The sequence below is a fragment of the Melanerpes formicivorus genome, unplaced genomic scaffold, assembly GCF_026170545.1.
Source record: "Melanerpes formicivorus ecotype bairdi unplaced genomic scaffold, bMelFor1.0.p_v2 SCAF_16, whole genome shotgun sequence".
In the NCBI taxonomy this organism is placed as follows: Eukaryota; Metazoa; Chordata; class Aves; order Piciformes; family Picidae; genus Melanerpes; species Melanerpes formicivorus.
The window spans coordinates 3241796-3385974 of record NW_027142368.1 but is presented as its reverse complement, the minus strand read 5'-3'; the positions used below and the strand labels follow the sequence as shown (position 1 = coordinate 3385974).

Here is a 144179-nt window from a genome sequence, read left to right as displayed (position 1 = left end):
ATTTTCATATACTACATAGCCTGATCCTTCTCTCATTACAATGAATTTTCATCTGCCTTCAAGTGCATCAGGCCTTTCTTCTCCTTTTAGATCATCAGACGCATGTCACGACGTTAAAAGACATTACTGGAAACTCAGAGGCACATAGCAGTGCCAACATTCTCCCTAGTGCTGTAAAGAGATTAATTTCCTCACTCCTATTTACTACTCCCTTACTCATTACCCCTGCAGAGCATCTCACCTTGTTTGGTTGCAGCATCACACAGAGAGCATATGTTCTGTTGCTTGTACACCGTTACCCTCAGGTCCTTTTAGCTGCTGCCTTCCAGGGTAATTTTTCATTTGAAGTAAGCTCACTCTCCCTGTTTCTATGAGAATTGCTTTACATTTGGTGTATTTAAACCTTATTTCTGTTTCAGCAAACCTCTATTTATCATTCTTTCAAGTGCTGATTTATCTGAACGTTTTCTCCATATTGATTTTATAGTTACAGTCACAAAAGCAGTAGAGCTGAGCTGTGGTAAACTTCATAGGATGATTCACAGAATCACAGAAATGCTCAGGTTGGAAAAGGATCACCAAGTCCAACCACTAGCCCTACTCTACAAGGTTCACCCCTAAACCATATCCCCAAGCACCCCATCCAAATGACCTTTAAACACATCCAGGGCTGGTGACTCCATCACCTCCCTGGGTAGCACATTCCAATGCCTGACCACTCTTGCTGTGAAAACAAATTTCCTGATGTCCAGCCCAAACCTAGCCTATCATAGCTTGAGGCTGTTCCCTCTTGTTCTATCACTAATTACCTCTCACAAGGTCCTTTCAGGTAGCTGTAAACATCAATGAGGTCTCCTCTCAGCCTCCTCTGTTTCAAACTAACCAGCCCCAGCTCCTTCAGTCACTCTTCACAGGATTTATTCTCCAGGCCCTTCAGCCCATCCGTGCCCTCCTCTGCACTGGCTCCAGCACCTCCACATCTCTCTTATATTGAGGTGCCCAAAACTGGACACAATACTTGAGGTGTGGCCTCACCAGAGCTGAATACAAGGGAAAAATCACCTCCCTACTCCTACTGGACACAGCATTTCTAATCCCAGCCAGGATGCCACTGGCTTTCTTGGCCACCTGGGCACACTGTTGTCTCACATTCAGTTGCTTGTCCATTAGAACCCCCATGTCCCTTTCTGCCAAGCACCTTTCCAGCCACACTTCCCCTAGATTGTAGCATTGCTTGGGGTTGTTGTGACCCAAGAGCAGGACCTGGCATTTGGCCTTGTTGAAGCTCATGGCATTATCATTGGCCCATTGATCCAATCTATCCAAGTCCCTCTGTACAGCCTCCCTACCCTGATGAAGACGAACACTGCCACCAAACTTGGTGTCATCTGTGTACTTACTAAGGAAGCACTCCACATCTTCATCAAGGTCATCAATAAAGATGTTAAACAGAAGCGCTCCCAACACTGAACCCTGAGGAACACCACTTGTGGCTGGCCACCAGCTGGATTTAATTCCATTGACCATGTAATCCACATAATCCATCCTGGGATCTGCTAACTTCCATCAGACTAGATGTTTACAGCACTGATGGAAAAAGAAAGTCCATTCTGGCATGTTCAGAAATGTTCTTGGGTGGAAGTCTGAAGAGGAAAATAATAAGGAAGCATCAATCAAGCTTTTTCAGGTAAGGAAGCATTTGATTTTTGCTGCAAAATGAACTAATAGCAAGAGATTTTGCTACTATAAAGTCCACAGAGGTAGAGGGGAAGAGAAGAGAGCTCACAAAGCATGAGAGGTTAGGCTACCCTTCAGCATTGTCAAACAGGTCATCCATTATGTAAGGCTAGCTGCTGCTAGTCTTACACAATGGAGAACAAGAAGTGTTTGAATTAGCTTTCTTCCAACAGCTCCAGAAGATTTAAGGCCAGATGGGCTCACTGTCACCAAAGGAAGCCATGAAATGGGTCAGGGGAAAGTGAGGAAGATCAGTTTTACACCAGCCCACAATTCACCTCACAGGAGAAGGAATGGCTGACATCTCAGACCCAGTGGCTACCAGATACAAAACACAGTCACCCACCAGGCAAGCCAAGCACTGGTTTGGGACAGTCAGATGCAGTGTGTCATGCCCTAGAGATGTCAGCAAGGAGCAGCATCTCAGGAATTCTCCTAAAGGCAAACAGAGAGTAGCAGCTTCCTCGACAAAGAGAAATTCATCACCTTGCCTGCTAAGCAGCCTAAGAGAATTAGGACACTCATCTCACAGAAGGCCACCTTCTCCCTGCCAGTCTTTGACTGCTGTATTTGTGGCCATACCAGTCTAATGCTGACAAGAACTGGTGCTAGCCCAGCACTGAAGATGCAGTTTTCTCTCTAGCCCTCTGAGATAGCCTGATCAAAGCAATCTATAATTATCACTGGAGCATTTTAGGGATACATTGGCACTGTCACAGAACTGCCTACTCAAGACTATCAGTGTTGTGTAAACAGAAGCAAACCAAGTCACCGGCAGTGCTGATGACTAGATCCATCTTGCAGTTGGGAAGGGCAGAAAGAGAAGCTCAGCAAATGCATTTTATAGAGCAAACCCACGGGTAGAGCTGCAAACAAAAGCTCAGCTCAGCCCTTGGCTCTTAAGCACTGCTCCCGCCTCTCTTCAAACCATTTTGAAACAAAGAAAACAATAAAGGATTTAAGTGCTTTGAACTGACAAGAGATAATATTAATCCTTGTTAATCAACTGTTTAAGGAAATTAAATAGTGCAGGAAGTTGCCTGTATAGACTTTATTCTATTTGAATTGACTTAATCTGTTTTGCTTTATGAAACAGTTGCTTGCATTAGAACAAACAACAGAGCGAATGCAGTGCCTTAATACTCTGGTAATCTCAAACTGTTCTTTACAACAGGTTCTTTTTTTTCCTGGGGAACATTAAAATCATTCCTAACCATTCTAACAATCCCAAAACATTCCCAGGCAGAGTGGGTCTGTCCCTGCTTGGAGCCCTGCACCTCCACTGGGGATGGCTTCCTTTCCCACGTTATTACTGCGAACAGAGTGTCTCCTGAACTAAGAAGTCCAGCACGAAAAGAGACTTCATTACTCTGTATGTCAATGAATATCAAATTTCCCTAGGGCTGTCAGGAAGTGCTAAGGGTTTTTATCTGTGTATCAAAATAGCAATAGGATTTCATGCAATGTAATACAGTGGATTTTTTTCCCCACACACACCTCCTTAAAGATCTTTACGGTTACATCTCGGGACAGGGAGTAGAGGCAACACCATTTCAAATAGCTCCATTTTTAAAAGGTCATGACCACTGTAAGCAATTTCTGCTGCCCAAGACAACTTCTACAGGTTACTTCCAAATATTGTTTATCTTTATGGGGACTTCAGTGTGGGTTTGTATCCGAATTTCAAACAATGATTTGCCCTGAAAGACATTTGGATGACCGTCCATCAATAATGTATCAGCTTATTTATTGCTATTCACAATGCTCATTCACATGCTGTCTGGCATGAGACAACAGTTTGTTTCTTTAAAACTTGATGCTATTCACAGAATCTTAGAATGTCAGGGGCTGAAAGGGACCTCAAAGGTCATCCAGTCCAATCTCCCTGCCAGAGCAGGATCACCTATACCAGATCACGCTGGAATGCATCCAGAAAGGTCCTGAATATCTCCAGAGAGGAAATCACAGAATCACATAGAATCACCAAGGTTGGAAGAGACCTCAAAGATCATCAAGTCCAACCTGTCGCCACAGACCTCATGATTAACCATGGCACCAAGTGCCACGTCCAATCCCCTCTTGAACACCTCCAGGGATGGTGACTCCACCACCTCCCTGGGCAGCACATCCCAATGGCTAACAACTCTCTCTGGGAAGAACTTTCTCCTCTCCTCCAGCCTAAACTTTTCCTGGTGCAGCTTGAGACTGTGTCCTCTTGTTCTGGTGCTGGTTGCCTGGGAGAAGAGACCAACCCCCTTCATATTCAACTTTTGCTAAAATATCATTTATGACAAAGTAATTAGGCTCACATTTTCCTTTCTTCACATTTGCATCACATGGAATGATGAGAGGAAAAAAGAAAGGAAGGTAACTTTTCAGAAGTTCACATTTGCATTTGTCCAACTACTCCACACTACCATTATTTTCAGACAGGACTGCAAAATATTATCACCATAATGATCACAGTTTGGAGCCAGAAGCACACAAAGCATCAGAAAAACATGATAAATATAGGATAATGATGAACAGGAAAGTTTCCCCTGCAGCAAGTAAACAAGAAGTTGGCAGACAGTTTCTATGATTTATATTTGCCATGTCACTTTGATAGAGACTAAGAGTATTGCTTCACAATAAATATATTTCAGTTCACAATTCATAGTCACATAGACACCTTAGATTTGCATTAGGCTACAGAAAATACCAGGAAAATAGATCACCTTCTCTGCTTATCAGATTCTGTGCAAGATTAAGGACCTACACTGCACTTGAACATAAGTGTGCTGAACTGCTTTTGCTCATTTGTACTGTGCTCTTAGTGCAAACAATCGATTAAGGAGGATCTCTAAGCACAGAGCCCTATCGTAGAATCATAGAATCAATAAGGTTGGAAAAGACCTCAAAGATCATCAAGTCCAACCTGTCACCACAGACCTCATGACTACTAAACCACAGCATCAAGTGCCACATCCAATCCCCTCTTGAACGCCTCCAATAGCTAACGACTCTCTCTGTGAAGAACTTTCTCTTCACCTTGAGCCTAAACCTCCCCTGGTGCAGCCTGAGACTGTGGCCTCTTGTTCTGGTGCTGGTTGCCTGGGAGAAGAGACCAACCCCCTCCTGGCTACAACCTCCCTTCAGGTAGTTGTAGACAGCAATAAGGTCTCCCCTGAGTCTCCTCTTCCCCAGGCTAAGCAACCCCAGCTCCTTCAGCCTCTCCTCATAGGGCTTGTGCTCGAGGCCTCTCACCAGCCTCGTTGCCCTTTTCTGGAAGGGTCTCAATGTCCTTCTTAAACTGAGGGGCCCAGAACTGGACACAGGATTCAAGGTGTGGCCTAACCAGTGCTGAGTACAGGGCAGAATGACTTCCCTGCTCCTGCTGGCCACATTATTTCTGATGCAGGCCAGGATGCCATTGGCCTTATTGGCCATCTGGACACACTGCTGGCTCATGTTCAGCCTACTATCAACCAGTACCTCCCAGTCCCTTTCTGCCTGGCAGCTCTCTAGCCACTCAGACCCCAGCCTGTAGCACTGCATGGGGTTGTTTTGGCCACAGCGCAGCACCCAGCACTTGGACTTGTTGAATGCCATCTGTTTTTAAATGCCCTGCATTTCTCTGGGCCAGCTGCATGACGTCATCTACCCTGAACCCCAGAAAATAGCCAAGGTTTTCCAAATGCACAAGGATGTACACACACACAGAAAAAAAGCAGCATGTGGAAGCAGAAAATATGGATAGTGATAATTTTTAAGCAGACAAAGAATAAAACAATCACTGCTTCCCAAGTGTGAACATTTTTCTCACTGCAAGCAGGGAAAGCAAAATGCCATTGTGAATGTGGAGATTAAAAGCTTCTGCAGCCACCACAGAGACTGATTATCTCAACACATGCTGAAGGTAAACACGGAGGGGTTTATTTATGCCTTACACTCCGAAGCTCAAATAAGCAAGTTATCAAAACTGCAGTAAAAGTAAAACTCTGGCTTGATGATAGTAATTAAAAAATTGTAGATGAAGGAGTCTTTGGCTTCCTGACACACACAAACTGTCCTCTGTGATTCAAGTACCTGAGATGTAAATACAAAGTATTCAAGAAAAGTATTGCTTCAAGAGCAGAGCTAACCTCCTGTATCAGTTAGAATAAGGGAAGAAATAGGTTCATTTCAGCACCCTTTCATCATCTGCTGAATGTGAAGCTGTGGTGAATTTTAGAATAGAATAGAATAGAATAGAACAGAATAGACCAGACCAGACCAGGTTGGAAGAGACCTTCAAGATCATCGCGTCCAACCTATCATCCAACACCGCCTAATCAACTAACCCATGGCACCAAGCACCCTGTCAAGTCTCCTCCTGAACACCTCCAGTGACGGCGACTCCACCACCTCCCTGGGCAACCCATTCCAATGGGCAATCACTCTCTCTGTGTAAAACTTCCTCCTGACCTCCAGCCTGAACTTCCCCTGGCGCAGCCTGAGACTGTGTCCTCTTGTTCTGGTGCTGGCTGCCTGGGAGAAGAGACCAACCTCTGCCTGTTTACAACCCCCCTTCAGGTAGTTGTAGAGAGCAATAAGGTCACCCATGAGTCTCCTCCTCTCCAGCCTAAGCAACCCCAGCTCCCTCAGTCTCTCCTCACAGGGCTGTGTTCCAAGCCCCTCACCAACTTCGTTGCTCTTCTCTGGACTCGTTCCAGCAAGTCAACCTCCTTCCTAAACTGAGGGGCCCAGAACTGGACACAGGACTCGAGGTGTGGCCTAACCAGTGCAGTGTACAGTGGCACAATGACCTCCCTGCTCCTGCTGGCCACACTGTTCCTGATCCAGGCCAGGATGCCATTGGCCCTCTTGGCTGCCTGGGCACACTGCAGGATCATGTTCAGCCTACCATCAACCAGCACCCCCAGGTCCCTCTCTGCATGGCTGCTCTCCAGCCACTCTGACCCCAGCCTGTAGCTCTGCATGGGGTTGTTGTGGCCAATGTGCATAACCCGGCACTTGGATGTGTTAAATCTCATGCCCTTGGCCTCCGCCCATCTGTCCAGCCTGTCGAGGTCTCTCTGCAAAGCCTCTCTACCCTCTAGCAGATCAACTCCTGTCCCCAGCTTGGTGTCATCAGCAAATTTACTGATGGTAGACTCAATGCCCTCATCCAGATCATCAATAAATGCACAAAACCTTGGCATTCCCCTGAAGCCAAAGATGAGAACTACAACACACACTTATTCACCAGTGAGGTTCTCCTAGTTTAAAAATCAGATCATGAACCAGGGTGTCAAGTTTGCCCTCTTTCAAAATTCATTAGAAAACTCTTTTCTTTTCCCGATATTAACAGAGGAAGAAAAATCTGCTTCCCAGCACAGTGACTATTAAAATGCATATTACATTTGTCTTTAGTGAAAAATACTGTTCTCTGACAATCATTTTAAACACCTCTTCTATGTAATGGAATTCTCTGAAAATCACTCTTGGTACTTTACAATCAGAGTTGCAAGGTTAACGTTGGCAAGACTCGTTCATGGCATCCCTGCTGTCCTCCTCGATCTTGTTTCAGGGTTATGGCCCATTTACATCAGCCAGGTATCTCTCAGGATTCTTCAGAGATATGCCCCCAAATCGGCACGGACAGTGCTCTCTCTGTGTAGAAGTGGCTGGGTGCTGCTTACAGGAACTAAGGTTTGTTTGTAAGGTTGCTTGGTTTTGATTCTCTTTTGAAGAGTGGTTTCTTCAAAGCCATGGCATAGCTGGAGCATGGCTATCCACTGAGCAACAGGGCTCTTTGTAGATTCATTATTTAACCAGCACCAGAACAAGAGGACACAGTCTCAAGCTGTGCCAGGGGAGGTTCAGGCTGGAGGCTAGGAAGAAGTTCTTCATAGAAAGAGAGATTGGCCATTGGGATGTGCTGCCCAGGGAGGTGGTGGAGTCACCATCACTGGAGGTGTTTAAGAGACTTGATAGGGTGCTTGGTGCCAAGGTTTAGTTGATTAGATTGTGTTGGATGATAGGTTGGACTTGATGATCTCAAAGGTCTCTTCCAACCTGGTTAATTCTATTCTATTCTATTGTTTTCCATGTTGAAAAAGCAGCAAAGAACATAGTATGTTAGATATCATCATGACATACAGCATCAGCCTAGCTACAGATAAGCATGACTCACTGAATTTGTTCCCAACACAAGCTAATTACTTCAGGGGGCATATCACAAGAACTCACCTCTATTAGAGTCACGGAATCATTCAGGTTGGAAAACACCTCTGAGGTCATCAGGCCCAAACATTAGCCTGACTCTACCAAGTTCACCATTAAACCATGTCAATAAGCACCACATCTAAATGACCTTTAAACACATCCAGGGCTGGTGACTCAGCCACCTCCCTGGGCAGCCTTGTGCTCGACCACTCTTTCAGCAAAAAAAACCATTTTCTAATATCTAGTCTAAACCTCACCTGATGCAGTTTGAGGCTGTTCCCTCTTGGTCTATCACTAATTACCTGTGAGAAGAGAGCAGCACCTACCTCTCCATATTGCTATAGAGGGCAATAAGGTCTCCCCTCAACCTCCTCTTCCTCAAATTAAACAGTCCCAGTTCCCTCAGCCACTCTTCTTAAGATCCAGCCTCTAGGCGCTTCACCAGCTCAGCTACTTCCAGGACCCCAACTCTTTGTGCCTATTGTTAGTTTCTTCTCTACAATCTTTCACTTTATACCCCTCCCAACATGCTGTGTTTATCCTTCACAACTCAAGTGGTTGTGAATCCAAACTCTTACAGATGGAACTCTAAAAATCAGCTGCTGTCTTTTTTTTCCCCCCTTCTTTAAAACAAAAACCCAAAATCCAACAACAGCAACAAAAAACAACCAGCCATACACACACACCAAAAAGAGCATGCCCTCAACTAGAACACTTCATATTTGAAGCAGAGCTCTGAAAATCTGTAGCATTTGGCTATCAGTCTCTCAAATACAATCTGTTGCAAGATTTCCCCTTCCTGCTTCCAAGAAGAACAGAAATACACACAATCTGCTTTGTGGTATTTTAGTGTTTCCAGTCTCTGCTGCATGCAAGTACATTAATATATTAATGCATCTTACAACCATTTTAGAAAAGGGCACAGCTTCTGCTCATCCTCAAAAAGTACAGCTGAATAAACCTAGAAGTTGGTTTAATGGATGAAGTCTCCACCAACGGATGAAAAGCACCAGAACAAGAGGACACAGTCTCAAGTTGTGCCAGGGGAGGTTTCGGCTGGATGTTAGGAAGAAGTTCTTCACAAAAAGAGAGATTGGCCATGGGAATGTGCTGCCCAGGGAGGTGGTGGAGTCACCATCTCTGGGGGTGTTTAGGAAGAGCCTGGATGAGGCACTTGGTGCCATGGTTTAGTTGATTTGATGGTGTTGGGTGATGGGTTGGACTCGATGATCTCAAAAGTCTTTTCCAATCTGGTTTATTCTATTCTATTCTAAAACTAAACCACTGAGTTTGCAAAGCTGCAAGCAGGACTCAAATCCCTGATCCTTCCAAATAATAAGAAATATTCTTTAGACTCAGGGATCATTTGCAACCTTTATTGTTGTGATAGCCCCAGGCTATTGGATGCTTTAAAAAAAGAATCATTTCCCAGTTAAATGAACTGTTCATTCCATTGCAGAGTTCAAAATCATTTCTGGCAGAGATCCCTCAGCTAATGGAAACACTGGAACTCCTCTTTTAAAGGTAGCAAGGACAGGGCACGTGAACTAAGCACCATCATGTCTAAGGTTGGGAGTCTCCAAAGTGACACACCCCTGGCAGCTTTGAAAATGCAAGAGATGAGCCAGGGCAGCATGAATAAAAGATGGCATGCCAGAACTGTTACTACTAGATCACTGAACACCCCTGGGTTTAGGGCCTCCTAGTTAGAATTTAAAAAACCAACCAACCAAACAGAAAAACCACTATAATTTGAAAGAGTTAATTTAACAACCCAACAGCTGGCCAAAGCCAAAGGTTAAAAGATCATCATTTGCAAACCGTCAAATTGCAATTGATTTAGGACACACCTAATGGCCTGGGCAGGCCAGGTCCCACAGCAAAGGCCAAGAAGCATAAGTTAAACTCTCCATTGCATTCTCCCCACATCATTGTACACCTGGACTGAAATCCTAAGGACCATTCTTATGTCTCACTCTTGCAAGTACATGGGACTGGCAGCTCACACTTGATCAGCATTATCATTGAGCAACCTGGTCTAGTGAAAAGTGCTCCTGCCCACAGCAGGGGAGTTGGAACTGGATTATCTTTCAAGGTCCCTTCCAACCCAACCCATTCCATGAGTGTTAGATACAGGTGTCTTCGTGTGACATTACACATGTACAGATCACTCTTCATTTTTTCCCCTCAAAAGAAAACTTTTGCCTTTTTGCTCCCCAAGTCCAAATCCTCCATCAAAACATCAACAAACTCAGGTGCTTGAAAGTGCACACATCTGCTTCTCCAGAACAAAAGCAAAGGAAGCTGCATCAAGGGCCTTCCCACCATAGTTCCTTGTCTAATTCGAGCCAGCTGAATGACCACTGGCACGGGGCTTTATGGCATAAAGACTTGCACCCTCACAGGTCTGATATTCCTCCTCCTTTTCTCACAGTGGCAAAGCATGCTGGAGGTGCAGCCTGTGCAGTCACCAACATGACTGCACATTCACAGGCAGCACTTTGGGAAATGCCTGGTTGCAGCTCTGCTTTCCTGGAGCCAGTTTCTCTCTAGCACAGAGCTGGCTGCTTTCAGAGAAAGCAAAAGGAACGCATTTGCCCTTTGACTGACTGACTGTCAGAGAGGCCCACACGTTTAGTTTTGAAAGCTGCCAATATTTCACAGCCTCTGGAACAGACAAGCTGCCAGATTTCCTTTGGGAGAAAGAAAGGAGGGGACGTACATCCAGTGAATGAAAATAACTAATCCAGTGCTGGATCCAGCCTCAGGTAAGCAAAGCTTTCACTGAATAAGGGCTACAGGATGTGCCTTACTGATTTTAGCTGGAAGACAATTCTAGGGCTTGATCTTTATATTTAAGTCTAAGACTAAGACTATTTTTCAGGGCTTACCTGCCTAAAAGACTGAGAATTTGTATGGCCACATGACATTCAGAACAGTTTCAACACCTGAAAGTTAATTCTGCAGGCACCCAACCATTAAAACAGAGCTGGAGCCTCTGCAAGCTCAGTGTTTAATGCAACAGCAGCATCATTAAAAGAAAAACAACTTGCAATGCTGCAAAACATCACAGAGCCAAAATCTACATTTGGAATAGCCAATCCAGAAAATGCTGCAAGTGAAGAACAGCTATTGCTTCAAACAATCAGTCAAATGAGTCCTCCTTTTGCTCCCCAGGTTTCTAAAGATTTCCATGCTCTGGCATGGAATTGCCCTCAACTCCACAATGATCCCCACCCCACAGAAAGTTCTTCCAAGCCTTGGATTTAGGCAGAGCAGAGTTCACTGATGCTGTCCACAACCTTTTCACTGAGATTTGGCGTCTTTAATCCTCATCTTTCAAGGCAGAGAGGGGTTCCAGAAAGGGATACTTGCTTGAAAGAGCCTTTCTTCCACAAACTGAAGGAGTTGTGAGCACAGCTTGTGCTTGTCTAAACAACAAGAAAAAGCCTAAGCAGGATCAGTCCTGCTCTGGCAGAAGGTTTTTCTTTGGGAGGTGGGGGCACTTGGTTTAATTTGGTTTGTTGTCTAGTGGTTTTTTTTTATGTATGAAAAACACAACTCAGATAATACTGGATATGGTTTCTCTGACTTTTGAAACCAAAACCTATTTCTGTTACCTATGACTTTGTCAAGGTGAAGTTTATCAGCATAATGCAGAAACCTGACATAGCTGTTTCAGGTTTTTTGACAGAACCAGCTGAAATGTTACATTGGTTTCAGAGAAAGAGGTGGGAGAAAGAGGCATACATAGGTGTAGAAAAATAATTTCAGCAGGTGTTTCAGCATAATATTTTGAGAAGTGAGCCTCCCTATTCATCATAAGGGTCACCTTTCTTGTCAAGGGATTGGCTTCAGGAAAATATATTCTTCAAGTAGGAAAAGAAATAAATAAATCTAAAGATAACCAAGAAATGATCCACTGAAAGACACCCCAAGGCTTACTATAGCCTTCCAAAAATATCACCTGCTAACACACAGCTCCTCCACTCTAATAAAACCACATCAGCACTAACCTTGCAAAGTAACTAACTATGCACTAGCTCAGAAGGACAGGAGCTGAGCACAGAATTGCACAGGAAAAAGTCTACTACAACGGTCTGCTGGACATAGGAAGTGCAAACATTTTTTTCCTATTCAAATGAAACTAAAGGTTATAATGGCAGAGGGTTGAATAGCAGCAGAAACATCTAGAGAAGAAACAGGTGAATCAGGAGACAGGTCTGCTGCTGTGGCTGTGCACTTAGAAAACCTGAATGGGGTAAAATCCGCTGGAGGGGGATATCACTGGCATATCATAGAATCAATAAGGTTGGAAAAGCCCTCAAAGATCATCAAGTCCAACCTGCCACCCAACACCTCATGACTACTAAACCATGGCTTCAAGTGCCACATCCAATTCCCTCTTGAATACCTCCAGGGACAATGACTCCACCACCTCCCTGGGCAGCACATTCCAATGGCTAACAACTCTCTCCGGGAAGAACTTTCTCCTCACCTCAAGCCTAAACTTCCCCTGGTGCAGCTTGAGACTGTGTCCTCTTGTTCTGGTGCTGGTTGCCTGGGAGAAGAGACCAACCCCCTCCTGGCTACAACCTCCCTTCAGGGAGTTGTAGACAGCAATAAGGTCACTCCTGAGACCTTGAGCCTCCTCTTCTCCAGACTAAACAACCCCAGCTCCCTCAGCCTCTCCTCGTAGTGCTTGTGCTCAAGGCCTCTCCCCAGCCTTGTTGCCCTTCTCTGGACATGTTCAAGATTCTCAATGTCCTTCTTAAATTGAGGGGCCCAGAACCAGACACAGTACTCAAGGTGTGGCCTAACCAGTGCTGAGTACAGGGGCACAATGATTTCCCTGTTCCTGCTGGCCACACTATTCTTGATGCAAGCACATAGCACTGCCAGAGAAGAGGGCTTTCATACACCATCCGGTGAATTCTCACAGACCTCTGGGGCAGAGAATTCTTTATCTATTCCTGCCTTTTACTGGAGAAGAGAAAACATTTGGAAAGCCAAAATATTCTATTTGAATATGTTAAACATAGGGCAGCCAAACAAAGGTCTTGCCTCCTGCAGCCATAGGTGATTTCTGTTAAAACAAAGAGGATTAATTCTGGTACAAAGCTGAGTATCCTGCTTGGCTGAAAGGATGCAGGTGCTGAGGAGAGACACACAATGGAGGTAGGAAGCATTCCTGTACTGTGGGCTACAGTGCTGAGAGAACAAAGAGATAAATATCATTTGTTCTAAATCAATGCATAATTTCAAGAGGATTCAGATTTGTGTCTGAATACAATATTTACATTGTTGATAAGTCTATTTTCTCAACAGATGTCTTATTATAAAGCCTGATCTGATTCAATCTGCAATCACAGGGGCTATTCACATGCTAAAACACTATGATGGATGATGCATTTTAAAGAGTAACTGAAATGGGAAATAAAATACCTAGTTCTGAGTCAGAAAGGCTACATTACATAGTCAAGAAGTGCTAGGAGTCAGAAACAAATGTTGTTGTGGATGGGAAGTCTCCATGCAGCTTTCACAGAATCACAGAATGATAGGGGTTGGAAGTGACTTCTGAACATCATCTAGTCCAGGGTTTTGAATGGCTCCAGAGAAGGAGACTCCACCTCCTCTCTGGGTAGTCTGTTCAAGTGCTCTGTCACCCTCGATATATGAGAGGTTCCGCCTCGTATTTAGATGGAACATCTTAGCTTCAAGCTTGTGTCCTACCACAAATTGCTCAATTTGGCTCCTAGTCTTCCCATTTTCATCAGTATGAACTTTGGCTTCTTAGTTTGGGCCAGGGCACTCCTCTGAGTCCTGTAACTTTATTATGCAATGACTGAATAAGGAGGAGTAATATTAGATATTGATCAAATGCTATGGGTATCAATCAGTGCCTGGCAGAAGCCCTAGCTTGAATTTTGCACTGTGCTATAGGCATGAGCCTCCTTTAAAAAGCCAGTAACAACTAACACTACAAAACCTTCCTTCCTCATTCCAAGGCTCAAAACTTAGTAGCTGCTTTATCCTGGAACCTTTCCAGAGAGTTTTCAAAGAGAGTTATTACTCAGGGACTATTTTTACATCTTGATTCTTCACTCTCTAACAAGGTATCCCAGTTTAACTCCAGTCAGCCACTAAGCACCACACAGCCACTTGCACACTTCTCCCTGCCTCCAGTAGGATGGGGAGGAGAATCAGAATAAAAACTCAGCCTTGTAACTCAAGAACAGTTTAATAATTGAAACAAAATAAATAGAATAGAATTAACCAGATTGGAAAAGACCTTTGAGATCATCGAGTCCAACCTATCACCCAACACCATCTAATCAATTAAACCATGGCACCAAGTACCCCATCCAGTCCTTTCTTAAACACCTCCAGGGATGGTGACTCCACCACCTCCCTGGGCAGCACATTCCTACGGCCAATCTCTCTTTTTGTGAAGAACTTCTTCCTAACATCCAGCCTAAACCTCCTCTGGCACAGCTTGAGACTGTGTCCTCTTGTTCTGGTGCTGGTTGCAATGTGAATAAGAAGGAAGATAACAACAGGAGAGAGCAATAAAATCCAAGGACAAGTGATGTACTGACCAGTGCCCAAGCAGCGAACACCCCCTCTGGTCCCTGTCCCCCACTTTATACACTGAGCATTGTGGAGTGCCCCTGAGGTTAGCTGGGTCAACTGTCCTGGCCATGCTCCCTGTTTCTTGCGCATTTTCTTACTGGCAGAGCATGGGAAATGGAAAAATCCTTGACTTCAGAAGAGCTCTACTTAGCAGCAACTAAGACATCAGCATATCACCAACACTATCCTCAGATTAAATCCAAAACACAGCACTGTACCAGCTACTATGAAGCAAATGAACTCTATGATAGCTGAAACTAGGGCAGAAGGAAAGAGCAGCACAGCAACATCCAGGGCACCTATGCACATTGTGCTATTCTGACACAATTATGCTGCAGACACTGCAATTCCCCACAAGCTGAATACTCAGCCCTTACTACTGCTGCTGGCTTTGTAATAATAGATTCAGAAAATCATTGTTATCTCCAGTTTATCACCTCAAACTTGGTGACAAGAAAGGACTGGGAGGAAGATGCTTTGAAAAGACTTGATAGAATAGAAATCACTCAGTGCAGGCCCACAGCTGCAGCCTGTCATGTGTGTTGGAGTCATTACACGCACAAAGACATCTGTGAGAGATGTATTGACTGTAATCAGTCTTTATGTAGCACAGGGACTACAGCTATATAGTGATTTCTATGTCAGAAGTGGCATTGCAGTACCTCACATGAAAACACTTGCCCTGAAAAGAGAGTGCCAGGCCTAGTGTTAAGCTGAGGGGTGGCAAGTTGGGCATCAAAGCAGGCCACAGCATCTCTTATCTGGCAAGAGACTTAGCTAACAAAGTGAGGATTAAGCCTATGCTGAACTCTGCTTCAATACCTTGCCCTCAGCTTTTCCTTGGACCAAAGATCTGGAACCCTTTCCCTGAGGTTCTGAATGAAGTCTTTTCTGCTAAATGGAGCAAGGGAGAAAAGGGTAAAGACAGGATGGATTTGTAAATAGCGAGCACTGTGCTCCCTCTCACTGTGTGTGGGCCATGATGAAGCATGGGTCAGGTGGTGCAGCATGGAGGCACGATTCCATTTCTTCTTCCCAAGATTAAAAACACCACTTCAAACCTCCCAAGACTATTTTCTGCTGCTTCTCTGATGGAGAAGTGAGAGAGGAAGCACTGATGTTCAGGATCTGCTCTCAGAAGCAACATTTCTCCTGTGACCCAGAGCTGTCACACAAGATAATTCATTTCTGTCCACAATTCCACCCAGTTACTGTAAAAGCAGAGCCAAAGTTATTCCTTTTCCTGTGAAGTGCTACCTGGTGCATGCATTTTTCCCTCATTCCCCACAAGTGACATCTTCACTGACCCAAGCCCAGAATAGCTCATATATTCACAGGAGTTCCAACTTTACTTTATGCCCTTTTCCTCCTGAGTAGTATGAGCTGTTAGCCAACCTTAAACCTCTAAGTATGTATGTATTGATCAAAACACATTTTAAGGCTGCTGTCTCAGCCAGACCACAACAGCTGTGATACCAACAGAGAAGTCAGGGAAGATATTTTCACAAGCTGACTGGGCATGGTAAAGTGAAATATAACCATGAGCAGAAAAAGAGTAATACTACCTCCTCTCTTATGAATAAAAGCATTAATTTATTGTGATTTCTAGATCTACATGCATTTCTTGTAACCTAATAGAAACTCCATAAGATATTTTTGCTCTGTATTTGTATGGCTTTCACCAGCTGAGAGGGTGCCAGGCTACATTTCTCTCCTCTTATTATGTTTCAGTGCTTGAATGACAATGCCTGCAGCCAGTAACTTTCTGCACAGCCCACTGTGGTTCAAAGCAGGTCATGGTCGGCTAAGATATGACTCATGCACATCTTAAACAACTGAAAGGTAAAAGTCATTTCTTCCCTTCCCTGCAATGGTTCTACTAAGTAAAACCAACATTTGTCACTTCATGTTTAAATTCAAATCTACAGGACATCTGACTCACCTGAAGGAAAGCATCACAAATTGTATTACAGCAGAACATCTTATGATGGAAACCCTTGTGGAAGGTCTTATTAGAATATCACAAAAGGAATAGTCATCCTAAAGTGTTTCCTGGCATTGGAGAGCAAATTCTGCTCCTGCAATACAAATCTAGAGGAAGGTTTAAAAAGGCTCTTGAAAAAAAAAACCAACAAAAACTAAAAAGGTAATTCCTCTAAAATATGCACATTTCTAATGTAATTTATGTAGAAAACCTTAGTGGTTTCATTCCTGTTAAATGCCACATGACTCTCCATAATGGAATTAATTTCAGAAGGAAAAAAAACCCAACAAGCCAGTTAGATTTATTTAATCCCATCAATTAATAAACCCATTTTCTGACCTACATTAAAAAGGACAGGGTTAGGCTAAAATCAAAACACAACACCTCAGATTTTTTTTCCCACACACACACTCATTTGTAAGTTATACAGCTAGTTTAATTAGACCTACAACATTAAATATGAAGACCATCGTAGAATAGAATAGGTTGGAAGAGACCTTCAAGATCATCGTGTCCAACCCATCAACCAATCCAACCCACCTAAACAACTAACCCATGGCACCAAGCACCCCATCAAGTCTCCTCCTGAAAACCTCCAATGATGGTGACTCCACCACCATTGCCAGGCAGTACATTCCAGTGGGCAATCACTCTCTCTGTGTAGAACTTCCTCTTAACATACAACCTAAACCTCCCCTGGTGCAGCCTGAGACTGTGTCCTCTTGTTCTGGTACTGGCTGCCTGGGACAAGAGACCAACCTCTGCCTGTCTACAACTTCCCTTCAGGTAGTTGTAGAGAGCAATAAGGTCACCCCTGAGTCTCCTCCTCTCTAGGTTAAGCAACCCCAGCTCCCTCAGCCTCTCCTCATAGGGCTTGTGTTCCAAACCCCTCACCAACTTCTTTGCCCTTCTCTGGACTCATTCCAGCAAGTCAACCTCCTTCCTAAACTGAGGGGCCCAGAACTGGACACAGGACTCGAGGTGCAGCCTAACCAGTGCAGTGTAGAGGGACACAATGACCTCCCTGCTCCTGCTGGCCACACTGTTCCTGATGCAGGCTAGGATGCCATTGGCCCTCTTGGCTGCCTGGGCACACTGCAGGCTCATGTTCAGCCTACCATCGACCAATACCCCCAGGTCCCTCTCTGCCTGGCTGCTCTCCAGCCACTCTGACCCCAGCCTGTAGCACTGCCTGGGGTTGCTGTGGCCAATGTACAGAACCTGGCACTTGGATGTGCTAAATCTCATATTGTTGGACTCTGCCCATCTGTCCAGCCTGTCCAGGTCCCTCTGCAGAGCCTCTCTACCCTGCAGCAGATCAACTCCTGCCCCCAGCTTGCTGTCGTCAGCAAATTTACTGATGATAGACTCAATGCCCTCATCCAGATCATCAATAAAGATGTTAAAGAGCACAGGGCCCAGCACTGATCCTTGGAGCACACCACTACTGACTGGCCACCAGCTGGATGCGGCACCATTCACCACCACTCTCTGGGCTCGGCCCTCCAGCCACACATCTTTACATTCAGACAAACACTACAGCATTCATTACCTTGACAGGGCTCTAAGTTGAATTTCTTCCTCTGGAATAGTGAGTTAAAAAGTATCTCATAAACTGTATGCATTTGCATCACATAGAAATGCAGCACAGCTTCTACTACAATCCACAGAAAGTCTTCCAATGATGGTTTCTACATCAAAGAGAATTTAAGCTGTGCAGTAACCCTAACAAAAAAAATGACTTTTCAGTCAAATATAGGGAAAGAAGTGAAACTTAATGGCTCTCAGAACAAGCTCTGCAAATCAGTTAACAACAACTGTTAATCCAGAGATGAACACATGCGATAAATGAGGTTTGCTTTGCGTTCACACCTTAAGTGAGAAGGAAAAGGACAAGAGCTCTGCAAAGAAAGGTAAAGCCCCAAATATCTTAGAGGGATTAGCATGTAAAACTGCAGGATGCACAGCCATAATAAAGCAGTTTTATTTCATTCTGGAGAAGCCTCAAAAGCAATAAATAACAATTCTGCAGAATGCTGTCACCTGTCTCTATTCCAGCTCACATTTTCAACCCCTTAATTGTCTTATCTTGAAAGCATGGACCTCTGTATTTGAAGATCTTAGATGGCTGAAGACACCAAATTAATCAGGCAGGTATGGGCTTATAAAGCTTGCTACAGTGAAAAGAGATTTTTACATACAAGCCTTTAGTTATGATATGAAAGACCATGCTGAAGATTTAGAATAAAAATAAACCTTTATTTAGAATAAACCAAACCAGGTTGGAAGAGACCTTCAAGATCATCACATCCAACCCATCAACCAATCCAACCCACCTAAACAACTAACTCATGGCACCAAGCACCCCATCAAGTCTCCTCCTGAACACCTCCAATGATGGCGACTCCACCACCTCCTTGGGCAGCCCATTCCAATGGGCAATCACTCTTTCTGTATAGAGCTTCTTCCTAATATCCAACCTGAACCTCCCCTGGCGCAGCCTGAGACTGTGTCCTCTTTTTCTGGTACTGGCTGCCTGAGAGAAGAGACCATCATCAGCCTGTCTACAACCTCCCTTCAGGTAGTTGTAGAGAGTGATAAGGTCACCCCTGAGTCTCCTCTTCACCAGGCTGAGCAATCCCAGCTCCCTCAGTCTTTCCTCATAGGGCTTGTTTTCCAACCCCCTCACCAACTTCATTGCCCTTCTCTGGACTCGTTCCAGCAAGTCAACCTCCTTCCTAAACTGAGGGGCCCAGAACTGGACACAGGACTCGAGGTGTGGCCTAACCAGTGCAGTATACAGGGGCAGAATGACCTCCCTGCTCCTGCTGGCCACACTGTTCCTGATGCAGGCCAGGATGCCATTGGCCCTCTTGGCTGCCTGGGCACACTGCAGGCTCATGTTCAGCCTACCATCAACCAGCACCCCCAGGTCCCTCTCTGCCTGGCTGCTCTCCAGCCGCTCTGACCCCAGCCTGTAGCTCTGCATGGGGTTGTTGTGGCCAATGTGCAGAACCCGGCACTTGGATGTGTTCAGTCTCCTGCCCTTGGCCTCTGCCCATCTGTCCAGCCTGTCGAGGTCCCTCTGCAAAGATCACATACTGCAGTATCTCATTAGGACAATGGCAGTCCAAGTTTCTTTAATTTGTAACCCTACTTTTCTTTCATTAGAAAAGAAAGCTCAGGTTGAACTAAGGAGTATGTGAAGACTCAAAACCCTCCATTAAATAGAATTTCTTCACCAAAAGCCGCTACATTTGATGACAGCAAGGAAGAGCAAATTATATGACTGACTGGAAGTTTGGGCTTTAACTCATGGATAGGAAAGACAGTGAAGTCCTGGAGTGTGTCCAGAGTAGAGCAATGAGGCTGGTGAGAGGTTTGGAGGGCGTTGTACAAGGAGTGGCTGAGGAAGCTGGGGTTGTTTAGTCTGGAGATGAGGAACTTAAGGGGAGAGCTTATTGCTCTCTACAGCTACCTGAAAGGAGGTCAAAGTGAGGCTGGCATTGGTCTCTTCTTCCAAGTAGAGATAGAATGAAAGAAAATGGGTTTAAGTTGTGCCAGGGGAGATTTAGATTGGACATTAGGAAAAGAGTTCTTTACTCAGAGAATGGTGAAGCATTGGAACAGGCTGCCCAAGGAGGTGGTGGAGTCACCATCCCTGGAGATGTTCAAGAAGCTGTGGATGTGGCACTTCAGGATATAGCTTAGTGGTCATGGTAGTTTGGTTACGGTTGGTCTCCATGATCTTAAAGGTCTTTTCTAGCCTTAGCCATTCTATGATTCTTTTGCCTAAACAATCTACTGCTTGCTTTCAGAATTACATGTTAAGAAGAGCAACACAAGCTGCTCTTCAACACCTAGATGTAATTCCTGAGACACTGAGATCACCTGTGCCCCAATGACACATCAGTTATTTGCTTGTCATTATATTCTCCCACAGAGAAGCAGATATCTAATGGTACTGTAGTATTCCTCTTCTGTTTCTTAAACACCAGTTTATGTGTTCATAGCTGAAACATAATTTCCACTGGTATTTTTCCAAGTCATGTCTTGGCTTTCTGGACTGTGTTCACCAGCATTCCTATTGGCTTGGTTTAATTTGCACTGTTATCAGCACCCAACAGAAGAGGAGCTGCTATGACAGCACTTGTCATAACATCACACTTGACAATGGTGTCTGCGTGTGGGCACGTGCATATATCCAGACAAAAAGAGATGGTAGGGTGTATAGATTGCCTTAGAAGATCTGTACATTCCAAGAACCAAATATAAACACATCCCAAACTTAATTTGGAATACTATTTTAACAGGCAGCAGGTTGAAAAAGCTGTGAAGGAACATTTTCAGTGTCTTTAGGAAATGAGTAACACTGCCTTGGAAGATGCAGGAGCATATTTCTCACTGATCTGACACACAGCTACCACCTTGTGGGTACAGTTCACATCTATGAGATCAGTTTCTGGTTTCAGAGATTCCTGAAACACAGATACTAGTTATACCTCCCACCCTGGCAATCCAGTTGCCTTTTTTTTTCCCCTGCTAATATATATATATCAAATATCAGATGAGCTTAGTAACCCACAAGTTAATAACTAAAAATGGAAATAGGTAGGAAGCATAAACACAGAATCATAGAACAATTTGGGCTGGAAGAGACCTCCAAAGGTCATCTAGTCCAACCCTCTTGCAGTCAACAGGGACATACGCCACTGCCCAGAGCCTTGTCAAGCATGACCTTGAATGTGTTCAGGGATGTGGCCTCAACTATATCCCCAGGCAACCTATTGCAGTGTTCCAGCACCTTCATGGTGCAGAATTTGTTCCCAACATCTTGCCTGAATCTCCTCTCATTTCAAACCATTGTCCCTCATCCTAACACTGCAGGCCTTTGGAAACAGTCCCTCTGCAACCTTCTTGAAGGTCCCCTGCAGGTACTGGAATGCTGCTATTAGGTTTCCCTGGCACCTTCTCCTGGCTGAACAACCCCAGCTCCCTGAGCCTGTCCCAATAGCAGTATTGGGAATGTATCTCAGTAAACCATTAGTACCAACGTTTTGCAATAGCCAGTTAAAAGATGTGCAGAATCATCCTACAGTGATGTGCTGTTACTGTCCTTTGTTAGCCTGTTTTCAGCCAGTCAGTGGAGTAACAGGAAGAGCTGTCATGTGAACAATTTCCACAGTGCCACATCACTGCTGATTGTTCTGGTACCCAGTCCTGCTGCACTCCAGTGGCTCCCATAATGTACGACAGGAGATTTTGATAACACCGCCAACTATTTCAGTGGCACCTCAGACACACACTTTTTACAGCTTTATTTTATACATAGCTTGAAGGCTGTCCTGGTTTAAGACCAGAGAGATCCTCTATTATCCCTGAAAGGGACAAAAGAATGACACTCACACAAATGGGTTGGAAAGTGATGGAAAGCTTAAATGGAAAAGCAATTAGTGTTTTACAGAAGTCTACAAAGCATAATGGCAAAGATATCCTAAAGTGTACAGAGTCCCTTACAGCACACTCAACCCTTCCCTTCTCTCCACGTGAGGGTGTACCCAAAACCCCCAGGGCTCTTTCTTCCTCCCCACTGCTAGGTTAGGCTCAGGCTGGCCAGGTCTGAAACCACCCCCCCCACCACCCTTTTCCTCCTGGCATTAGGCCTAGACAAACCTAAAAGGCCTTGAGACACTCCCCCACCATTACCCAATAGTGAGCATCTCCCATGAGGGCAGAGAGAGAAGAAAGAGGAAGAGAATGACTTTGCAGAGGGATTTATAGGGCACAGGATTTATAGGTAGAAATGTGCTGTTTCCTGTGTCCACCTTACTGGGTTGGACACTCAGGGCACTGGAGGTGTAACTTATGTGGCAGTTACAGGAGGCACCCAGTCTGAACTGCCACAGAGCCACACTGGGATAAACTGCAAGCTTGCAATCATCCAAAGCATTCATCCCCAATCAGTTTGCAGCTGGGATTTCACCGAGATCCCTCAAGTCCTTAAGAAGAATCCCGATAGTTCTACAAGGCATATTGTTGTAGAGATCATAGTATCATAGTATCATTCAGGGTTGGAAGGGACCACAAGGATCATCTAGTTCCAACAGCCCTGCCATGGGCAGGGACACCTCACACTAGAGCAGGCTGAACAGAGCCTCATCCAGCCTGGGCTTAAACACCTCCAGGGACAGGGCCTCGACCACTTCCCTGGACAACCCATTCCAGGGTTTCACCACTCTCATGGTGAAGAACCTCCTCCTCACATCTAGCCTGAATCTCCCCACCTCCAGCTTCATTCCATTCCCCCTAGTCCTATCACTACCTGAGATCCTGAGAAGTCCTTCCCCAGCCTTCCTGTAGGCCCCCTTCAGATACTGGAAGGCCACAATCAGGTCACCTTGGAGCCTTCTCTTCTGCAGACTGAACAGCCTCAACTCCTTCAGTCTGTCCTCATAGGAGAGGTGCTCCAGCCCCCTGATCATCCTTGTGGCCCTTCTCTGGACACGTTCCAGCACCTCCACATCCCTCTTGTAATAGAGGCTCCAGAACTGGACACAGTACTCCAGGTAGGGTCCACCAGGGCTGAGTAGAGGGGGAGGATCACCTCCCTCGACCTGCTAGCCACACTTCTCCTGATGCAGCCCAGGATCTGATTGGCTTTGCGGGCTGCAAGTGCACACTGAGAGCTCACGTTGAGCTTTTTGTCCACCAGCACCCCCAAGTCTCTCTCCTCAGGGCTGCTTTCCAGCCAGTCACTGCCCAGCCTGTATTTGTGCCTGGGATTGCCTCGACCCAGATGCAGGACCCTGCACTTGCTCGTATTGAACTTCATGAGGTTGGCTTGTGCCCACCTCTCCAGCCTGTCAAGGTCCCTCTGGATGGCCTCCCTTCCCTCCAGCATGTCTGCTGTACCACACAGCTTGGTGTCATCAGCAAACTTGCTGAGGGTGCACTCAATGCCACTGTCCATGTCACCCACAAAGGTGTTGAACAAGATGCTGCAGCCATCACTTGTGGCAAAATAGGCACACTCTGTAGTGCTTGGAGAAACTTCTCCTGTGTAGTCATACAGAAAGTCTGGCTGATAGCTGGGCAGGCTTAACAAGAAATGTGTTATTTCTGTTTACTTAACAGTCAGCTACCAGTTGGAAACAACTCTCAGTCAGTGTTAGGACTGATACCCCACTGAAGTGTACATCTCAAAGCACAGTAGCTGTGCATAATTATTTCCATTCTGTTTAAAAAATGATCACTTACTTGAGCAGAACAAAGTTTGTCCGAGTCCAAAGCCTGTGTTCAGCTGTACAGAATAAACAGGCAAAAATGTCACCATGGAAACATGATACTAATGAGATGCAGACTTGATCTGCAGTTCACAGAAAAGACAGCATTTCTTTTTAATTGCTTCAGCCAGTTAGTAAGCACTGCTTCTGAAGATACAGTCAAGCATATTTAAGTGAGAGCCAGCATGAAGCAATTACATTTCCCACTTATTCTTCCACGTTTTCCACCTGCACAGCTTTTTCTCCACAACCAGTCATCAGATCTCCCACGTGTTCCCAACACCTAGGTGTGCCAAGAGCTGGCATCTTATCCCTGCAGCAGCACAAGTCACATCCCTGCCATCAGGGTAAAACCTCTGCTAAAGGCTTTTGGCACATGAGTCTCAGGACAGTATTTCTGCACTAAGGATTTGACTTGGTGCTTCTCAAATGCAACCTATAGTAGCTAAGCTAAACTTTTCTGCTGAATCTCCTCAAAGAAAGGCAGCCTGAGGGAAACACCCACGTGAAGAATCTCAGTCCAAGCAGCTCAAGTTTGGCAGCACTAGGAAAAGCTGAACCCCAAACCTTGTCATGGTAAGTGCCAGCAAAAGTTAATGGAGTGACACAAACGCTTCTGTCTCTAACAAGCACATGTAGAACTGCAGAATGGAGACAGTATTCTTCTGCAGGGCAAGAACACGGACAGAGGGGGTTTCACAAAACCACCTCTGACAAAAGCAGCTGGAAAATTATAAGAAGCTGCTGAGAGAAAATAAGGCAAAAGCTGAAACGCTGACAAGGCACAAAACGTGGGAGTAGGACTGTTAAAAGGTGTCACAGGACAAAGGAATGAGGTTATTAGCCACCCCTGTCTTAGCTTCTTCTGACAAGGCTCACCCGCACCTCTGCTGCGGTCAGCACTTCAAGCAGTGGACTGACTGCTTGTTCAGTCCATGGAGAGCTACAAGGCCTCCTTTGCCAAGCAAATTAACAGTGCTCCAGCCAGACAGTTTAGAACTAGGAAACTTTCCACCTGAGAGGCAAAGCAAACTCTCAGAGTGTTTCTATAGCAATGCAAAATCCTTTCATTATCCTCCAAGCAAACTTCTGTGCCCATTAAGCATTTATGTGATTAGAAATAAACCTGTGCGCACACACACGCTCACAGAGACTTCTGCTGTGGTTGAAAGAGTGTCTCCTGGAAAGGCCTGGTTGGTCTCTATCTGGTAATTAATAAGAACATGCTTGATTCACCACAAATACATATTAGAGGACAGCAAAGAGCTGGGAACATGCAATCCTCTTCCCATTGTTATTCTCTTCCAGCATGGGATGAAAACATTCATAACCTCAGAGACCAATGTGTCTTCAAAGCTATGGCACCCATTTCTGGAAACACTCAAAGACAACTTATTGCAACAAGATTTGTTGGTAAGGGGATGCACAGGCAAAGCTCTGGGAGTTTACCACACCTTTACTATTTCCTGAATTTCACTGTGGTTATCAGGATGCAACCAATATGAACTGTACAATGACTGCTGTTTAATTATTCCTCCAGACTTCATTAAATGCAGTCAGGCACAGCAGAAAGTTCATACAAGGTTTTAAGGTTTATATACAATACATGCTACAATACACATGATTTCAGATGGGATAATAGAGAAATTACATAGCTCATTTATTGTTAAGTGACATACCAGAATGACTCAGCACTGGTTAGGCCACACCTTGAGTCCTGTGTCCAGTTCTGGGCCCCTCAGTTTAGGAAAGATGTTGACTTGCTGGAACATGTCCAGAGAAGGGCAACTAAGCTGGGGAGGGGTTTGGAGCACAAGCCCTATGAGGAGAGGCTGAGGGAGCTGGGATTGCTGAGCCTGGAGAAGAGGAGGCTCAGAGGAGATCTTATTGCTGTCTAAAACTAGCTCAAGGGAGATTGTAGCCAGGTGCAGGTTGGTCTCTTCTCCCAGGCAACCAGCACCAGAACAAGAGGACACAGTCTCAAGCTGCACCAGGGGAGGTTTAGGCTGGATATTAGGAAGAAGTTCTTCATGGAAAGAGTGATTTGCCATTGGAATGTGCTGCCCAGGGACGTGGTGGAGTCACCATCACTGTTTAGGAAGAGACTCGATGGGGTGCTTGGTGCCATGGTTTAGTTGATTAGGTAGTGTTGGATGATAGGTTGGACTCTATGATCTCAAAGGTCTCTTCCAACCTGGTTAATTCTATTCTAAGTCTGACAAATGGTCTTGCTTTTCAATACAGCTGTGACAAGCTTAATTATCAGAACTTCCTTGAACTCCATTACAATGTCATACAATTGATTTTTAGCTTTAGTTTTCTGATCTCTAGTTATTGGACTATGACGTGGCACTGCAGTGCAATGAAGCCCTAAAATCATTACTCATTAATTTATTGTTAAATACAGTCCATGTGTCTAAGTAGTTTAGGTAGGTTCTCCTGTTTCAGAGAGATAATTAAAGCAAATAAATATTGCTACTTTGAGGGAATCACAGAGACAGGTTTACATATGACTGAAGAGACCGTGACACATCAGCACTGCAAATATTTGTCAGAGTGTGCACTCATGGGCTTGGGTGAGAGAATTATTTACGTGTTGCTAAAAGTCTTCCCCTTAATATCTACATACACCAAAAAAAAATAAAGGAAATAGAAAAAAATCAAACAATAAAAAGGTAGACTTCAGCCACGTGTGCTGTCAGACACTCCAGGATCTGATGACTGGAAGCATCAATTTTTGATGCTTTGTTTTGGTACAGGAAGCATGCCTCTCTTTGTTTCTAAAGGTACAGGTTTAATTTTTATATCATATTTCCAGGATGAGAAAAAGGGAGAAAAAGAAAAAAGCATGTCTGTCCTTCACCTTTTGGCTTCCCCCCTGCAGTACTGACTTAAGATGTGTAAGTGAATCCTCACATTCCCCACTGAGCAGACACAAGAGGTTAAAAAAAAAAAGGAGAAAGCCCACACACAAAAACAGTACAAGTGCACTTCTGGATGAAAACACCACAGCCTTGAAGAACACTCTGTAAGGTGTCCTTGCTCTCAAAGCCTTACTCATTACAGGATGCACTCTTTGCAAGTCCCTAAGCATTTCTGAGGTCTGAAGAGGCAGCTCTACAAGATGACTCACATTAGCAACTGGTCCACCAGTAGAAGACCCAAACAGGCAGGAGTTAGAGCAGCTGTCTCAGGCCAGTTTGGGGCAGGATAAAATTTCAATGGCATTAAAAGATGACCATCTTCCAGCGGGGTAGGTTCAAGCTGTGCCAGTCTCCAGGAAGCCAGACATTCTGGCAGGGAACAGATTGTGAACCCTCTGGTATGGGTTATTCAACACACAGAAACCAGATGTGGAACAGCATAATTCCCTTCAGTACCCAAAACATGAAATTGGTGCCCTAGGCAGGGCTAAAAGAATATCAGCAGCCTGCAGAAACCGTGCTGAATGTACAAAGGGCAAGCATCATCTGCTCCCATCCTTATCCAGTCATGGAAAAACAGCCTGTATTTTACTTGCTTTAGAAGTTATTTTATGCCAAACAACTCCAAGCCCCTCTCTGCTAACATGCTAGAGGGAGAAAGCATAGGTATTGCTGTATGTCTTCTACAGCAGTCAACTGCACAGTGATTTCTGAAACTGCCTAGTGGTACAGAGTGCAAATTGACCTTAAAGAACAGTGAAATCTTCCTTCTGGGTTCTAATTGGCCTTGTACTCAAACACAAGCTATTTCATGACTCAAATGTATCCTTAGAAGTGGTGAGTGCAAACAGATGCTCTTTTGGCATTCTCAATTACTAACTGAGGTATGGTGGACTGAAAAATGTATCATATGAACATGCCCAGGTCAGTATCTAAAAGCATTCATTGTTCTAGCTAGAAAATCAGGAGCTTCACCAGGATTGAGTGTGTCATTCGATGCTGGACAGTCAATCAAGCAGGACTTCCATGTGCTTTTAGAGATTTTATCCAAGGATAATGCTACTGAATTCCACATTGAATTTCCCCATCAATTCCAGTGCTACCTGTGCCTGGGGTTTTGCACAGAAGGGAAATGTACAGACAAAATGCTTGTGTGCAGCCTGTAAGTTTAAAGACACCAGCTAGAAAAACATCTTTAACCCTGAACAGCTGTCTTGATTCTGTGGAGCAAGTCCTGACAAGCCACAAGAAAAGGTGAGAAGCAAATGGAAAAGGATTAATTGCTAATGAAGAAAAACTACCAAGATTAGCTGAAAGCTCATGAAGCAAGTTAAGCTGTAGCTTAGAAAGAGCTCAGCTTTCATGGACCTCAACAAATGCTATACTCCCAGAGATCATATAGCACTTGGATTGCAGTCTGACATTCAGAGTAATCCCCAAGATAAAATATAAAAAGAAATGGGGAAGCTCATGAAGCAAACACTGAGTATCTGTGCCTATAATCTATATTTAAGCACTACACTGTATTCACTCACCTCTGGTTAGAATGAGTTGGAATAAGGAATAAATCTACAAATCAGCCTATAAAAAAACCTCTCTCAAACTTCAAGTGATGTTCAGAACAAGTACATTTAATCTGTCCTGAAGTATTAATTGTGTAGTTTCATCTAAGTGCTCCTTACAGAGTCCATCTCCATCCCTGTGTTTTGTGCAGAAGGGCCACAAGGATGATCAGAGGGCTGGAGCACCTCTCCTATGAGGACAGACTGAAGGAGTTGGGGCTGTTCAGTCTGCAGAAGAGAAGGCTCCGAGGTGACCTAATTGTGGCCTTCCAGTATCTGAAGGGGGCCTACAGGAAGGCTGGGGAGGGACTGCTCAGGATATCAGGTAGTGATAGGGCTGAGGGGAATGGAATGAAGCTGGAGGTGGGGAGATTCAGGCTGGATGTGAGGAGGAGGTTCTTCACCATGAGAGTGGTGAAACCCTGGAATGGGTTGTCCAGGGAGGTGGTTGGGGCCCTGTCCCTGGAGGTGTTTAAGCCCAGGCTGGATGAGGCTCTGGCCAGCCTGCTCTAGTGTGGGGTGTCCCTGCCCATGGCAGGGCTGTTGGAACTAGCTGATCCTTGTGGTCCCTTCCAACCCTGAATGATACTATGATACTATGATATACATCTAAGTAGAGGGAAAGGTCATTCTTTTTTCACTGCTCATTATTTTTATTATGCACATACCTAAAACATCTTTTGTCTGAGGTTAGTGGTTTAAGAGCTGATTTTCTAGTTTGTCCAATTTTCATGTCATATCTTTTCAGACAGGTACAAATCTCTAAGGTTCTTGTGAGATGCAACTCTTGAGATACAGACCAATAAAAAACAGAACCCAAAATACTGAGTCGCTAAATTGTGCTCATCCCATGCAAGCGGGCTCAAAATCAGTTACCATCAGTAAGATCCTAATCTGGCAACAGCAAGAACAGATCTTGGTCTTTTTTTCCACTACTGCCTCTGATGGAGCCACTGTGAAGGTACCAAGGTGAGAATGAATTTATATCTAAGGTTTCCATGATCTCTGTGGTGGGAATCAACCTCCCCACACACCAATAAAACATTATGAATAAAACCCCATCAGAGTCACACTGTTTGTTATTTCCTTTCATCAGTACTCAGAGCCTGTGTCTCTAGTAACTGCCCTTTGGATAGAAGGCTTTACACACATGGCTGTTCTTGAACCTCCAGAGAAGGAAGGAGCTGGAACAAAGCAGATGAGGATCTAAAACCAGCACCACTGTTAACCTCAATATATTCAGTGTGCCTGAGGCATGGAAGATCCCACCTGTTCCTTGAGGCTAAACACTTATTGGATGGATTACACATATTTTATAGAGCACTTGAATGTCCCGGAAGAGACAGGACAGAGATGGAAATACTCCCTTCCAGCCTGACCTGATGTTCTGTAACTGACAGCACTCCATAAGCACATTCCCTTGTATTACAGGTGGCATTTACACAGCGACAATAACTCCTCTACAACCAGAAATTGATTTTTTCCCCCTTTAATTCACTGCTCCAGGTGGATGGTGGCATGCAACAACACAGCCAGAGAAGAAACAACTTAAGTGGGAGTGACTTAGTAGAACTGCTGAGGAGAGCATCAGAGCTGGAGCTTGCTAACCAAGCCTGACAGACACCCGAGGCACATCGCTGCCCATCAGGACTGTGCCTGCTCCCACGGAAATCAATGACAGCCTTTGTATTGATCAGCTCCAGTCCTTTCCTACTGATATGTCAGCTGATAGCTGATGACTGCAGAGTAACATATCAGGACCACAAAGACTTATACAAATGTCCATAGACACTGCAATTACTTTTCCAGCAGAAAGCCTGGCACTAAGATGTTCCATGCCTCTCCTGGGAAGGCTACAGGTCTTTGTTACTTTTGAAGCTGCCTGTAGTGAAAGTAAGTACTGCTGATTCCCAAACCACAGTTACAATTGCACACAGCCACTCTTACAACCACCTGTCCTGAAGAAAAATTTCCCAAGTTTACAATTTGAATGAGTGTTTTTATTAGCTGGAAGTGAGCTATGAGAAGTAACTGAACATTCCCAAGTTAAATCCCAACTATAATTCAATCATGAATGAGTTTGACTTTTCTGAGTATGGTAACTTTCTAAACTGTCACTCAGAAGTGGATCCTCTCTCAAGGTTTGCATGCAATAACACAAACTCTCCATTGTCAGTAAGTTTCCACACTCAAAGGTCACCACCACAATTACTATGCCACTCTAGACCTTATACTTGAAACATTCTCTTCTGCAGTGGCATAATGACATGAAGTGTTTCAGAAGATGGAGATATTGAAAAAGTAATTCATGGGGCAGATTGAGTACTCATAAAGGCTAATTTTCATCCACTGCTGAAGGAGGATCACCTAGGTAGGCTACACAGGAATGCATTCAGATGGCTTCTGAAAGTCTCCAGAGGAGACTCCACAACCTCTCTGGGTAAGCCTGTTCCAGTACTCCAGCATCTCACAGTAAAGAAGTTTCTCCTCCTGTTGAGGTGGAACCTCCTGTGTTCTAGCTTGTACCTATTGTTCCTTGTCACTGGGCACCACCAAAAAGAGCCTGGCACCTTCATCCTGACACCCACCCCACAGCTATTTATAGATGTTGATAAGATTCCCTCTCAGTCTTCTCCTCTCAAGACTAAACAGCCCCAGGTCTTTCTTCATGGGAGAGGTTCTCAAGTTCCTCAGTCATCCTTGCAGCTCTCTATTGAACTCTTTCCAGTAAATACTCTCTTGAACTGGGGAGCCCAAAACGGGACACAACATTCCAGGTGTGGTCTCAGCAAGGCAGAGCAGAGGGGGAAGAGAACCTCCCTAGACCTGCTGGACACACTTCTCTTGATGCACCCCAGTTGTTGTGAAAAGCTTTCTGACACTTCCAGAAATCTAGGAGATAGCAGCATCTTCATTCTTATTCAAAGCCACACAGACTGTGATGTCAAAACAAAGCAATCAACGAAGGTGTGGTTATAGATCAGGGAAAGGGAAGCAATTTGTGTGTCAATAGTACCACCTGCTGGATTTCAAGAAGAGACACTGGCAAAAGTCATCAGACTAAGATACAATTCAATACCATTCTGGCACAAATGTCACCATGACTAAACTGTTACAGATGAACCAGCAACAAATTGCCAAATCTTCTAAATGAGCTGCCAAAAGCCTGCAGAAAAGTCACTGACATTTTTCTAGATGCATTTCTTGTTAAATCAGATATTCAAAACTCACTACACTGAATTCATCACATGGCTTTAAAATAAACACAAATTCAACCCAGGCAGCCTATCAGCCCCGTTTAAAAGCAATGTGCTGCTACTATTAATGCCAGCATTAAGGCTTTGTTTCGGTTTTGTGGTTTGGATCTTTTTGTTGTGGTGATTTTTAGGTTGATTACTTGAAATTTGCTATTTCAGAATACAGCAAGCCTAACTCTTCACTCATGCAGAGCTCAAATTACCCCAGCAATCTAAATTTGCATCTAGTTTCCAAGCTACCCCTGGTTATCAGCGTGCCTGAAGACATCAAGATTCTGTTGAATTCATCTCAAACTACACAGCCTCACAATTTCCTTAAGCTCACTCTGGGAAGCCTCAAGGAGAACCATTTATTAAAGGACTTCAAGCAACTTCATTGCAAGATTATCCCTAAAATTTGAGCAGTAAAAACATCAGCCTTGAAAATCCTCAGTGTTAAACCAATAAGCTTTTATTATAGGAGAAGTTGTTACCATATTTATGCAGGCATTTGGAAAGATCTGAAGTCCTGCTCGACCCACTCACCTTTTCAGTTAGCCCTCCTACTAGCTCATACTACCAGAGAACTGTGCTCTGCCTCTATGTAGAGTTCTGGCCAAGTGTGCTTCAATCTTCCTCTAAATCTTTCAGATGCAGCAAAGTGGTCTTTTAGCCACACTCCAGGACAGGGGGACTGCAACCAGCTGAGAACCCCTTGATCCAGCCAAGAACAATTCTAACCTGAAGCTTGAAAAATACCAAACACTTAATCCACACACATCACCATAAAACAATATCATCTTGACACTTAAAAAACAACAAAGCTTTCAACAAAAAGCAGAAAATTAAATTACAACACACCACACTTTACAGCAAGGAAGTTGCAGCACCCCTGTTGCTGTGCCTAGGACAACCCAATACAGCCCAGCTGCTCTGCTAGGGTCTTTGTACGTTTCTGCAGACAGCCTCAGCCCCACTAACCAGGGACAAGGGGCAGGAGAGTCTTCTGCACCCGTACTTCCACAAGGTTCATCAGTCTCCCACAGACGTTTGAAGTCCAGTTCAGAAATCCCAGGACCCTGTTCCCCTTGGGGATCTTCTCAATGCTTATCAATATTAAAAGGGTGGGGAACAAGAGAATGAGGCCAGACTCTTTTCAGGGGTTCCCAGCAATAGGACAAGGAGCAATAGGCACAGGCAGGAACACAGGAAGTTGCATTTGAATGTAAGGAAAAACTTCTTTGGGAGAGACAGAGCACTGGAACAGGTTGCTCAGAAAGGTTGTAGAGCCTCCTTCATTACAGATCTTTTATAAACCTGCCTGGGCACAATCCTGCATAACCTCCCCTAGCCAAACCTGGTGCACCAGGGAGGTTGGAATAGATGATGTCCAGAGGTCCCTTCCAAACCCAGCTGTTATGTGATTCTCTGATGTCTTGACTTGTATAAAGCAGTTAGTTTAGCCACATGACAACCCTCACCAGTAGCTTATTATAGGAAGGACGTTGACTCGCTGGAACGAGTCCAGAGAAGGGCAACGAAGTTGGTGGGGGGTTTGGAACACAAGCCCTACGAGGAGAGGCTGAGGGACCTGGAGCTGCTTAGCCTGGAGAGGAGGAGACTCAGGGGTGACCTTTTTGCTCTCTACAACTACCTGAAGGGGGGTTGTAAACAGGCAGAGGTTGGTCTCTTCTCCCAGGCAGCCAGCACCAGAACAAGAGGACACAGTCTCAGGCTGCACCAGGGGAGGTTCAGGCTGGAGGTCAGAAGGAAGTTTTACACAGAGAGAGTGATTGCCCATTGGAATGGACTGCCTGGGGATGTGGTGGAATCGCCATCACTGGAGGTGTTCAGGAGGAGACTTGACAGGGTGCTTGGTTACATGGGTTAGTTGATTAGGCAGTGTTGGATGATAGGTTGGATGCAACAATCTCGAAGGTCTCTTCCAACCTGGTTTATTCTATTCTATTACAGTAGCATTTTGCATTAACATATGATATCACAAGATCATGGAGTAAATTGCAGGACAAGAACATTGTTACAAAAACATACAACTTGTTCAAAATCAGTGGCAGGAGAGACGGGGGGTGTGTGTGTGTGTATGTGTTACTTTGTCTATGGAGAATACAGAAATAATCAGGCACTGGAACAGGCTGCCCAGGGAAGCGGTGGAGTCACCATCCCTGGAGGGGTTCAAGCAGTGGGTAGAAATGGCACTTCAGGACATGGTTCGGTGAGCGTGGTGGTTGTACTCAGTATCTTAGAGGTCTTTCCAGCCTTAATGACTCTGAGTCCATTCTATACTATACTCTTTATATAACCCTTGGCAATGGATGTATTCACCAACACTCAAAATCAAGAAATGCTTTGGAACAGGGTAATGATGGAGTGTGCTATAAATAACTAGAAGAGAAGGCAGCAACATTTTAAGAGAACTGGTGGGAGAGCCAGAAAAGAGCAAAAGGCTTTCGGGTTCCTCTGCGTACTGTTTTCCAGGGAAGGCCAGCAAGCAGCAATCGCTGCACAGCAGTTCCTGGCAGTAATCCACAAACAACCGTTTCCAAGAGAATAAAAGGGCCGAACGAGGCTCCCCTGCCATCTGCAGCCGAGCCCGCCCTGGGCCCGCCGGCAGCCGAGCACCAGCGGGCGGCAGCAGCAGCCTGGGAAGGGCAACGCTGGCGGCCGAGGAAGCGCTTCCAGCAGGCTCTGCCTGCCCGCGGCAGCGCCGCCGGCCGAGCTGGAAATTAATTAACTGTTGTCCCTCGCGTTGTGAATGTCACGTAGTTTAACTCCCGGGGGTGGAGGGCAGAGCCACCGCGGACCCGCCACAGCCGCCTCCCCCGCGGGCCCGCAGCGCCTCGGCGGGCGCGAACCGGCCATGCCCGCCCCCGCCCGCGCGCCGGGCCGCTGCCGCCAGCCCCATGACGGGGCGGGCCCTGCCGCGCGCCGCCGGGCGGAGGCCGCGGGCGGGGCCGGGGCCGGGACCGGGACCGCCGCCTCCTCCTCGCCGCCGGTCGGGGGCCGTTGCCGGCGGTGGGTCCCACCATGGGGCTGTGCCTGCCTTGCATGGGGGGCGCCGTCAAGGACGTGGTGGAGACGCCCGACCCGGTGAGTGCGGAGCCGCGACAGTCCCCGGGCCGGTTTCCCTGCCTCCTTCCTTCCGCTCGGTTGTTTGTAAGCAGCGGGCAGTGACGCGCAGCAGCCTCGGGCCGGGGGGACGAGCGCCGGGACCCCTCCCCGCCGGGGCGGGGTAGGCTGGGGAACGGGGCCGCCTTCCGCAGAACGGAGGCCGGGCCGCGGGGCCGGGGCCTACCTGCGCGGCTGCCGGGGCCCCGTGGCAGCCCGCGGCGAGAGGCCTCCCGGCTGCCGCGGCGCCCCAGGACGGGTGCGCTGACAACAGCGGCGGTGCGGAGGAGACCCGGCCCCTGGCGGCCTGGGCGCGGGAGCGGAGAGCGCCCCAGGCACCCCGCACCCCGGGGCCTGGCACCCCGCACCCCGGGGCCTGGCACCCCGCGGCCGCCCCACCTCTCACGCGTGGGTACTTGGGTGGAGGCCACGGATCTCACGGCCAGGAGCTCCGTGCTGTCAAGGGCAAGAGGACTTTCATTGTGACCCGAGACGGGAAAACCCGCCGCTTTCTCTCCAGTGCACAGCGATGCTCACTCCTGAGTAACCTCCCTAGGGTAGCGTTTCTCCTGAAGGGATAGGAACCCTTCTCCATGCCTGCGTATCCCTCACCTCAGAGTTTCGTTGGGAAGAAGGAGCCCTTTCAGCCTGGAAGAGTGGGCTTCCCCCCGTTCCAAATCCCAAAGCACATTTCACACACTGGAAGCCTTCTAATTCCAGTGTGAGTTTTTGGGGGATGAAGGTGTGACAGAAAGGGCTGATTACACATTTGTGGTGGGGTTTGAGTGGAAGTCTCAGCAGCTACTCTCATAGCATATTAGTCACTAAAAAAACTTTGTTCTTGAAGACTGGCAGAGCAGGGGGAAAGGATGCTGATTAGCCTGGCATTTTTGTGGTAGTTTGCATTACAGATTTGAGTCATACTGAGAAATTAAGACTCCTAAAAGTACGTGCAGCCTGTATTGGAATAAAATTTGCCTGTCTTTCGTGTTTTATTTAGGAGATAAAAAGAAGACAGCTAGCAGAAGCTGCTGAAAAGAGGCAGATGGAGGTAATGTCTGATAATGTTCTATTTATTCCAAGTATAGTTAAGTAAATGGTTTATGGGGAAAACAGCAAGGGTTTCTCTGGGAACACTGGATGGAGTGCCTGCCTGGATTGTGGGAATTACAGTGACTTGTTTCCATCTATTGTTCTTTTATACCACTTTTTACATATATTTACAGTTGGAACATTCCAGCTCAGTAGGCACTCAAAGACCACTGCAAGATCACTGAGATTGTTTGGATGGGAGAAGTTTTGCAGCAGCTTAAAAAAAAAAAGAAGGGGCAACTTAAGAACTGGAAGAACAAGTTCAGCATTGTTTTGTTTTCATTATAAGACTTGCAAACAACAGAGGGAGGAATTATTTCAAAGCAGAGTTGGCACACAATGGTCATGGTGGCAAGTTGAAGCGGTACTGCACTCTTCTGTTACAAATGCAAGTTAATGGGGACTTGCAAGTTCAGTTTATCAAGATAGCAACACCTGAGAATGTTTCTCAGCTCCAATTCCAACAGAAGTATTAGTTTATTCTACCTTTAAGCTTGCTAAGCTTTAACTGCTTCAGTATCCTTAAAGGTAGAAGGGTAGGATGGAAACACTCCAGCAGAGTGCAAAGCTAGCAAATCTGTTTCTGCCTTTCCATACCTCTCAAGAAGGCTTGAATTAAAAATTGGCTAGTATTGATGAGGACCATGTTGACCTGGGTGTAAGAGTTTGGTGAAGAATTGGAGCAACAGTTGAGTGATGCTTCAGAGTCCTTAAAACCTCTTGACTTTGTGTCAGGCTCCATATTAAAAGCAATCCACGTGTAGTATGAAGTTGAACAGCATTGAGGTGTAACTGTAGGAAGTATGCTTTTGAGCAGTGTGTGGAGGGGAACACCTCCATTGAGATTTTAAATGGCTAAGATCTTTCCTGGGAGAAAGGAGGAATGAAGCAAATTGGGTTAGGGATGAAGTTTTGTGGTAACCATTAAGTTGCTAAAGAAGATTGGAGCTATCACTGTCTTGCCTTTTGTTTGGTTTGGTGGTTGGTTTATTTATAAAGGGAATAAAACATCCACAAGGGTTTTTCAGGACTGTCTTTGAGGGTATTTGAACTTCTGAATGTGGACTAATAGGAGATGTCTTGCAAACAGTCCAATTCAGTTTCCCCTCAGATCAGATGTCCTGCTCTGCTTAGTGTTTTCTTCTGCCTGCTGTTTGTTATTCAGCCTGAAGTCCTGTGAAGGGTTGTTTTGGGGCGCTCCACAGAGTCTGGGGTACCTAACTCCCTTCGAAGGCTGGTTGCCTAATACTAGGCAGCAGAGAGTTGAAGTAAGTTAGTCCTTATTGGTAAGATTAGCACTTAGAAGCCTGAAGGTAGACCATCACAGAGATCATTTCTCACAGATCATGGTTTAGAAGCCGAGTGGTTCACAGCCTGGGCTAGCACTAACACAACCTTTGCTTTCTCGCCTGCATGGAAAGTTCCCATTGATTTCTGTAGTAGCTGTACAGAGCTCGTGACCTTATCTGTTTATTGAGTGTTAAAAATAGAAGCTGTCATTATAATTTTCATCATCTGGAGCCTTCTAATAAAAAGTGGTGGAAGAAGTGAACAGAAGATGAATCACCTAAGGTTCTTGGATGGTCTGTCTGCCTAAATCATCTCTTCCCAGTTAATTCTGCTTGTAAAGGCAAGGGTAGGCCCTGACACTAGGAAAAAATAATGCAAGCTGAAAAAACATGGGAATTCTGGGAAGGGAGGTTCTGGTTCTGCGTCTTAGGATGCAAAGCAGGTACACATAATTACATTAAATATTCACCTGTATGTAAATAATGTGAAACAAAAGCACTGTCACGTAGCTGTGGGACCAAGAGCTGACAGTAGGAACAATCATAGAATGGTGTGGTTTGGAAGGGACCTTAAAGATCATCTAGTTCCAACCTCCTGGCACCTTCCACTACACCAGGTTACTCAAAACCCCTTCCACCCTGTCCTTGAACACTTCCAGGGAGGAGGCATCTTCAGCTTCCCTGCACAACCTGTGCCAGAGTCTCACCACCCTCACAGTGAAGAGTTACCCTGACAGCTCTGCATTGATGTTACAGTGGCATTACTCCATGTTTCAGTCTTTTCACACAAACTAGAGTTCACAAAACAGTGCTGCCAGGACTGGCAGTTTGGTTTCCACCCCAAGAAACCCTAGCTTGTCTTACACCAGTGTGTTTTCTCCCAGGCTTCCTCTCGAGGCATTAAGAACGCCTACTCTGTAGAGCAAAAGAAGAAGAAACAGGAAGAAATAGAGAAAAGAATGGCAGCTTCAGGTCCTGGAGGAGAAGGAGGACTGAGAGTAAGTTTAAAAAGGAAACATCATGCAACTGTCCATCTATTCACTAAGAAAACCCTGTTTTGTTGTCATCTGCAAGGCTGAGTAACGGGGAAAAACCAAGGGGAAGGAAAACAAAAAGGAGATGGAAGCACTGGCCTTATTACACAGTGTTCTCATTTCTGGGATGCAAAGACAGCAAGAATGGTACAGAACTGGGACCTTTTTTTTGGCCTTCACCTATGACGCATCAGTTTTATAGCACTCTGAACATTAGAGACCTCCCTGGGTCAACCTGTACTTGGTGTCCTTTTTCAGAACGGGTTGAGATTGCCTCTCTTCCCTCAGAATTCATAGAAAATGCTCAAACTAGGCAGGCTAATGGCTTTGGATTTCATCTCTGGCTCTACAAAAGAGCCATACAGTGCTGGCATAGATACTGATGAACTTTACTGCTGCTACTACTACTTTCCTAATGTAAACTTTGTCTAAGAAGGTCAGGCAGAGACTTAAGAGTTAAACTCTCTCTAAGGCAATAGGTGCACCTTTGCACTGCCTTCATCTCTTACCTTTAATTGCTGCAGATGACTCAGGGGGCAGGAGCTGGTATAACTTAACCCCTGGTGGGCTGCTTGTCCCTCACTTCTTGGCTATAAAAGGTGTTAGAATGGGGAATTCATTGTCTTTAGACAACCTTGTGGTGTTCAAGGAGGGAGGTTTTCTTTTTGTTTGGACTTTTTTCCCCTTTCTCCCCTATCTTTATATAACCCTGTGATGTGTTTTGTTGTTCTTGTCTTCAGTGGCAGGTTGGATAAAGAAAGAAGAATTCAGAAGAGAAGATTGATGTTTACTGCCAGTGACTTGCCAGTGTCTGCAGCCAAGTGGCACTTACTCATTATGTGGCTTTTGCTGTTTGCATCTGAACACTCAGCAGTACTTTGCCATTGTGGGAGATGTGGACGTACACACCAAGAAACTTAAGATCTAACTCTGAACAATTCAGTTTGGGCCAATTTGTTTGTTTATGTGCATGTTTTACTACTTCCCTGTCAAGGGAGCAAGGTGGTTTTCTCCCTTGGAAGTGACCTCCTTAGCTGTAGTCAGTCAGGATGTGTGTGCTATCTGGTCAGTTGATGTCTGTTTGGGTATGACTGGTCTAAAAGTTTCTCTAAGCCCTCATGTAGAAAGTTGTTCATAAGTATATATATATATATTTGACTATGTGGGTGACAGCATCTCTCTTCAGCTCCCTAGTGACCTTTGAACTGCTTAGGGACTTAGTGCCTTTTACAAACAAGACATCAGAGTCATAGCAGGTCCTTACAAATGGAAGCATTTTGTGACACTACTTAAAAACTAGAAACCTTTGTAAACCCTGTCATACTTCTAGCAAGAATGCTGTTTTATTAGGAGTCAGATTTGTTCTCGTTTTCTGATACGGATTTCTTTGGCGTCTGTAAGTATTTATTTACTGGAAGTTCAACGTGGAAAGAATGCTGTTAGTTGTTGGCCTGTGTTACCACAAGAGGGCAGTGCTGCACTTCTCAGGATTCTGGTAAAAACGGGCTGCAAAAGACTTCTTACATCACCTCTTGGATGGTTTTACTGCCTGAAGATTCCGTGCTGTGGAGGGAGGTGGGTGTGTTGCAGCACAGCAAGGTTTGCTAAATGGCCAAAGCTCTGTCGCTTTTGTTCTCTGTTCAGCAATGTCTGTAATCCCTTTCCCAAATGTGAAGCTGCCTTTGATTATTTAGGGCTACCTAAACTGTGGTGTTAACTAGTAGCAAGCTAGTTGCCTCGAGCCTCTGCTTTGGTAGAGGGAAGCTTGTTACAGCATGATCAACACTAAGATCCCAGCTCTGTTTTTCCCCAGAGACCATTACGCTTGGCCTTAGTATCTTACTGGCCCCATTTCTGACCTAGTTTAGGCTACAGAGGCTTTTATCCCCCTGCCTTGAACTAAATATTTCTTCTTTTACCTCTCCCAGTAATGTCTCATGCTGATTTAGGATTGCAGACCTGACACAATGAGTTTCCTGGCTTAGCCTTCCGAACTGAGTTGAGAAGGAAGACTTTTCAAAGTTAACGTAACGGCCTTTGGTCTAGGAAGCTGTGTCCTTGGCAGATGAATACCTTCTGCTTCCTTTGATTGCTGGTTGCTCTCTTCACTGTATTAACTGGGCATAGTGATTTTTTTAAGTCTAATGCAGATGCATTAAATTATAATAAAATATACTAAACATTAGTTTGAAATGTGACTGTCAATCTAGCATCAGTCAAGGTGGGTGTCCTACAAAGCTGCTTAGGCAGCACTTAACATTTGCTTGGTCACTCGGGATGTTTCAAACTTGATACATTCTTTCTGTCTTACTGCTCCCCCTAAACCATTAGGGGAAGAAACAAACAGTCTCCTTTCATCCAAAGCCCTGCTGTATGACTACCCTGACCCACCAGAAGTGTGTGCCTGGATTAACCTCATGAAGGCTTCCATTAAAAGTCACTGAAATACCCTAATGAAGCAAATCAGAGTTCCTGGGTCACCCACTGATGGTCCAGCACTGTCAAGATCAGAGGAGTTTCCAGTGGGAAGCAGCCATGCTGCTTATCCTCTCTAGGCAGCCTAAGCTCAGTTCTGCTCTATGTGCTGAGACCAGTAGAGGTGCTGTGCATCCCAGTAACAGATAGCCACCCTGGCTGAGCACCTGCCCTGCTATAACAGCTGGCTTGCTTCTGGCTGGCAGCCTGGCAGCATTTCAGGAAAGTGGGAGTAAAGGTCTGAAACTCCTCAGATAAGTGGACCTTGTATTTAAGGGATGATTGCTGCAGTGCAGCATGACCATGGAAGAAAACTCCTCTCTACATTCTTTAAGGGAAAGCCAGATGCATCTGTGCTTCCCACTAGTCCTTGTTTTGAAAGTCAAATTTATTCCTACAGCTAGAAAACACGTCAGAGGATTTGGGACTGTGTAGGTCAATGCTACAAACCTCTGATGGATAAAGCTACTCTTAAAAAGAGGTTTCAATACCATAGCCATCCAACTGCCCAGATGGCCAGCCTGGGCTCAATCTGGGTAAATAAAACCAACCAGAGGTGGGTTTAAGTTTTTGAGAACACAAATTTCAGTTGAGAATGGAAGCAGAAAATGCTGCAGTTGGGTAGTACACAACTGAGAACTACCTGAAGTGGAAACACTAATGCTCAGAGCTATGTAGATTCAAGCTGCTCTCTGTAGAAATCAGCACCTCCCCTCTTACCACTTAGAGCTACACCAAGGAAACATGAACTCCAATAGGAACTTTGCCCTTGTTTCCCCAGTTCTAGATATTTGCCTCCCCCCAGAGGCTGTTAAAACATACCCCTTCATGTGGAATATCTCAACAGCTGACATCTTGTTTGCTTTGCAGCAGAACAACTGTACCTCTTCTTCACCTTCTGAAAGCATTCCCTTGTAGACCACGTGAAAAACCCAGCAGGCAGAGCCCAGTGCTCAAAAGAAGAAATGCAAGGGTTGACTTGCAGTGACTGCCCCAGCATGGTCTCTCTTGCAGAAACAGCAAATGAAGCCATCTGCTACTGCTCCTCGTTAAAATACACACATCATGACAGGGAGAGTGTGGTTGGGACAGAGCTCCCTGAGGTTTGGGAGGATGCAGAAGCTGCATCTCCACAAGTGTGGGGAGCACCACCATGGGCCCTTAGGAAAACACATGACTTCAGCCTGCGGATTTGGCACAGCGACAGACTAAATTGTTGGGCCACAGCTCATCAGGCACAAGTGGTGCCAGCAGCCAGACGAGGATGGAAAAACCTCTCCAGCCCCATAAATGTTCACGTGATAGCCTGTGTCTGTTTCACCTTATTTTAGATTCCTGACATACCACAGGCCAAGACAGCAGGAGACAAAGCCAAGAGAAAGCACTCTACCTCCTGCCCTGTCAGGTGCTGCCTATCAGCAGCCAACAAAGCAGAACAAAACATTAAGCCCCAAAAGAACCAAATCCTTGGAAGCACCTCAAGGAGATGCTTCTGTAACACCGTGGGGTAGCAAACAGCTCATCTCCCTGATCTAAAATGCACACTTAAGACTCAACACTGAATTCATTCCAAGCGATAAGAAACTTGCTGTACCTTCCCACGCATATCTTGATGCATCCCTATTTCCCTCATCCCCATCAGCAGCCCCTGAACTAGTTTCCATAGACTTTATGCATCCATCACTATGATGCTGTTAGAAAAAAGGTGGCAACACAAAGGAAAGAGCAATTGTCATTACAATAGAAACATGGAAACCCCTCCCTATCCTCCATCAGTTATGCAAATAAACCTGCTTGGAAGAAAAAAACACTCCAGGTAATGTATGAACAGCAAGATGCCAGAAGGTACCTCCTGTAATGAGCAGTACCAGATGTTGCAGTTCCCTTTCCAAACTGTTTCTGAACTGCTTCCAGGCTGGTGACGTTTATTTGACATTATACAATATTAAGAGTTTTTAAAGTATTCTTGAGTCATTCAGCCATCTTCAGTTTTAGCACAGACACATACCCAGAGCCAGCAGGAGGTCTCATGGGGTTTCTCCTATCACCCAATAATGACTTCAAGAAGAGACTTTGAAACCCACCTGGATGTGTTCCTGTGTGACCTACTCTAAGTGATCCTGCTCTGGCAGGGGGATTGGACTCAATGCTCTTTCGAGGTCCTTCCCAGGCCCTAACATTCTGTGATGCTGTGTAACAGTTCAATTTTTATGACCTTCAGCCTCCTCGACACTCACATTCAGCTGAGTTACACAGCAGCAGAGCCAGCTAAAACCATTCCATGGCACTCTCCCTCACAGTCATCCATCAAGGTTATTGCAACATCTCAGTATATCACCCCCTCCCTCCACACTCTCAGCAGACCCTTCCTCACTTGGGACCACAGAAGAGCTGCACATCCTCCCTGTTCATACTTAACCATTCAGTTAAGACTTCTAGAAACCTACACCAGATACCTTAACACCATCAACTCTGGCATAGAAACTTTAAGTATCATCAGAAGCAGTTTTTTCTCTCCAGATACTTCCTCCATGAAGCCTGTTTTGCTCTCATCACTGCAACAGCCACACCTCTTCCAACACGAGCTTGCAGAGCAGCTTTAGCTTTACAAATGAAACCTTCAGCTCCCAACAGACCTCTCCCAACTCCTACATAGCAACAGGGCACAGTACATGCAGCAAATAGCACTGATCAGACCAGCAATGCTTACCTTCTGAGCAATATTCTCCCAGCTCCTTCCTCCAGGGCCTCTTAGCCTCCTATGCCCATTTTTTGATGCTTAATTGATACTTCTACTTTAATTTCCTCCTTTGCTGGCCACACCAGGTGCTTCAAATTCAGCTAATCCCAGCTGCAAGCCTTTTACAGAGATTAGGTGGTAGTGGCAACGCTTTAAAAAGTCCTTTACAGGTCCTGCATTCTCAAACTGGCCAAGCTGAAGTTTTAAGTCAGGAAATAGGGGCTTAGAAGATGTCTGAGTATATTAAATCAAAAAAGACTATTTGGGTTGCTGCAGTCCAAGCACATAAAGCAGTTCATGCTGAAAATTGAATCATGGTTTGGATTTAGAATAGAATAAACCAGGTTGGAAAAGACCTTCGAGATCATCAAGTCCAACCTATCATCCAACACCATCTGATCAACTCAACCACTGCACCAAGTGCCTCATCCAGTCTCTTAAACACCTCCAGTGACAGTGACTCCACTACCTCCCTGGGCAGCACATTTCAACGGCCAATCACTCTTTCTCTGAAGAACTTCTTCCTAATATCCAGCCTAAACCTCCCCTGGCACAGCTTGAGACTCTGTCCTCTTGTTCTGGTGCTGGTTTCCTGGGAGAAGAAACCAACCCCCTCCAGGCTACAACCTCCCTTCAGGTAGTTGTAGAGAGCAAGAAGGTCTCCTCTGAGCCTCCTCCAGGCTAAGCTCCCTCAGCCTCTCCTCATAGGGCTGTGCTCCAAACTCCTCCCAGCTTTGTTGCCCTTCTCTGGACACGTCATTTACCAGGATTATTTTTTGAAGTTCAATATTAAAAGTAAAACTAAGGATTAAAAATAGGTATTCTTATATGCTTCTGGTTTCTTAACATGCAAACACCTTCAATTAGCTTAAACAAAAGCCTTCCTAGCAATGTAAACTGATTCTTGGGTGACGGAGATACAGCTAATCGTGGTTTTCAAAGTAATAATTACGTCAAAATAGGCATCTGACACCCTCACAAGTGTTTTGGGTTGTTGTTTTCCTTCTTTGTTTGTTTGGAAACAGATCTCTCAGTGCATCCATTGAGATCATTCTTTTATTTATTTATAGCCATGTTGCTTTTTAAGACGTGATGTTGCTTGTGGTCTGTTCTCTGCTCCCATAAGGGCTACAGATGCTGCTTCTGTGAGAACTAGGTCTTCCTATGGCTTTTCAAAGGATGTGCTGCTTCAGTAGATGTTTAATCTTCCTAGAAACTGTCTCAAAACACAAATAAAAGGCTGCAATTTCTCTCTCTAAAACCACATTTGGAGTCTTGCACTGCACCCAGGAACTATGAGCTGAGTGTATGTAGTGGGGATTTCTAGATGGTGAGGTAGGACAGTTCAGATGCAATGTGCTCATTTTAACCAGGTGTGAAACATGAGAGAAAATCTGACCTGGCCTAGCCAGTGGATTCTTTGATGTTAAAAGCCACAGCAATGGATCATAAGGATGTAAGTTCTGGTGTCCCCATTGTAAGAAGGACACAGAGCAAGTCCAGAGGAGGGCCATAAAGATGATCCAAGGGCTGGAGCACCTCTGCTGTGAGAATAGGCTAAGGGAACTGGGGATGTTCAGCCTGGAGAAGACCATGGGGTGACCTTAGAGCTGCCTTCTAATACCTGAAGGGATCCTATAGGAAGGCTGCGGAGGGACTTTTCATGAGGGTGTCTAGCGGCAGGACAAGGGGAAATGATTTGAAGCTGAGGGAGAGCAGAGTTAGACTGGATCTGAGGAAGAAGTTCTTCAGTATGAGGGTGGTGAGAGTCTGGAATAGGCTGCCCAGGGAGGTTGTGGATGCCTCCTCCCGGGGGGTGTTCAAGGCCATATTGATTGAGGCCTTGAGCAGCTGAGTCTAGTTGAGATGTGCCTGTGCCCGTGGTGGGGTGATTGGGGTAGATGATCTCTGAGGTCCCTTCCAACCTTAAGCCATTCTACAATTCTATGACATGATGTAAAACTAAACTTGCAAAAAATACTGAAGAATACCAGCTGGGACATAAAAAAAATAAAAATCAGAAATGCTTTGGATTTATTTCTTTTTCTTTTCTCTCCAAAGTAAAACTACTTTTAAATAAAACCCAGGAGGCCTGGAGCACAGCCCTATGAGGAGAGGCTGAGGGAGCTGGGATTGTTTAGTCTGGAGAAGAGGAGGCTCAGGGGAGACCTTATTGCTGTCTACAACTACCTGAAAGGAGGTTGTAGCCAGGAAGGGGTTGGTCTCTTCTCTCAAGCAACCAGCACCAGAACAAGAGGACACAGTCTCAAGCTGCACCAGGGGAAGTTGAGGCTTGAGGTGAGGAGAAAGTTCTTCCCAGAGAGAGTTGTTAGCCATTGGAATGTGCTGCCCAGGGAGGTGGTGGAGTCACCATCGCCTGGAGGTGTTCAAGAGGGTATTGGACGTGGCACTTGGTGCCATGGTTTAGTTATGAGGTCTGTGGTGACAGGCTGGACTTGATGATCTTTGAGGTCTCTTCCAACCTTGGTGATTCTGTGATTCTTCTGTCTGTAGTAAGTGGGTGCTTGTCCTGATCACGCTGGAGCTGATTTCTAGGTTAGTGAGCAGTACGGTATATCGCAGGCAGCCAGTTGGTAGCAGTGGAGTGTGGGAACACAGATTACAAAGAGCAAAGAAGACTTTCCAAGTGTCTAAGTATTCTAAAAAATTTTATTTCCTTTTTAATGAAAGGACTGAGTTCTGCTCAAATTTATACAGTCAGTGAAATGTTCCTATAAAATGATTTTTCTAGGACATTACAAGGCACATAAATTATCAAATATAAACATAGAAAAGTAGCCAAAATAATGAACTAAGCCCCCATACGCCTTCAGCTATTTTAGAGGTGTGTGAATGATTTACAAGAAGGTGAATCACTCCACTGACAGGGTAATGAATATTTCACATTTGGCATGATCAGCAAAGCTGAAAATAAGGGGAAGGAAAAGCTCAGATTCAGGAACAGTGTTTTGTGACTCAGGAGGGACTAGCATTAGCATCTTTTGAAGCTCCTCCTTGGGTCAAAGGGCTGAGCATCTTTTATGGTTGCCCCTGTGGGTTGCAGTACATCATCCCACTAGTATATTGCTATTGTCTGGCAGAGGAAGGGGCAACCTCTCAACTTCCCCCTGCTTCTATATTGGGCAGTTGGTAAAAAAACAGGAAGGCTCTACATACAGTTCTAGCACTGAGCATTGTCTTCAGCTTTAAAGAGTAGAAGGGGTGGGGGTCTTTTTCTTGGGCTTTTTTTTTGTTTTTTAAAGCAATCCCTTTGGGAAGTTGCTTGGCATGCAGTAAGCCTTTATATTCTACTGGCTAAGAAAATCTTGCAACCCATAAAAATAGTCCATTTTCATTTCATTTCATTTCAAGAGGCATTACCAAATAATTTCCACACAGACTCACTTGCCACCTGCATATATATTTCTTACCTAGTCTAACAGTCAAGGCTTCAATGTAGTAAGATTTTCATACAAATATATTGTAGTGTGTATTTTCTTCCATTAACAGGATCTGCTCCTTTATGCAACTCTAAGAATACATTCAGGTATTAAAGAGTAATAATTTGGCTAAAAAATATATATGTCTATTTCTTATCTGATTGCAGTAATTAGCCTAGCAAGGGTAATTTGCTATGAAAGATACAGTACTAGAAATAAATAGTTCTACAGTTCAAAAAGATCTTCAGAATGGGTTGCCATTTCCAGTCTGTCTTAAGTCTTCCAAAAATCCATTTTAAAGCAGAAACTAAATTTACTACACTTGAGAAAAATAATTTGGACCTACGTACACATAGAGTCCCGAGCACACGAGAAGCTTATTTCACTTAATCTCCTTCTTGGTTTTGTAATGGGCAGAAACCACCAGATAATTGTCTGGATTCATGTCCCTGAGGGTTGGAGACTTGCTCTGGATTGGAGAAGTTTTCCCATCCACTCGGGAGATCTGCAGCATTCGGCAGGGGTCGTGCTTCAGTAAGTAGCCTGCAAAAGTCTCCCATCCTCCTCCGACACGAACCATCACGTGTTTGTTGTGCAGCATCTGCAGTAACAGAGACAGGAAGAAAACCCAAAAGCTCTTGAGAGGGAACCATTCACTGGGAATTCACTTTTTGTTTCCTGTTGGGGGGAAAAAAGAAAAGGCAGCTATGTTTAATTAAAAGTCACAGACATAAGTCAGTAGCCTGCTTTATAATAAAAGGAAAGGAAAAGAAATGGTAGAGTGGCTTCTGTGTGAATTTAATAAGGAAGCTGAAAAACTTGCAATACAGTGAGACTCTATTCAAAACTGAAGAGTTTCACATTTGATGTAAACAATGCCACAATTCTTTCCAGCCCTGTAGCACGGATTGTTCCTGCTCTTCATGCATTTCAGATAAAGATGTTAGGGCACAAGAACGTTTTTTCAGGTTCATTTGGTGAAAAGACATTACTAAAGGCATCATTTAATACATCTTGGCAACTGCCTTTTCTTTATGGGGCAGGGATCTATATAAAAGCAGTAGTGAAGGGCAAACAACCAAACCAGTCTCCTCTATCTCCCAAAATATCCACGTTATTAAAGAAAACAAAGGGCCGTTTAGCTTCACAATTTAGCATTGCTGACATACGTTCTACCTGAAATAGCCTAATGCTGCCATTACATTAGCCTAGTGAGGGACATCAGAAGTAATGCATCTGGAACTGTCTGGAGATGTCTGAATTTACACTGAGTTGTGAAAGAAAATACAATTGAAGTCCCCAAGCTCTTACTGCTTTTGCTTGCTGCCTTTATTGCAGAAACATTAGAGCTTGGCCTACAAAGGAGTTTCAGGTTGAGAGGGATACCTAAGTGCCAAATTAGGTACCTGTCTCTGATGTATATCCTCCAGATCCACACATTTTCCACCTAAACTCAAGTAAATGTTTTTGCCAAGCACCAATGGAACTTCTCCCATGCCTGCACCTGTGACTCCAGTTGGCAGTTTCACCAGTTTCTCTCCTCCAGGTCTCCACAGAGAACCGTCAAATAAATACCAGTGAGGTATCGTAAAGCAGCATATACTACAGAATCCACATCTTAAATCACACACTGAAGAATGCTTTGATTGGTACATCTCATGAAATGCAAAACATCACTGAGTGCCAGAAATCACAAAATGGCCCTGTAAAAAGCCTGCTAGAAGATGTTTAATGTAGGCTGGGTAATGACATTTGGATTTATGGCTGAACTGTGTGTATGGGCTCTTCTCCATGACCAAAACTCCTTTGAGACCTGACAGTATTTGCAGCTGAGCCTTACACGGCACACAAGGCTTTTGTGACAGCACAATTCAGGTTAGTACACATAGCATAGACAACTTAGTATACATAGCATAGACAACAAAAGAGAAATTGTTAAACACAATACAGGCTGGGCAGTGACTGGCTGGAAAGTAGCCCTGAGGAGAGAGACTTGGGGGTGCTGGTGGACAAAAAGCTCAACAGGAGCTCTCAATGTGCACTTGCAGCCCGCAAAGCCAATCAGATCCTGGGCTGCATCAGGAGAAGTGTGGCCAGCAGGTCGAGGGAGGTGATCCTCCCCCTCTACTCAGCCCTGGTGAGACCCCACCTGGAGTACTGTGTCCAGTTCTGGAGCCCCTATTACAAGAGGGATGTGGAGGTGCTGGAACATGCCCAGAGAAGGGCCACAAGGATGATCAGAGGGCTGGAGCACCTCTCCTATGAGGACAGACTGAAGGAGTTGGGGTTGTTCAGTCTGCAGAAGAGAAGGCTCCAAGGTGACCTAATTGTGGCCTTCCAGTATCTGAAGGGGGCCTACAGGAAGGCTGGGGAAGGACTTCTCAGGATCTCAGGTAGTGATAGGACTAGGGGGAATGGAATGAAGCTGGAGGTGGGGAGATTCAGGCTAGATGTGAGGAGGAGGTTCTTCACCATGAGAGTGGTGAGACCCTGGAATGGGTTGTCCAGGGAGGTGGTCGAGGCCCCGTCCCTGGGGGTGTTTAAGCCCAGGCTGGCTGAGGCTCTGGCCAGCCTGATCTAGTGTGGGGTGTCCCTGCCCATGGCAGGGGGGTTGGAACTAGATGATCCTTGTGGTCCCTTCCAACCCTGAATGAAACTATGAAACTATGAAAAGGCAAAGATGTAACTCTTCAAGAAAGCACCAAAAACCAACCCAGCCAACAAACTGCCCACCCCAGCCTGAACAAACATTGTTTGACTCCTGTTACATGAGGAGATAGATTCACCTGGATTGAAGCATGGCAAGCTGTACAGCCTTTTGAAGTCTGAAAATCAGAGTAAGTTCACGAGGAATCAAACTCTCCATCTGAACAAGCAGCTGCAGATGAAATCTGGCTTGAAAGTTTTCATTTAAAATGTTTCAATGCAAGGGAATTCTTGTTTCTGCACTTTTGGGTGTTACATGAAACTGTGGGGAGTCAATTCAGCTTTACAGGCACTGAAGGAGAAAAGTCCCTTCTGATCCATCCCAATGACAGCACACTCCAGCGCTCTTAGTGGTATTAACTAAGAGTCCTGACACTCTTGCTCTGGGTTAGAGGAGCATTAGCCTCTGCAATAGCAGGTGAGGTTTTTTGCTAGATTTACAAGGGTATGAAAGCAGAATCAGACTCACACCTTTGGCAATCACACCTTTTCGTCTCAGGCTTTGTGCTTTGGTTTCAAGACTTCATTTTGAACTGGCAAAGGTTTCATCAGCCTTCAGCTGTATGGGATTTTAATCCTCTCTTTAGTCTGGACAATGTATTACGAAAGAAATGGGTTTTGCATCAAGTCTGAAAGCTGCAGTTCAGTTTGTGACACAGCCTTGAGACTACAGACTCTAGAATCATAGAATCAATAAGGTTGGAAAAGACCTCAGAGTTCATCAAGTCCAACCTGTCACCCAACACCTCCTGACTAACTAAACCATGGCTTCAGGTGCCACATCCAATCCCCTCTTGAACACCTCCAGGGATGGGGACCACCCTGGGCAGCACATTCCAATGGCCAATCTCTCTTTCTGGGAAGAACTTTCTCTTCACCTGGAGCTTAAACCTCCCCTGGCACAGCTTGAGACTGTGTCCTCTTGTTCTGATGCTGGTTGCCTGGGAGAAGAGACCAACCCCCACCTGGCTACATCCTCCCTTCAGGTAGTTGTAGAGGGCAATAAGGTCTCCCCTGAGCCTCCTCTTCAATCATAGAATGGTTTGGGCTGAAAGGGACCTTAAAGATTGCCTAGTTCCAATCCCCCTATTATGAGCAGGGACACCTTCCATTAGCCCAGCTTTCTCCTCTTTAAATCCTCAAAAACAAAAGCTTTTAAAAGATGTCCCCAAAGCTTTTCACATTAAACCATTTTAAGCACAGCCTTGGTCCACTACACCGTGTGGGAAGGAGTTAACATGCTGAATTTCAGCTTCCACACATTGTCACAGGGGGTTTCACGTTCCAAGAGCAGTTAGTATCTGGACTTTTGATTAAGAGTTAGGAATGGAAAGTTAGCAAAAAGTATATTTGGTTCCATTTCCCATAGGGACTACTGTGCAGACAAATAAAACCTACTGCTGGTATGTTATTTCCTGTTGCTCAGGTTCAATGTACATCTTCTGTCTTTCCTCTCTTTTCTCTTTCTCCATATTATGCTATGGTAAAATTCATTGAATGTGTGATTTCTATAGAGACTGAGTCTTCCTGCAGCCTAAACAGAGTCATTGTCCATGCTGTGCTGTGCCACAAAAGCATCATTTTACTCCTATGGCCACATTTTGATGCTGCATACATCCAGCATAATTCTGCCAGCTTCACAATTGCCCCAGGTTCACAGGAGTATAAAGGATTTATCTCCAAGAAGGGGGGGAAGGGGGGGGAAAGTAATAATTTGCTCTACTTTCTAACTGAAAAAGTCATTTCCTCCCCAACATTCTTCAGCTCAAAATGGGACTTTTGAGATTTTTGTGCTTTTGCATTGCTGAGATCTCTGAGAAAGAAAAAGTTGGATTCTGCCATAATAAAAGTTCATTGTCAGTTACCAATGTAAATAAATTTATGGTGTACATGTATTTTCACACCCTTCTCTGCCCTGCTGAAGCAGAGCAAACCCTTGCTGCAAAATGCAATCCAACATATGTTTATGATTGCCATAAATCCTCATTATTTCAGTTGTGTCTGAAGCAGGGCTGTCACTAAAGCTGTTCCCTCTAGAATCTGTGCTGTAGTTGAATCTAGGGTGAGGCAAGCATATGAGGAAACAGATGATCAGACAATAGCATCAGAGAGGGGAGAGTTACAGATTGTTTTGGTATGCACTGAGCCTGTGTCAAGGGATAACGTGAAAAACAGGCAACAAAAAATTCTGTGAGCTAAGGTGTCGCTGTGTGGGACTTTGGCACCAAAGTAAAATATAGCCTGAACAGCTCTGAAGTAAGTTCAGAGAGCTTTATGGTTGATTAAAGAGGTATGAGGCTGTATGTAAAGATAAGACGCTCATGTACATAAAAGCTCATGAACCAAAAACCCCGTTCTGTTTCACAGGAACTGAAAATCTGGCCCACTGTTGTTATTCTTCAGATTACACTATAACTTTCTTGAAGAGTATTTCAGGGAGAGGAGAAGGAATTGCACACAATGGATATGACAAAAGCCAGCAGAAAGAATTCTACTGCCTTGAAAAGAACTTGGGCATGTCTCTGGAAGCCAAACCTAAAGCAAACCATAGCCTGGGGTCAGTTGGTGTGAATCTAGGTCAATTTCAGAAACAATGCAAGATACCTACTCAGAGAATATGGACCACAATATCCAAAGGTGTTTGGCAAAATAACACTGTGCATCACACCTGTGGCTGTGCAAAGGCAGTTTTGCACTCCACGGGTGAGATGTTAATGAGATTGGGAAGGAGAAGAATTCAACAGATTTCAGTTAATTTTCACTGCATATGGTGATTTGGACTCACTGTCATCAGTAGGTAGAACCCTTGTTTCTCCTGTCTTAGCATATGGGGGACCTAGTCTGAAGCCCTGAGAAAGGCTCTGTGAAATACTGGCAATGCACAGAGAAGCCTGTCTAGTTGCATGCCTTCACAGTACCTCTGATGATAGTTGTTCAACATCCCTGACAGTCACCAGAACACATAAAAGTTCATGTTAACAGGTAGTGTTAACAGTCCACTCAAACAGGTGATGACTTGGGGCCAGCCAAGAACAGGACACTGGAGACACCTGAAGGGGCCTCACATTGGTCTGACAAGGGCCTCACAATTGTTCTGAAAATTAGTTTGATTAAAAAAAAAAATGCAAGAAACAAGAGATACACAACATGGGGTACTGCTTGATGGTAGGCTGAACATGAGCCAGCAGTGTGCCCAGGCGGCCAAGAAGGCCAATGACATCCTGGCCTGGATCAGGAACAGTGTGGCCAGCAGGAGCAGGGAGGTCATTCTGCCCCATATTAAACACTGGTTAGGCCACACCTTGAGTCCTGTGTCCAGTTCTGGGCCACTCAGTTTAGGAAAGATGTTGACTTGCTGGAACATGTCCAGAGAAGGGCAACAAAGCTGGTGAGAGATTTGGAGCACAGCCCTATGAGGAGAGGCTGAGGGAGATGCAGTTGCTTAGCTTGCAGAAGAGGTGGCTCAGAGGAGACTATTGCTGTCTACAACTACCTGAAGGGAGGTTGTAGCCAGGTGGGGGCTGGTCTCTTCTCCCAGGCAACCAGCACCAGAACAAGAGGACACAGTCCCAAGCTGTGCCAGGGGAGGTTTAGGCTGGATGTTAGGAAGAAGTTCTTCACAGAAACAGAGATTGGCCATTGGAATGTGCTGCCTGGGGAGGTGGTGGAGTCACCATCACTGGAGGTGTTTAAGAGACTGGATGGAGTCATTTGGTGCCATGGTTTATTTGAGTAGATGGTGTTGGGTTGGACTTGATGATCTTGAAGGTCTTTTCCAACCTGGTACTTGTATCCTATTCTATGTGCTGCAAGTGGCTGGCTTCTAATGGGGCAACACAGCAGGAGACTGAAGGTAAGGTTTCTGTTTGTTCCAGGGAGGGTTTAAGGAGAACTGACACGAGCATGTGCCTTGCAGAAGAGGGAAAGAGCTGCAGTGCTGCCCTGTGGATCATGGATTAGTGGCAATTCATCACGATGTTTAGCAGCCTCCTATTTCCATAACGGTCCTTGTCACTATGTCGACAGTTTACTTGTTTCCAGCACATGCCCATGCAGTAAATGCAGCAGTAGGTGGTAGCAGCTGCTTGCACCAAGTCTTCCAAATGCATTCAAAAGGGGCAGTGCATTTTCAGAAATCTGCAGGTAACTTGCTAATGTGCAGATTTTCTACTTTCCTGATAAGTGAATGACCTGAAAACACCACCAGGAATGTGTAATAGTCTCCTGATGAATTGCTGCAAGACAGGTAATTGCCTGGTTAGCAGACATTATGCAGCTTCATCTCTGGATTTCATTGTAAAATTGAAAGCAGAATCGTGGAGAACCATCAGATTCCAATACCAGTCAGGTAAGATACAGATAACATTCCCACTTTAAAAAGTTTACAGCCACTGCATCATACAATGTGTAAGAGTCATGACTGCTGCTCTGTACATAGAGTTCACCCTCACGGACACAAGGGCTGGTGGGAGCCATTAACAGAATCACAGAATGGTAGTGGTTGAAAGGGACCTCTGGGGATCATTCTCAAGAGGATATGGAAGGAAACCAATTTCTAGCTGGAAAGTCAGAAAGCTTCTCTCCAAGTCTTCTTTTTCTTGGCTTTCATTCTCCTTTTGCCACTGAACTTGTGTGTTGTCTTTTTGGAGAAAAGGTTGAGTCAGATCAAATGTAAAGCCTGTTTCAGACTTTAAAGACCTCACTTGTGTGCCTAAATGGACATCTAAGGAATTCAAATTAAACCTCAACTCTACAAAACTGGAAAAGTGCAAATGATGTAGCCAAGTCAGATATTAATTATTCATCCAAACTGAAGCAATCTACTTGCACTATATTAATGTGTATTTTGGCAGGAAACAGTGCATTAGTCCCTTCCAACCTGCATTATCTTATGACCCAGCTGTAGGAAGGGGGGGAAAAAGAGAATTTAAGGAAATCTCTCCCCACTTTGTCATCCCTCCTTAAGTCACATGTTGCCTGGTCCCCCCTCCTGGTACAGGATTATACAAAACTGTTTTGGATTATGTCTGCTAGTTTTCAAAGTTCAACACGATGCAATTTGTATCACTCAGTCATTCTGTATGGGTTCATTTAGGGACCCCCACTGAGCTTCTAAATGCAGTGTCACTCTGAAACCCCAATAAAGCAGCCTACATTTCCCCTCTCTACAGACACCATGTGATAATGACATGAAAAATGGACAGCTCGCTGGATCAACATCTCCCTCTCACTTTTAAGGATTTATGCATAGTAAATCACAGTAAATGAAACTCTCTTAGATGAAAAAAGCATTATAAGAAAGCTCTGCTTGAGAAGAAAATATGTTAGAGGGGGGGAAAAAAAAGAAAAAGAAAAAAGATGTTAGAGAAAAGAAGACACCAGGGAGGCCTTAGAGCTACCTTCCAATACCTGAAGGGATCCTACAGGAAGGCTGCAGAGGAACTTTTCATAAGGGTGTCTAGCAAGAGAATAAAGGGGAATGGCTTTAAGTTGAGGAAGAGGAGGTTTAGACTGGATCTGAGGAAGAAGTTCTTCAGTATGAGGGTGGTGAGATTCTGGAACAGGTTGCTCAGGGAGGTTGTGGATGCCTCCTCCCTGGAGGTGTTCACAGCCAGGTTGGACAAGGCTTTGAGCAGCCAAGTCTAGTTGAGAGGCATCCTTGCCCATGGCAGGGGGGCTGGAGTAGATGATCTCTGAGGTCCCTTCCAAACTAAGCCATGCTTCGATTAAAAGTGCAGGCTAATTGCTTGCCACAATATTTCCAGCAGTGCTGCAGTTGGATTTTGTAATTAAGACACTTTCTGAATGACAAAGAAGTTTACTTTATTGTCTTGAGCTGTATCAAGCACATTAACAGGTATCCAATCAGTTTACTGAAATGATTTCTTACACTATGTTGTATAAAGAAAGAATGGGATGGAATGATACTTTGGAAATGTTTTATAAGCTTCCTTGGTTCAAGTCAATATTCCTGAAACAAATCAAATTCAACCATTCCTGGTTTTACAGTAAATATTAAAGGTGGAAAATAAACCAGAATGGAGGCATTCATCAGAATCCTTAAATCTCTGGTTTTGGCCAAAGTAACTTTTATTGCTTTGTGCCAAGTGATATTTGTCACTGAACAGGGAGCTCAGTTTTCAAGTAGAACCTAATAAAGTTCTCAACCACTTCAGCAGCAGCACCACACTTACATTCTCCACCTCTACTGACTGACATACGGGCTGGGGTGGACTAAAAGAAGTCAAAGACTTAAACAAGTGATACAAAAAAGGTATTAGTATAGCTCAGGCTGAAATGATTTTCAGTGAGTGCTGATACACTGAAAGCCTGATAGATTTGCCAGGTGAGGCAGACATTGAGTCTCACCTTCAAAGCATATATAGACCAGGCCTTACATTAAATGTCCATCAGAAGACTCCTGAGTCATTTCAAAGGTTGTTTCAGATCAAAAGAGCCGCAGGCTTTGTGTATGCAAGTACAAAAGAAATCCAAATATAATCATTTGCATGTGTAAACACCTCCAAGGCAATTTAAACATGAGGTGTGTAAAACAGAAAATGGCAGCTGTAAATATCTGCTGTTCTCCTTTCCACTATTTGGCTATCACTTCACTTGCAGCAACACTCCTTTCCATGAAAAATTTAAGCAAAAAAGAGGGCAAGTAAAGCTGAGATCAGATGAGAACAACTTTGCCTCTTGGGGCTCAGTTTCTTTTCAAGCCTCCTTTATTCCATTTGCAAGTTCCTGCTAGAGGATCTTTGGACCTCATTTGAGACTTCCACCTCACAACTTTTCAACTTATTTTTCCAATACTTCCTCAAGTTGTTTTAATACCTTATCAGTCAAAACTCTTTCATTACAGTGCTTATGAAACATTATTATAAGATGCCACATTTTCAGTGCAGGGCTGATGATGCAACTGGGAACTGGAGACATCTGTATCTTGCTGAAGACAGTGGCACAAAAATACATGTCTAGTTATTTCACTGAATCAGACTGCTGCAGCTCAGAAAGGCTTCATATATTAACATATCTTGGTGGCATCACCTGGACACCTGCTGAAGAAAGTTAAAATGCTCTAACACTGCCTGAAGTGACATATAATTCATACATGATTTCATACAGGAATTTCCTCCACTGGTTCAGCTCTGGATTGAACACAGCCTTGTTTGCAGACCTCTAGATTGTAATGGAACAAGATTTAGCCACTTTTCACATACCTGAAAATGCCAGAAATTGGCTTAGAGGGTGAAACCACAGCCACGTAAATGCTGTACAGCACAGACATTTTAGGGTCAACATCCTATTGACCTCCAGAGGTGAACAAAGTGACAAAGGTGCATAAACCATTTTTACAAAGGGGAAGCACTGGGGAAGGTCAAATTGAAGTCCTGTCTGCGGCACCAATAATGCACTTAATGAAGCTGAAGTCTTTATTCCTGTTTCCAGACTATAGCAGACTCATTGAAATGATTACCCAATGTATTCCTGCTTAACTAACTGAAATCAAGACACAGCTTTGGATGTGTACTGATAGAAGCGACAGGAGGGTTTGGACATTTGGGATTCTCACTCTTGATTAAACTTTTCTTCAGACTTTACTTTTAGTTTCTGCCTGACACAATTGGTAGAATTTGGGAGTAGTACACATTTGGTGTCTAATTAATGCTAGACCTCTGTTGCTGTTTAAAACAAGCATCCTGCGTAGGCAAGCACTTTGTGTGCGAGAAATGACTCAGTTGCAGACAGAAGTAAACACACTTGTTTATTCATTAAGAGACAAGTTAATATCTGACAAGTGGAGGCTTTTATTTCTTGGACAAGGAGGAATATTGTCAAGGACAATTAGATGTGGAAGTCATGTTCAGAACAGCATTTGTAAGCAAAGGAATTGTGCACTGCCTATCACATTGGGTGAGACCCTGCACCTAGTTGACTATGAGAGCAGTGAGGGTGACGCTTTCTTGTTGCTTCCCCTCCATCCCTTTCTGTGGGAGCTAGCCACAAAACAGAGCTATTCCTTACCAACTGGAATGGCATTTAACAAGTCCAAGTGCCAAGTACTGCACTTTGGCCACGGCAATCCCATGCAGAACTACAGGCTGGAGTGAGATTGGCTGGAGAGCTCCCAAACAGAGAGGGACCTGGGGGTACTGATCGACAGCTGCCTGAACATGAGCCAGCAGTGTGCCCAGGTGGCCAAGAAGGTCAATGGCATCCTGGCCTGTATCACGAATAGTGTGGCCAGCAGGAGCAGGGAAGTCATTGTGCCCCTGTACTCTGCACTGGTTAGGCCACACCTTGAGTCCTGTGTCCAGTTCTGGGCCCCTCAGTTTAAGAAGGACATCGAAACACTTGAACGTGTCCAGAGAAGGGCAACAAGGCTGGGGAGAGGCCTTGAACACAAGACCTATAAGGAGAGGCTGAGGGAGCTGGGATTGTTTAGTCTGGAGAAGAGGAGGCTCAGGGGTGACCTCATTGCCCTTTACAACTACCTGAAAGGTGGTTGTAGCCAGGAAGGGGTTGGTCTCTTCTCTCTAGCAACCAGCACCAGAACAAGGGGACACAGTCTCAAGCTGCACCAGGTGAGGTTTATACTTGAGGTGAGGAGAAAGTTCTTCACCGAGCGAGTTGTTCGTCATTGGAATGTGCTGCCCAGGGAGGTGGTGGAGTCACCGTCCCTGGAGGTTCAAGAGGGGATTGGATGTGGCACTTGGTGCCATGGTCTAGTCATGAGGTCTGTGTTGATAGGTTGGATTCGATGATCCTCGAGGTCTCTTCCAACCTTAGCTATACTGTGATACTGTGATACTGTAACTGAAATGTAGGGCAGTTAACAGAAACCTAGCTGCTTCCAGCTGCAGCACTGAACCGTAAGAAGTATTTTACGCAATGCTCAGTGGAAGAGATGACATGGCAAACATTAAATACAGGCAAAGAAATCAGGTGGAGTGTATGAGGTTAAGTGAAAGAGAAAGCATAAACTGGCAAATGCTGTCTCTGGATGGAGGCATGGAAAACCACATGTATTAAGATCAAGAAGTGGGAAGAGGGAAGACTGCCTTTCAGAACATTTTAGTTTTTTTTTCAAAAGCAACCATGAGGCTGCCAAAGTAAATCTATGAGTGATTGCTTAAAAAGAAGCAAAAAGCTTTCCTCTTACCTTTGAATAAATAAAGACATGTAATTAACTGGTTTTCTTAATTGCGGATGGTTAATGTTTCTATTAGCATTTTGAGCCTTGGAAAAACTCTCTTCAAATAGCTAAGGGGACAGTTGTGTCTCACTTTCTAAGGTAGGTTTTTACCCCTCAAGGAATGCCACTGACATCATATCTTGGAACAGCGAGATGCCGTGCAGAATAAGAGGCAGGCAAAATCTAACGTGAAATAAAAACATGAGTTCTGCTTATAAACAGCGCAGAAAGTCTAAACAGAAACCTCTCTAAGCGCAATTCTACCCAGACCATCAAGATTCTCACTATTTACATTCCTTTAAGGATATTAAGCCATTTGCAGAGCGTCTTGGTGCACGGTGATCATCCGTTTAGATTTTGCCCCTGAATTCAGCCAACCTGGGATTTCACCAGGCACATGTGCGTGGGCTGCATGCGAGCACGCTCCTGTTACAGCACTGCAGAAGTACAGCAAAGTGTTCTTTTGAACCCTAAAGTGCCATCTGTTTTCTAGCTATTTTCTCAAGACTCATTCTGCCTTTCCTAATTTCCAAATAAAAGAATTTCCCACAAGCAAATAAAAACCAAACACCTTCACCTACAGAATTCTTCCACTTCTTGCCTGTGGAAATGATGTGTGTGTGATAGGTGACAAAGACATGTTGTAAGTCTAGCACAGGCTGACGTGACTTATCACATAGAATCAACCAGATTGGAAAAGACCTCAGAGATCATCAAGTCCAACCTATTATCTAATACCTAACACCTCCTGACAACTAAACCATGGCTTCAAGGGCCACATCCAATCTTTTTTTTCACACCTCCAGGGACAGGGACTTCACCACATGCATCCAACTCCAGCAACCTGCATTCCAAATTGCTTCAAACATCTACTTTCAAGTGTATGCAAGATTAATGGGGAAGCTGGAGTTCAAATGTGAAATGTGTTTCTTACATTGTGCATCCATATCACAAGATTAAAAACCTAGTCAGCAAGGGGGGGGGGGGGGGGGGGGGGGGGGTATGATAGCATCAGCTACCACTTATCACAGAGGAAAAATGATGACAAAGTATGGGAGCACACTCATCTGCTCATTGAAGAGTCTCTCAAGGGCATCACTCTTCTTTGTTTCTGAGAAATAAATAAGAATGGCATGCCTAGAGCCATCACAATACAACTCAATTGCTTAGCACAGTCTATGGGGGAAAAAAAACCAAGCAGCAATCAAAGGATTAAACCCATCAAACACATCAGGATTGCAATTACAAAGGAAATCACAAGGAGGCAGACAGACACCACAATCAATTACATGTAGAAGACAAAGGAAACAAAAAGTATGTTCTGGACAAGTGAAGACCTCAGGAAAGATAGTTAGAACTTTTTCACTTGCTTCTGTCATAAAAACTAATGGAAACTAAAAATTTCCAGACACTTTAGCAGATTACAAGGAACTGAAAGCCCTGTGTTTTATTACAGAATCACAGAATGGTCTAGGCTGGAAAAGACCTCCAAGATCAAATCCAACCATTAAGCTAACTCTACCAAATCTGCTGCTAAATCATGTCCCTAAGCACCACATCGACAATAAACTGTGAATGTAATTGGTCTGGACTTATGTCAAGCCACCTACATGTGCCCGAAGATGCAACAACTGTACAGGGCACAGTTTCAAGGCGCACTAGGGCCTCTATCTCACTGTGACTGCAGCTTATTAAATTAATTAATCAACAAAGGAACACAAAAGAACACCACCAAAATGATGCATAGCAAGGTTTAAAGATTTAAAACTGGGGAAGCCCCAGCCTTGTGACTACGCCGGCTGGCCTGGGGAGATCATGTGCCAAACCCCAGCCATGATTCAAGAGGAGCTGCAATATGCTTACAATCCATTTCCTCCTGTGCCAAAGAACTAATGGTCTTTTAAAAAAGCTTTTTAAAGCAACACAATATACCAGCCAGACACAAAGCCATTTGCCCTTGGTTGCTTAGTGATCCTAGAATAGAGATGTAAAGAAATTCATTTGGCCTTTATTCTGACTAATTCAAAAGGTTGCACGCTATGGTCTAGTCTTCTCCTTAAATATACTTAACAATATGGTCTCTTAGAAGGAAATTATTCCTTATATTATCCTCTCTGAAAAAAAAAACAACAACTCATTAAATTGTGGCTTCATGGAAGATATTGCTTACAAAATCTCTTCTTATAGCAACAGGAATTAGTAAACACTTCTGAGGTACATTTATGGTGTTTAAGGATGTGTTACATTTCAATAATGCAATTGACTAATTTTTCTTCTGTCTCCTTCTACAGGATGTTTGCTGGTTTTTTCCTTCACTTTCCACAACCACAAGCTTTAGAGAAATCTGCTCTCTGCAGTATAGGTGAGAAAAAACCTAAACCACCTAAGAATGGAAACACAAAGGCACAAGTACAGAAACAGAGAAGGGCATGAACACTCTGTCTGCAAGTGCCCCATGGCAATCCAGCACTGCAACATGGAAAGGAGGAGAAAACAGGGAACTGTTCTCACCTGTCTCCTACTTATCTGGTATTCTGCAGCCAGAATATTCCTCAAATAGGTACAATATAATTTTAGTACCAGCCCAGTAGGGACTATTGCTTAACATTTACCTTAAGGTGAAGGAATGCATGCGAACACTTAATTGTGGAGTAGTTGACATGTTACTAACACACTCTGTAAAAGTAATGTGGTTAATTTGCCCCAAAATCTAAGTAGCAAAATCTAACTCTATGGAGAGGCAAATTAATTCCCAATATACTGAAACAGATCTTCTAGTCTGAATCTCTTCCAAAAAGTTCTGGGTCATGGAATGAAGTCTTGGCCTGCAGTTGCTTTCCCCCACAGTGTAATGTAGCTGCAATCCCATATCCTCCTACTCCTGCTTTCTCTGGTAGGAACGTTTCCACCACTCCACACTCCATCTCCTTCTCCTGATGAGTTGCAGGACAGCCCCACATTGCATTAAGCACCTTACACCCTCACTCCTTATAGTATGCCATAAGGGACTGTGGGCTCCAGACCAATGCCATTCCTGCCCCATCCAGGTATGCCAAAGATCCTGGACAAAAGAGCAAATAATGGACAGGATAATTAAAAAGTGAAAAACACCCTACACTTCCCCCTAACCCTTGTAGTGGTGGAACTGTATATGTTCAACTCCAACTAGATATCTTTTTCTTCCTTCTGAAAAACACTCTCCTAGATTCTTAAGCCTTGTAGGCAGACCACAGCAAGGCAAAAAACCCAGAAGCTGGACATGTAAGATGAATATATCTATATCTCCTCTATTATTTGTCATGTATGTAGTAAACATAGTAGTTAACAACTGATATTTCACAGTAATTATACTGACTATCAGTATGCTATACACTCATTCTAACAGCTATTTTGGATTAATTTCAGTTGAGGTTTATGTTGTACAGCAGTCATCTTGAAAAATACATCATGTGTATTTAATGCCAGGATTCTCTAAGATACTTCAGAAGAGCTGTGCAAAACACAAGTAGCCCAAGATACTGGTTTGGCCACCTACAGAGTGCTTCAGGTTCCTTGTTTTCTGCCTCTTAGTTATGCTGTAAACCTAAGCCCATGTGGATAGGTGAGATCTAATAGACAACACAAAAGTCTCAAAAGATTTGTTTTCCACAGCTCAGGGCAACACCAAAATTGTGAAAAACAGTCACAGATGTCCTGAAGTAAGATGCAGAGATTTGGAAACTGCCTTCAACCTCCAGCCCCTGTTTTTTCAATCAGCAGAACTACATGCTCAACCAAGAAAATGACATTTGGAACCTATCTGGAGACGGATTATTTAATTAGGTCTTGCTTGAATTAAGACTAGAGATAACTCTTTTAAATGAAAGGGTCTGAAATAAACTGTTTTAGCACCATGGGCTTCAAAAAGATCTTCTAATTTACACTGGGGTAATGAGGGGAGCATAATTCCAATAATATTTATACTTAGGCTTAATTTCCTTTACACAGTACAAAGCAACCCCTCAAAGTTTGCAAAATGATGTGAGTGTGAGTCTGTGGGGTGTGATGTTACGACGTTGGAATGAAATGATGTCACTGCAGATCTATGAAAGCAACATTGTAAGTAATGAACCAAAGCTACACTAATGTGTTAAAAAATGGTGAAAAAAGTCTGAATGGAATGAACAACTTTGAATCGAGTTAAGACATTACAGATCATCAGTCTTGACAACAGACTCAAGTGGATATGTATTTGGCAACCTACAGTGTATTACTTAAACCCTAATCCACCATAAGTCACAGAACCATAGAATATATTTGGTTGGAAGAGATCTTCAAGCTCACCCAGTCCAACCTTCGACCCAGCACTGAAGGGTGACCATTAAACCATGTCCCTAAGTGCCAGGTCAACACACCAGTCAAACACCTCCAGGGACGGTGACTCCAGCACTTCCCTGGACAGATCATTCCAATGTTTGAGAACCCTCTCTGGGAAGAAATATTTCTTAATATCCAGCCTAAACCTCCCCTTGAGCAGCTTGAAACCACTTCCTCCGGTCCTGTCACTTGCCACCAAGAAGAGGCTGCCCTCTCCTCACTCCAGGCAGCTGTAGAGAGTGAGAGTCTCCCATCAGCATCCTCTTCTCTAGACTGAGCCACCCCCAGCTCCCTCAGCCCCTCCCTGTATGCCAGGTGCTCCAGGCCCTTTACCAGTCGTGTTGCCCCTCTCTGGACAAGCTCCAGCATCTCAGTGCCTTCCTATAGTGAGGGGCCCAGAACTGAAAACAGTACTCACAGAACTGAACGCAGTATTGCCTCACCAGTGCCAAGTACAGGGGGATGATCACTGCCCTCTTCCTGCTGGCCACAGTGTTTCTAATACGAGCCAGGATGCCATTTGCTTTCTTGGCAACCTGGGCACACTGCTGACTCATGTTCAGCCAACTATCAACCAATACCCCCAGGTCCCTCTCCAAGTTGCAGCTTTCCAGCCACACATCCCCAAGGCTTACCATGGGGTTCAACTGACTGCCTTTTGAAGGGAAGTTTGTGAGCCAAATTTGGTCAGAGTATAAACAGCAGTGGAAATTACATACCAGCTACAACAACTGGAGAAGAGGCTGGAGGATTTAAACTAGCTCAGCAAGTGGACAGCATTCACTTCTGATGCAATATGAAAGCAGGAAATCCACATCTGGTCACTCTCCCAGCTTCTAAAAACAGCCATCCAAATGCAAATCCTTGATTTGCCTTGATGAGGGTAGCATAAGCACAAGTTAACATATATCAACATGGCTGCAGGATATTTTCACTGTTGCCAACATTTCTTGTTCCACCTTTTTCCTTTCTTTCTGGGATCAGATTAGCATTTGCAGTCATCCTGTTTCAAATTTCCAGTGCATTTGAACCTAAACCAGCCTCGCTCTTGAAATTCTAGTGCCATAAATGAGGGATCTGCATTTCAGCTTACAAAATGTATGGGTTTTGCATACTGAAGTCGTGTACCTCATTTCACACACACACACAGCTACTCTGTCACAGTCATTACACCCATTTTTGGACCTTCTTACCAGCAACCCAGTCTTTCACTATTACTCCATCCATACAGAACATAACTGAACACACAAATTGCAGTGATTTCAGTTCTCAGGAACATCAACAGATCTTTCTAGTGTTCTAAGCTGTACACATGTGAATCAGCTGAGGGTTTTTTTCAATCAGGCATTTATTTCAAATCAGTTTAGCCCAAAGTGAAATTCAGCTGAAATCAGTCTCATCTGGTTTGATGTGTAATGCCCTGTACTCAGCACTGGTTAGGCCACACCTTGAGTACTGTGTCCAGTTCTGGGCCACTCAGTTTAGGAAAGATGCTGACTTGCTGGAATGTGTCCAGAGAAGGGCAACAAAGCTGGGGAGGGGTCTGGAGCACAGCCCTGTGAGGAGAGGCTGAGGGAGCTGGGGTTGCTTAGCCTGGAGAAGAGGAGGCTCAGGGGAGACCTTATTGCTCTCTACAACTACCTGAAGGGAGGTTGTAGCCAGGTGAGTCTCTTCTCCCAGGCAACCAGCACCAGAACAAGAGGACACAGTCTCAAGCTGCATCAGGGGAGGTTTAGGTTGGATGTTAGGAAGAAGTTCTTCACAGAAAGAGAGGTTGGCCATTGGAATGTGCTGCCCAGGGAGGTGGTGGAGTCACCACCACTGGAGGTGTTTAGGAAGAGACTTGATAGGGTGCTTGGTGCCATGGTTTAGTTGATTAGTGCTGGATGATAGGTTGGACTTGATGATCTCAGAGGTCTCTTCCAACCTGGTTAATTCTATTCTATTCTTGTCTTTTTTTTGTTCTGACACATGATGGACATGAAACTGCCAAGATTTCCCAGTCTGGTAAATTTGGATGATAAAAGAAAATACTGGGTTTGTTCTCCTCAGCTCTACTTTACAGCATATCTGATGTTAACTTTGTGCCTAATCCTCCCTTTTCCACAGGACAGATCCAGGAAAAAATCATGGTAATCCTATCACTTGTGCTCAGCAGAATTCCAAGTTTATCTTTGGAACGTGTTCTAGGACAGTTTACTGTACTGTATTATCATGACACTCATGAGTGGCTGACCAGGTGCCAAGTTCTGAAAGCTGTTAAAGCGCTGTGAGTGCTACCAAAAAAACCCCAAACCAGTTCCTTGGTGTGGAAATCAAGATAAAGAATTGGTGGAATCAAGAGGAGAAGAATCAGACTTAAAGAGTGCACAGCTTTTGCGCCTACTGCTCCTTTTCTTTGGGATATTTAATAATTTTAGAACTCTGACCACTCTCTTGACACAGGAATGAATTATTTAAAGTTAGTATTAGTAATTTAGTCTAGTTTTGATAGCTGCCAGCTGTAACCTGACGGCACTTCGATTTAGTCACATGGAAATCCCCTGCTGTATATATTCTAGGATGTTGGATCTCTTTGCACTCATCAGTTTTATATCTTTCCACAAATACCAGAAGAAAGATCTTTTTAGGTTCTGGCAAAGATCTTGGAATGGGAAAGTGTGCTAGTTGCCAAAAAGGCACTGATTACTGTAACAGAGTAGCCTGGAGTTTCTATCCTTTTCCTTTTAATATGTAAACTTGTTTCTGATTTAGAGCTGACTCTTCTGGCAAAGGTGTTTTCCTCAGTGCTAGTTTATGTATAGCTAGACTCTTTGTGACTCTCTTGGTTTAGAATGCACAAACTCATTTTCACTTACTCTGAGCACAAATAAAATTGATACCATTTAGTCCTGCCTTGCAGGAGACTGAGTGTGTGCACACAAGACAGGAACAGAAACAGCACCGTGAATGCTCGTATGCTTTTTAATCGTGCCTTCAATAGCAGGAACTATGGAAAACTCTAACAAAAGGAAGAACTACCCTTAGCCAAATGCAGTATGCAAGGACACCTGGATAATTCAGTACTGTCAGCATAATAGAGTCTCCTTTGACAATGCTCCAATACAGAATTCAATGACTGTTTACAAGATGACCTTGCACAATGATGATTTATTTCTATGACTGTGGAGGGGAGTTTTTGGGGTGGGTTTGGAGGTTTTTGCTCTGTTTTGTTTGGTTTTTCCATTAAGGTGATGCTCCAGTAAAGCCTGAAAATGCTATGGAAATATCCTTGGCTGAAATGCCTTCTCAAATATTCTTTCCCATCCATTGCTGCTACATCTGAACCATGAGCTCGAAAGAGTTCCTGCATTCCACACCTGTTATCATGTGCCCTGGCCACATCCTAATGCACAAGAGAGCAAGACCTTTTTGGGTTTTGGGTTGATCTTATTGGTATGTTGGTTTGTTTTTTTCTTTGGGGGGGGGGGGAGGGGTTGGTTTGTGGCTTTTTTTTAACCTTCTCTCTCCTCTTTCAGGTTTAGACAGAAGAGAAGCCACAACAGTTCTAGCTGCATATTCAGTCAGGACATTTAAGAAATCCCATGTGTCCAAAATTACATTTACTTCATAATGTAAACATAGAGCTGACTAAAAAAAAGACTGCTCTTGCAGCTCCCAAAAAGCTTAGTTGAATCTACAGGTCTGTTAAATGTCTAAGGCCTTACTCTGATCCCTTAGGGAGTAAAATATTATTAAAAATATATATATCATCTAAACACAAAGCATGGTAATTCTTGACTTCTTCAAATCACACACTGAACTGCTACAGCTGCAATGTATTAAAGCTGTTATGAATCTTTACCAGTTAAGTAATACAAATTAATTTGCTCTGGTAAAGATTCCCTTAAATGTAAAAGGAATGTCAATTAAGGCTCATTATGAACTTATTATACCCTCACAGTAATGGGGTATAGAATGCTCATAACATTGAATCATTGCTTCCCATCTTCATGTCCAGATCAGGTATATAATTATTTCCATTTTCATGTCAACATCATCTTTTATCAGCAATAGAATCTTCATTTTTGGGTTGGACTCTCTACTTCAGTATTAGCAAAATGGGGATATTCTGCAACAATTCCTAAAGTATTAAATGTCAATGCATTAATATTCACTAGAACCTGCAAAAAATTACTTGGTGGCTCTAAGCCAAATACAGCCAGACTCTTGGCTTCACAGAAGAACTCGTTGACCAATCTTTTATACAGAAATAGATACACTGCCAGACCTGGCTCAAACGCTTCATCTCCCCATTTCCTACAGCAAAGATTTCATACCGCAGACATCATACTACACAATGCAAAGCCTTCAGCTTGAAAGCACCCAGGACAGCCTTCTGAGCAGTACTGAAGCCACAGTAGAGAAGATAGAGGAGTTAAAAGCGCTATCACAAGCCTAGTCAGTATGTTATGGAGATGTTAAGTATCTCCAGACTGGCCCTGGGCAGCCTCATCTAGTTGGAGGTGTCCCTGCTCACTGCAGTGGGGACCTGGACAAGATGACCTCTGAGGGTCCCTTCCAGGCCAATGCAATCTGTTAATCTTGCAATGCATTTCAGTACCTGAAAGAAGGGATCTGGATGCTTAACACCCTTAACAAAAGGTCTTTCCCCTACTGTCCAATACATGCTCCAGTAGTCCTAACCCACTGGCAGGTTATTTATCCTTACTAGCTTTTGTGTACTGATGGGATTTGCTTAAGCACTGAGAACTGATTTAAGTCCACAGAGAATGTTTTGCTTTTTGCACTGCTTGCAAAGGAATCAGGGATTAGGTCAAGACTGAATATCCAGATTATAATATCCTATTAAAAAACATAAAATAATCCAAACCAAACATATACACACACACAGTTTTTGCCATCAGTTTTCCTTATCTGGAAACTGTGTTCTATAATTAAGACAGTAAGACAGCAACTCTAAGCAAATTAGCTGTATCATACATGAACCTATAAGATAATGAACCTCTAAGATAATGAAACATAATTATCAGCATATGCAGAGGAGGCTTTTATTGACTCCTTCAAAATCAGGGTTTATGCTCAGAGTTGTCTTATGTAGGACTTTCTATAGCATCTTTTGCAAACATTATGTATGTAATTGAAATATAACAACACGAAAAATAAAGCCCACCACTCTACCAAAGCAGACTAAAGAGGAGGAGGGAGGCTTGAGAACAATGTACACTTTCAGTATGAAAGAGCTATGATATCATTCTTTGGCTTGCTAATATGTATACTTTGAGAGACTGGGGCAGGGAGGAGGGAAGGAAACAGAAACAGGGTTCTTTGTACCCTTATGAGACGCCAACTGACTCCCTTCTTCCTCTTGCCCCTCAGTAAATCCTGGGGAAGTAGTTAAGTAACATGAACCAAGAAATCAGCACAAACAGCAGAGTCATTCTGAAAACCTGGTTTGGCTAAATCACCAGCCTGTCATTTACCTGATATATGTGACTCTGGCCAGAAGGTTTTACAAAGAATTCAGAGTGCCAGCATGGTCCTACACCTTAGACACAACAGAACAGTGGTATTTAAAACACATTCTTTTTGCAAAGAAAGCTTTTTAGGCCAATCAGCATTAGGTTTATGTTCTTTGTAATAGCTGTCTGTGGTTTACACATATACAGAGAAGAATCATCAATGTAACTATGCCTTGATGTCAGGAGGTGTGGGGGTGGGACTGTTTGGGGTTTTTAGCTCAAGCTACAAACTGGCAGGGAGTTTTAATTTTACTTCCCACTCGTAGATCCCATTTGCTTTCACAATGTTTTTAGGTGCATTTGAACAGGGAACAGACAGGAAATATATTTGCTGAAACTTAGACACTGCACACTTCTAATAAGGCCACAGGAAAGAAACTGACCTTCTTTACAAGTGGAAATTATAACCTGTTGGCATTTACCAGCCTGCTTGTACCAGCCAGGAGCACTCACACAGCCCAAAGTCAGGACGTTGCACTTGCTAATTTTTGCTCTGCTTTGTCATGCAGGATTAGACTGAAGGCTGAAGGTCATATGTGTAGAGATCAAGTACTATACCTATATCTCACTCAAAAGAAGAAAAAAAAAATCAGGAAAAGAATCATAGAATCAATAAGGTTGGAAAAGACCTCAAATATCACCAAGTCCAACCTGTCACCCAAGACCTCATGACTACTAAACCACGGCTTCAAGTGCCACGTCCAATCCCTTTGTGAAAGGAAAGGTTTCATATTGGGGCCTGGTGAGGCAGAACACAGCTGAGGTAGAAAGCAGTTCTACACACGAAGCACAGGTAGTGTAACACATGTAGAACTGAGACTGAGGCACAATACCACTTCATTTATATTTAGAAGCTATTTTGAGATTGTTAAATGTTCCTCCATAGCCATAATAAATTCCTCTTTCAATTGCATTTGTCAAAGAGTTATAAGCACATATCTTATTCATAAATAATTACTCTTAAATGTAATACTGTTCAGACATTATTACATTTAAGACATGCCACATATTTAAGATGATGTGAGAAAAGCCAGACTGTCAAAGGCTTTAGGTAGTAAATACACCAGAGGAAACCGTTCCTTGTTCCAATGCTGTGTTGTGGCAGAATTTAAAGGATATTAATTCTAACTAAAAGATTCATTATTGTTTACAGAAGCAATTGCAGCCTAATAACTAACAGTTAAGGGAATGGCTCTGGCTGTCTTCTGACTTTTTAAAGGGACCAGTAGGGTAGACCAAAGGCATGTTTTTAACTGCAAAACACAAAATGATTTAATCAGGTCTGATTTTGGCATGTATTTATCTACACAGAGCTGAACACCAACTAAAGCATTTCAGCATCTGTTGCCATGATTGAAAAGCTAAGCTGATAAAATAATACAGATCAGGTATGGTGAGGGGGTTTGGGCTTATTTGGAGGTCACTTTTTTAAAATCTTGAGGTAAATTAGTTTCTGGCAAGTTGAAAACAAGGCATGACAGCACGCCACAAACCAGTCTGAATCAACTTGTGCTGATTTATGACTTGAGGAACAATCTCTATCTGGTCTTCAGCTTAATAGCTGCTGGGGTTTTTGGAAAATACCTTTCAGATAAATAGTTGAGTCTGGGATCTCCAGAGTTTACTAATCTTTGCCAAGGAAAATGTTTGCTGTATTTAATACTTCCTTACAGCAACAGATTCCTCTTGTTTTGCTCTGGGCTTTGAAAATTAATGACAAAAGAAGAGCAGAAGAGATACTCCTAACTCAGTATTCAGTATTCCTAAGGTTGGAAGGGACCTCAAAGATCATCGAGTCCAACCTGTCACCACAGACCTCATGACTAGAGTAGGGATGACACTACTGCCCACTGCAGGCTTGAACTCACAACCTTCCCATTAAGGGTCTTAATGCACTACCAACTGAGCCATTGCCTGTTGATGGCTCCTTCCATTAAAGCCTTCACTAAACTACTTAAAACTACTTCTCTCTTCCAACTTGGTTTATTCTCTTCCAACCTGGTATTCTATTCTATTCTATTCTATTCTATTCTATTCTATTCTATTCTATTCTATTCTATTCTATTCTATTCTATTCTATTCTATTCTATTCTCCTCTAAGTGGTAGAGTCACCATCACTGGAGGTGTTTAGGAAGAGACTGGAAGGGGCACTTGGTGTCATGGTTTAGTTGATTAGATAGTGTTGGATGATAGGTTGGACTTGATGATCTCAAAGGTCTTTTCCAACCTGGCTAATTCTATTCTATTCTACTCTACTCTGCATGTTCAAGAGGTAGATACAGTAATTGCTAGTCTAGGCTGAAGTCTGACAGTTAGCCATGGAGAACTAGTAAAATCTACATTTTCACCTGCTCATATATTTTGATCCTAAACTAAATTTCATATATGTTTGGCACAAATGGCTTAAATGGGCAAGTTGTCATTAGATGAGAACAAAACACACCATCAAATGTCAGTGCACATAACCTTAAAGCCTCTTTCCTTTAATATTCTCTTTCTGTAAGCAAGAACATTTGCCAGCCACTTTTTGGAATGATTAATTTAAATCAACAAATGAAATCTAAAATATGAAGCTTAAAGCTAACTATTAAGACTGTGCTAAATTTTTAACAGCAGATTACATTTCAAAGGGCAATTTTATTACATTGTAGTTACATGAAGTCTAAACATCTGCACTTTAAGAACACTGTTCAATATGTCCTAAAAGTACCATTTCTATGCTGTTGTGTATATAAGGCAGATACATTCAATTTATCATGACTACTTCATAGTCTTTGGCTCCTAGACAGATGAATAAATAATCCAAGGACACAACTGTTAAGAATAAATGTCTCATTGTTTTATCCGTTCTACCAGGAGAGTTTAAGCTCAAAAACCTTTTATTTTTAGTTGTTTTTGAAAGATAAATCAATTTCCATTTCCTCACACAGAGTCAGCTGAAGTTTTGTTCTGGTTTTGTTTGGGGTTTTTTTTGTTGGTTTTTTATTGTTGGTATTTTTAAGGTGGAACACAACATCTCAAGACAGAATGTTAGGAAATGGTGCCACGTCCAGCTGGAAGCCAGTCACTAGTGGTGTCCCCCAGGGATCAGTTCCCAGCCCCATCCTCTTTAATATCTTCACTGATGATCTGGATGAGGGGATTGAGACAGTCATCAGCAAATTTGCAAATGACACCAAGCTGGGAGCAGAGGTTGATCTGTTAGAGAGTAGAAGGGGTCTGCAGAGGGACCTCGACCAACTGGACAGATGGGCAGAGTCCAAGAAGATGACATTTAACAAATCCAAGCGCTGGGTGCTGCACTTTGGCCACAACAACCCCATGCAGTGCTACAGACTGGGGTCAGAGTGGCTGGAGAGCTGCCAAACAGAAAGGGACCTGGGGGTGCTGATTGACAGCCGCCAGAACATGAGCCAGCAGTGTGCCCAGGTGGCCAAGAAGGCCAATGGCATCCTGGCCTGCATTAGGAACAGTGTGGCCAGCAGGAGCAGGGAAATCATTGTGTCCCTGTACTCTGCACTGGTTAGGCCACACCTTGAGTCCTGTGTCCAGTTCTGGGCCCCTCAATTTAAGAAGGACATTGAGACTCTTGAATGTGCCCAGAGAAGGGCAACGAGGCTGGGGAGAGGCCTCGAGCACAAGCCCTATGAGGAGAGAGAGCTGGGATTGTTTAGCCTGGAGAAGAGAAGGCTCAGGGCAGACCTTAATACTCTCTACAACTACCTTAAAGGTGGTTGTAGCCCGTTGGGGTTTGGTCTCCTCTCCCAGCAAACCAGCACCAGAGCAAGAGGACACAGTCTCAAGCTGCACCAGGGGAATTTTAGGCTGGAGGTGAGGAGAAAATTCTTCACTGAGAGAGTTGTTAGCCATTGGAATTAGCTGCCCATGGAGGTGGTGGTCACCATCCCTGGAGGTGTTTAAGAGGGGATTGGATGTGGCACTTGGTGCCATGGTTTAGTCATGAGGTCTGTGGTGACAGGTTGGACATGCCCATGTGTGGGGTAAAGTCCTGCTGCCTTTCTTTATGCTAAAAAAGTACTTTCCATGCAGCTTGCACATTGCCACAGAAATGTGATGGAGCTTCAAAATAAAATCTAGGAGGCAGAAATAGTATTTAGTGACCAATACAAATGCATGTAAAGTGTAAGGGTGCAGCAGGAAGAAAAGCCACTGCTTTCACTCTGATAAGAGAATGACAAAGAAATGAAACAGGTGTGGGGTTTTTTTAAGCACTTTTAACTTTTCACTGTTATTTCAGGAATGGAAAGGCCAAACCACATTGTACTAAGTATTTTATAAGCCCACATACCATTTCTGTTAAATCATGGCTATCATTCAGTTCTATGTACAGCCATCAATCCCAAGTCAAGGTATATAGTCCAGCTGGAAATTCCTGTGTAAGCTAAGAGGTCTTTAAGAACATTACCCCAAAGCTAAAGAATACTGCAACAGATAACCAATGTGCTTTCATGCCTGAACCCTAAATCTCTCATGAGGATCTCTGATGAACAGTGCAGTTTCCTGATGCTACCACATAAACTTCATTTAGTGTCAAATCTCTAGATGGCAGCATGAGGAAAGTATACTGTACACAAAGTATATCACAACAAAAATTCAGCTGGGTTCTTTTTCTTTTTAATTGGCTCAGTATACTATTTATCTAAAGCTGAAGTGAAGGATATTAACTTTAATTCACTCCATAAAGTATTGCAGCATCATCCTATAAAAGACAGATGCACTTACCTTGGCTATGTTACATACAAATCATAGAATGATTTGGGTTGGGAGGGACCACCAAAGGTCATCCAGTCCAACCCCTTGCAGTGCAGGGATATCCTCCACTAGAGCAGGTTGCTCAGAGCCTTGTCCAGCCTGACCTTTAATATCTCCAGGTATGGAACCTCAAATAAATCCCTGGGCAACCTGTTTCAGTGTTCCATTAGCCTCATGGTGCAGAATTTGTTCCTAACATCCAATCTAAATCTCCTCTTCTCTCATTTCAAAGCATTGCCCCTCATGCTATCACTCCAAGCTTTTGGAAACAGCCCCTCATCAACCTTCTTGTAGGCTTCCTTCAGATACTGGTAGGCCACCATTAGGTCACAGAATCACACAATCACCAAGGTTGGAAGAGGCCTCAAAGATAATCAAGTCCAACCTGTCACCACAGACCTCATGACTAAACCATGGCACCAAGTGCCACGTCCAATCCCCTCTTGAACACCTCTAGGGATGGTGACTCCACCACCTCCCTGGGCAGCCCATGGTCTTCCGGGAGCCTTCTCTTCGCCAGGCTGAACAACCTCAGCTCCCGCAGCCTGTCCTTCTAGGCGACATGCTCCAGACCCTGATGATTTTTGCAGCCCTCCTGTGGACCCACTCCCTCAGGTTCATGTCCCTCCTGTGTTGAGAACTCCACAGCTGGATGCAGTACTCCAGGTGAGGTCTCACCAGAGTAAAGTGGCAGAACCACCTCTCTCCATCTGCTGGCCACACTTCTTTTGATGCAGCTCAGGATGCCATTGGCCTTCTGGGCTGCAAGTGCACAGTGTTGGGTCATGTCCAGCTTCTCATCCACCAGAACTCCCAAATCCTTATCCTCATGTTACTCTCACACAAAACCTTTTCACTTTATCAGGGAAGTTTAAATAAGAAAATGTGAAGCTCAGTGTTATTCTTGAAGAGCAATGCCATAAATAGCTGCATCTCCAGTTCTAATGCTTCAGGCTTCCTAGTTCCACACTGTGAGCATTAACTGCTGTCTCATCCTTAATGTAAAAGTCTATTAATGTCCACTTAGAATTAAATGGATTCTTAAAAAGTGATTAGTCTATTAAACAGAGCCATGACAAGAAAATAACTGAACTACAAGGTGCTCTATTAACATTTTAGGTAGACCCAATCTGTTTCTCTGCAATAAAGTGTAGAGGCTTGTTCATTTTGCAAATTCTTGTCTGTAGACTGATGGTGGAGTGGATTAGCAGTTTATCTCAATTTAAGAAGGACATTGAGACTCTTGGACGTGTCCAGAGAAGGGCAATGAGGCTGGGGAGAGGCCTCGAGCACAAACCCTATGAGGCTGAGGAAGCTGGGGTTGCTTAGCCTGGAGAAGAGGAGGCTCAGGGGAGACCTTATTGCTGTCTACAACTACATGAAGGGAGGTTGTAGCCAGGGGGGGGTTGGTCTCTTCTCCCAGGCAAACAGCACCAGAACAAGAGGACACAGTCTCAAGCTGCACCAGGGGAATTTTAGGCTGGAGGTGAAGAGAAAGTTCTTCCCAGAAAGAGAGACTGGACATTGGAATGTAATGCCCAGGGAGGTGGTGGAATCCCCATCCCTGGAGGTGTTCAAGAGGGGACTGGATGTGGCAATTGAAGCCATGGTTTAGTTAGTCAGGAGGTGTTGGGTGATAGGTTGGACTTGATGATCTTTTGAGGTCTCTTCCAACCTTATTGATTCTATGATTCTACCTGTGCTTTTAGACATGCAGATACTGATCCATGCCTTTTGTATTCAAGCAGCCAGAAGAGCATTATAAAAAAGGAGGTGGGGAGAACAGGAGGTGGGATTCAGTAATTTGGTCTATTTTTGTATTCTTAGCATTCCAGGTGAAGAAATAAAACTGACATAATGAGATCTGTAATACATAACATAGCTAGATTTTCACTTATCTTTATTTACCTTTGAAGTATTGAGATTTATTTTTTTGTATAATTAGATCCCACACAGAAAAAACTGCTGAGAGTGGTGTGAGGGGGAATTTTACCTTGGCACATTCCTGCCAGGGCGGAAAGTCTGGCACCAAGGAAGCTTTTTTGTGTTTGCTGTTCCTTTTTCACTTCTTTCATACACAGATAAAAATTAACAAACAAAAAAGGGACTTGGATAGTTTTTCAATCTGCTTGAGGGTAGGAAGACACTGCAGAGAGATCTGAACAGGTTATATCGATGGGCTGAGGTCAACGGAATGCAGTTTAACAAGACCAAGTGCTAGGTCTGCACTTTGGTCACAACGACGCCAAGCAATGCTATAGGCCTGGGGAAGAGTGGCTGGAAAGCAGCCCAGTGGAAAAGGATCTGGGATGCTGGTGGATGGCCAGATGAATGTGAGCCAGCAGTGTGCCCAGGTGGTCAAGAAGGCCAACAGCATCCTGGCCAGGAAAAGCAGAGCGTCCAGCAGGAGTAGGGAAGTGATTGTGCCCCTGTTTTTGGCACTGGTGAGGCCACAGCTTGAGTACTCTGCTCAGTTCTGGTGCCACAGGATTGGAAAGACAATGAGGTGCTGGAGCTTATCCAGAGAAGTGCAAAGAGGCTGATGAGGGGTTTGGAGGGCATGACATAAAAGGAGCGGCTGAAGGAGCTGAGGTTGTTTAGTCTGGAGAAGAGAAAGTTGAGGGGAGATCTTACTGCTCTCTATAGCTCCCCGAACAGAGATTGTAGTGAGGATGGCATTGGTCTCTTCTCTCAAGTAAATAGTGATGGAACAAGAGAAAATGGGTTTAAATTGTGCCCGGGGAGATTTAGATTGGACATTAGGAAACACTCCTTGACTGAGAGAGTGGTGAGGCATTGGAACAGGCTGCCCAGGGAGGTGGTAGAGTAGCCATACCTGGAGGTGTTCAAGAAGCTGTAGGTGTGGTACTTCAAGATATATTTTAGTGGTTGTGGTAGTTAGGTTATGGTTGGACTTATCTTAAAAGGTCTTTTCCAACCTTAAGGATTCTATCAACAGGTGTTAACTCCACTATAAACTTGGCTCTTGTAATGTCTTATCACTTGGTATACTTGTAACATCACTGAAACTATATAGATTTAAGTCCCATATAGGTTACTGGTGAAAGCTAACAGAGGCAGTAATGGGTATAAGTAAGCTAACTGAAAATGATGAAACTTTTGATCTCAATTCAACTGGAAGGCTTTGGGTTATAAACAAATGGCATGTGTGAGCTGTGTCACGCTGTCTAAAGAACATGCAACATAGGAGGAACTGCCTCAGGAACATCAGATAGGGTGCCAAGAATCCCCAAAATTAGAAATCTCAAACATGCTTTCTCACAAGAGTCCAAAGGATTCCAAAGGCTGATAAATCTACTTATGCACACAATAAGAAAATGTAGAATCAAAAGCAAAAACTTACTGTGATCACGTGAAGCATTCCAAAAGGAGGTTCAAACCAACCAAAACCGAGAGACAAATGACTCTTCAAACCTAGGACTATGGATTTGCTCTCACTGAAGTTCATGGCATGTTTCCATTGATCTCAGTTTTGCAGGGATGATCTCTAATACTGGAGTTTAATGTCTAATCTATATTACTGCTCTTTTTTGGCATGATTCAACTTGGAATGTGGTAGCGTGATACGAAAAGGGTGTTTTGTTTGGAAACTTGGAATCAAATCTGACTTGGACTAGGTTGCACAATAAGGAAGCCAGCAAAAGGGAATTTGACACTCACCATTCTGGCAGAAAAACTGAAGTTTCTCAAAACTAGAAGAATAAAAATACTTTCAAATTAAAATCAAAAGGAAGAAAACATTAAGTGTCCAACTGTGCCAGATTGCTGGCATCCTTGGTTAATGACCATTACCCTCTTCAAAGTCTTTTGCAGCTAGTATGAAAACTAGCACCTAAAAATAGTGCAGAATGAAAGAAACCTCACTGTCTAGGAAACAGAAAGTATAAATCCTTTATACTAGCATGTGAAACCTCAAACTATCTGTGACAAATCCTGTATTTCTTCTTCCTTCTGAGCTATTACAGAATTAATTGGGAGTTCTCAGTCCCTGTTCAGCACAGGACTTAAATATATTCTCAACCCTATACACATGAGAAAACCTAAATCCTTATCTAAATTTGACTTCATTGTAAGTTAATCATAAGTTAATGTCAGAACAAGCACTCTGGTGTTTTGTTAATCTGGGAACTTGACTTCTACAGATGGGAGGAAGTCTCTTTTGTTCTCACAAGTTCTAAAACCTCAGTTATCAGGTCACAGTTGTGTGCCTCTAGCAATATAGGGATAACAGGTATTTGAGAGCAAGAGCTATCATTTTGTCAGGGACATAACATAGGGAGAGCAAAATGGAAAGGAGCATAGCATAAAGCTGCTATGGAAGAATATGATTAGCATATTTTCATTATTATTACCTTAAGCATACATAGAGAAAGTTAAGAGGGTCAAAATTAAGTTTGTATAGTACATTTGTGCTAAATTCAGTCAGATACTACTGCCTGCAAATATTTATATTAACGATTAACTTCATGCCATGGGAGTTAATACATTACACACAAAGTCTGAAATACAACACAGGGTCTGGAAATATTTCTTAATCAAATTAAGTGCTACGGACGTTAAGGCTTTGCTCATCCTAATTTATCAATGTGACTTAGTCACAACTTGGCAATTCAGTGACCATGAAGTCTTTGATCTGTTTCCTGACCTGTCAAATAGTATCACTTAAAACAGAGATGGAGAAAGGTTGTTTCAATCTAGTAGATACTCTTTCAAAACAAACTGAGAGGAAGTCACCATCTCCATTGGAGAAAGACTTTCAGTTGCCACTGATCAAAGACCAAATTCAGTGACTTAAATTCAGAAGGATATACCACATGGTAAGAACTCCTTGAGTCAGTTAACACACTGTAGTTTATTGATTCCCTGACAGCATCATAAAAACGAGTCAGTGCTGGTTAATAAGAAAGTATTTTTTCCTCTTAATCAGTGATATTGTTTGCAAAGTGAAAGGTTAGCAGGTACCTGCAATTCACTACAAAATAAAAACCAAAATCCTTACCCTAATAAAGAGGATCTTCTCCCCAACTCTGTACCTTCCTTGTGAAAGACGCTCCACACAGAACTTATTAGGGCATTTACAAGGTGGATCTTCAGAAATGTGTTTAACCTGGAAAACAGGGAAGTTATCAATAAAAACTGTTTAAAATAGCATGTATAGCAAAACATGTAAGAAAAAATTGCCATAACAGGATATCAACTAATCAAGGTCTCCACTGATGATATGTTCTTTGTATTTCTTTACTCCCAGACAACAGCACTTCCAATATTAAGATCAATTTTACAGCTGTAATGAAGTAAAAATAGAGGCAAGTGTCACTGAGGTCAACATAATATTTGCACTGTTTAACTGAAGTAAAGCAGCTTTTTGCTGCATCAAACTCCTGTAGATGTCCTCTCAGTATTTTATGGTGAATCAGCTCAACTGTCAAAGTGCTAATATAGCTGACAGGCAAAATGAAGATGCCTTAACAAGGCATTTTCCCTTCTAAATGAACATCATAAATACAGAACATCTTGATTGTCAATAAAAGGCCCTGCCCAGCGCCTTCACTTAGCTCTTCAAAGTAGTGCATTTACAGAGAATACTATGGCATAATCACAAATCCATGCCAAGACACTCCCCAGTATTAACCACCCTTTGGTGACCGTCACCTGAGGGCATTAGCACAGTCAAAGGCAATTAAAAGGGGCCTCCAGAGTACTCTATCATTGCCTGCAATAAGGGCTGAAAAAATACAGATGAAAACTACTTTCCTGCTTTTTATCAGCTGCATCAGCTTTACTTCAGCCTCCTGTGAAAACTTGGCCTTGCATGCTCTACCAAAGGCATTAATGCTTCATAAAAGTATATTTTGTACTTTTCAGTGATCTGAAAGTAAGAGAGCCATCAGTGCCAAAAGAGCAGACCTGGTTGAGAAGCTCTTACTTGGCATTCAAGCTGCACTACTGAATAGGAGCAGTAGTTACACATGCAGCATTTTCATATACTGCAGTTTTCCTGGAGGAAAACTGACCTAGTACAGCAGTGTCAACCTACAAAATGCCAGAGGCATTTCCTAGAAGTTTTGTCCACTCCAGATAATATTCCAAAGACCTTTCCAAATCCAGTTAGTGAACCAAGGCCTGTAACAAAACAGGCCTGAGGTCTGGGAAAGAAGACTTCCAAAACAGTTAACAAATTAAAGTCTTAAATTGTTTCATAAAAACCCAACACTATCAGGGCAAAGCTATGGCACTCTGATAGGTGTCTTGGTTATCTGGAATAAGCTAACATGAAAACCTTCTGAAGCTAAACAAATGCCTTTCAGATCTGCTTTTAGACTAAAGTTATATAGTATGTTGAAAAAGACAGAACAATTACGTTAGCCAATTACTGTTTCTGTGCTAGAACAGGGAGCCAAAATGCTTTTGAAACTAGCCCTGTTGACCAATTTAAAGGCTTTCCAATTATTTCTGAAACTGTTCAACTTTGTTGTCTGAATAACTATTACTTTGTGGATTATTTGGTTTTAATAATTATTTAGCCTTAGCTTAAGAAGAATGATCAAGGTATGCTATTTTTGGTGACTATTTAATTTAAAAAGAGATGAGGAACTCTGTGTGCATTTTACACCCCAGATGAATTGTCCTCAGCATGAGTGAACAGTCACTGAATTATGTTAAGATTAATTATGCCAGTGATTTTTAATCAACATGGGTGAATGTTAGCCTCCACTTCTAGAGAATCAAACTATTTTAATAGTTTACAATAAGAATAACTTACATGAAGTCAGTGGAAGATGACTACAATCTAAGTGCAGGTTGCTGAGGATACAAAAGGTACATTCTCATACCTCTTGCAATTTGGTACCAAGACTGGGACTGTTCTTACAGGACTATTTGGCAATGGCCCCCTGTATGCTGCTCAATAATAATCAGTGGTTTCTGACATAATATCCTAAGGCATTTAATCCCTTCTGGAGACAATCTTAACATTCAAGGCTGAAAATGGACAGTGTGAACTATGCCTTAATAGCTGTGTCTACCGGGGTTCATCTAAGCAAGCAAAAACCCAGAGCAGCCAGACCAAACAGGTTCAAGGCTGTTTTAAACTGTAAGCAAAATAGAGCCATCTCGGGCCTGTGGAGAAGGAAAGCCAACAGATTTATACTGGTGTAAAACAGAGGATAATGAGACCTTCACTGCTGATGCTGCTATTAAGACTTCCATTACCTTACCATCCCAAAGGACACAGAAGTACTATTGAGTGGAATTTGGAAATCAAATAAGGAAGCAGAGGGAAGAATTATATCCTATTTTATTTTGTGTCTGGACTGTATGAGTACTGCTGCTATTTTATGGTGTGAGTGTCTGGGGCAGTGTGGGTCAGGAATCGAGCTGGATGAATTCCATTCTGTTTCTATCCCTACTGCTTTCTAAATTAAAGGAGGTGGTTGGAGACAACCTTCATCCTCTGTTCTGCTCCTACAAGATACGCAGTCACCACCCTCCTTCTACACATAACTACTCTTTCCCAAGTCTGTGGAAACAAGTCAGTGCTTTTGCAAAGTTAAGGAAGAAATACAAAATGTTAAGGGAAAAAAAAAGAAGAAGAAAAAGTGAAATGCAATTATTTGCCTCAAATACTCCGAAGCATTTCAATAAAATGAACGAACATTATATTCCATCTGCTTTTTGTAACAAAAGAGTGGCACATGGATTTTTCAAGGAGTGCTTTGTAACTCCCAGGTGGCACATCTACCTTGTAATATAGCAGTTACTATAGTAACTGCTTCTTTTTATAGAATAAATTTGTACTTTGCAAGTTTAACCCTTTCACAGTCTCAAAATGTATCCTTTTCATCTGATTCCACTTGTTTCAAAGGAACTTTTCTAGGGTTTGCCACAGAGAAAGGAACACTCCACCACAGTGCAATGAGTCGAGGCAATCCCAGATGCACCACAGTGCATCTGGGTCGAGGCAATCCCAGGCACAAATACAGGCTGGGCAGTAACTGGCTGGAAAGCAGCCCTGAGGAGAGAGACTTGGGGGTGCTGGTGGACAAGAAGCTCAACATGAGCTCTCAGTGTGCACTTGCAGCCCGCAAAGCCAATCAGATCCTGGGCTGCATCAGGAGAAGTGTGGCTAGCAGGTCGAGGGAAGTGATCCTCCACCTCTACTCAGCCCTGGTGAGACCCCACCTGGAGTACTGTGTCCAGTTCTGGAGCCCCTATTACAAGAGGGATGTGGAGGTGCTGGAAGGTGTCCAGAGAAGGGCCACAAGGATGATCAGAGGGCTGGAGCACCTCTCCTATGAGGACAGACTGAAGGAGTTGGGGCTGCTCAGTCTGCAGAAGAGAAGGCTCCAAGGTGACCTAATTGTGGCCTTCCAGTATCTGAAGGGGGCCTACAGGAAGGTTGGGGAAGGACTGCTCAGGATCTCAGGTAGTGATAGGACTAGGGGGAATGGAATGAAGCTGGAGGTGGGGAGATTCAGGCTGGAGGTGAGGAGGAGGTTCTTCACCATGAGAGCGGTGAGACCCTGGAATGGGTTGTCCAGGGAGGTGGTCGAGGCCCCATCCCTGGAGGTGTTTAAGACCAGGCTGGCTGAGGCTCTGGCCAGCCTGATCTAGTGTGGGGTGTCCCTGCCCATGGCAGGGGGGTTGAAACTAGATGATCCTTGTGGTCCCTTCCAACCCTGAATGATACTATGATACTACTATGATACTATGAGTTTAATGAAATTAAAAACAAGATGCTTTCCTTCTAACAATGAGGGGGAAAGAATGCCTTTTTTCCCTTACCACACCAGAAACATGCAGAACAGCAGCATAAAAATTAGGCTGAGATAACTTAGAAGTGTTTGTTAACATTCTGAACGAGTCAGTATGGGCTAAATCTCCTAGGCCTGACCCAATCCTTTCTCAGACAAAACACCAAGTGGGAGTTGATGAATAAGAAGTGAGCAGAAAAAGAAAACGGGAGTAATGAGAAGGGAACTTGGCCCTAAACACAAAGCTGGGCTAAACTGCAGATCTCCTACACACTGCAACATTTTTTCCAAACATCAGGCATAAACAATTGTGGTCAAAAATATATTAACTCTGTCAGTCTGCAAATCTTTAAAATGCAGTGAGCTCTTGAACTCAGGCTTCTGTGAGCTCTGCAAGTAAATGCATAGGTCAGATAGGGAGAAGCTTCCTCCCACAACTTACAGCATCATCCAACAGTTTTCCCGTGCTCTTCTTCCCAGGAGACTTTGTGGGTGATGGTGAAGGAGATGGAAGTGGGGCTGAAAGTGTTTCCTCTTGTTCAATCTCTTTTTCCAGCTTTATTAGTCCTGGAGGCTCCACCCCAAACCTTTTGGAAACATGCAACCAAATTACAAGGATTACATATTTTAAAACAAACAGGTGGAAGGAATTTGTGCTTTCTGCATTGCACTCTCACGAAATAAGGGAATGCCACATACATTAGTGAACATGTACAAGATGTATCAATCATTACTGCCACCATTCCAAATCAATAGCAAAAATTGATTTTTAGATGCAATCTTGAGTTGACCCAATTCACAGCAAACACAGAGGTTTTGTAATTTCTCTGTCTGGTAACACATATGTTGGCGAATTTATGAACAACTCGAGGCTTCAAAAATTGCTGTCCCATGCAGGGAAGATTTAAGTTTGGTACTTTAGCTCCACCGCCCACCAACATCCCTTCACACTGCTTGACAACGTGTATTTTGTGCAACTGTTTTCTAAAGAAATCCAGATGAAAAGTGATTAAATGTTGTCCTGGTCTCAACTACTGCACTGAATCTACAAATAAATTGAAACATGGCCAGTATTGTTCAGAAGTGGCTAATGCCTTCTCTAACCAATTTTCAACTGCCAATCTTCCTATCTCAGTTAACAGTGGCAAAACACTCGTAGCTCCAACTAAAACAAAATGCATGCAGCTTTGGCATGAAGCATCTCAAACACAGCACTTGGAGAGCATGGCTAAAACAATGCCTGCTTTTGAAAGCTTTATGGCAAGTGATTAAGTCAGAATCTCACAGCAAGCAGCAGAGCTTGGACAGATGTCAGAAGTCTAGAAGCCCATCCTATTTTTCCTAATCATTAGTAATTCCCCTCTGGTTTTTGTTGTTCTTTTTTTGTCTGTTTTGTTTTTTTCTTAGCCAACACTGAACACAATCCAGAAAAACAGAAAGGTTTCCTTTTCCAGAGAAGGACTTCAGCTTGGAAAAGTCATCAGACCAGGTAGGCTCTTTACAGCAAACTACTTGCATAAATGAAACCATATTTTCTTCTGTAGTAGAAAAGTCCACAGCCCAGATGCAGAACTATGCTGACTTATCTAGGTAAAGATCTGGACACTAAAATATTGAGCAGTAACAAATACAGTCTAAAAATGTAGCTGAATATCATAATAATGTTAGAAGGGTGCAGGAAAGGGCACGAATACAGACTATCTTTTGTGGGTTTCTGATAGCTTTTAATTTCGCCACACCACTGCCTAGTAAACTAATATCATGAAAACCAAGAACAAAATCTGTGCTTGTATTGGCTTCTAACTGGTGCAGTTTGCCTAATGAAAAGTCAGCCAACACTGAAGCAAGCACTTACATACAATCCATTTACTTCCTGTCTGTCTGCAGATGCCGACAGGCTGTAAATCACTACATTCCCACTGGGCTCTAAGCGTACACCTGCACGCAGCCTTACTCATCAAATAAAACTCTTCCACGCTAAGCAGTGCTGCTGCTTTGCTTATGCTGATTTTCATAATCTCCAATTTTTGTCATTGTGACAGACTTTTCAAGTTCCCTGTACTTCCAAGCATTCTGAATTGCTCTGGTGATGAGTTGAAAAATAAATCCAACAAACAAACACACACAAGTTTTTTTTCCACATATTATATCAGCCTGAATTAAAGTTGCTGGAAAGCTGGAATGGCACAAGCCACATCTTTTCTGGGAGGGGTAGAGGTGCAAATTCTGTTCTGGAAGGTATGCTGAGAATTTCCTTTCCTGCTCCTTTCTGGCCTGCCTTCTTGTAACTACAGATGAAGTAGCACCAGACTGTAACATGATCTCCAATAGACTTTGCACCACTTCCCATTTTTACCAAGGAAAAACTGACTACAATAGCAAAAAGATCTTGAAATTGCCCAAGAGGAATATCCAAAGACCTATGGGAGTTGTTTAACCCCCACAGAGTTTAATAGTTACCTAAGAACTTCATTCTTTTTGCAGGGGAAAAAAAAAAACAACCAACAACCAACAGTAATTCAGCTGTTTTCCATTATATAATCTCTCACTTTAACATACCTGGGGAGAATGTTGAACCTGTGCAATCCACTGCAATAGCCCTGTGCACTGCCAATGTTCATTTCCATCCTGTAGGATACTTCCCTTTATCATAAATGTTCTCATTCTACCTGCATGATGTCTGCTGACGCACACAATTGCCCATTCTAGATATTGAAACATCGCAGATGACCTCTGAATGTTGTCTTCATAAACCACTAATATTGAGGATAGTTTACCCAAGCAATGCTAGTTTTATCAGTACCTGGGCTTTGAACTGCTACTTTTTGAGCTGAGTGGTCACATCACTTTCCCACTGACACTATGGTCCATTCATCCAGTCCATCTCTCTTTAATTTGGCTAAAAGGCCACTAGAATATGCTAGCTCCCTTGTTCCTCAATCCCACTGCTATTTTCATTAAGGGTTCTGGGAGTTACACTTTCTGGCCAGCTCTATTCCTATGCAAGCTTCCAGTGACAGCAAGGGCTTTTCTGAAACATGATCAAGAGACAAACTTCTAGTTGTCACACTCACAAAACATGAACATCTGTAACATAAATATAACATGAAAACACTAGTTCTCAAAGCAGGAATAAACAGGGGTCTCCTTCACAATGATTGGAAATCTGATTGGAAATGATTGGAAATCAGAAATTAATGAAACCCCCAGAATAGCAGGGCACTCCAATTTGATCTATATATGGATGAACACAACTCCACTTTATATGCAAAACTGGGCAGCAGCACCACTGTCCTTGTTTTTTTTTTTGTAGCAGATCTTATGTGCTATGCTGGTTAAATCTGTGTAAAGAGAAAAATCACATTCATTGCTGTCATTTTGAATGTTGAGCAGAAGTCACTGTTGTCTTGGCAACCAAGATAATGCTACAAGGTACTGGAAGCCCAGCCTGGCTAGAACCATCTGACTGGTACAGACGGGTACCTCAATTCTCCTATTGCTTCTGTTGGTGAAAATCCAAGAGAATTTAATTGAAATTGCTTAGATTAGATTTAGGTCACAGGAGGATCAAGTTATTATCAATAAAGTTGATAATAACTAAGTTGTTTATAGAGAAATCTGACTGTTAGGAGAAGAAGCAGCTCAAAGCTGTATTTAGAACAAAATTCTCAACCCTTTCCCCTCCTTATAGGGGGATAGCCAGTGTGTACCTTCACTGAGGTGATGGTACAAAGATTTCATTATATTGATTAACAACTACCCACAGGAAAATCTTGATTGGCATGAAGATAAGCATTATCCTTCAATTTAATGAGTATAAAAGTTAGCTTGAGATGTGCTGATTTAGTAAGTCTCCCAATAGCTACTTTTGTCAAGAATGTAAATATTCCTTCATTCTTCAAATATTTTCACCTACCTTGCTGCAATCCTTCCAAGTTCCAGCAAACAAAGGCACACTTCTCTTGGCTGCTTGTGCAGAACTGGTAAAGCAAAATCAAGATGGAAGACATTTATAAATAGAAGGTATTTTAAAGATCTTAGTGATGAATGGAACCTAATCATCAACATCTGTTAATCTTGAATCAGATAAGACTTGGTTTTCTTTGGCTTGCATTGGAGTTTTACTGGAACAAAAAGGATGGGATTGAGCAGTTCGCATTGCAGATGATTTAAGAAGTTATCATTTAGTTAATCCTTTAGTTCCTTGGAAAATACCATTCTAAATCTACACCACTGTGAAATTGCCTGGGTTATTTGGTAACCTGCAAGCAGTTTGCAACTGTTAGGAAAACACCTGAAAGCTCTGCAGAACACTAAAAGCAGTAGAATGTCAAAAATAAAGAACACCAAAGTGATCCTTTTCTCTCTATAAGATATGAGAACTCCTATTCTCTAGATCAATATTTTTCTCACCCCATTTAAATTACACAAATAACAAAAGAGCTTTAGTAAATTTGGTTCTGAATTTGCTATGCATCTACTCTTAAAGCAAACATGAAACTAAAATACATAAAGACAGCTTGTCATAGAAAAGAATCCAGGTAAAACACTTTTTTTCCTGTATATACACACACATATGTGCAAACTTCCATGCCTGGATTACACACAAGACCTATAGGTTTTAAGATTTAGGAAACAGCTGTAACACAGCATGAATTTCTCATTAAGAATTATGCCAAGAATCCCAAATTAATTCCTCCCTCTCCCCTCCCATTCAGAGAGGTAATGGTCTGGAGAAGTCCAGCAAAATATGTAAGCAAAATCCAAAAATCAATAAATAAGGAAAGGTCTGGGGCTGTTGGATAAGCAACTCTCCAAAAAGAGGAAAGGAAATAGAAAAAAAATAGGATAGTAAAGAAAAAAATTCATTATCAGTACATTGTTGTGTTCTCTTACTGCAGTAAAACCTTCATGTGGTGGATAAAGTTCAGGCTCTAGAAATTTCCACAACAATCAGAAGATTTGCAACTTATTCAATCTGAACAAATAATATTATTTGCTCAGACTGAATCGACACCAAAAAACAATTCCATGAGCATTTGCACAGATCAGAAAAGAAAAGACAAGGCATAAAAAGGAAAAAAAAAACAGTAACAAAATTGATTTGGTTTTAACAAGGTCAAGACATCCACTGTATAAACATTTGCTTATCTACAAACTCACCTAACTCAAATGCATGAAGGAAAAAAATAGCATACCTGAAAAAGACATTTCAATGTCCAGTTAAAGCTCTGAAAGTCACTGCTTTGGCCTACATTGTGTGTATGAGACACAGAAAGGGAATCCACAGACTTAAACATCTCTAAATAACTAACACCCTGGAGCAGGTCTTCAGCTTCTGCAACATTAAGTTCCAGCTCCTCTGACTTGAATCAATGCACAGTAAGTTGTGTGAGTTGGAAGTTCATCTCAATAACTTTTATTAGTGTACATGCAGCACTTAGAGATGTATGCATTCTTCCTCTCTAAGCTCATCCAAATATATTTCCAGAAGTTAAACTGCAGAGCATGAAGACTTAAATGCCACTGCACTAGGAAAAGTATTTTTATCCTTCAGCCATCTCTTATTAGGAATATAAAAGATACAGACTTTGACAATCTGTCTGATAGGATAGGATAGGATAGGATAGGATAGGATAGGATAGGATAGGATAGGATAGGATAGGATAGGATAGGATAGGATAGGATAGGATAGGATAGGATAGGATAGGATAGGATAGGATAGGATAGGATAGGATAGGATAGGATAGGATAGGATAGGATAGGATAGGATAGGATAGGATAGGATAGGATAGGATAGGATAGGATAGGATAGGATAGGATAGGATAGGATAGGATAGGATAGGATAGGATAGGATTAACCAGGTTGGAAAAGACCTTTACGATCATCAAGTCCAACCCATCATCCAACACTATCTAATCAACTAAACCATGGCAACAGTTAAATGAATTACTAAAACTACCTTTGCTAGTAATCAGAGTCTTTTAAAAGTGTTATACTCATGGGCCTAGAACTCTATTCTGCTGGTTTTGTCTTAATGCCCAAAAATAAAACTTCATTTTAAGACATAAGGCATCCCCAAAATCTAAATGGAGTAAATCAGTTTTGGAATAGTCAAAGGGAGTCCAGTATTTCTGAACTGCAATTCACACACACTCACATCTGAATGACTTTGGAGGGGAGGAGAAAAATAGAAGCTCAACTAATTTTTACTTATTTATGCCCAAAAGATCCATAAATAGAACTGGCAGAGGATTTAATGAAGAAAGGAGAAATATTTTTCTGACAATGTTTAAAGTCCCTTAGCAAATCTGACTCAACATAATCTAGGCACATTTCATGCATTTCACATGGAACAGCGTGACACAGTGGAATCATTGTTAGAAGATGAAGAGCTGTGCAGGCAATAACCAGGCACAAAACCAAACATCTGGTCATCTGATAAGGAGACGGTGACACAGCACTTCCAACAAGAAAATGTTAGCATTCCTGAGGACTATACCAGCATATGCATTCAGGAACTTCAGAGACAAACAAGTGTGCTTTTGTACACTGCAATACCCACTGGAAATAATTTGGATTTTCAATTCTTTTCCCCAAATACAGACATATTATGGCCTTCATCACCCAGCAAGAGACTGGTTAGGATATAGAGTGAAGGCCACGAGATTGCATCTCCACACCTATCTTGGTCCCAAGCATTCAGTATAACCTTGAGCAAACAACTAACACTTTCAAGTGCTCTGATTTCTGAGTACTTAGTTTGAATACTTTGTCTGGTGCTATTCCACAATAAGTGGAAGAACTCAGTATTTAGTAACTCTCAAAAGTCTGCCTAATAATCTTCTTGGAAAAAAATAAATAAATCTACCTTTACACTTTCTTTGCACCCAAAAAACAGAAGAAGAAATGTTACACACACTTTCTTTCTTAGTTTTACTCATAGAACTTCAGTTAATTGGTATTTCTGAAGCACTTCTAAACCCAGAATCATAGAACGGTTTGGGTTGGAAGGGACCATCGAAGGTTATCTATTACAACCTCCTGGCAGTGATCAGAGACGTCCTCCACTAGATCAGGATGCTCAGAGCCTTGTCAAGCCTGACTTTGAGTATCTCCAGGGATAGGGCCTCAACCATCTCCCTGCACAGCCTGCTCCAGTGTTCCACCACCCCCATGGTGCAGAACTTATTCCTAACTTCCAACCTAAATCTCCTCTTCTCTCATTTCAAACCATTGCCCCTCATCCTATCACTGCAGGCTATTGCAAACAGTCCCTCTGCAGGCTTCTTGTAAGCCCCCTTCAAGTTCTTGAAGGCTGCTATTAGCAATCCACATGAGTGGAGTACTATATGATGTGAAGAATTCCAAGGATGAGTAAAACTGAAGCTTTCCCTAACATGTCTGTGCAGTAAGTCCATTATTATCCCCACCTTATACATGGAATTAAGGCATGTGTGTATATAAGACACACAAAAGTACCCTTAACTAGGTGATATTCTTAAACACCTATTGTCTGATCTCTAGGGTACTGCTGAGTTTCCAAATGCTACCTTTGTATGAATGAAATCAAACAAAACACAACAAGGGATCCCATTACAAGGTCTGATACAGATCCTCCTGATGGGAGCTATGTGATGGAGCTATAGACATTTCTTCCAAAAATATTCAGTAGCAACATCAAAATAGTATCCCAATTGCCACCAGACTTTCATACTTGATTAGAGAGGTCTTCAAAAGATTGGTCCTTTGAGCCTTCTTCCTGTCATCTTTCACCTACTCCTACTTTTCCTTCTGATTCTATAGTAGGTTTTTTCATTTTAGTTGGTTGTTTGGGTTTGTTTGGTGGTGTGTTGGGTTTTTTAACCATTGCTTTGACAACTTTTGCTCTTAACTTGTCCCAAACATATCTTTACTTCTGAGTGAAAGAGTTATATGACCACATACTTAAATCAAGGAGTTGTCATCCCCCATCCCCCATTCAGCACTATCATTTATAGAAGCCTCAAAACAATTAAGGTTTCGAGCACAGTAGCTCTATGGATAGTAAAGAATTAGTCTAGTATTAATATAGAGATCATCTTAACACTAAGAATTTACTGGAATCTGTGAATTTAAGATGCTGATCCAAAGGCAGTAATAACAGTGCCCAGAATGCTTCTATAGTCCTCAAACCGAGATGTATTCAATAGTATTATGAGTTGTTTAGTAACATGTTGTGAGAGACAGGACAAAGCCTTGTTCTGATGCAACTGCATGAAAAATTTAATGTGCTGTTCTGAGCTGTAAATGTGTCACTAAGAGAATGGTGAAAGCCCTTCCATTTCATAAAATGAAACTGGATAAACCAGAGTGTAAAGGCCCTGTGTGCATAACAAAAAATGTTAAGCAATCAACACTGAAGTGGTGGTGTTTAAAAAAAAATCTTAATCCAAATGATATTAGACTAGAGGTCAGAGGTGCTCATGGTTAAGACCATCATTTCCACTGAAACACTGGGTGCTTTTCTTTAGGGAAGCTGCCCACTAAACTCGATCAATAAGTTGCATCAAAAGAAGGCCGTGTCACAGTTTGTGAGTATGGAATATACAAGCACAAAACACAAATACAACCACATCATCCAACACCTCCCAAAACAAACACACACATTGGCATGCTGGCACACTCGGTGGCAAACCCTTTTCTTGCTGAGTAGACTCTATCATAGAAGAGATGCAGAATATTCACTGGTTCCAAATCCTATAATCATCCAACAACACCACGTTACCGACAGAGTTCAGAACTTCACTTAACTAAAGCAATCATACAAACTGTTACCATTCTTACTGTTTGGCCAAGAGGAGTTTCCTTCAAGGATTACACAATTCATGTTTGAGCACCATAATTATAAAAGTCTCCATCTAGAATGCTTCCATAAATTGAATTACCACAGCTGTGTGGATCTGCTGCCCTAAAACCTACAAAGGGGAACTTACAAAATAAAGGCATCACGGGAACAGAGGAATAGGAGAGCATTATATCCCTTAAAATGCAAAGAGCTAGGGCAGTTCTTTCTTATGTTTGCAAGTTTCATTGTACTAGGCAATGTCCAACTTCTTCACTTCAAATCTTATTGGTCATCTCCCATGTGATTACCATGTCCAGTAAGAGTTTCATTTGGAGGATTTAATTAACATAACAGAGACAATACATATACCCACCATACTATGTCACCTTTGTGATACTAATTTCTTCACTGCCAAGCATTTTCCTCTGGAGATCTAAAACAATGTAATTCAATTTAAAAGACTCCACAGGATAAAAGATCAAGCAAATTAAAAAAAAGGGGGGGAGGGGGCTGGGGGGAAGTTGTGCTGGAAGAAGAAGGCTATAAAACAATAAATCAGTTGCAATGCAGACAAGACCTCTTGAGCAACAGAACAAAAAAGCCTCTTGATTCAGTACAGTGTGTTCACTTGTCTTCTATGGAAACCAAGCTGTCAATCACCACAACTGCTTTACACTTCTATTGAAATTCAGATAGCAAACAAACAATTTATTCTCTTCATTTCATGATGTTTGGCTGAAACAAACTCTCAAGGTAAGATATATAAAGTTTTCCTTTGAAGAGAGAAGAGTAAAAATAATGAAGAGTATGTTCCATTACAACAATAATTTCTTAATCTTTTGACAGGACATCCTGAAGCACTAGTGTTTGGTAATTTTTGTTCAGAGCTGCACAAAGGAATAAGCTGGGGGTGGGGGGAAGAAGTCAGTATAAGATAGAAAAAAAAAGATCTTAAAAAGTCACATTTTCTTGCCTCCTGAGCCACCCATTGAGCCTGCATGAAGAGCTACTGCAGATGAATGTCTGCAGCCAAACTGAGCATGCACTTGTATCCTACCCTCCTGAAAGAGAAAAGCACCTTCTTAAACATCCAACTAAGGAACAGCATTCCACAATCACAAAATCCTCTGCATGCATGAAATCACAGCAAGATGTTTGTCTCATTTAAGTTCCTCTCAAACTCAACTTAAATGAATTTTAAGTGATGTGTCCTTGTTCATGCTTCAGATAAGTGACAGAATTAACACATCAGACACAGGTCAGATTTGGAGTCAGGATCTCTTAAAGAGAGCTATTCTGTCTTTCAAGGCAAAACACCAAAGTTATTAAAATTGCCAGCTATTATGTAAACAAGTACATACCCAAACCTTCAGACTCAAACAGGCAGGTATCATCCACCCCTACATCTCTGCACCAGGATAAGAAGTTTGCTGTGTTGTCCCGTGCGAAAAAAGACCCTGATGGAGCATTGGCTTTGCATGGAATCTTCCGTACTGGTAAGGTCTGAAAAACAGAAGTTCTCTCTTTAGATAATGGATACATGCTAACATAATGCTGAACTGTTAATGACATTAAAATAACTGCCACCAACACATTTCCTTGTCCATTCAAGGATTCCAACCAAAGAAGAATTAAGTGAATTCAACAGGTGCCATGGGTTAGCTGTTTGGGTGGGTTGGATTGGTTGATGGCTTGGACGCGATGATCTTGAAGGTCTCTTCCAACCTGGTTTGGTTTATTCTAAATAAAGTTTATTCTAAACAGCATGAAGTTGTCAACCACAAAGTCTTTTCAAAAGCATTGTGATGGGCTACAGGATGCGACGATCACACAGCTGAATCAGTGTTATCATCATCTTAGGAATATTAGCACTGCAATTTTGAGCCTCAGTGTTTGGTCAAAGGAGATGCTACTGATAAATTATATCAATATCTGAACCTGGGGAAAGAGGGAGGAGGGGACCTGCAGGAAGGCTAGGAGTGTTTAGGAGGGCTTGTAGTGATAGGACATGAAGCAATAGTTTTAAACTGGAGCAGGGTACATTATGTTGGACATTAGGAAAAAGTTCTTCACAGTTAGAGTGGTAAAATACTGGAGCAGGTTGCTCAGAGATGTGGGTGGAGATATTAAAGACCACACTTGATGTGGCACTGGGCAGCCTGATCCAGTTGGAGGTGTCCCTGCTCATTGCAGGGCAGTTGGACAAGATGATTTTTGAGGGTGCCTTCCAACCCAATGTATTCTGTGAAGGAGCAAAGCTATCTTCCTCACAGACCAACCGAAATCAAGCAAAGCAAGCAACCAACCAAGAATGCTATTAGCACTAGGCAGATTTCTAGATGAGCACAATTCCCACATCACACTAACTTTTTCAAAGAAAGAATGACTGTCTGAACCTGAGGCAAATTCTCATTATCCTCTACAGACTGCTTTCCCCTGTGGCTTACAGCCTTCAGGAAGAAATAACATAGCATTAGGCCACCTCTACCCCCACCTCTCCCCCCTTTCCTACATTCTTTTTCTGGAGATTTTAATTGGACAAGTCTAATAGTCTTAAAAGAGCACTGGCTTCTGTTAAAAAAAAAAGGAGTCACAAAAAATTCTCTGGCAGCCAGCTGGAGGAAGGTCAGCCAGTCCAGTCTGCAAGTGGAGAAAAGCTGTAAAAACAAGCCTTTTGTTTCATCATTGTCTACTGCAACCTTACACAAAACATTGCAAAAAAACTCTGAGAAGTTCCTTCCTCAAAATAATTTCCACAGCAGAAGTCTAACCTGACCTTACTTCCTCCAGGGCACATGAGGAACAAGCAGTGTGGGCAGGGATGCTTGACTGCCTGACAGCAGCATGAAGTGAGATGGGAAAAAGCCAAGGAGCAGCCAGCATTGGGCTGCTCCATGAGGGAAGATAAGCCAGGAGCCAAGGGTGACTCCAGCAGAGGCCGTGGTAGCCCTCATGGGCAGCAGTGCACTCCCACAGCACCTGAGCAGGGCAATGCTGGAGACATACCAGGTTTGGCCAACTCTCCTGTGACAAAATTAGGCAACAAATCAGGTCTAGTGTCTGTCCAGGAGGACAAGTCAGAAACAGCAGAAGACAAGGCTAAATGCAGTGCTACAGCAGAAGCTGGACTTAGAATCATGAACCAATAAGCTTAGAAAAGACCTCAAAGATCATCAAGTCCAACCTGTCACCTAACACCTCATGACTACTAAACCATAGCACCAAGTGCCACGTCTAATCCCCTCTTGAACACCTCCAGGGACAGTGACTCCACCACCTCCCTGGGCAGCCCATTCCAACAGCTAACTATCTGTGAAGAACTTTCTCGTAACATCCAGCCTAAACTTCCCCTGGCACAGCTTGAGACTGTGTCCTCTTGTTCTGATACTGGTTGCCTGGGAGAAGAGACCAACCCCCACCTGGCTACAACCTCCCTTCAGGTAGTTGTAGAGAGCAATGAGGTCTCCCCTGAGCCTCCTCCTCTCCAGGCTAAACAATCCCAGCTCCCTCAGCCTCTCCTCATAGGGCTTGTGCTCGAGGCCTCTCTCCAGCCTCGTTGCTCTTCTCTGGACACGTTCAAGAGTGTCAATGTCCTTCTTAAATTCTGGACACAGACTTCAGCCATAAAGCCCAACCAGCAAGAGGCAAGGATGAAGATGAATCCACAGCATAGCTCAAGAAAAAGTGGTGCTTCCAAAAAGAGCTTCTGGGCTACAGGTAAAGAGCTTAGGTTGAGGTCCCAGGTGGGGCTGGTCACAACTGTTATAGTATTTTGGCTCCCTCAGGTCCTGATATCAACTATTCTGGGTTTTTAGTGTCTCAGTGCAATTAATCCTTTCAGAATCATATAGCTAGTTTATAGACAACTCTAGCCTTTGAGTAGATTCAAGAGGCTCCATTTCACTGCACTGTATCTTAATCTAATTGCACAAAACACCAGCTGTACATAGCAGCTACTTAGTCATGTTCTCACAGAACCAGCTACAAATTGGTTTAACACAGTTCAAATCAAACCAGAATGAAATTCTTTGCCCAGAATACCTCGGCTTGGACTAGAGCATCTGGAGTGATAAATGGATGTTGAACCAGTCAGTGCAAGGGGGCCAAACAAATTACACCTGACAGAACTGTACTCTCTGGAATTTTCAAAATGATTATGTCTAAATTAGAGCACAGATTCTGGATGACCTTATAATGGATTAGCAGCACTGTGGCAGGAATAAGATGACAAGAAGCCAGCTCCAGTACTCCTGACACTTGCAGGCTGGTGCATAAGAGTCTTCAGGAAAGGAGACAAACTACAGTTACTTTTTATGTGAAAGCAGACCTGCAGTGTCAAATTGTGTCACCTCCCAGTTTTACTCCTCAGTTCTCCTCTCTGAATTTTCCACAGTGCCTATATGTCACTCTGCTCTCAAGTTCTCCTCTGCTGAAAACTAGCAAGGCTTCTCCAAGAAGAAAACTATTTATAATCCCGGAAACAACCCCAGCCAAAATAATAAAGAGACATTGTGCTATATGGCTGGTGGCTGCCATCTGGCACTCAGAGGAGATCTGGGCTCAGTGCAGGCACAACCAATCTGCTATACTCGGCCCTGAGCCCACAGGGCATGAGCAATGCTGCAGCACTGGCCCTGAAGAACAGGAGCCACTCCTTGTCACAGATGCACTTGGCAGTACAAAAGCAGCTAGAAGCAAGGAGGTAGCCAGGAGAACCTGCACCACCTTTCTTCTAAAGGGGATACTAGGAAGGCATTGCAATGCCTGGCAGGAACACAGAAAATTCCAGTCTTCCACTGGGTCACTCCTGCTCCCCAGTACAAACAACATACAGATAAATCTGGTTCTAAATATGTTATGTCTTCTGATTTAGGGGATTATAAGGACTGAATATAGACATTATTTCAATAAAAGCCATTCAGTATAGATGCTTTAGGTGTCAGAAATTTATGCAACAGAGTCAGCAAATTAACCATCTAAAAATTCATGTATGTAATGGACTATGCATAAGTTATGTTGCTACACCTGGACAACTAAAACAGACTTTAAACATATCAAACTAGCCTCACTGTGAGGCTTAGACATTCACAGAGCTTGCAACATTTCTTTTACAATTATAAAGATCAATGTCTTTTAAAAGGACACTTTGGTAGCAGCAGTTACTGACAGCAATCAGTAAGAGTACAGAACTATTACACTTAATTAGTCAAAACTTGGTATATTCTCTAGTATCTAAGAGAGTGGAATTAAAAATGCTCGATTAAACAGGTGGCCTAAACAATATGGAATGGAATGGAATGGAATGGAATGGAATGGAATGGAATGGAATGGAATGGAATGGAATGGAATGGAATGGAATGGAATGGAATGGAATGGAATGGAATGGAATGGAATGGAATGAACCAGGTTGGAAAAGACCTTGGAGAACATTAAGTCCAACCTATCACCCAACACTATCTAATCAACTAAACCATGGCACCAAGTGCCCCATCTAGTCTCTTCCTAAACACCTCCAGTGATGGTGACTCCACCACCTCCCTGGGCAGCCCAAACACCCAAATGTAAGAACAAGGCATACCCTGGGCTATAGAAGGGAAAAAAAACACAAACCCCACAAACCTTTGAGTCATTTTATGGAACAAGTCCGACAGAAATAAATATCCTTGGCTTCAAATGATCTCACTAAAACGTAGCATGTCATATTTCAGCCCATTTCCTCCAATATTAGGGTCTTGCTGCACAGCAAAATACCTCATCACCATTCAAGGACAGCACCAACAGGTTTATCACAGAAATCATAGAGAAATGCTTCTATTTTTTTCTTGTTTTTAATCACCTAATAAATTTCTCTATCACCTTTTAAATAAAGGCCACTTTTTGCATGCTTCCAAAGCCGGCACTGTAATGTTCAACCTGTAACACATGAAAGCTCTTATTTAGGAAAGGGTTTAATGCACAAACAATTTTTACTGATTTGTATAAATGGCCTGACTATCTCAAAAGTGCTTTCTAGCAGATCGTTCTGAAGTAATTAGGTTTCCATATGGCAAAAGTGACTTTTGTTGACATAGTGTAGTATAACCACAGTTGCTTTGAAACAGCAGTGGCTGCAATTACTCCTATCAAATATCACGAAAACAATTCCCCAGTCACACTCCTTTTACAGTCTTGTCTTGTTGATGTGCATGCATGTGGTTTAATGCAGGATGTGAAAGTGTGAGTGAAACATATGATGCAACCCTGGAAAAATGCTGTCAGGTTCACTTGGAAACCCAAAAGAGCCTCTCAGTCACCAATGCTCTGAAATCACATGGAAAAATGTACTTTTTGTTCTCCAAAAAATGAGGGTCCACCAATACATGTTAGAAGTCCCACCTTTGGCTAGCAGTCTTGAGACATAGTTTCCAGATTCCCAATCATACTTCCCTCTTTGAATTGATGATTGTCACTTGCAACAGAATGAAAGGAATAAAGATTTGCCATATTGTTATGGAAGAGGGTTACAGTTAGGTAGGCACTTGATGACCTGCATCAAAATAGCAGTGGAAATTACACTATGCAGACCTCAGTATCTGCCTGCAGTGGGGTCTACTGGCTATACATTCATATATATAATATATCAGCCAAACAGAACCTGCATCCATCTCACAATTTTGTCTTTCACCTTGTTACTGACCACAGAGTTATTCTGTTTCTTCCTAAGTTCTACCCTCATTTTGCTCAGGGACTCTTAAAAATGCCTTCCTAACCCTTACAAAGAAATTATTATCTCATATATTATTATTAGTCATTATAATATCTAATATAAACAACACATGTTGTATAATAGCTAATTACCACTATTATATTTCATATATTTAATATGTGTTTAATATCTATTTAATTTTAAATATATTTACATATTATATAAATATGAATATATGTATAATGTATATAAAATGTATATATTAATATTAAATATAATTATATGTGTTATATTGTGTATATTTATATTATATTATATCATATCCAGAACATATTATATTATATCATATCCAGAGGGACCTTGACAGGCTGGAGAGGTGGGCACAAGCCAACCTCATGAAGTTCAATAAGAGCAAGTGCAGGGTCCTGCATCTGGGTCGAGGCAATCCCAGGCACAAATACAGGCTGGGCAGTGACTGGCTGGAAAGCAGCCCTGAGGAGAGAGACTTGGGGGTGCTGGTGGACAAAAAGCTCAACACGAGCTCTCAGTGTGCACTTGCAGCCCGCAAAGCCAATCAGATCCTGGGCTGCATCAGGAGAAGTGTGGCCAGCAGGTCGAGGGAGGTGATCCTCCCCCTCTACTCAGCCCTGGTGAGACCCCACCTGGAGTACTGTGTCCAGTTCTGGAGCCCCTATTACAAGAGGGATGTGGAGGTGCTGGAACGTGTCCAGAGAAGGGCCACAGGGATGGTCAGAGGGCTGGAGCATCTCTCCCATGAGGACAGACTGAAGGAGTTGGGGCTGTTCAGTCTGCAGAAGAGAAGGCTCCAAGGTGACCTCATTGTGACCTTCTAGTATCTGAAGGGGGCTACAAGAAGGCTGGGGAGGGACTGCTCAGGATATCAGGGAGTGATAGGACTAGGGGGAATGGAATGAACCTGGAGGTGGGGAGATTCAGGCTAGATGTGAGGAGGAGGTTCTTCACCATGAGAGTGGTGAAACCCTGGAATGAGTTGTCCAGGGAGGTGGTCGAGGCCCCATCCCTGGAGGTGTTTAAGACCAGGCTGGCTGAGGCTCTGGCCAGCCTGATCTAGTGTGGGGTGTCCCTGCCCATGGCAGGGGGGTTGGAACTGGATGATCCTTGTGGTCCCTTCCAACCCTGACTGATACAATGATACTATGATACTATGATATCATATTAGAACATATTATATTATATCATATTGTTAGAATTATTAGGATAGAGACTGTAAAAGAATTTCTGCCACAATCTTCTGAGGGAACATCATTTGGCTCCTTATCTTTTCTTAATTTGTTAAACCTAAGCAAGCTGAAGTTCACTGCTACAAGAACTTGCTCCTACTGACTGTTACAATTCCCCTCAGCACAGAGTGACAATACCCCTAGCCAATCATCATTTATTCAGTTGCTCTTAATGCTTCAGGAACTCAAACCTAAAATGTTTCAGCTCTCATTTATAAAGCACAGAGGTGGTGTCCCAGACACTCATTTCAGCAAAGGCAAATTAAGTTTAGCTTTGCAGTGCCAAAATTCAGGCTTAACAAATGGCCATAAAGCATGGACAAGCATGAAGTAGCCATTAAATAAATGAAGCTGTAATACCTACAAGGTGAAATAATGACTCCTTGGCAAGGTGGGCCTGCTTTTTTGCTTTCCCCCTACCTCATTTATTATGGAGGAGAACGCTTTCCAAATAGAGTAAGTGGACCAACAAGCAATAGAATGTGCTAAATGCATAGGCAAAAATGCACAGAAGGATCTCTGAATATGGAAATACATACACAGAATTTCAAATTAAGCATTTCCCACTAAAAATAAATAAATAGAATAATAAAATTTAATTAAATATAGACCTATAATCCTCCCTCAGCCCTCCCAAAACACCCCAAGATGGAAATTTTGAAGGCTTAGGAGATATCAATAAAAACTGCCAAACTTTTCCAGAGGCATGGAAGCAGGAACAGTTTCCAGATACATGAAAAATGACATTGCACTTACAACAAAGAAAGCATCCCTAAGCAGTCCACCTCTGTAGCAGTTTGGGCTGGGTGCCCTCTGCTACATGGAGTGCTTCCTGTGTCCAGAGGTCCAGCCCAGTGGGCAGACACAGGAAACTAGGTATTTCCTACCATAATTCTCTGCACCACTATAAGATCCAGCACGGGGTCTGGCACTTCCTCTTTCTTCTCTCTCTGTCACCCGGTAAGTGGGGGAGATGTCTCCCGGCCATGGACCTGGCTAGGCCCAAGGCCACGGGGGGATGGGCAGTCTCAGATCTGGCCAGCTGAGACTAGCCTAGCAATGGCAGGGAGGGAAGAAGGAGCCCTGGGGGTCTTGGGTGTACCCTCAGGTGGGGATGGGATGTTTCTGTGTCTGCTCTGGGATTTCTTTCATCACTGTCCTTCTGGCTCTCTGTACACACTCACCACCTTTCCATTTAAACTTTCCATCACTTTTGCAATCCGTTTGTTTGTTATTTCTGCCCATGCTGGGGAGGGGGGTCTGCCTCAACCCCTATGTGAGTCCTCAACACCTATGTGAGTCCTCAGGGGCTGCAGGCTGGCCTAATTTGCACTGGTAGTGTGATAAATGGGGGGGGGGGGCGCAGCATCAGGATCTGCTTGCTCAGCACTGTCCTGATGGCTGTGTGGGAGCTCATGTGAGCCACTGCCACATCAGCAGTGAGATGCAAAAGCCAAGAACTGGAGAAGCTGCTCTCCACATCTTAGGAGGATGCTGATGGCTGTAAGAGATCTCCACCCATGTTGTTTGCTGTGGTGGATGCTTTGCTTTGCTTGCTTCTTCCAAAGCCCTCAAGTTTCATATAGTGGACAGTAAGAAACAGATACTTAGGGAATGTTGCTGCTGGGACACCATCCCTGGAGGTGTTCAAGAGGGGATTGGATGTGGTACTTGAAGCCATGGTTTAGTTAGTCAGGAGGTGTTGGGTGACAGGTTGGACTTGATGATCTCTGAGGTCTTTTCCAACCTTATTGATTCTATGATTCTATAACCCATCAAAACCGGCAAAACATCGTCCTGCAGTGAAATACATCTGCACTGTCACATAAGGACTGCAGAGAGATGTCATTTTAGTGGAATAGCAGGTTGGATTTCAAGTTTAAAGATCATGTGTTGGCCAGATTTGTACCCTACAGAATCACTGAAGAGATCTCCAAAGCCAAAAATCACTCATTATCAACTTGCTAGATTCGAGGCAAGCATTTGTGATCGCTTTGGAATTTCTGATATGCCAATGAAAATAATTAACATCATCAGGGCTTTATATCAACACACTGAATACCATGTTAAAATAAATACAGAACAAAGTGAATGGTTTAGTCATGCTATTAATGCCAAAGTGGAGTACATTCTCCCACTTCTTCCACACAGCGTTAGTTTTAACTTCTTAAGAGTAAGCGCAGATGGAGAATAAGCTTAAATAAGAGCAATGTCGGTTTGAAAAGTTTAAATTGTGTTCATGCCTCTGTTGTTCTAAGTGCTCTGTCCATGACACAACTCACTGGTCACCCAGCAAAAGATGAAAACCCTGGTGGTTATCCAAAAAAAAAAAGGGGGGGTGGCATTAACAAGTAGTTATGAAAAGCTAATTAAGCAGAAACACTGCAACTCCCACGCCGAGCAATGTGTTAGAAAGCCAAGGAATACAAGAGATGATTCAATTCACATACAAAGCACCAGACAACTGGGATACTCAGAAGTAAAAAATGTCAAAAATTGGCAAGGAAGAAGCCTCATTCACCAGCTTCTGCACATCTGATTATTTGATTAGTGACTGATTTAAATGCAGTCAAGTCACATGCCTATTTCAGCATATGGAGGCAATATCACAACATCTGCCAGAATCAGAAGGCCACCTATGAGACATTGGCTGCTGGGCAGTTGGATAATACACAGAGACCAACAACCAAGAACCTTCCATTGGAAATCAGGTGAGGCTCAACTAATGGAAGCTGACAACAAAGAACCCACTTAAACAGATGTCAGAGCCTGTTTCTGCCAACTCAGTTCGCGTAACGGGCAGGACTAAGTCACTATAGTCCAAAGTCTTGGGGAAGTCTATAAACTGACTTTCACAACATACAATCATCAAATCATAGAATGCACTGGGTTGGAAAGGACCTCTTGAGGCCATATGAGATGTAACAAATGTAAGTTCCAGGTTCTACACATTGGCCACAACAACCCCATGCAGTGCTACAGGCTGGGGTCAGAGTGGCTGGAGAGCAGCCAGGCAAAAAGGGACCTGGGGGTGCTGCTGACAGTAGGCTGAACACAAGCCAGCAGTGTGCCCAGGTGGCCAAGAAGGCCAATGGCATCCTGGCCTGTATCAGGAACAGTGTGGCCAGCAGGAGCAGGGAGGTCATTCTGCCCCTGTACACAGCACTGATTAGGTCACACCTTGAGTCCTGTGTCCAGTTCTGGGCCACTCAGTTTAGGAAAGATGTTGACTTGCTGGAACATGTCCAGAGAAGGGTAACAAAGCTGGGGAGGGGTTTGGAGCACAAGCCCTATGAGGAGAGGCTGAGGGAGCTGGGGTTGCTCAGCCTGGAGAAGAGGAGGCTCAGGGGAGACCTTCCTGCTCTCTATAACTACCTGAAGGGAGGTTGTAGCCAGGTGAGGGCTGGTCTCTTCTCCCAGGCAACCAGTACCAGAACAAGAGGACACAGTCTCAAGTGGCACCAGGGGAGGTTTAGGCTGGATGTTAGGAAGAAATTCTTCATAGGGAAAGTGATTTGCCATTGGAATGGGCTGCCTGGGGAGGTGGTAGAGTCACCATCACTGGAGATGTTTAGGAAGAGACTTGATGGGGTGCTTGGTGCCATGGTTTAGTTGCTTAGATGGTGTTGGATGATTGGGTTGGACATGACAATCTCAAAGGTCTCTTCCAACCTGGTTTATTCTATTCTATATATTCCAAGCCCTGTCTAGTCCAACATCTAACACTGCAAATTCTATTAATAGTATTTCAAAGATCTTGCAGCAGCAATTTAGAAACTCCAGCTCCACAAATTAAAAGCCATTACTTCTATTTATCTACAATCTGAAAATGCTAGCAGGCCTAACACACACACCAAAAAATTGTTGTGGTGTTTTTTTTTCCTAATGTTACAATAGCATTGAACAGAGTGATTACTACAAAACATTATTCCAGAAAGAGATTGCAATCAAAAGTTGATTAACAAGTCCATTAACACCTCTGCTACAAGGACAGCTTGAGGGAGCGGGGGCTGTTCAGCCTGGAGAAAAGGCTGCTCTGGTGAGACCTAATAACAGCCTTCAGTACCTGAAGGGAGTCTAGAAGAAGGCTGCAGAGGGAATGTTTCCAAAGACCTGCAACGAGGAGTAATGGTTTGAAATCAGAGGTGATTTAGATTAGATGTTAGGAAGAAGTTCTGCATCATCAGGGTGCTGGAAAGTGGGAAGAGGTTGCCCAGGGAGGTAGTTGAGGCCCCATCCCTGGAGATATTCAAGGTCAGGCTGGAGAAGGCTGTGAAGAAACTAATCTAGTGGAGGATGTCCCTGCTCACTGGAGGGAGGTTCTACTAAATGACCTTTGTAAGTCCCTTCCAACCCAAACCATTCTATGATTAACAGACACTAAGGTAAGTCATGACAAAGTGTTCCTTGCAGTGTTCCTAAAAACAAGCACCATGGGAAAAGACTGGGATTCAGTACTTCATTCTCACTCAGCAAATACTCTGCACTTTGCCCTCAGATCTCTTCTTTTCAGAACTTTACATGTAGATAGGGATTTGTAGAGCTAGCATTTCACAAGAGATTTTTTATGTAACATCTGCTTAGAATAGAATCACAGAATCACCAAGGTTGGAAGAGACCTCAAAGATCATCAAGTCCAGCCTGTCACCACAAACCTCTTGACTAAACCATGGCACCAAGTGCCACATCCAATCCTCTCTGTAACACCTCCAGGGATGGTGACTCCACCACCTCCCTGGGCAGCACATTCCAATGGCTAACAACTCTCTCAGTGAAGAGCATTCTCCTCACCTCAAGCCTAAACTTCCCCTGGCACAGCTTGAGACTGTGTTCTCTTGTTCTGTTGGTGGTTGCCTGGGAGAAGAGACCAACCTCTTCCTGGCTACAACCACCCTTCAGGTAGTTGTAGACAGCAATAAGGTCTCCACTGAGCCTCCTCTTCTCCAGGCTAAACAATCCCAGCTTCCTCAGCCTCTCCTCATAGGGTTTGTGCTCAAGGCCCCTCCCCAGCCTTGTTGCCCTTCTCTGGACACATTTAAGTGTCTCAATGCCCTTCTTAAACTGAGGGGCCCAGAACTGGACATAGTACTCAAGGTGTGGCCTAACCAGTGCAGAGTACAGGGACAGTCCTCACAGTTACTCTTTCACAGAAAAATGAAACCTTATGTTTGATATGTGACCATGAGCTTCCCCCCATTCCATCTACAAAAGCCAGAGCTGAATTAATGCAGAGCTAGCTGAAGAATCCTACTTTCTAAATTTCCCTCATTTATGTTGTTGTTTAACGAGAAAAACAGGAGGATTGCATTTGAGTAAGTTCGTGGCCGCTTGGCAGTGCTGGGTTGACGGCTGGACTTGATGAACTGAAAGGTCTCTTCCAACCAAAAGGATCCTGAGACTCTATTTCACTGTCACACTGCACCACATGAGAATGAACACAGCAACTACATGCAGACGTAGCCATTTTCCCCTGAGATAGAAACTGGTCACATCTGAGTGGGTTTTCACAGGACACATTTGGGAAAGCACCTCACAAGCCCACAATCATGCCTTATCAAACGTCACATTCTTTAAGGGGATAGGGTTCTCTCCAAATAAAGCTAAATATGAGAAATATTAAATTTTGGCAAAAACAACTCATTTTCGTCTCAGAAATTTAAAAATCACTTTTTCCCCTGAACCATTCCAGAAAAATCCCAACTTAAGAACAATGCTTAGAACATTTCAGTTGGAGTTGCTGAAGCCCATCAAAACACATTATAGGTTCTAAAATTTCATATGGAAAGAGGTTTCCACACTTTCCCTTACAGTGTGCCGTAGTGCAGTTCAAATAACCAACATATTTCTTACACCTGGGTCAGGGCAATCCCAGGCACAAATACAGGCTGGGCCAGGAGTGGCTCAAGAGCAGTCTGGAGGACAAGGACTTGGGGGTGTCAGCTGATGAAAAACTCAACATGAGCCAGCAACAGTTGCTTGCAGCCCAGAAGGCAGCTGTGTGCTGGACTGCATCCAAAGCAATGAGAGCAGCAGCACAGGGAAGGGATTCTGCCCCTCTGCTCTGCTGAGACCCCTCCTAGAGCACTGCAACCAGTTCTGGTGTCCCCAGCATAGCAGGGACATGGAGTTGATGGAGCACTTCCAGAGGATGGCCATGAAGATGACCAGAGGGCTGGAGCACTTCCACTATGGGGACAAGCTGTGAGAGTTGGGGCTTTCAGTCTGGAGATGACAAACTTTATAACAGCCTTCCAGCACCTAAAAAAAGTACAAGAAAGCCAGGAAGGGACTTCTTAGAAGGGCTTAGACAGGACAAGATGAAACAGCTTTGAGCTTGAGGAGCAGAGGTTTAGACTGGATATTAGGAAGAAATTCTTTTCAGTGAGGGTGGTGAGGCACTGGAACAGGTTGCCCGGGGAGGTCATGAACACCCCCTCCCTGGAGGTGTTCAAGGCCAAGTTGGAAGAGGCCTTGAGCATCCTGGTGTAATGGAAGGTGTCCCTTTCCATAGCAGGTGGGTTGGAATTAGATGATCTTTAAGGTCCATTCCAACCTAAACCATTCCATGGATCTATGACTCTATAGAGTGATCATGGATAACTTTCCACTGGCAGTTTGAGTAACAAATGTCAGAAGCCACTCAAATCCCTCCATGTCACTGTAACATGGGTATACTGCTATAATGCAGTCATGCCTTTTCTGCCTTTTCCCCCTGGTTTTCCCTCAAGGACCAGTTTCACACTTCGCGTGCCTTCAAAGGGCAAGGCAGGGTGTGGGGTTCCCAGCCCTTCCTGTAAGATTAGTTCCAAATGGTGCTTTACCTTACATGAGCCAAGTCTCAGTGAAGACTGTGATAAAGATCTACGAGGTCTAAAGGAAGAGATCATTTTTTCAGATGCTTTATCTGTTCACTTTTAGGCTTTCCAGATGTTTAACAAGAACAATTTTTAGGCAGATGCTGAAAACACTGAGAAAGAATTTCACGTGTAGCTCACCCCAGGTAAGTCTGACTCTCCAAACCTCTGTGTCCATTTATTTTTTCTAATGAAAAACTGCATCTTTGCCTTTCTGATAAAGAATCTGATTTTCTGTGAGTTTTCCAATTAGAAACCACGAGGAAGCTGCTGGAGCCCTGGGAATTCTGGGCTGGCGTAGGCTTAAAAAATGTCCATGATTCAAAAAACATGTTGGAATGTTAATCTATACAGCCAAATTTCCAAACCAGCCTCAAATCAGCCTCTCAAGTTGTGAACAGAACTTTACTGTCTACTTGAAGCATTTGAGGTCAATTTACAGATACAAGCCCAAACAGAAAGACGCAGTGATTTAAACAAACAAATTAGACATAACTAAAAGATCTATAAATTGGTGTCTGTGCCTCCAACTGACTTCTGTTTTCTCTTTCTACATGGCAGACATCACTTCTGGCTGTATACTCACCATGCTCACTATTTCAGAAATTTTGGGTCATTATTTTAAGTTCACTTCTGGTAAATGATCAGGTGATCATTACTTCTATGATCAAGTGACTGCCTGGTGGATGTGGGGCACGCTGTGGATGTAGTCTGCCTGGACTTCAGCAAGGCCTTTGACACCGTTCCCCACAGCAAACTCCTGGCCAAGCTGGCAGCCCCTGGCTTGGACAGCAGCACTCTGAGCTGGGTTAGGAACTGGCTGGAGGCTGAGCCCAGAGAGTGGTGGTGAATGGTGCCACATTCAGCTGGAGGCCAGGCAGCAGTGGTATCCCCCAGGGATCAGTGCTGGGCCCCATTCTGTTTAATATCTTCATTGATGATCTGGATGAGGGGATTGAGTCAGTCATCAGTAAATTTGTAGATGACACCAAGTTGGGAGCAGATGTTGATCTGTTAGAGGCTAGAAGGGCTCTGTAGAGGGATCTTGACAGGCTGGACAGACTCTAACAGGATGACATTCAACAAGTCCAAGTGCCAGGTGCTGCACTTTGGCTGCAACAACCCCATGCAGTGCTACAGGCTGGGGTTAGAGTGGCTGGAGAGCAGCCAGGCAGAAAGGGACCTGGGGGTACTGCGTGACAGCTGGCTGAACATGAGCCAGCAGTGTGCCTAGGCAGCCAAGAAGGCCTACATCAGGAACAGTGTGGCCAGCAGGAGCAGGGAGGTCATTCTGCCTTGTACTCAGCACTGGTTAGGCCACACCTTGAGTCCTGTGTCCAGTTCTGGGCCCCCCAGCTTACGAAGGACATTGAGACTCGAACATGTCCAGAGAAGGGCAACGAAGCTTGGGAGAGGCCTTATTGCTGTCTACAACTACCTGAAGGGTGGCTGTAGACAGGAGAGGGTTGGTCTCTTCTCGCAGGCAACCAGCACCACAACAAGAGGACACAGTCTCAAACTGCACCAGGGGAGGTTTAGGATGGAGGTGAGGAGAAAGTTCTTCACAGAGAGAGTTGTTAGCCATTGGAATGTGCTGCCCAGGGAGGTGGTGGAGTCACCATCCCTGAAGGTGTTCAAGAGCAGACTGGACATGGCACTTGGTGCCATGGTCTAGTAGGCATGAGGTCCTGAGTGACAGGTTGGACCTGATGATCTTTGAGGTCTTTTCCAACCTTATTGATTCTAGGATTCTAACTGGACCAAATTCTGTAGCTCTTGCTTATTATGTATTCCCTAAAATCTACTAGCACTATGTTTGGCCTAAGAGTTGCACAATGAAGCTGAAGATGGTTGCTCTAAATTATATTTGCTCAAGCTTTCAAAAATAGATGCTAATTTCCACTCTAGTCTCCAATCTCACACTTCTGTTCCAGACTATTCCTAGTAGCCTCAACAAAAAGCCCCACAGAAAGATCTAGCAGAAAGATTTTCATAATTCTCTTTAAAGACTTAAAAAGACAGGTTACAAATCATTTCACATGAGAGGCAGAATCCAGCAAATCTAAAAATGGCTATTTTGAAATTTGTATCTCAGAAAGGTGGCGAATGCCCTCGCCCTGGAGGTTTTCAAGGCCACGTTGGACGTGGCCTTGAGTGACCTGGTCTGAAGCAGTAGTAAAAAAAGGTCACAAAAACTTCCAGTTTTTACACAAGTTTTGTAAAGGGTCTAAGAATTAGTATTCCATTAAAATGTTAATTAAATATCTCTGGGAAAAAGCTTGAGATACCTTCTAGTTAAATTGCACTATTCAAAAATCAAAGGTTGGTTCTCCTGTAGACCTGATTTCAGTCTGAATCTTTACAGTATTTTTCCAAAGCAGGAGCTAACAGGCAGTTAACTAATTAAATCTGCACTGCTTTTGCCAGGGCAGTTATCCTGAGATGCAAATTCTGATTGTTTTAAGCTGAGGGAGAGTAGGTTTAGACTTGACATTAGGAAGAAGTTCTTCAGTATGAGGGTGGTGAGGCTCTGGAATAGATTGCCCAGGGAGGTTGTGGATGCCTCCTCCCAGGTGGTGTTCAAGGCCAGACTGGGTAAGGCCTTGAGCAGCCAAGTCTAGTTGAGGGGATTCCTGCCCACAGCAGGGGAGTTGGAGCAGAAGATCTTTAAGGTTCCTTCCAACCTAAGCCATTCTATGATTCAATGTCAGATAAAAGCGGATGGAGGGGGTATGCAGGAGCATCCCTATCTTGGCTTTATTGACCAGAGCAAGGCCAATTCACACAGAGATTAACTGTGCTCCAGCACAAGGAATAAACCATGCTTTCCCCCAGGATAAGAAGTATCAGTGGGAAGAATAACCTGGAGAGACATATCTCAGGTGCTTCTTCCAGAACGGTGTAGCTCTGCCCTCACCACAGTGTATGGCTTTATGCCTAAAAGCTTGTAAGGAGTTTTTCAATGTATTCACCTGGAAGATGCCAAACAGACAGCCACCAAATTTCCTAAATTTGTTTAGAAATCTCCTTTTAAGGTCTGATGGGAAACAGAACTCCATCCTTCCATGGAAGCAGAAAAGCTTTAGCTGTAAGTTATTTGCTAGGCATATAGAGTTTATCCACATGGCCTGTTGCAGGAAAATCTGCAAGACTCCTGGTAGCACTCCAGTTGAGCATGAGCTCAGCAAGCTATTGACATGTCTGAGAATGGTGCAAGGAATTCTCTAACAAACAGCTTTACAGTCTTATGGAAATGATTCCTTCCAGATGGATTAGCACTTGTGAGTCATTTTGTAAGATTATTCTTTTCCTCTCATATTCAGATGTCTGCCACTATAAAGATTAATACACACAAAAAAAGACAATCCTGTACATTTTTTGTCCTCCCAAGTAACTGAGGGCCATATCTGTATTGTGCATGATTAGAAATTGGCTCTGCAAGCTTTTACTGCAAAACAAAAGTCTCCAGTAAGTACTAGTGTGCAGACAAGCAAATTGCTGCCCCAGACCACAAAGAATCTGTTCACAGCCTAACCACATGCATGCAATTCTCAGCTGGAGAGTCAGACTTATAAATTATGGAGAGCACCTGAACATGGCTCTGCTATAGCAGAGGACTCTACAGAGGGCACACTGGCTCAAGGCCCCAGACATCCAGAATGCTGTATTTTCTGGGACTTCACCCCAGCTACAGGACAGAGATAACCTTGAGAAACTGAAGCCTGCAGCAAAACATCTTAGGAAAGATGCTGAGTTGCTGGAATGTGTCCAGAGAAGGGCAACAAAGCTGGGGAGGGGTTTGTAGCACAGCCCTGTGAAGAGAGGCTGAGGGAGCTGGGATTGTTTAGCCTGGAGAAGAGGAGGTTCAAGGGAGACCTTCTTGCTCTCTACAACTACCTGAAAGGAGGTTATAGCCAGTTGCAGGTTGGTCTCTTCTCCCAGGCAACCAGCACCAGAACAAGAGGACACAGTCTCAAGCTGTGTCAGGGGAAGTTTAGGCTCGAGGTGAGGAGAAAGTTCTTCAATATGCTGCCCAGGGAGGTGGTGGAGTCATCATCACTGAAGCTGTTTAGGAAGACACTGGATGATGCGCTTGGTGCCATGGTTTATTTCATTAGATGGTGTTGGGTGATAGGTTGGACTTGATGACCTTGAAGGTCTTTTCCAACCTGGCTAATTCTATTCTAAAAGTAAAACCACCCTGTTGATTAGATCAGACTTTCCAGTTGGCCATCCATGGTCCAAAAAAAGCAAGGTCCACATACTTCAAAGGAAGATACTTCAAAGCAGATAAAAAACAGCAGGGGAAAACTTCCAAATTAAAAATAAAACCCAAAAACCATATTGAAACAGAAAATTCTCTCTATTGCATGCATGGATTCACTAAGTATATTTCCCAGGAGCAAGGCTACAGATGCCCCCTCCCTGGAGGTTTTGGATGGATGAGGCCTTCAGCAGACTGGTCCAGTGGAAGGTGTCCCTGCCCATGGCAGGGGGGTTGGAACTAGATGATGTTTAAGGTTCCTTCCAACCTAAACCCTTCTAGGAATCTATGCATCTATGAAAGCTTTTGATATAGTGAAACTGCAAAATACACTTCAGATACTAGGACTGTTGGTAAGAGGTGGACAGAATCTCTTCATGTAAGGAAGCACAGGAACATTTTCTTATTTCCCTATTTTCACAAACAGCTGCAATAGAAATCCACCTGCACATCCAAGGACAAAGTTTTATTTCAATGCATTCAATTTCATCTTATTAAATTAAGTCCCACTGGAAGAATAAAATTAAGTACTTATTTGAATTACATATTGTAGGACTTAAGAAATATTTGTGTCAGGATTTGTTTTGTGCTTAATTCCATTTCTTTTATAGGCTAAATCAAATATAGATCACAGTATCGCCAAGGTTGGAAGAGACCTCAAGGATCATAGAGTCCAACCTGTCACCACAGACCCACGACCAGACCATGGCACCAAGTGCCACATCCAATCTCCTCTTGAACACCTCCAGGGATGGTGACTCCACCACCTCCCTGGGCAGCACATTCCAATGGCTAACAACTCTCTCAGTGAAGAACTTTCTCCTCACCTCGAGCCTAAACTTCCCCTGGCACAGCTTCCTAGATCCCAGCTTCCTGAAAATGAAGTTCAATTTTAGATTCCAGTTCTTTATCCCAAAGTATTTCTAAGAGCTTTGAGTTCAGATTTATCTGATTCACCTCTGAGAAGCTGGAGAAAAACAATGATACTGCTTAAAGGTATTTTCATTCATTTGCAATGGAAACATCATTTTCAGTGGACTGTTCATAAGTATCTAGGCAGCTTCAAGGATGGTGGGCAAACTGTTATGCCCTGGCTATTAAAAAGGTGATAACTATTAACACAAGTTATTTATGTTTATTTTAAAATCTTAAATAACAGGCTTACTAAACTAAGCACAAGCAAATGTGGGCTCCGTGCATACTGAACACGTCTCAATGCTCTGAATTTGTTTGTACAGCTGGGAAATGCTCAAATTAACTATCTGTCAGGAGAAGTAAAATATTGCCAGGAGAGCATGGAGATGAAATCCAAGCCAATGGGAGAAAATGACAAAATGGCATCCTGTGATATGAATCACTTTTACAGAATGACTCCCGCTATAAATCTGCAGTTTCTGGACAGGAGATCATTAGCAGCAGCAGCACAGGTACTTTCAACAACTTAGCAGCATAGAAATCTTGAGGATTTATTAAGACTGATATCAGCCACCCACTTGTCACTTTATTTGTAGGTGGTGAGATTCATTTATGACTGTAAAAATCAACAAAAAGGGGGGGGAAATGGCTTCTTAAAATAATATATCATACAGGCACACCAGTTTAATAATGACCTCTTTTAAAATCTCCATTTTAACTTAAAACTCAAAAAGGTCTGCCTGAAGCAGAGCCAGACAAAGCTTTGTCTGATATATCATCATCAGTGCTTATCAATGTCAGTGTTTTCAGAACCAAGTTTCTGAGGCATTGTTTTGCTGCTTAAAAATGAGACCTAATCGTGGCCTTCCAGTATCTTAAGGGGGCCTACAAGAAAGCTGGGGAGGGACATTTTAGGGTGTCAGGGAGTGATAGAACTGGGGGGGAATGGAACAAAAATAGAAATGGGTAGATTCAGATTGGATGTTAGGAAGTTCTCCACCATGAGGGTGGCAAGATACTGGAACAGGTCGACCAGGGAGGTGGTAGAAGCCTCATCCCTGAAGGTTTTTAAGGCCTGGCTGGATGTGACACTGAGCAACCTGACCTAGTGTGAGGGGTCTCTGTCCATGGCAGGGGGGTTGGAACTAGATGATCCTTGAGGTTCCTTCCAACCCTAACAATTCTGTGATTGTCTCATGGGATTTGAAAAGGAACATCCTTTGAAATTAACAACTGTAAAATGCTTCATCTTTACAAATGGCAATGTTTGCAATAATGAATTACTGAATGATAATAAACAAACTCCACAAGGTTAGGGATCTAGATTCATGGAGGACACATTCAGAGTACCCATTATGACATCCAAAAGTGTCATTAGGGCATCAAGCTCAGAAGGGCAATGAGCAGGGCCTGCATAAATGGCACTAGAGGATGCCAAACTCCAGTGCTTTCAACAGCACATTACTCTCCTGAATAGCAAATGCCAAAGCAGAGTGTGACGCAGGTGCTATTTTTAGCTGCAGGGATTCAGTCCTAAAGAAGCACCTCTATACAGAAAAGCACAAATTTAACTTCAAATAATTTCTTTGAAGTTTGACCCTTGTGAAAGGATGGATTTGCTCATGTCCACCTGCACAAACAGCAAGGTATTCAGCTCCAAGAGGCAATAAGGCACAGAACATTAAGAGACCCTACAGGAACAGCTAAAGGTTTATCTTGCCCAGACATAGACCGGCCATAACTGTCCAGGGAAGGCTAAGACCATAGCAAATAGGCTACATCTCTCAATACTTTCTGAAGCTCTAACCATTTCCAGCTCTGGGGACTTCCTTGTCTAGATGGGATTTCTGTGTGTTCAGCCTTCCTAGACCTTTCACTTCTATTACCTTATTCAGCGATTTCTTGAAGCCAGATAAAACGTTTAACACACATTGGAAAGAGATTGTTGACCAGTTTGTAAACAAGGACTCCCCTTTTTTGTGTGTGTGCCTCTTATCAGCTTCAAAGTCCTACAGTTTTGTACTGAAAAGACTAACCAACTACCACATCATTGCTGTTTTTTGCAGGTTCCATCATGTGCCCCCATGCTACCTCTTTCCACAATGAAGCATCCTAACCCACTCTGTCACTCAAAAAAACTACTCCACTGATCCCCTTCACTCATAAAAAGTTACTGCATTGCCTTGTTCTGACTCTTAAAAGAAAGTAAGCTTTACTTGTGCACCAAGCACCTTTTAAACTCCTTTTCAGTTTCTTAAAGCTGTATTCCCAAGTCATATCATAAATAGTTTCCTAACTTTTGTGAAAATGTCCTCAGCACCCACAGGAGTCTCCACAGGACGTAGAAAGGAAGTGTTCATATCAACACCACCGCCTTCTTTCCAGATTTGGAAAGCACTATAATTTGGGAGGCACAACTATTTGAGTTTTCCTGATGTATTTCACACTCAAAAAGGCTGATGCTGATCTAAGGGGTCCCTGAAAGCTGAAGAAAGTCCAGAAAGGGAATGATATAGCTCTGTTAAGAAACAAACTGCAAACTGACAGGGACAGTTAAGCCAGAAGCAGTAAGGTTTAACCTCTGCCATTCTGTACACCACTGCATATGAACATAAGGAATTATGGGAAGAAACTGATGAGCCACTGCAGTCAATGTAAGTTTTTAATGTCTTCTTACATGTTTTGCCATCGCTGCTAAATTGGCCAGCCAGCCCCAAGGAGCTACACACATGAATACAAGATCAATAGTACATATCAAACACAACTGGATATACCATCCTCCTCAGACAAAAGTAAACCCAAAATATGTTACAGAATACACCAGGTTGGAAAAGACCTTCAAGATCATCAAGTCCAACTTATCACCCAACACCATCCAATCAACTAAACCATGGCACCAAGCGCCTCATCCAGTCTCTCTTTAAACACTTTGAGTGATGGTGACTCCACCACCTCCTTGGACAGCCAATTCCAATGGCAAATCACTCTCTGAAGAATTTCTAACATCCAGCCTAAACCTCCCCTGGCACAGCTTGAAACTGTGTCCTCTTGTTTTGTCACTGGTTGCCTGTTAAGGAGCTTTGCCATCTCGGAAGCAGCTCACATAGAAGGAAAAGCTTTCCTTACGAAAACAGATCAAATCTTTGTGCTTGTGGAGGGATGCCTCATTATCTACAGCCTTATCCTGTCTCACGTACTTAGCTGCAACCTAGTGCTGCCTGCAAGCTGATCCTTCTGGGAGCCACTCATTTTTCATCAGTCTGCTTCTATCTAATACAAAAAGCAAGCTGCATATCTGACTAGAAGAGCACGTTATCTATTTTGATAGAGGCTGGACTCTACAGCAACCAGCAGCTTCTTCCAGCTGCCAATGAAGTCACCAGGGCACCTGGGTGAAAGTCCACCATGTTTCCATTTTCCTATGCACAGAGAAATGGCCATAGGGCTTCAAAATTCCCTATGCATTATTAACAGAGTGCTCAACACTGATTCAGGGGAGGATTGTGGAATTCTTACTATGCTAAATTTCTACAGCATAGTCGTCTTATAAATTTCCTTGGCACGACAAGTCAGACTTTCCAATGTGTAGACTAGTCCTCTTGCCTAGGACTGCTACAAAGGGAATTAAAATCTGAAAGGATTAATAGCTCCCTAATAGTCTACAATAACACAAATCAATTACTCTGCCATTTCTTTGAATTCTTACTGTATTAAGTATGAAACAATATACATTGAGAAAATAGGCGGTGGAGCAGATTTTTTTTGCCCTCTAATTGCATTGCCTGTTCCACCAGTTTGATAAATACAAGGCCAACAAAGCAAGTAATTACAACACACAGGATTTAAAATGGCTGATTGGCTTCTAATGTAACTTCAGTTTAAACAACAAAAAAAAAAGAGGATCAGCTAATTGAAGGAAGGAAGGGCACAGTTTCAGCTGAGGAAGATAATACTAGGAGGAGATCTACCTCTTTTCAGTGGCAAAACACAGAAGTACCAAACATGGTTAAGTTTCTGGGTTATCTTTCCAAATAGTAATACTCTCCGAATGAGCCACCATGGAACAACACTCTGATGACACAAAAAACAGCCCCAACAAATCCAGCAAATAGCAGCAGTTAGTTATCCAGCAGTTTGAGCTTCTGAATATTCACTAGAAGATTGTAGCGGCATTTTTTACTCTCATTTTTCAACAGAGACAGCTTTTTTGAGATGTCAGTCTATACACAAATGCTTTATACTGCATACAAATTCTTTAGAGGCTGAGGGAGCTGGGATTGTTTAGCCTGGAGAAGAGGAGGCTCAGGGGTGACCTCATTGCCCTCTACAACTACCTGAAGGGTGGTTGTAGCCAGGAAGGGGTTGGCCTCTTCTCCCAGCCAACCAGCACCAGAACAAGAGAACACAGTCTCAAGCTGCGCCAGGGGAGGTTTAGACTTGAGGTGAGGAGAAAGTTCTTCACCGAGCGAGTCATTCGTCATTGGAACGGGCTGCCCAGGAAGGTGGTTGAGTTGCCGTCCCTGGAGGTGTTCAAGAGGAGATTGGACGTGGCACTTGGTGCCATGGTCTAGTCATGGGGTCTGTTTTGATAGGTTGGACTCGATGATCCTAGAGGTCTCTTCCAACCTTAGTTATACTGCGATACTTTGTGATTTAATTGATTTTTCTGGCAGCTAGCTGGGCAAGATATGAAAAGGGAATGTTTCAGAGCTATGTAGCCAAGTTTACCTTTTGGGTATTCCCTGAAGCTGCTAGTAGTTTTTAATCAAGGATGGTACATTTTGTTTGTTAAGGGGGGGGAAAAAACCAACAAACAAACCACCCCCAAAAATAACAAGTATTCCTACTTTCTGCTAGCTAGTTTCTAGGCTCAGAGAAACTGCCTTAAGTGCAGTTCTGGGCCCCTCAGTTTAGGAAGGACATTGAGACACTTGAACGTGTCCAGAGAAGGGCAACAAGGCAGGGGAGAGGCCTCGAGCACAGCCCTGTGAGGAGAGGCTGAGGGAGCTGGGGTTGCTTAGCCTGGAGAAGAGGAGGCTCAGGGCAGACCTTCTTGCTGTCTACAACTACCTGAAGGGAGGTTGTAGCCAGGAGGGGGTTGGTCTCTTCTCTCTAGCAACCAGCACCAGAACAAGAGGACACAGTCTCAAGCTGCACCAGGGGAAGTTTAGGCTCGAGGTGAGAAGAAAGTTCTTCACTGAGAGAGTCATTCGTCATTGGAATGGGCTGCCCAGGAAGGTGGTGGAGTCACCTTCCCTGGAGGTGTTCAAGAGGGGACTGGATGTGGTACTTGGTCCCATGGTCTAGTCATGAGGTCTGTGGTGACAGGTTGGACTCTATGATCTTTGAGGTCTCTTCCAACCTTGGTGATACTGTGATACTGTGTTTTCTCAGCATGGGAGCTACCACGACAGTCTGCCACTTAAGTGAAGACAAGCTGTACTATAATACAAAGAGGAACTCAGAAATCATTCAGTGCTTCTATTAAGCAAATTCTGATTATAATTTGAAATACGAAGTATGAGTTCCAGCTGTCTTTTCATGGAGGCAAGCTTCCTTCCTCCTATACTTTATGTTTTATCTTTCTTCCCAGCTCTCTTCCTTCTTCTTTAGGAAAAATGAAAGTGAGAAGAAAACCAAAACAAGCAAACAATGTCCTCCTGCACCTCCGCAACCCGCAGCAGCGTAAAAATGATTAAGTAAGTCCTGCCTTAGTCCAGATGATTTCTTCTGCAACAACAATTACGAGCTTGAAACCAAGAAAAACAACTTGCACAGCTGCAGCTGACACGAGATTGTCAGTTTCCAGAGCTCCTGATAAAATTTATGCTGCGCCCTTATTTCTGCTCCAGGCTAGTTATGAAAACATCAAAACCAAAAGATGCATTATGTGATTTCTGCTCATTTTTAGCTGCCCTCTATTTGCCTGGTTTAGCTTTCAAGGAAGATGTACCCGAATTTAACAAGAAAAAGTTTCACAACAAATGCATTCAATTAATTCAACTTCTCCCAGAAAGAAACTTGCTGTACTCTTGAATTGCTCCCAATAAGGTTGTCCTAGGAAAAAGCATTTAAATTCAAGGGAGGCTCCAGTCAAGCAAGATCTTAACCTGATCTCTGCAAAACTCTTCAGTATCTTCTGAAGGTTCCAATTTTCCACATCACCCCTGCAATTCTCTATTGAGTCCCTTCCAGTACACAAACAGAACCTTTAAACCCAAGGCACCAAAACTAACAATAGAATTTTATTATTGGTCTCCCTAGACCTGTTTATGAAGGAAAAGGCACCTCCCACCGCTACTTAATATTCCCCTGGCAAACAAATACAAGGATTGCATTTTCTCTATTGGCTACCACATCACACTGCTAGATCTTGTTCTGAGTCTTATTCTGCACATTACAAGTCACATTTTGACTGCCTCTTACAGTTACCTTAATTACCCAAGAAGTATTAATTCCTCTAACTTGATAAGGCAATTTTTCTACACAAAGCAATTCTCTCCCTGCTCATTTGCAGAGCCTCCACGAATAAAATTTCTTAACTGGGCAAAAAAGTTCAGACAGCTCAGATACTGATAATACATGCTAGAACATTAACCAGCACTTACTTTGCCAGGCTTGTTTGCATCAAAGCTGTTTTCTTTAAATTTCTCCTGCAGGGTCTCAGCTAACCGACAAAGCAAGGCACCATTATCCAATTTCTCCATAAAGGTTTCTGCTGTTATTTCTCTACCTGAACAGCAAACAGAAAGTTAACATGGCAGAGAGCATGCAATAGTATAGACTACAATTTGTGCAAGATGAGAAATCAGTAGAAATCTTGACAACAACTGGAAATAAGCTTTAAACTAATATACTGCCATTGCTTGGAATATTTGGTGAATAACCTCACTGGTGCTTTACTGGTAGACATAGAGCATGTTATTCAAAAGCAGCATGCTTTCTTTGGGAAGGCATGTGTCACTTGGAAAGGAACTCTTGCATATCAGACTCCATAAGTCTCATTTTACTTTTGAGGTTCCAGTGCTTTCAACATAGAGTTTTAAAAGACAGCATACAGCAGGCAAATGCTTTATCCCAGTGAGCACGGGTAGCTGTAGTCTAAGAGTTGTTACCAACCTTTCAGTTTACTTTGAAACAGAAAAGGGGGGGGGGGGAACACAACAACAACAACCCAACATTCAAGGAGGGAAGAACTGTACTTTTGAAAAAAGACTTAAGATTTGATCCTGCAAGAAGCTGACAAGATACCACAGTGACTGCAATGCTCCCCTGAAAGAGCTTGCTCAGAAGTCAGTTACATTCAAAAATAGGGAGGAGGTTGAGGTTACATATCAGCTTGCCACACAGATCAACATTTTCACCCAAAGAACAAAGCCAAAGTCTTCCCATTTCAAAATGCATCAGCTCTTAAGCTAGATGATGCTATCCTTCAGCTGCCACAGAATATCCTCCCTGGCTACAGCAGAGCAGATAACCTTCCATTACACTGTGATTACACCCTCCTACCGGAGGCGATCATGAGTCTCATGACGACATGTGTATTCTGGCCAGCCTGCAGAGTCTAGATGAGAAGGGAACCATTTACCACCCCAGACTAAACTCACAGGATCTTACATTTCCTATGGAAGGTTTTCCATTTTCAAATTTCTCCTGGGAAAATTGTCTTCTTTTTGGACATTTCTTGACCAGCAGCTGTATTGTTCAGCTTTTCATTTGACTAATGCCAAGAGAGCATCAAGGACTTATTCTTGCTCTTCCTGTTAAGACAGGATATATTTGAGGGGGGGAGGGCAAGGGGGGTGGTGATAATTACGTATGTCATTTGGGATCAGGAATAACACTATCAACTCATTTTTCATAATCTGTTACACAGCACTCAGCAGTAATGGTCTGCCCTGCCAAATGGGCTGCCTTGCCAAAATAATGACAAACTTTAAAAACACAACTAAAAGTAAGAGTGGTTTCTCATCCCATCCACACCTACTCCTGACATTCAAAATGTCCAACCACCACTCTTCAGGTCGTATTTCCCACACATTTTTGTTCAGCATGCAGCTGCCTGAGTACACCAGGTGTTGTTTGGTTGGGTTTTTAGGGGGGGTTGTTGTTGGGGTCTGGGGGTTTCTGTTCAGTTTTGTTTGAGTTTGGTTTGGTTTGATGGGTTGGACGTGATGATCTTGAAGGTCTCTTCCAACCTGGTCTATTCTATTCTATTCTATTGTTTGGCTTTCCTCTCTCTAGTTAACTTGGGAAAACTGATTTTCCATGAGATCTCTGGAAACTGAAAACATTCACCTGTTTAGAGCAGGTCCACAATATTTCTTTGTCAAAACGCCCTAGGAAAAGTACATTTTAAAAAGCAAAGGAAAGGAAGTTTAGGTATTCCTTTTCACTTGGAAGAGAGGATGAAAACTAACAGCAGTAGTAAATAATCAAAGATTGCTATTGCACTTCTTCAGAGGGGAAAACTAACAGCAGAAGCAGCTAATAAAAATTCTTCTTGCACTTCTGCAATATGTGGCTGGTACATTGTAATCTGATAGTCAATGTGATTTATAACACTGAACAGAACAGTATTATAAAGCAATATGATAACAAAAATGCTAAAGTCAAGTCAATTTCTCTAGGTCCTTGCCTGAAAACTGTTGGCTGTTTCAGCATGCTTTGGAGGAAAAAAAAAAAAAGAGAAAACACACAAACAGAAGTATTTTCAGTTTGTTCAGCTAAAAATCAGTAACTAAGATTCTTGCACCAAATCACCTTCAGATACAATGGTAAAGATTTTTAGTGGAAGTTAAGCTGGCTTCTTCCAACACACTTCTATTCCAGCAATATCTATTTAATGTGAATTTTATCCCCCCCTTAACTCTCTCGCCATACACCCCACGTTATAGCTCCTGTACACCTAAATGACTTCTCCAGGCAAAAGAGCAGTAGCAGCACTGCAGACATTCAGTGGTAGCTTGTGCATAACTAACTGTCTTAGCAGTGCCTCCAGCTCAGCTGAAACCTGGGCTGAAACTACAATAGCCCACAGATACAAGAATGGAACATCTCAGCACCTCAAAAGCCTTCATCACCACTCCAGTCTATGTATTTTCCCATTTGCCCTATCAGTGGTTTTGGCAGAAGGTGCAAAGGCATTAAAAAACTGCCACTGTTATAGGAACTGCTTTAAGAGAGTATTACATTTTTATAATAGACTTTCTTTCTTCTTAAAAATAAACAACCAAACTCATTTCAAATATCTTTAGCCTACTCAAGATTCTTCTTTTATTTTGGAAAGCACAAGGTACAAGGAAAACCACATTCTACACATTTACTCTGCCCTATGATGCACAGATTTATTATTTCACTGGCTAAGCATTTAAAAACCTAAAACCTATCCAGAGGTATTTCACAGACATGGAAAAAATTCTCCTATCTTCTGCTGCTGCTTAACAATACATTTATATTCCTTTAAATGCTGAATTGCATTAGCAATGGTCACTGCATATTGTACACTAAGCTGGAGTACTTTAGTTCTGTTCCTTTTATGAAAGCTGAAAGAATGAGCTTTGCATTGAACATCTGTATCCAATGAAAAATATATTAGGTGTCAGCTTTCAATTCACTGTGTTTTATGGCTCCAAAAGGTGGCATTTCTTTGCTAAAACAGACACTCTGACATATTTAACAGTTGAAATGTATTGATTCAAATGAGAGTAATGTTCATAGCCTAAGGAGAAAAAAAATGGCTCTGTATATTTGTATGGAAAAAACATTAAACTCCATTAAAAATGTATAACTCCCCCTATAATTACAAGAAAGCAGTTGCAATGTTTTTATAGAATGGTAATAACATTAAGTATAATAATAAAAGAAAACCACCACTAAAAATATGGGGGGAAAAAACACAACAGCAAAAAACAGGAAAATGAAGGCTTTCTCAAACCTGCCAAGAATTGCTTACCCTCTCTTTGACCACAATCACCAGATGACCCTTGAAAAGACAAACTGTTGGACACAAACACCTACCACTGTGAGCAGCTCTCTGTCAGGCCACCCAGTCCTGGAGGTCCTAATGCATCCAGACTGGGAGGTCTATGAAAGAATAGCCAAAAAGAAGCCTATGCCCAGAGTGTGTGCCCAAGGGGTCAAAGACAAAGCATTCCACATGGACCATACAGAAGGTAGCAGAGGAGCTCAAAGACTAAATCAAAGTACCAAAATCTACTTGGTTCCTCTATTACTGCACTGAGTCCTTCACTACAATGCAGTGTTGACTCCAGCCTCACACCCAGCAGATCACCTATTGCAACTGTATACCTCAGTGCTAACACAAAGCTACTACATTACAAACATTTCACTCAGGTGCATCTCTGAAGCACACTGGTAGACAGATGAGCTTCTACAATCCTGAAGCACCAGTGGAACAGCTCCTCCTGACCTTCTCAAATTGCATGGCATTTAAACCCAAGATAACAAAACACAATCAAAATAGAGAAAACAAAGGCCAATGAGTTTACACCCATTAAAACTGGCTCTTTTCTGACAAGGCTACTTTTGTTTCCTACAGTAGTGGACAGCAAGAGGAATAGCTTTGACAGCATTGAGACATTTTCACTTACTTGAAATGGGGCATGTAAACAATCTCAAAGGCATGCTGATAGTGAACGAAATTATAAAGCCACTCAACTAACTAAGAAACTGACTCAGTGCTAGCAGGATCACTAGAAGCATCAGTAGTAAGACTTTACTGTACTCAGATATTTAAAACCTGTATTTCCCAGTGCCTTGAGCTGAGCCTGCCAAGACAAAATAAAGATATTGTGACAGAATCTTCTTAACAAGATGAACACTGAGCTGAAGCAGGTTGTGCATCAAATACAGGCAGCTTCTTGCAGAAGATTTCTCACTCTTCATCCCCTAAACTTTGTTCTTCAAGACACCTTTAATTCCAGAGCCAATCTCCAACTCAGGGCACAAGCTACCAAGTTTGGAGTGTGTCAGCAGTGAGAGTGTTGCTGAATGCTCCATTGGCCCTATACATACTAAAAACAGGGCTGAGAGACAATCATCATTTGCCAGACAGCTGGGTCAACACATCTCCTTAACTTAGCTACTGCAAGGATCTCTCAACTTAGGCTCCAGAGCTCTGCAGAGAGAAGAAACAACATCCATAGCTCAAATCTTCCACTATAGCACGCAACCCCAAACCTCTGCAATGCTGATGTGCCCCATTTTGAGAAGGTTATAATGTACAACACTGTATGAGTTAATCCCATCTGACACATTGATTTCATCTGCAATGGCCTTTTTTCCAGCCCCCAGAATACAGGCAGCTAAAATCTATTCAGCAATGAAGCTGTAATGACGAACTGTCCTCTCAGAAGCTCCAAGTTTCTCTGACATGGTTCCAAAAATAATTAGCAAAATGTGTGCAAGAGTGCTAGTGATTACTAAAAACAACCCCAAAACAATGTCCATACTAAATTAGAATACAATTCCCAAAGGCTCAGGGTGAAAATTCTTCAGTGTTATTTTCCAGCTGCACCATGTATCTGTCTTCCAATTTATCACTTGGGTAAAGCCAAATTCTAGCTATGCCTAATTTCCATCTAATATCAAAAGCCCTCATTCATGCTAGGAAGTGCAACAGCCTCTTGATGTTTTCCAGTTTGTCATTTCAAGCCCACACCAGGCTTTGCTGCTCCAAAACTGTCACCATTGCAACTTCCAGTACCACCAAGCAGAACGTATTTATCTCTCCACCAAAAATCAAACTACCTCAGGGAGGTTCAGCCCAGTAGAGCTTGCCTAAAATACTTTGGATTAAAACAAAACACACAAAAAGCCCCAAACCACAAACAAACTTACATTTGAAAAGATTCTGTCCTTGTTGAATCGTACTCCAGATGAATGACCAAAATACAGATGAAACAAAACATGAACCAGCATGATAACTAATTGAAATGCACATTCATTTTCTGTATAAACTGAGACATTCTACTGCATTAAATCTGGCATTAAAGACACTTACAATGAGGCCACCCGAGTTAAAGCACAGAGCAAACTGTGGATACACAGAATATTATCTGCACATCCATGGCTGTGAAGATGCACTGACCATTAATGCAAAGGGTTTTGTTACTTCTATGGAGGGAAAAAAACATCCCTTATGACAAAACCAAAAAGGCTTGCATATCCTTCTACCCTTATGATGCTGAAAAGTGAGACAATACAAAGAGGTTTTCACAAGATAACAGCATGCTATAAATTCCTACCTATTTTTCTTACAGCAACATGCTCATATGTCCCTCTTCTCATTAAAGTTAACTTCAATTACAGAGCAATTAAACCACATTTTTAATTCTGAGTTAGGATATTTACATTATTATTAATTACTTCAATTCCCTTACACCTAATTTAGTTTGCATGTGAATTTTAACTTCATTATCAATTTGAATAACAGTATCTACACAGGAATTCCAAGCAGTTTAACAAATATTTCCATTTTTTTTCAGGACAAACAGCTTGGTATGAGAAGGTGTGGGGGGAAACACATTAGCCAAATGAACTGTGTATCCTGCTTAATTAAAATCAAGTTGTGCCCATTTATTTCTGCAGCACAGAATTTGGGGTCCATATGAAAAATCAGATTTTTAATTATAGTTGGCACTTCAGAACCTCCTGCTGCTTGCTACTTTCTTGCTAAAAAAAAAGTGACCTCATTCCTAAACTTGTCACTGTGAGAACTCTGTTATGAATGGCAAACAAGCTTCTATTTGTTTTAGAGTGGCTTCATTGTTTCAAATATTTAAACAATATATTAAATCTTTAATGGAATGTGCTGCTTCTGATTCAAAAACCAGTCCTTTGGACTGCTCTCTTGTGGTAATTGGCATGAAAAGTCAGGATTTCTGGATTTTGTTCTGGTATTGTCTAGACAATTTTATATTCTAAACTCATTAGTTTAAATGGAATTACCACACAAACATGTAATTTAAAACAAGTGCCACTTCTGCAGTCGTGGATTCAGCACTATTCCAGCTCTAAAATGGGCATTGCCTACCTGCAAAATACTGTGTTGCATTCTGCTGACACTACTTAGTGACTACACCACTCATAACATCATGACACTTCCCTTCCTCTTAGGAAAAAAAAAGAAGAAGAAAAAGGAAATACAGCAATGTAGAATGTGCAGATAAAAGGCACTAGATATATTCTGTCCCTGTATGATATCACTGAGATGGTTCAGCTACAGTTTGCCAAGACAAGACACTGCCTGTGTCTCATCAAAACAGACTTTCAGGGGGGAAAAACTGAAAAAAACCCAAATAGACAAACAAAAAAATCACCCAAAAAATCCCACCCTAAACCACACAACACTTTACAATGTTCAAGCAAATTATCCTCCAAGAGAAAATCCATGGAAGCTTCATGTAAACACCACCTCCTCTGCAATATTTCCTCCTCTTTCTTTGATGAGAGGAACTGCTGGCATGCTTCCCTCAGGATGAGGTATTGCCTAAGTCATGCATTTCTTTCGTAGAATCCTTTGGACTTACAGAGATCACACAAAAGCCATTTTCCCCTGACTGTTCTCAACAAACAACATACTATTTCCTGGCTCAGAGCTCCTAAATTCCACCTTCTTGAATGAGTCGCATAGCCCACAGAACTGTCTCTCTCCTTGCTGCCAGGGACATACTCTCATTAGCTCCTAGTCATGTGTACCTCATTTTGTAGTTGGCTCTTGGTTTGCATCCTTTCATCAACATGTTTTGGCTTCACATACCAAGACATACAGCTGCAACTGGTAAACCTCCAGGTCCCAGCTGAAGCCACTAAGTCTGACCCTTCTCTGCACAAGCTCCCACAAGTCTTAGCATGAATTGCTATGAGAGGCAACTATCAATCACTCCTACTTGGGCGGCATAGGACTTTTTAATGGCTCCTTCCATTCAAGACAGTCAGCACAGCCATAGCCTTTAGGAAGCCTACCAATACAAATGGAAAATGTGGGTGATGGCAGTAATTAGCACCATCCAGTTTAATGGCATTCAAACAGAAAACACATGCAAAAGAACACTTAAAAACAAAGAACTGAGGAAAAACAAACATGAAATTAATAATAAAGTTCAACTAGGCTACTCATGGCAACAGTGTGAAGGCAAATTACTTATTAGCTCTTCTGACTCTGCTGCACTATGTGGAGGTAGCTACCTACTCAAGATTACCTTTATTTTTGAAATGCAAAGAGGTCTGAAGGACTGAAGACCCAACTAAGAGTAGAAATTACTTCCTGTCCAGTAACTGCATTTGATCTTTTTGCATCTTACCCAGTAGGTTCGTGAGCCACAGGGCCAAATCCTCTTTCATTGGCAACAGGTTGGCCTCATGTCTGCTTGCAAGCCACTGACTGTATTGATGCATATCAGAGAGGCCAGGCCCACGTGCCTTTGGGCTCAGAGCAGTGCACATTGCTTATCTGCTTCTTGTACCTGTGTTGTTATATACAGAAAAGAAAAAAAATAGAAAAAGAAAATGATTACTAGGTTGCACCAAATCAAGTTTCACAGATTCAGAAGATAAGAACAGTAACTGTGATTCTAATAAGTCAGCTGTCAGACAAACAGATGTGGATATAACACATTGATGAGGGAAGGTTTGTTTTGTTAACTGATCAGGTTGCCAGTGGTTAAATCATAGAGATAAATGTCAGCTTCATTTGTACTCACCAAACTATTCATGTTGTCAACACATAACCAAGTATTCTGCAAGGAGTGATTAAAATCAAATCAAACCAAACATTTTACTCAAAGCTAACAACTCAATATGATGCCTGATCCATTCAAAATAATGGAAAGCTTCAGAGATTTTTTTGGATCAAGCCCAGGAAAAACACGGGAACACCTGAGTTACGCCACCACAGCAAACTACTGGCAATTAATAAGTGCTGTTACCAAATGGAACCAGTCTATTCTACAGCTTCAGAATACCTGAGGTAAACCCCCCCCACTGAATAGCATAGTATCTTCAGAAAGCTGCACAACAGCTAGTGCTGGTCAGCCACCCCTCCTACTTCCACCTTTTATACAAATATTCTTCTGCTTCGGTGACAACTTGCTAAAACATTAGCTTCAGGTAAGACAACAGTCATCTGTTAAATATCAGTGAAGCAGTGTGAGTCCTGCAGCAGTCAGAGACTTCAAGCCTGCTGGACCTATATCTTTGCTTCTGAGGGCATAACTTCCCCACCTGCAGCAAAAGTGTGCTCAGGAAAGGTTCTTTTGCTCTCTGAAAAGAAACAGACCTGGCCCCAAATGCCTGTAGCAACGGGCTGAGATACTTTCTTGCCTGGTAGGCTGTAGCCTGCTGAAAGCCCAGTCAATATCAACTAGCAGACACAAGGTCTTACATACCTGTATAAGGCACCAGACAGACATTAAGTGAAGAGCTGAATAGTTCTTTGCCTGTTGTTAACTGTCTGATCCACATTAACTGTGGTTACACTTGTCAGAAGGCTTCAACTTATGATACTCTCCAAACCCTGCTTTCTTATTTCCTTTACATACCTTTCAAGTCAGGTAAGAGGTAACACTGATTTCTAAAACCACAAAAAAAAAAACCCCAACCCTACAACTTGTTTTACTATTCCATTGTGGCCTGGAAACACAAGAATACTAAAAACAATTCCTCTGCCAAAAAGAAAAAATAAAAAGAAGAAAATGCTTGCAGAATGTTAAAAATCAATTGCCTTTCCATAAAACTGTGCTGTATTTCCAAATATATGAGATGCTATTTTTTTAAGACTAGAGAAAAAAAGAGGGAAGGCTTCTGGAGCAGCTACATGGAGACAGTCTGGGTTTCTCCAGCAGTCTGTGAAACAACTTAGGCTGATCTCTGTAAAGATGCAGAGCAAAGGAGGAAAGAAAGATAGGCAGGCAACAAAAGTCTCTAGAAGCTGGAAATGATTCAGACATCTGAATGGGGGGAATGGAATGAAGCTGGAGGTGGGGAGATTCAGCCTGGATGTGAGGAGGAAGTTCTTCACCATGAGAGTGGTGAAACCCTGGAATGGGTTGTCCATGGAGGTGCTTGGGGCCCCGTCCCTGGAAGTGTTTAAGACCAGGCTGGATGAGGCTCTGGCCAGGCTGATCTAGTGTGGGGTGTCCCTGCCCATGGCAGGGGGGTTGGAACTAGATGATCCTTGTGGTCCCTTCCAACCCTGACAAGATACTATGATACTATGATCTCCACACTGTGAATAGGTCTGCTTGAAATGGTAGCCCTGAACTAATAATAATGTTTAGGTCAATTTACAAAGCAAGCCTGCAAAGTGAGGATTGTGGAATGAGAAAAGTAATGCTCATGAAGAGTCTCCACTGAGAAGAATCCTGGGGAAGCACAGATGACTTGCACACAATCTAACCTTATCTCTGTGGAAGTTTTCTTTAGTTTCATTTCTAAAGACATTATTTTTTTCCCCTCCCTGCTACTTCCCTGAAAACCTGTCCTACACCTCAGTAAAATCCTTTGTTAGGACCAAAGCAACAAAACTCCTACCTTGCATTTTAAAAGTAAATATAAAATACAATAAAAATGAAAAGTAAAATCAGCCTCAAAGAGCAGAGCACAGTTTGTTATCCATAGCTCCTGTCACAAATTCTGCAAGTGAGACTGTGGAATAGTTATCAAACAGCAAGCATCAAATAGGACTGCCTCTGGCCAGCCTGATCTAGTGTAAGGTGCCCCTGCCCATGGCAGGGGGGTTGGAACTAGATGATCCTTGTGGTCCCTTCCAACCCTGCCTGACTCTATGATTAAAAACTGTCAAACTCTTCATTATTCTTTATGGAAAGACTGATCACTACTAAACTTCTAAGTTTAACTCAAGCCTCCACAATACTTCAGTGCTGAAGTACCAAAGCTTCATTAAAATACTCATCTGCATTATCAAGTGTAATAGTCCATAAATAAACCATTAAAACTTCTCACGCTCTAGCTGGGATGTGTAAAGAAGCTGAATTGAGTTAGGTGAAGGTGACAGTAGTTGGATCCTGAATTCCTTCAAGACCCCTTTGAGGATTCTACGTGCAGTCAAGGTCAGGCTCTTGATTCTTCACTCAGATACTGTCAACTCCTCTCCTTGAAATGTCTGAATATATTTAATTTGTGGTGAGCTGGGGAGAAGTTTATTGACAATTTAGCAGTGAGGAATTTGGTCAGAGAAACAGACTAACTTGCCACAGAGACAGACAGTAGCATTCTAGGATACATCCCCACAGCTGAGGCAAGTTTCTTTGGCTCTGACAGCTATTTCATTCTTTACTTTTGGCAGGCATAAGGTATGAACAAAGTAGCCAAAAAAATATTGGTTTTCCTAATCTCCCTACTCTCTAACAGCAACATCAAATCGTCATATACACAGCCCTTTCAAACTAGCCAACACAAACACATCAAACATTTTATAGAAGGTTACACCTCTCTACAAACTGTTGAGGCTGACATGCTATGCAGAAGCATTTTCAAAACTTACCTCTAAATGCTTTCTTCCTCAGAAAGCAACCTCTTCCCTCTACTATTCTGAATGCAGACGAGGAAAGGTCTTTAACTACTTCTCACTCTGTTTTGTTACAGGCCATATTTATGCAGCACACCTCTTTTTTTCCACCCCTCAGTAAGAGGATGACATCTCAAATTCTTAGACTTATTGTCTAGCTGAAGAAATCAGTGTGGGATAGTTTACAGCAGACCCAGTGACAAGTAATAGATTCAAACACACTAAAAGATTATATTTCCCTCTGCTTTCTTTTACCAAACAGTGAAGTTTTTATTTTGCTTTACAGTAGTGCATTTAGTTTTCTGTGTATTGTTGCTCAGTGTTTGTATTTTGCCAGCAGTGTAATTTACACTATCTGCTGACTGCTGTCAGTGATCATCAGGTGAAAGCAATGAGAATCAAACAAGTGATCTTCTGTAGGTCCATTGGCTTTTCTCAGGGTTAACTGGTAGAACAAAAGGATTTGGGAATGATACACACAAGGGAGGCAAAGAGTCTTTAACCTAGAAAGTTAAATTGTCTGCACAATTAGGCACTCAGAGTTGCAGATCCCTGCACTCAATTCCATCTCCTATTCCAAGCACCTTCCTTACCTGCAAAACTGTGGTAATACTTTTCAACTAAAATCAAGTATAATTGGGAGGGAAACATTTATTCAGTGTAGTAAAAATGTATGTATGAAAGTGTGAGTGTATGCATAGATACACATACAGAGAAAATATACCTGTGAATTAATCATACAAACCAGTAAGATTTCACTCCAAATAGCCCATGCAGTTCCAGGATACACACATAAGGACTTGTTCTGAGTAGCTGCTGGCTATGCAGAGCTCTCTACTAGGCAAGTTTCATTGTCACTTCACTCTTACTCCTAATTACAGCATGTGCATCTGTTCTCTAACAAAAGGAGGCTTGAACCACTCCTTTCAACTTGCTCCTAGATAGAATCCTTCTAGGTCAGGGCTGAAGAAGTCTTGCTGAGTCACTTGCTCTTTATGACTTGGCTCGAGAATTAGCATAGACATTAGGTATCACGTGAAACATTTTTCTTTGTACTGAGTTAGAAAAGAATAAAAGGAGGTGTCTATGGAGGGGAAAGAAGTAAGTCATAAACCAAAGGCAGAACTCTGTTTAGAGTAAAGGTCCTGTTTGCTCCATACCGGCCTGTCCCTGACACTGTGCATCCATTCTTGGTCCCTCCAAGTACTATTGCCTAGCAGACAATCTCATTGACGGGCTCTGTTCAGCTGGCAGATAAACCAGAACTATCCAGGGCTGGAGATCTGCACATAAGCCAAATCAACGGCCCAGTTGTTCTACAGAGCTGGAACAACTCGAAAGGCACACCTTGCACTTTGGGTTCAAAGACTGTTTCATAATATCTTCAATAAATTAAGCTTTAAGTTTGTGAAATGAGGTCTCTTGTAATATGACTGAGGAAATACATTAGCTATTGGTTATAGAAGAAACAGCTTATCATGCACAGAACTGTGCAATAGCTCTACTGTCAGTGGTAGAAAGCAACCAGGAACTTAGACAAGAGCAGCAATAGTTTTCTCTGAAGGAACTGGAACTTGAGCACCAGACTGCACATTGGCTTTGACAGAAGGGTATCGGCTATAACTGCAGACAATCTCCTGCTGTCTTAGAGAGAAGGTAATGCTATTGGAAAGCAGCCACCCTGGAAAGAGAGGAGACAGAGGATCAAAAGCCAGAACAGAGCTCATGAGTGTCTGGCAAAGGTCTCTGCTGGATCTCCCTGCTAGTTCTAATCACCCCAAGCAGATGGAAAGGAACAGAACTCTTGAAACTTTACTGGAGTGTAAGTGTGAAGCACTCACTGTAACTGCAAGTTGGTTGCAAAAAAGAAGCTTAATTAAATAAAAGATCAAATGTTCAAGAACAGATTAAAATGCAGCAACAAAATAACATTTGTGCATGCAGAAATGAGGCTTCCCACAATTTGGGAGCCCTACTTGGAATCACCACTTCCACATAATCAAGTGCCATTTTTATACACATAGCACGTCCAAGCATAAATACAACCACACTTGAAAACTGATTTCAGTTTTCCTACCTCAGTCTTGGCATACATTCCAGATTTGGAGAGTGTATCATTAGTTCACAGGCTAAAGGCTGCTCTTGCTTTTCCATCCCCTCACCCACATACATACATGTGTATACACACATATATGCAGAAAATTGACAAATGTACATATACATGCATGTATATTTGCCATATTAATGTCTTCCTTTGAGAGCCACAGAGGTAACTTACAACTTCAGCAACTGGTATTTTTACCATCAGGAAACTGTTCCCTATGATGAGATCTGCTAGACAGTGGAATAACTTCCCCAAGTGAAACCACAAAAGCTCCCACACTTGAATGGATGAAAAGAAGGGGGGGGGGGGGGGGGAAGAGACCTGTCAGTCACTATCAGATGCTACTCAGTCAAGCTTTACCACCTGCAATTTCCAGTTTACTACAGAACAGTAATCACTGTGATGTTACCCTTAGACAGATTTAAAAAACCAAACACAATCACTTTTGAAGTGATTCTCCTACTACAGCTCTCCTAGGGCTATTGCAGAGCTTTCCCTTCTGCAAGAAAGAAGAGGTCATTCTTGCTTGCATCATCCTAAACACATACATCCATAAGATTAATTTTCTCACTACTATAAACAAGCAGATAAAACATAAGCTCATGAATGCAGCAAGCATATTTTTGTAAGGAAATTCAATTTTTCTAGTTACTTTATTATCCTTATAAACTATACCACAACCAATTTAGCCCAAGGTTTCTGGAGCTTTCCCAGATTAACTTGGAGCATACTGTACACGTTAGGAGCAGGGGGAGGGGCACTGGAGGGGAACCACCATCTGAAAGTCATTAATCAATTAGAATTTTTAAGGGCTTACATCAAAATGTGATCTACACTGATAAAGTAAACTTTAATCACAAGAAGCCTTTGTCCTTTACATTATGAATATACATGTTGCAAATGTATGCAGTGCTTTGAGCAGAGCATAGCAAACCTGGCACAATAGCTCACCAATACTCTAGACCAAAGCGAAGTTAACTGCACTTAAAAATCTGAGCTAATCATTGGAAGCCTAGACATTTTCAGGACTATGCCTAGTAGAAACAGTTTTATTGCCTTGATAATGTCTCCCCTACCAAAAGGAAAGCAAAAAGTCCTTCTCACACAGACCAAACCTACACTTGAGGAATGTTCAATATCCACTTGCTCATACAATTATAACTTTTGGAAACTGAGCCCAGTTCCTAACCCAGTCCAAAAACTGTTGACTTGCCTTTGCCTGGCACTTACTGTATGGTTTTTCTGCTTGTCTAAGCATAATAGCCATTAAAAAATAGTACAAATGAAGTTTCAACCTCCAACAACTAGAAAAGGAAATACATACTTAAACTGACATACATCTTACAAGGAGCACAAGCGTGTCTTGCTGCAAGCACACTATGCAGACAGCATTACAAGCTGACTCCAAATCAGCAAGTTGGCTTTTAATTATGAAGTTCCAGTCCTAAATCCTGTCCTGAAATTTGTGTGAAGCTTAGCTGAGAGGTGTAAAATGAAGTTGAAGAGGTACTTTGGACAGTATGTCTGCCAATTTAAATAGGACTGTGGGTAAAATAAAGAAAGTGACCAAATGAGTTAGTAGCCTGAAGCCAATAAGAGTTAGAAACTTGAAGACAGTACTGCCTCATCCTCACCTCACCACCTCCATCTAGGTTTGGTGGTGGTTCCAACTAGGGTACCACAGTGTAATACTGTTCAGATGTTCTATGGTACCATGTGAAATGAAGTAAGGAATGTCTGTTAATTTCCTATTAAATCACAATCCACATCACAAAACCATCATAAAACCATTACACTTGGCAGAGCATCTACCCCACACTGAAGAAAGCATTCATAATTTCATGGACATGGAAAAGGAAGAATAGGGGGGTTTTGTTCATTTTTAATTTCAAAATAGTATCAGAAGAGTGCTGAAACTGCACAGGGGAGCCCGCGATGCATCCTCCTGATAGCCCAGGAGCCCTTCTCTCCAAGGAGCAGCAAAGCCAGTGGAACCAGCAGGCTCAGCTGCCTCCGCGCTGCAGCAGGATGCTGACAGCAGTCCCAGATCAGGAAGACAGCAACCTTCAATTCTTACATTTGAAGAAACAAAGCCCTCATAAAGTCAAACTCTACTCTCCGGAGATTTGGATCTGCGCTTAGAGAGGAAAGCAAGGACCAGGAAGGATGGGCATGAGAATGGTTTCATCCCGCCTGCCCTTCGGGGCTGCGGAAGAGACAGGCCAGAAGCCACCCGCACCGCGGCAGCGCTCAGCCGCCTCCGCCCACCACTTGCCGCAGCCTCCGAGGCAGGCGCCCGCTCCTCCCGTTCTCCCCTCTCGCTCCCTGCGCCGCCAAAAGCCCAAGGCTACGCGGGGCGGCCCGAGATAAGGCAGAGACTGGGGCGGGGGAGGGACCTCACAGCGGGTAGAGGCTACAGGAAAGACGGACTGGAGCCGCGCACGCTGCCTCACAGGGGGAATCCCCCCTCCCACACACCCTCTCCGAGCGGCCGGCAGCCCCCACTCCCCCCCAGCTCTCACCCGCCGCCGAGCCGGGCTCTGCGCTGCGCGGGGAGGCGTTCGTCCTCCTCGGGGCCCCTCCACACTAAGGCTAAGCTAATGGCTTTGCCATGAGTGCTGGAAGCGCTGCTTCGAGCTCTGCCCCCACGGGGGCAGGACCAAGCAAACCCGCCGCGGCCCCCAGACCTCCGCGGGATGCCCGGGGCTGTTCGCCAGCAAGCCCCGGGCTCGCCGCAGACAACATCGGGGAACGACTCTTGCATCTCACCGCACACCCACTCACGCTCTCGGTCCGCCTCCGCGCTGCTTTCAAACTGCGGACAGCCAAAAAGCGAAGGAAAAAACAAAACCAAAACCAAACCAAAACAACCAAGAACACACATACGCACACATTAAGAGAGGAAAAAAAAAAAAAAAAAAAAAAGCCCCAAAACATCAGCAAACCACAACTAAACTACAGAACCCCACAACCACGCGAAGTGCCCCGCTGCCCAGCGCGCAGGCATCCGCAGCCGTCCCCGAGCCCTGCCGCTTCCCCGGCGGGTCCCCTGCAGCCGCCCCGGGACACGGGGTGTACAAAACAAAAGCACCTTCTCTGCAGCGACGAGCCACCGCGAAGCTCACCTTCCCGCTTCGCTCCCGGGCCCTTTCTCTTTAAACTCGAAGGTAGCCGGCGAGAGCCACGAAACGCCCTCAACTCAAAGGAGACCGGGCTGTAGGCTCCGCCGGGGGGCCCGCAATGAGCCCCGCTGGGGCGGACAGGGCTCCCTCCCGCCGCCGGGGCAGGCGGGAGGGCAGGCAGGACTCGGCTGCCGCCGCCGCCGGAGTAGACAGGAGGGCTCGGCGGGGTTCCCCTCTCCGGAAGGGCAGGAGGACAAGCAGGACTCCCGTGGCCGCACTCCGCTGAACCCCCCCGCCTCCAGCAGCTGCCTCCGTCCCCCCGAGCTGAGCTGAGCTGAGCAGACCAGCAGCAGCCGCGCTGCCGCTCCTCATACTTTTGCCCGCTCGGCTCGGTGCTCTCTTTGGGAAACCCTTACTTTTTTTTTTTACTTTTTTTTTTTTTTTTTTCCCCTTTGAACCGGTTTCCTATATTTCAGCACTCCGCGCAGCCTGAACGGAAGTGAAATCCTTACTTTTTTTCAGAGGGACGGCAAACGCAGTTCACACTGATTTACCCTTGAAATGCTGAGATATTGTATTACAGCCCTTGGCAGCCAGTTGGTGCTTTGGACCATTTCTCTCTTTCTATTGTTACTCCCTTTCCAAGACTCTTGATTGTGGAAAAACAAAACAAAAAAAAAGATATATATATAAAGGAGAAAGGAAAATTTCATATGCAAGATAAAGCTCTCTTCTAATTTGACTGATTGTCTCTGGGATTTTTTACCACTTAACAGCATCTATTTTGTCTTTTATTTTGGTTGGTTGGTTTGTTGGTTGGGGTTTTTTTTTTCCTGGCTAAAGGAACATTTTGGGGAATGGCATCATATATTTCTCCAAAACAACATCATGCCACCTTGCAGTCTGCTGTGACTGAGCACTAAAGTATGCTGCTCCTAAATCAATTATTCTTGCATGACACTTTTAGAAGAGTAATGGTTTGAAATGTTGCTTGTTCTTGTGCTTTGTTTGCCAAGCGAATTCCTAGCACACCTTTATTTCAGGCATTTCATTCTCACCTTCCCTCATTTTTGTGACATTTCAACATTTTCTTAAATGTCAGAGATAACCCTCTCCAACTGGTGTTTATTCATGTAGTCCCTGCCCAGAGAAGCCCCTTTCGTGAATTCAATAGTGGGAAACAGATGTTCAGACTCCTGCCCCTCTCAGTGCAGGGATGTAGATTGTCTTGTTGAGTTTCCTAACGATATCATGTTATCACTTTCCAGAAGAGTGCTCCAGTCAAACAGCACACATTTTTTTCTCTTTCCCAGTGTCTATCTACTTGGTTAAATTGTTCTAGCCAAAGCACATTGCATATAATTACGCTGAAGGAATTGTTTTAACCTGGTTGCTGAAAATCACATCAAGCCGACCCTTGTTTTTTATTTACATTCATTTCTTTGTACTCTGGTCTGCTGGGAAAACTTGATTTGCACAATTAATGCTGGACTATTTCTCAATAATTGCACTGTAAGCAAATTCCTGTTCTCCAAGCAGATGTTCCCATCTAGCCAATCAGGATACACACATCTTTTGTTATTTATTGTATTCCTCACTCATATTTTGCTGCTCTGATGGGCTATTAAATGCTGTGATGAGTGCTACGTAAATGAGAGCATTTCATCAGCATGCTGATGTATTTAACCATGATGAGCTCTAGCCATGTACTATGTCAGTAACAGTCCAGAATTAAATACGCTCCTAGTTTAGTTGTGGTTAGCAAAATTTGGATGCCTCTGGGCATGACAATTTTCTTTGGCTCATCCAATTTCTTGCTTAGAAGAAATAAAAACGAGAAGGGGAGGGGGGAGGTGGAATGCATGTTGAGCTGATAAGCAAATTCCTGTATGAACTTAATTATCTGACCTTGAGAAAGACTTTTTAATAATAATGAGCAGCAATTTAAATCCAATTTATGTGTCACCTCAATATAAACCTCAGCTTGAGATGAGAACACCAATTCAGTTAAGGCTCTATACTTAAAAAGTCCTGCCACTTTATAGAGAAGTTGGAAAAGACTCCTCTAAGCAGCCCTTACTTGTCCAGTAAAAGCTTTTCAAGCTTCATGTGTGCTCTTGAAGTGACAAGATTCCTGCTAAGTTTAGCAGCGGTTCTGCAGAGGGAGTTAAGCTGAGGCTTTTCCGAACGTCACACAATAAATCTTGTATGTGCTCTTGCTTTTGAACCAGAAGGAAGGGCTGAAAAAGCAGCTGGAGCCAGTGCTGGTTGTAGACTCCTTGACACACTCAGTTTGTACCAAAAAAATAATGTAAGATCAGCAGAAATAATAAACCAGCATGCACTGCTAGATCCACCATCCATGGACCTTTTTCTGCCTTTTATTATATCAATCACAAGTTTCTTCAGCTTCATAAAGAGCTGAAAACAGACAAGCAATATGCAGCACTCAGTACAACAGTTAAGAAAAACAAAATCCCTGAAGGTTAGATCCAGTCTCATAGAAGCAAGACTGAGGGGAACCCAGAGCCAAGTAGGATCTGAGATGAGTATTATCATAGAATCAATAAAGTTGAAAGAGACCTCTAAGACCTTCAAGTCCCAGCTGTCACCCTACACTTCATGACACCGTGGCACCAAATGACACATCCTATCCCCTCTTGAACACCTCCAGGGACGGTGACTCCACCACCTCCCTGGGCAGCACATTCCAATGGCTAACAACTCGTTCTATGAAGAACTTTCTCCTCACCTCAAGCCTAAACTTCCCCTAGCACAGCTTGAGACTGTGTCCTCTTGTTCTGGTGCTGGTTGCCTGGCAGAAAAGACCAACCCCCAATGGGCTACAACCTCCCTTCAGGTAGTTGTAGACAGCAAGAAGGTCTCCACTGAGCCTCCTCTTCTCCAGGCTAAACAATCCCAGCTCCTTCAGCCTCTCCTCATAGGGCTTGTGCTCAAGGCCTCTCCCCAACCTCGTTGCCCTTCTCTGGACATGTTCGAGTCTCAATGTCCTTCTTAAACTGAGGGGCCCAGAACTGGACACAGGACTCAAGGTGTGGCCTAACCAGTGCTGAATACAGGGGCACAATGACTTCCCTGCTCCTGCTGGCCACGCTATTCTTGATGCAGGCCAGGATGCCATTGATCTTCTTGGCCACCTGTGCACACTGCTGGCTCATGTTCAGCCAGCTGTCAGTCAGCACCCCCAGGTCCCTTTCTGTTTGGCTGCTCTCCAGCCACTCTGACCCCAGCCTGTAGCACTGCATGGGGTTGTTGTGGCCAAAGTGCAGCACCCAGCCCTTGGATTTGTTGAATGCCATCCTGTTGGACTCTGCCTATCTGTCCAGCCAGTCAAGGTCCCTCTGGAGAACCCTTCTACCCTCTAACTGATCAACATCTGCTCCCAACTTGGTGCTATCCAGAAATTTACTGATGACTGACTCGATCCCCTCATCCAGATCATCAGTGAAGATATTGAACAGGATGGGGCCCAGCACCGATCCCTGGGGGGACTCCACTTGTGACTGGCCTCCAGCTGGATGCTATGGAAGTTTCAGTAGTGACACTGCAGTTATGACTATGCTGGGATTCACACATTGAGCAGGACTGTAACTCTTCTGTTTCACACTTAAGCATTAGAATTTGGCTTTCAGTTTTGACACAGTAACTTAGGAGCCACAGCAATTATTTCAGTAATGTCCTTGCCAACCTTTGTAAAGGAACGATCCAAAGTTTCTTTGTGAAATGCCATAATTTGTTCACTATCCCTCTACATAAACAATCTTAGCATCCCACACTTCCAATTTCCAGCATCCACATATTCCACTAATATTTTTGACACAGCCTTCTTCCAAACAGATAAGAGGATGAGTGGGAATATGAATAGATAATGATTTGTAGACAGACACAGAAAAGAGAAGAGAGAGGGAGGGAGAATTTACAGTGACTGATGAAGGTAAAGCTTGTTTGGAAGCCATATGTACATGTAGGAAGCCTGAGCAAAATCATTGCCATGACTAGGCCAAAATGCTTCTACACATTGTCACCAAGATAATTTTAAAAGCAGGAAGGGAATATTAGCTCTCAAAAGAGATAGAAGATGTGTGGAGTTGGCTGACATGCAGCAAATTCTGTTGAAAGATGCCATAAACGTTCCATGATTTGGCACAAAAAACCACTATTAAAGATTCTGCAGGATTTCCTCTATCTTGGTTGCACATTATAAATCTTGATGTATGGATAATTAGAGATGAAATTCTGGAGCATGAGGTCAGTAAGGATGATCACAATGGCCCGTTTTAACCTGTGATATTCCGCAGTCCTATTGTAAAACTGTTTTATAATCACCATCTCCAGTGACCTCCAGGTGTTATCATTCTGTGGTGTTATCAGGATTTTCTTAATAAAGTGCCTTGGAGGTCACTTACAGGTGGCGACAGTAAATTACCTATACCAAAGGGTTATCAATGCACAGGGAGCTGAAGAAGCAGTAGCTAAATGGAAGAAAAGGGAGCATGAGAGAAGTGCAGAGAGGAGGCTGAAGTTGGAATGGAATGGAATGGAATGGAATGGAATGGAATGGAATGGAATGGAATGGAATGGAATGGAATGGAATGGAGTGGAATAGAATAGAATAGAATAGAATAGAATAGAATAGAATAGAATAGAATAGAATAGAATAGAATAGAATAGAATAGAATAGAATAGAATAGAATAGAATAGAATAGAATAGACCGGGTTGGAAGAGACCTTCAAGATCATCACGTCCAACCTATCATCCAACACCACCCAACCAACTAAACCGTGCAACCAAGCACCCTGTCAAGTCTCCTCCTGAACACCTCCAGGGATGGTGACTCCACCACCTCCTCAGGCAGCCCATTCCAATGGGCAATCATTCTCTCTGTGTAAAACTTCCTCCTAACCTCCAGCCTAAACCTCCCCTGGTGCAGCCTGAGACTGTGTCCTCTTGTTCTGGTACTGGCTGCCTGGGAGAGGAGACCAACCTCTGCCTGTCTACAACCCCCCTTCAGGTAGTTGTAGAGAGCAATAAGGTCACCCCTGAGACTCCTCTTCTCCAGGCTAAGCAATCCCAGCTCCCTCAGCCTCTCCTCATAGGGCTTGTACTCCAAACCCCTCTCCAGCTTTGTTGCCCTTCTCTGGACATGCTCCAGCAAGTCAACATCTTTCCTAAACTGAGGGGCCCAGAACTGGACACAGTACTTGAGGTGCGGCCTAACCAGTGCAGCGTACAGGGGCAGAATGACCTCCCTGTTCCTTTCTTTCACTATATGCCACAACAGCTACATTTCAAAAGATGTGGAGTCAGAGGTGACTAAGAACTGCTGATACTTGAGTCAGCTTGCTAGAATATGAGCAGCCACAATGAGTGCAGAACATGTTTTGCAAATGACCCATCATCGTCCCAACATTATAGTACTGACTTTGCGGGGGAGGGATAAATAGTCTGTGTCTTCCTTGGCTTTTATAAAAGGCTGAGTAGGCAGTAGCAGGCCTGTGATCAATAAATATATTCTTGTGGAACCCAGTGGGATACATTGCATGCCAAATACCTCTTAATTTTACATTTTTATTCCTAAGCAGCTGGAATATAATGTACAAATCCTGGTTAAAATGTGTCAATAGAATTCTGTGAGGCTTTTGGTTTTGAACCTAGTTTATGAGAGCTAAATTACCAGTAGTTACTTCAAATCTGAGAGAGCTGTAGATGACCACAGATACAGCAATTTCATAGAGCTACTCTAGCACAGTCACTGGAACCAGTTCTGCAGTCCAGTTTAGGACCTTATTTCCATATGGAAACTCCGTAAGGCAGCGGATTCTTTGCTGTCTCACAAGTTCAGTTCTACTTTTCCCACATTGCTCTGTCTGTAAAGTAAAAAATGGCAGATAATTAGTTCTACCCCATTTGAAGTGGTGCACCTCACAAAGTGTGTAATTTGTCATAAACCTGCCTTTGTAACAACAAAATTCAAGAGCTTCCTTGCCTGGCCAGCAATGGAAAGGAAGTGAGACAGGCTGATCCTTATAGGTGAAAATTATGTGCTCACTCACATTTCTGTAAGTTTGATTTTCTTTCCACACTACCTTCATAGTTCTCCCAGCCTGTGACCTGGTGTTTCTGACACCTCTTTTCAGCATTTATCCCTCACTCTACACGTTCTCCATCAACATTTCTGATTGCTTTTCCTCAAAAGCTATTGTTGAGATACTACTTCTCTTGCTATGCTTTTCCAGGTTTTTCTTTCTCCAACTGCTCAGTTCAAACAGTCAATCTTATACCATGGGGAATGCTTTGAGTCCAGCATTCCTTTTCATTCTTCTATTAAAGTGGCATCGTCGAAGCATTCCTAATGGAAAGAACACCATTGCCAAATGAAACAGGGTGAATGCCAGCTCATTTAATGAGTATAAGTTATTCCTGTCTTGGGGGTTTGGGAGTCTTGGTTCCTTTTCCCAGCCCCACAAATTTATCTGTTGTATGAGTTTCTTCAAATTGCTTCTGATTTCAGTTTTCCCATCTGTGAAGCAGTCATATTCATAAAAATAGTAGTAGCATAGTAGTCTGACATTAGTGGACAGCAAGAATTATATGAAGATGGGTTCAATTTATTAATTCAATTTATGGAAGAGTCCTGCACAAATTTCCCTTCTCTGTCTTTCCTTCTTCCTTATCCTGCAAAGCACGTATCTGGTAATATGCTGTTAGAGAAGGGAAGTAAGGCAGCTTGGGAATAACCTTGGCTCCGGTTATCATTTGGTGTCATTACAAAACAAGAAATCTGTGTGTGATCTTTTGAAAGTTACTTAATCTTCCAGATGCTTCAGACTTCCAATCTGTACAGTGATTATTAAGTACATCTCATGAGAGTTGTGAAGTAAGAGAAACCTATTAAACATTTTGATGTCACAGGCTTGAGGATTCAACAGAAATGATGAATGGTGGGTTTCTAATGTATTGCTTCTTTTGCAAGCATTCTTCTTGCTGAGAAGAAGTTGCTCAATGCCAGAATCATCTCCGTGACATTATTTTTTATGTAAGGGCATGTTGTGGAATGGCAGTTTCCTTCAGAACACTCTTCCCAGTTCACAGCATTCCAATCTGAAATGTCAGATGGGAATATCTAATTGGTGACCCAAAACTAGTGTTTATCTTTTCAGTATTCAGACAAAAATGTGCTTTTGTAATTCTGTACACTTTTCATTTAGGGGGTTATTATTTTGCATAAATGTTACTTGACTACCTGCAATCCACAGATCATCCTTCACTTTATCTGTCTCTTCACTGGGAATCACAGAAAGTTAGGATTTGGAAGGGACCTTGGAATGGACCTTGAAAAGTCATCCAGTTCAACCCCCCTGCTAGAGCAGGATCACCTAGGACAGGTCACACAGGAATGCATCCAGGTGGGGTTTGAATGTCTTCAGAGAAGGAGACTCCACAATCTCTCTGGGCAGCCAGTTCCAGGGCTCTGTCACCCTCACAGCTGAAAAAGTTTTTCCTTATGTTCACATGGAACCTCCTCTGCTCCAGCTTGCACTCAATGCCCCTTGTCCTATCACTGGACATCACCGAGGAGAGCTTGGCTCTGTTGTCCCAGCACTCACCCTTCACATGTTTATAAACACGGATGAGGTCACCCCTCAGTGTCCTCTTCTCCAAGCTAAAAAGCCCCAGTTCCCTCAGCCCTTCCTTACAAGGAAGATGTTCCACTCCATCATCTTTGTGGCTCTGAGCTGGACTCTTTCAAGAAGTTTCCTGACTGAGGGGTCCAGGACCGACACAATATTTTTTGCTGTAAACCATATACCAATGTCAAAATAAGGACTTGGTTTTGTTCAACAGCTCTCTTCTTCGGAATAAAAGCAAAGCATCATTGCCAAGTGTACACTTTTGGTTTTCTTCTTGGGAGGAGCCTGACATATCTCTGTTTATACTATAGCCTATGCCTTGGGCATGTTTTCCTAATTGAGGCTGGCTGAAACTGTTCTGCTTTCCTGCTGCCTGTCACAGGCTGAATTGCAAACAATGGTGAGACTGGTTACCCAGCTCCCTTCATTAATGACATATGTTGCTGAAATGCATTGAGAGAGTTTGAGTAAGATCAAATTTCAGACCAACCTTGAAACCAGATGCCCAAAGCCAATAATGAGGAGAGAAAGCTGTAGACAGAAAGCTTTTTTATTTATGTTTTTTTACCTTGTGAGCATTATAGCCATGCTTGCAAATAAGACTAGGGTGAAAATGACAATATTAAAAAGCATTCTGCGTGATCTCTTAATTTAGGATGTTGTGCTTTATTCATCTGTCATGTGTACAGGCAAAGAGCCCACAAAATAATTAAATCATGGAATAATAAACCAATTGTGAAAGAACACTTGGGCAAAATATTGTAAACCTGATAAGTGAGAAGAATCAGGAACAAAGTAGACTAAACAACTAAGACCAAATGTTCAGATCATTTATCTGAATGAGATGATAGCAGTAGATACATGGATGCTAGGTAATTCCATATGGAATTCACTACCAAATACTGTACTGTGCATCTGTGGCTCTCAGGCTTCATTTAACAAAATACAAGATGAGAAATACAGTAACTCAAAATACTTCCCTGTTAACAGGACAAGGACTGAGAACTTTTCTAAGTGCTTTGAATAGATCAAGTTCTGACTTGAAAAGCAGTTCAGCCCAGTGAACATCCATTCAAACCAGTAAGAGACAGTTCAAAGTATTTCAGCTGAAGACTGAAAACTGCCTTACTTAAAGTTAAACCTGCCAAACAAATTCTTTGCTTGAAGTAAAAATTTGTTGAGTTATAGGTAACCTTCTGTCCTCAACATTACTACAGAATTAAAATGCATTTTGCATATTAAAAAAAACCCAAAATATTAAAAATCTTTACAATAATTTCATTTAAAAGTTAAGTTGGAAATATTAAACAAAAGACATTGATTTTATCTAAACTAACATTTTTGGTTTATCCGAAGTAATTTCATTTGATAACTTCATTCAGTGGGAAATTCTAACCTCTCACTCATAATGAAGTCACTGCTTGATAGCAAAAATCCCAGAAGTTTAATTTTTGAGATTAAAAACTGATTGAGATTACTCCTATGGAAAAGGTCTGGACTGTTCTGGACTGTTTAAGTTCTTTGTTATGAGAGTGGTGGAACACGGGAGCAGGTTGCCCATGGAGGTGGTGGAGGCCTAATCAGTGAAGACATGCAAGGTCAGGTGTTATGGGGCTGTGAGCAACCTGCTACTGCAAGGAGATGCACTAGATGACCCTTTAAGGTCTCTACCAACCCAACACATTCTATGACTCTAAGGATTCTCGTCCATAAACCATTTCTATGCTATAGTTCATAGCATCTATCCACTAGGACTGCAGTATTTAGGTAAGTTCACCCAGATTCCAGACTGCTAAATTTCTCATGTAAAGCTTCAGTCATGAGCACTGCCAGAGGCACAGGATGCTTTTGTTAGATGAATGAGGATGCCTTACTTGGACACAAGCATCTCTGCTAATACACAAATTTTCAAGAGCTCTTCAGAGCCTTAGGCATCTGGTTCCCATTGACTTGCTATTGTGGCAAAGTGCCTAACTCCCTTAGGTGTTTTCCAACAGTCAATCATAGGCAAGTTTTGTCTGGAAGATTTGATCTATATTGTCCCCTCTCTAACATCTATTAGATCCAGCTCTTCCTACAAAAAGCAAGGGAACCAATTCCAGCCCTCAAGAGTCAGAATTTATCATTAAACAAAACAGCACACTCTTTCTAATGCTCATGAGCTTCAGCATTTCACAGAAAGAAAAACAGACACAAACAATAATTTCCATTGTTTTCTGAGTGTTATTTTCTCCACATGGAATCTAAAACTCCAATACATTAATTAGAGAATAATTATTCCTTCATGGAGTTGCAAATTTGTTTCTCTCAAACTAAGGGAAGCTATTGTAATAGCTAGAATCATAGAATGGTCTGGGTTGGAAGGGACCTCCAAAGGTCATCCAGTCCAACCCCCTCTGCAGTAAGCAGGCACTTCCTCAACTAGATCTGGTTACCCAGAGCTCTGTTGAGCCTTACTTTGCATATCTTCAGGGATGGGGCCCCAACCACCTCCCTGGGCAACCTGTTACAGCATTACCCTGTCCTTATGCTAAAGAACTTGTTCTTAACATCCAATCTAAATGTACTCTTCTCTAGTTTGAAGCCATTGTCCTATCGCTCCATGCCTTTGTAAACACTCTCTCTCCACCCTTCTTGTAGGCCTCTTCAGGTTGTTATTAGGTCTCCCGAAGCCTTGTCTTCAGGATGAACAACCCCAGCTCCCTCAGCCTGTCTTCACAGCAGGAAATCAACTCATTACTACTCTGTATAATTAATTGTTTTAGCACTGGTAATTTCCCATCTTATTGAGAAAGGTGTCACATTCAGCTAGGAGCTGAATTCTAGTACATATATTACCTGTATTGGGATGCTTTTTGGATATATA

General features: G+C 43.2%; 2 protein-coding genes across 3 annotated transcripts; one reads left to right on the top strand and one right to left on the bottom strand.

The window, feature by feature from the left end:
- The first annotated feature begins 34499 nt into the window (after positions 1 to 34499).
- SVIP (small VCP interacting protein) lies at positions 34500 to 40297 on the top strand. Its single transcript, XM_068147813.1, has 4 exons — positions 34500 to 34656; positions 35675 to 35725; positions 37940 to 38053; positions 38830 to 40297. Exons 1-4 carry the CDS (start codon positions 34594 to 34596, stop codon positions 38842 to 38844), a joined length of 243 nt encoding a protein of 80 aa, XP_068003914.1. The 5' UTR covers positions 34500 to 34593; the 3' UTR covers positions 38845 to 40297.
- Positions 40298 to 45984: 5687 nt separating this feature from the next.
- On the bottom strand, positions 45985 to 134077 carry GAS2 (growth arrest specific 2). 2 transcript variants are annotated; one of them, XM_068148582.1, is made up of 8 exons: positions 133664 to 134077; positions 125211 to 125372; positions 117492 to 117616; positions 92265 to 92406; positions 85992 to 86055; positions 82518 to 82662; positions 78322 to 78429; positions 45985 to 47345 (listed from the first exon to the last, which is right to left on the bottom strand). In XM_068148582.1, exons 2-8 carry the CDS (start codon positions 125350 to 125352, stop codon positions 47127 to 47129), a joined length of 945 nt encoding a protein of 314 aa, XP_068004683.1. In that variant the 5' UTR covers positions 125353 to 125372; positions 133664 to 134077; the 3' UTR covers positions 45985 to 47126. The 2 variants fall into 2 exon arrangements, with proteins under 2 accessions (XP_068004683.1, XP_068004684.1); XM_068148583.1 differs by lacking the exon at positions 133664 to 134077 and adding an exon at positions 133061 to 133111.
- Between the last annotated feature and the right edge of the window lie 10102 nt (positions 134078 to 144179).

Excerpts from the sequence above, each read along its gene's own strand:
- SVIP (XM_068147813.1), top strand. The coding sequence starts at position 34,594 with ATGGGGCTGTGCCTGCCTTGCATGGGGGGCGCCGTCAAGGACGTGGTG. Across the intron at positions 34,657-35,674 it reads TGGTGGAGACGCCCGACCCG|GAGATAAAAAGAAGACAGCT; the intron begins GTGAGTGCGGAG and ends TGTTTTATTTAG. Across the intron at positions 35,726-37,939 it reads CTGAAAAGAGGCAGATGGAG|GCTTCCTCTCGAGGCATTAA; the intron begins GTAATGTCTGAT and ends GTTTTCTCCCAG.
- GAS2 (XM_068148582.1), bottom strand. The coding sequence starts at position 125,352 with ATGTGCACTGCTCTGAGCCCAAAGGCACGTGGGCCTGGCCTCTCTGAT. Across the intron at positions 86,056-92,264 it reads GTTTGAGTCTGAAGGTTTGG|TTCTGCACAAGCAGCCAAGA; the intron begins GTATGTACTTGT and ends TTGCTTTACCAG. Across the intron at positions 47,346-78,321 it reads AGAAGATCCTCTTTATTAGG|ATGCTGCACAACAAACACGT; the intron begins GTAAGGATTTTG and ends CTGTTACTGCAG.